Raw genomic sequence first — 104233 nt, 5'->3', positions numbered from 1 at the left:
ATCTCAGGGTTAATAACTGAACTGCTGAAGGATGGCAGCTGTGTGAGTGTGCTGCACCCAGGGAGCTGCCTGGGGGCTCTGGGGGTGCTGTGGCTGCTGGGGGACACCCCGAGGATGGAGAGGATCCCCGGAGCACTGGAGGGGCTGATGGTGCTGGCTGGCCCTTGGTGGGTGAGCAGGTGAGTAAACAACACAGCAGGGTGGTGGGGAGCACTGCAGGGCCTTGTGGGGATGTTCATGATTCTCTTTGGCTCTGAAAGGGTTTGACAGATTGTCCAAAGAGCGATGGTGAGAGGAGAGCCTGAGTGTGGGGATCACACTGACCACAGCACTGACCACAGCACTGACCACAGCACTGACCACAGCACTCGTTGGGAAGGATGAAAGTTGGACAAGAGTCTCACAGGTATGTGTGTGCTTGGCAGAGAGATTTTTGAATGTAGAATTTGAAGAAGGAATAGAAATGAAAGCAAGTTTTGATGTAGAAGAAAAGAATTGCTGAGCCAGCCTGAGTGGGTAACCAAGGAGCAAAGGGTGTGTGAGTGAGAAGGGGTTTTATGGCTCAGAGCAAAGGACAAACCCACCCCAAACCAGAAGGTGTTTGTACCCAGCACAAAGAGAGCACAGGCAAACAAGGCACAAAGGTGGCAAGGAGAAAAAAGGGCTCAGAATTTCCCACTGCAAGAAAAGTGAAAAACAACTTCTGGCTGAAACTGTGATGGACTGACTGTGAGTGACTGGAGAGCAGTGCCATGGGTGTGGGAATGACAGGAGTTAGGAGAGGCTGGAGGTGACAGTGAAGGGACAGATTGGGTCTGCTGGGTGAAGATGCTCAGCAAAGAAAAGTAAATAATGCAATGGAACAAAAAGAAAAGTACAGAATGCACTGGAACCTAAAGAAAAGTAAAGAATGCACTGGAACCTAAACTCAGGGTGTCCAGGCCTGCCTGCAGCTGGAGCTGACAGCTGTGGGCACAGCTCTGTCACCCACCAGCCTGGGCTGCTGTGACATCTTGGATACAATAAACTGCATTTTGGATGGAATAAACTGCATTTTGGGGAAGCCTCTGGAGTCCCTCATGCCTCATTTTGACTCTTACAGGCTCTGCCCACAGCTCTGACCACAGCTCTGCCCACGGCTCTGCCCACAGCAGTGACCACAGCTCTGACTGCAGCTACACGGATTTAATTATCATGGAATCACCTCAGTCTGGGTTGGAAGATGAAGAGACCTAAAAGCTCCTCTCATCCCACCCCCTGCCAGGGCAGGGACACCTTCCACTGTCCCAGGTGGCTCCAAGCCCCACCCAGCCTGGCCTTGGACACTTCCAGGGCTGCAGATCTTCTCTGCCCACCCTCCCAGGGCAGAATTCTTCCCAAAATCCCACAAACTCTGCCATCTTCACCACAAAGCAGAGCTGGCTTTTGCTACTTGAAATCTAACTGGCCCTGGGATGTCAAACTCTGATCTCAAGCTCTTCAGATTGTAATTTAATGTTTCAAAACCAACCTCATCAGATGGAAGAGGAAAATTAGCAGCTGTTGGGTGGCCTAGGGTAAATCTAACATTGATGGTCATGGGATGATGGAAACATGACTTCAAGGCTTTCTAATGCTACAGCTGTGTTAAAAAATAATAATTAAAAAAATTAAAACCTCCTCAAACCCACTATTCCAACTGCCTGTGTTTTCTTTTGCAGACTCCTGGCTGCTTTAGCCCAAATTTATTTAAGAGTGATTATTTACCTGCATATTAATGAGATGGAAACCAAACCCTGCTAGAGTGGTGCTGTTAATGCTGGCAGCCCAATCAATTTGGGTTAAAGTTTCAAGCACTGTCGGTGTCCTTTACATCCATCCACGCTCTGCAGCTTCAGAGGGTGCCAGGGAGGGGGGACAGAGGGACACGGATTCAGCCAGAAGAGCTGCAGAGCTCTGAGCTGCTCCAAGTGCACAGGAATTGCACCACCCCAAAATCCAAGGGGGCTCAGGAGGAGCTGTCAGGCCTGGGAGATTTGTCAGGAGTTTGTTCACTCCAAGGAACCCAAAGGGGCAAGAGAAACCCCAAATTGTTCATGAGTGACATCAAGCAAGCCCCAGAAAGAGGGAAAGTGACCCCAAAGTGTGTGGAGAGAGGGAGTTGGACCTCAAGAAACCCTGATGACCTGGAGGGACCCCAAGTTTGAATTTTTAATCTCCAGTAATCCCAAAATGACCTAGAGTAACCCCAATGACCTAGAGTAACCCCAAAATTTAAGGATTGACTTCTAGTAACCCCAGAATGACCTCTAGTAACCCCAAAATGACCTGAAATGACCCCAAAAGTGACATAAAGTAACCCCAAAATTTTCAGGAGAGAGTGAGTTTGACCCAGAGTAACCCCAATGACCTAGAGTAACCCCAATGACCTAGAGTAACCCCAAATTTTAAGAGTTGACCTATAGTAACCCCCAAATGACCTGAAATTACCCCACAGTGACCTAAAGTGACCCCAAAATTTTCTGGAGCGACTCACCTTGACCTTAAGTAACCCCAACAACTTCTGGTAATCCCAAAATAACCTCTAGTAACCCCAAAGTGACTTAGAGCGACCCCAAAATTTTCTGGAGAGAGTGAGTTTGACCTCAAGTGACCCCAATGACCTAGAGTAACCCCAAAATTTAAAGATTGAACTCTAGTAACCCCAAAGTGACCTCTAGTAACCCCAAAATGACCTGAAGTGACCCCAAAAGCGACCTACAGTAATCCCAAAAATTTCAGAAGCGAGTGAGTTTGACCTATAGTAACCCCAATGACCTAGAGTAACCCCAAATTTTAAGAACTGACCTCTAGTAACCCACAATGACTCAAAAGCAACCTAAAGTAACCCCAAAATTTCCAGAAAAGAGCGAGTTTGACCTATAGTAACCCCAAATTTTAAGAATTGACCTCAAGTAACACCAGAATGACCTCTAGTTACCCCAAAGTGACCTGAAGAGACCCCAAAAGTGACCTAAAGTTACCTCAAAAATTTCAGAAGTGAGTGAGTTTGACCTATAGTAACCTCAATGACCTAGAATAACCCCAATGACCTAGAGTAACCCCAAAATTTTAGCGTTGACCTACAGTAACCACAAAATGACCTGAAGTGACCCCAAAGGTGATCTATAGTAACCCCAAAATGTTCAGGAAAGAGTGAGTTTGACCTATAGTAACCCCGATGACCTAGAGTAACTCCAAAATTTAAGATTTGACCTCCAATAACCCCAAAATGACCTGAAGTGACCCCAAAGGTGACCTAAAGTAACCCCAAATTTTTCAGAAGAGAGTGAGCTTGACCTATAGTAACCCCAATGACCTAAAGTAACCCCAATTTTTAATTTTTGACCTCTAGTAACCCCAAAGTGACCTCTAGTAAACCCAAAAATGACCTAAAGTTACCCCAAAATTTTCTGGAGAGAGCGACTGTGACTTCGAGTAACCCCAATGACCTCTAGTAACCCCAATGACCTAGAGTAACCCCAAATTTTAAGAACTGACTTCTAGTAACCCCAGAATGACCTCAAGTAACCCCAAAGTGGCCTGGAGTGACCCCAAAAGTGACCTAAAGTAACCCCAAAAAAATTCAGGAGAGAGCAAGTTTGACCTATAGTAACCCCAATGACCTATAGTAACCCCAATGTCCTCGAGTAACCCCAAAATTAAAATTTGACCTCCAATAACCCCGAAATGACCTGGAGTGACCCCAAAGGTGATCTCAAGTAACCCCAAATTTTTCAGAAGAGACTGAGCTTGACCTTAAGAAACACAAGGTCATTAAAAAATGGGGTCATTAGGGGTCATTGGGGTCACCTGAGGTCAAACTTGCTCTCTCCCGAAAATTTTGGGGTAACTTTAGGGCACTTCTGGGGTTACTTAAGGTCATTTTGGGGTTACTAGAGGTCAAAAATTAAATTTTGGGGTTACTACAGGTCATTGGGGTTACTGTAGGTCAAACTCGCTCTCTCTGGAAATTTTTGGGGTTACTTTAGGTCACTTTTAGGGTCACTTTAGGTCATTTTGGGGTTACTAGAGGTCAGTTCTTAAAATTTGGGGTTACTCTAGGTCATTGGGGTTACTATAGGTCAAACTCACTCTCTCCTGAAAAACTTGGGGTTACTTTAGGTCACTTTTGGGGTCTCTTCAGGTCATTGTGGGGTTACTAGAGGTCAGTTCTTAAAATTTGGGGTTACTTGAGGTCATTGTGGGGTTACTAGAGGTCAAAAATTAAGATTTGGGGTACTCTAGGTCATTGGGGTTACTTGAGGTCAAACTCGCTCTCTCCAGAAAATTTTGGGGTTACTTTAGTTCACCTTTCAGGGCACTTCAGGTCATTTTGGGGTTACTAGAGGTCACTTTGGGGTTACTAGAGTTCAATCCTTAAATTTTGGGGTTACTCTAGGTCATTGGGGTCACTATAGGTCAAACTCACTCTTTCCAGAAAAGTTTGGGTTTATTTTAGAGTTACTTGAGGTAAAAAAAAATTAAACTTTGGGGTTACTCTAGGTCATAGGGGTTACTTAAGGTCAAACTTGCTCGCTCCTGAAAATTTTGGGGTCACTTTAGGTCACTTTTGGGGGCATTTCAGGTCATTTGGGGGTTACTAGAGGTCAGCTCTTAAAATTTGGGGTTACTCAAGGGCATTGGGGTTACTATAGGTCAAACAACCTCTTTCCAGAAAATTTTGGATTTACTTTAAGTCCCTTTTGGGGTTACTTCAGGTCATTTTGGGGTTACTAGAGGTCATTGGGGTTCCTTGTGGTCATTTCAGGATTATTCGAGGTCAAAAATTAAAATTTGGGGTTACTCTAGGTCATAGGGGTTACTTAAGGTCAAACTTGCTCACTCCTGAAAATTTTGGGGTTACTTTAGGTCACTTTTGGGGGCATTTCAGGTCATTTTGGGGTTACTAGAGGTCATTCTGGGGTTACTAGAGGTCAAAAATGAAAATTTGGGGTTACTAGAGGTCATTGGGGTCACTATAGGTCAAACTCACTTTTTCCAGAAAATTTTGGAATTACTTCAGAGTTACTTCAGGTCAAAAAAATAAACTTTGGGGTTACTATAGGTTATTGGGGTTACTCTAGGTCAAACTCACTCTTTCCTGTTAATTTTGGGGTTACTTTAGGTCACTTTTGGTGTTACTTCAGGTCATTGTGGGGTTACTTGAGGTCATTTTGGGGTTACTCGAGGTCAAAACCTAAAATCTGGGGTTACTACAGGTCATGGGGTTACTTAAGGTCAAACTTGCTCGCTCCTGAAATTTTTGGGGTTGCTTTAGGTCACTTTTGGGGTCACTTCAGGTCGTTTTGGGGTTACAAGAGGTCATTGTGGGGTTACTATAGGACATTGGGGTTACTTGAGGTCATTTTGGGGTTACTCGAGGTCAAAAATTAAGCTTTGGGGTTACTGTAGGTCACTGGGGTTATCAGCGTTCAAACTCTCTCTCTCTCCAGAGCACTTTGGGTTTATTTCTGATCACTGGGGATCAATTTCTCCCTCTCTGGGAGCACCTCTGACCCTTTTTATCCCTCCCAATGGTTTCTCCCCTCCTCCACCTTCAGCAGCTTTCACCATTCCCTTCCCAGCCCGGTTTGCTCTGAGCCTCTGTCCAGAGGATCCCTATCACCACTTGAAGTTTGGGGATGTTTTAGGAGTGACCATCTCTGTCTTTGGGATCCCAGGATGTGCTTTCAGCTCTCCCCAGCCCCTCCCCAGCCACTCTGAGCCACCAGCTGGCACAATGGGTTCAGGATTGATGGCATTCTCTGCCTTCCACCCTACAGTTGTGACAATCACCATCACCCCATAAAAACCCCATTTAGTTTGGTGGAAGCCACACTTGTGCTAAACCAATAAAAAACTGCCTCTGTGTTCTCACAAAAATAGCAAACAGGGCTGATTTCAAATAGTTTTTATTGACAAATAATAATTATGCACAACTTTTTCCCTGAGCTGAACCTGATTTTTAACTTAGACCAAATATTTCCCCCCCAGCTGAGCCCAAACCCATTTTATTTTAATGGTTAAATAAAGACGATTCCAGAAGGAATGAAAGTTCTGGACAGGAAATCCTCCTGGAGCCACGATGGATTTTATCTTTCTCCATCATCTTTCCCTATCAATAGCCTGCACTTGTGCCGGATGGATAAAAATGTGCATCAAACATATGGAATTTTTTGGAGTCCAAATTATATCCATCTATATCTTTATCTATATCTATATCTATTTATATAATCTATATAGCTATAGCTATATAGATATACACACATATATAGATAGATATAGATATCTATATCTATATATATCTATATATATACATATATAGATATCTATATCTAGATAAATCTATATATATTTATATATCTCTACATACCTAGACATATAGATATCTAGACATATATATCTCTATATATGTAGATATATATGTAAATAGATATATATCTCTATATATGTAGATATATATATGTAAATAGACATATATATCTATAAATAGAGAGATATATATCTATATACATATATATAGATATCTAGAGATATATATCTATATACATATATAGATATACAGATATATATTTATATATATCTATAGATAGATATATATAGATATCTATCTATCGATATATAGATAGATAGATATACATACATAGAGATATATATGTCTAGATATCTATACGTCTAGATATATAGAGATATATAAATATAGATAGATATGTATCTATCTATATATATCTCGATATATCTATATATATCATATATATAATCTCTATATATGTAGATAAATATATATGTGTATAGCTATCTAGATATATATATATATCTACATATATAGAGATATCTATCGCTATATATAGATATTGATATAGTTTAGAGAGTTATATATATATAGTGTGTAGACATATATTTCCCGTATATATTTGGGAAATATGTATATTGTTCACAACCGAGGGGACAGCAGGGAAAGGGCCCGCAGCAGGCAGAATTCCGCAGAATTCCACAGAATTCCACAAAATTCCCCAAAATTCCACCTCCGGCAGTGCTCCGCACGCCCCGCCCAAACCACGCCCCACCCTCGACCACGCCCAGCACCAGGTCACGCCTTTGACCCCGCCCCGACACGCCCCAGCCAATGGCTACGCCCTCATCCCACGACTCCGCCCCTTTCTGCCCACTGACGTCACCGCCTGAGGTGGTGCGAGCTCTTCCGCCTGTGACGTCACGTGGCGCTACCGCGCGGTCCCGCCCTCGCCCCGCTCCGCTCCGGGACCCCGGGCAGGTAAAGGGACCGGGCTTTGGGGGACCGGGCTTTGGGGACCGGGCTTTGGGAACCGGGCTTTGGGGGGCACGGGGAGGGCACCCCCGGCAGGGCCCCCGCGCTCCCCTCTCCGCTTCCAGCCCCCCGCGCTTCCGTGCCCGCCGCTGGCCGTGCCACCTGCGGCTCCCGGGCACGCTGACCCCCCTTGGCCGCCCACCCTGCGCGGGGAATCGCCCCGCAGGGCACGGAGCGGAGCCCCATCAGCTGATCCAAAAGGGGTTTCGCAGGCCAGCCCCACATCCCGCTGTCACCCGTCCCGCTGCCACCCACAGCCCGCTGTCCCTGCCGCCAGTGCCCCCTCCCACGGCAACAGCGCACGGAATTAGGCGAGTCCCGCACTCCTGCGGCTGCCCCGCTTTCCACCCACAGCCTGCGTGTCCCAGATTTGCTCCCCAGTCCCTGCTGAGGCGACCCAGCCAGACGGACAGCATGCCAACCCTGCCAACCCCTACCCACATCCTGGCGGGCACCGACTTCCCGTGCTAGGCAGCGACATCTCGGTCACACCAACTCCTTTTCCCGCAGGAGCCACCATGGATCTGGTCCTGGAAGCCGCGGACCGGCATCTCCTGACACCCTATGTGTACCCGGCGGGGTGGCCCGAGGGCGAGCCTTGCCGCCAGCTCCTCAGCCTTTTTGTCATCACCAACCTGGGTGCCCTCGCCCTCTACCTGCTCTTCGGCACCCTCAGCTACTACTTCATCTTCGACCACGAGCTCAAGAAACATCCCCAGTTCCTGGAGGTGGGTGCTCCTTGCTGACTCCTTGCCCAGGCCCTGTGTGGCACTGTCCCCCTCACCATCCCCTTGTCCACGCCAAATGTCACCTGCCAGTGGTGTGGCACGGGCTGTCCCTGCTGTCACATCCACCCCTCTCTGCGTGCTCTTGCCTTCCATCATCCCTGACCAGAAGAAAGTGCCACAACCCACTAACCCCAACACCCAGCGTGAGCACAGCTGTCCCCATATGAGCAGCACCCTGTGTCCCACAGCATGGCACAGATGCCACGACAAAGGGGTGGCTAAGACACCAGCCCTCCCAGCCTTATGAGGGGAATTGGGGCTCTCAGATGTCACCTGTGCCCCTGACCCTGTTGTCCCACCCCACAGAACCAGGTGGAGATGTCCCCTGTGCCCTGGACCCTGTTGTCACACCCCACAGAACCAGGTGCAGATGTCCCCTGTGCCCCTGACCCTGTTGTCACACCCCACAGAACCAGGTGCAGATGTCCCCTGTGCTCCTGACCCTGTTGTCACACCCCATAGAACCAGGTGGAGATGTCCCCTGTGCCCTGACCCTGTTGTCACACCCCACAGAACCAGGTGAGCCGGGAGATCTCCTACGCCGTGCGCTCCCTGCCCTGGATCAGTGTCCCCACCGTCGCCCTGTTCTTCGCCGAGGTGCGGGGCTACAGCAAACTCTACGACAACATCGAGGACTCCCCGTATGGTGAGTGACCTCCCTGCCCCCCCTGCCACAGCAGGGTCCTCTCCCCACCTGGGTCACCTCCCTCAGACCCCATTTCTCTCGATGACAACCCCAGGAAATCCTCCTGGGTACCTCCTGTTCCATCCTGCCAGCCAAAAGCCCGGGTTCTCTGCAGGGGAGGCACCCAGACACCCTCACTCGGGGTCATGTGTCCCTGCTTGACACATTCCACCCTCCACAAAAGAGATCCTTCCCTTCCCTGGGCACAGCTCCCGGTGCAATAGCACCTGACTCCCTTGCCCTGAGTCACAGGGGACAGCCTGAGCCTGTCACCTCAATGGGGCAGACCCTGACATGACTCACAAGTGTCTCCCACCATGAGGACCATTGTGGAGACCCTCACAGCCTCCTGATGTCCACATGTGCCACCTCTAACAACCCTGTCCCCCCCCCAGGCTGGTCTGGTGTCTTCCTCAGCATGCTGTCCTTCCTCTTCTTCACTGACATGGGCATCTACTGGATACACCGTGGTCTGCACCACAGGCTGTTCTATAAGGTAAGGGACAGGACAGGGGCCTCTGGCCAAGAGTCCTTGTCCTGCTCTGGTGACATTTCCAAGCTGCATCCTTGGGTGGGAATGGCTGAACAAGGCTTCCCATGTGATGGCAGCTGAGAGCCCTTTAGGGCACGTCCTCCTCTCAGTTTGGGTGGTGATGGCTCAAACAGCATCCCTTGGGGACATGAATCTGGCTCTGGGGACCCTCTAAAAGGGCCCACCCCGACTGACAGCCCCCTGTCCCCGCAGCGCTTCCACAAGCCCCACCACGTGTGGAAGATCGCCACGCCCTTCGCCAGCCACGCCTTCCACCCCGTGGATGGCTTCATGCAGAGCCTGCCCTACCACGTCTACCCCTTCCTGTTCCCCCTGCACAAAGTCACCTACCTGGGCCTCTACATCTTCGTCAACGTCTGGACCATCTCCATCCACGACGGCGACTACCGCGTGCCGCGGCTGCTGCGGCACGTCATCAACGGCTCTGCCCACCACACCGACCACCACCTGTACTTCGACTACAACTACGGGCAGTACTTCACCCTCTGGGACAAGATTGGGGGTTCTTACAAGAGCCCCACGTCCTTCGAGGGCAAAGGCCCCCACGATTACTTGCGCAAGCTCCGAGAGAAAGACCCGGGAGCGTCCAACGGCATCGGGGCTTCCAAGAAAGACCCGGGAGCATCCAATGGCACTGTGGCCTCCAAGACTGAGTAGGTTTCCTCTGAGTGTGTCCCTTCCCTGGCTGGATCTTGTCCCATTCCTCACCAGCCACCCAAGACTGTTTCCCACAGACAAAGAGCCCCTGTCCCTGATGACGTGACCAGCGTGGGGTGATTTTTGGTGAGCGTCCGACCTGCCCCGCTCCCAGAACGGCGGTGTCCGGCCTTGCTCCACACCACAGATCTGCCCTGGTTTTCCTGCTGCTTCCCCTCCCAGCTCCCTTTGGATCTCTGCTAAGGTCCCTGCGCTGCTTTAGTGCTGTGCTGGTGCTTTGCAAGAAGAATAACGTGGCACAAATAGAACAGTAACGTGGCACAAATTAACGTGACTCGTGGCGGGGTCTTTGTTCCACTGCTGCGCCCCTTTGTTGGTGATTCATTGTTCCCATCATGGTGTCCATTGGGACAAGCTGTATTTTGGAGAAAAACCTACCTTTTGGAGGTGGTGTGGCTTCTTCTGATGGCTCCCTTGGTGGGACTTCTTGCACTCAGCCTCCTTCCTCTTGCCCGGGGATGTCCCATGGAAACGTCATGCCTGTAGGACAGAGGCAGGCTTTGAGTCCTGTGGGTCTCTCAAGCTCCCTGAGAACACTGAGGGGGAAGGGAGGAGGACCAGGCACCCAAATATGAGGGGCAGGGGCTTCTCTTCACTCAAGGTTTTGTGGCCAGCTTCCCCCCTTAAGGGCTTGTGTGTTTCCTGCTGAAATCTGGTCACCCCACCTTTGGGGTGACCCATGTTCAATAAATCTCAATTGCCAACTTGCCTGCTGTTTGGTCCCTTCTCCCTGGCTGATGCAGTCTCCTGGGGCAGCCTGTTTCTGCCCTACAGCACCCATGAGGGGCTTGGCACAGAGCTGTGCTGTGCTGGCAGCACATTTGGGCCAAAACAGCAGAAGCTGGGCAAAATACAGAATGGCCAGAGCCACCTGCAGTGCTCCAAACCTCCTTAGGTGTGACCATGTCCCTGCACAGTGACACCTGTGCTTTCCCACTCCCTGCTCCCCCAGTTTCACCAGTCCCTAGAGCCCTGCTGGCCTTGCTGGGGATGGAGGCCCTTCTGTGAGTCCCTTGCAGTGGTGACAGTCCCTCTGCTCCTCATCCAGCCTCAGCTGTGCCCAGGCAGGCATGGCCCGAGGCCACACCACCACACCTGTGGCGCCTGGGGAGAACAGGACCTGCCCCACGTCCTGCCAGCGTAGTCACACTCTGCCATCCCCTTTGCCCCACGTCCTGCCAGCAGAGTCACACTCTGCCATCCCCTTTGCCCCACGTCCTGCCAGCAGAGTCACACTCTGCCATCCCAACTTGCTGTCCCCACATGCACAGCACCACGTGTGTTAATGAGTACACCCTGTGTGCTCATTAACCTGGGGTCAAGGCACTGCCCAGATCAAGCACGGTGACAACATCATGGACCTTGGCCACCCTGATTCCCAATCCATTCTTGGGACAGGCCCCAGGGTTCCCATCGTTCCATCCTCCCCCTTGGCTGAGCCTAGAGCCTGGGCACCCCATCCTGGCAGCTTCGGGACAGACAGTGACCATGGCAGGGCAGTAAAGTCCTGGGATGAAATTGCATCACTCTGGTGCCCAGTGCACCCTCCCACGGCCCTTCTGCCTGGCATTCCGCCCGGGATGGATCCGCCGGCACTGGGAGATCGTGTCCTGCCGGTCACACACCCCGTGCCAAGGCTGCCGGCACCGGGCGCGTCCCCCGCGGTGGCCTCGGGGCTCTGTGGCACGCAGAGCAGCTCTGGCTCTGGTCCCCGATGCTGCTGTTGCCACAAGATGGGGATGTTGCTCACGACAGCCATCGCTGAAGCTGCACCTGCGTGGATGCCCTTCCTCCTCCTCCTCCTCGTTCCCCCAACGCGGGGCAGGAGCGGCTCTCTCAGAGGACACACACGGGGTGTCCCTGCTCCTGTTCCATGACCCCATTCCTCATGTTCTTCCCGGCATCAGAGCTTTTTGTCTGCAAGAGCTTCCCTGTCCCAGCCCACACAGAGCGTTTCCTTCCCTCCTTTCACCCCACCCAGCAGGGCAGTGCACCTTTGTACCACACTCTGAAAACCCCCCTCAGAGAGACCCCAGCCCGCCAAGTGACCAGAGGGAATCCAACAACGGGGGGCCTCTGACCCAGCCCTGAGCCCTGCAGAAAACCCTACAACCATCATCATCCTCTGAGGAAGGCTCCGAGCCCAGTGCCATGGGTAGGCTGCTGCCTTTGGCTCCTGGCATCCCTGTTTTGCTCCCTGATTCAGCTCCAGCAACAAGCAATGGCTCCTTTAAGCAGCTTTACTCTCTCAGTGAGGCTTTGTGGGAATGGCTGTTCCAGCCCCTCAGTCCCCCAAACCCTCTGGGACCTCTAAAGCTGAGACAGGGAAAGGTCTCAAGGAAGAGGGGAAGGAAAACCAGGGGCTCCTCACCTTGCTCTTGGAGTTCACAGCTTTTGCTGCTGATGAAATCCAGATGGACCTTAAAATAAACTCTGCACTGTTCCCCTCTCCCCTTTACGTCTCTTCAAGAAACAAAAAAAATACCTTGGCAAGGGAAACGTGTTTCCCTGCACAAAGAAAGAGCCATTCATCTCTGAGCATTTCCCAGGGCTGGGCTCACCCAAGAGCTCCTGCCTAAAGCTCTCCACCACAGGGAGCCCACAGGGACACAGGGACCCTTCTTACACTCTGCAAGAAGTGTGAAAAAAGGGCTGGAAAAGAGACAGCAACCCCCCAAACACCGTTTTCCTCCATTTAGCACCTCAGCCAAGGCAGTTCCTCATTTCCTCCTATTTCTTACTCTATTCCTGTTCTAGTTTGAACCTGCTTTACCTTCCTCCCAATCCTGTCTCACAACAAGAAATAAATACACTAAGGATTAACCAACACTAAAACCCACCACACTCATCAACACATTAGTTAGAAAATCGCAAAATTTTAAAAAATCCTAAAATTTAACAAACCAAAATCACTACAATTCCTCATCTCCAGGTCCTTTTTGAGTCCTTCTCATCTGGCCCAGACAGCAACTGGCTGCAGGGATTCCCACACAACAAAAACCCCTCACTGGCTCTGCCCAGAGCCACGGTGACCTCCTGTCCTCCAGGGGGACATCCCTCTGAGTCAAGACCTCTAAAAGCCTTTTAGGAGGATTTCTAATTGTATTGACCTGATAATTGAAATACACTAACTGGGTTTCTGGGTGAAAGCACCTCAGGGAAAGCTCTGGACAATGTTCCTGCTATTAAGGCAAGTGGAATAAGGGGCAGCAATCCTGCCTTGGGGCTGTCCATGGGATTTACAGGCTCCCATTCCTTCACTGCTGGGCAACATCCTTTGTTTTTGTGTTGAATGGTGCATGAGAGGCAGAGGGGTTGAAAGCTATCAGTGTGTTCTCTGTACCTCAGAGACACAAGAGGCCTGAGCCATTTCTCAGCAGCAAGATCATGCCTGAAAAACCACCAGTGCAGGAGGTGAGGCTTGGTTGGTCATGCAGGGACAGCACAGGACTGATGCCAGTGGGCACAATCTGATTTATTGGGGCTGCTCAAAGTGCTGGGCTCCCAGGTGTGGGGATACACCTGGTGCTGCTCCCCTGGGCACTGTGCATCCCTTTCAGAAAGCAATTTAGAGAGACAAGCTGGGGCTGAGCAAGAGGCACAGCTCACCCTTCCTGTCATCTCCTGCCTCAAATCCTTGCTCCCCCTTCCCACCCTGCTCTGTAACACCCAGGACACACAGGAGCCCCAGGCAGGATGGGACAAAGAGATGCACAGTGCCCAGGGGAGCAGCACCAGGGGAATCCCACGCCTGGGAGCCCAGCACTTTGAGCTGCCCCAATAAATCAGAGTTGTGGCCACTGGCATCAGTCCTGTGCTGTCCCTGCATTACCAGCCAAGCCTCACCTCCTGCACTTATGTGAGTTATGGGCATGCTGCCTATGCCAAGGGTTCTGTGGGAAGCACACAGGCACTGGCACAGCTCAAACCCACCTGCCATGGGTGGGAGAGGGGGCAGAAGGCCCTAGAGAGACCCTAAGGGTCTCTGGCTTCCTCCTCCCCCCATGTCTTGCTCACCTTCCAACTCTGTCCAGGTAAAAAGATGGCAGAAACTGAAACACTTTCCACCATCCTAGGTTGCTCCAAGGCCCATCCAACCCAGCCTTGGACAATTCCAGGGATCCAGGGTCAGCCACAGCTTCTCTGAGCAACCTGTGCCAGGGTCTCACCACCCTCACAGGGAGGAATTTCTTCCTAACATCCAATCTAACCCTACTCTTTGCCAGTTTGAAGCCTTTCCCCTTTGCCCCGTCACTCCACACGCTCCTAAACAGCTTCTTTACCTCAACACAGTTTCAACACATTCATTCTCGTTCCCTTCCACTCGATTTCCAGCTGCTTCATTTCTCTTTACTCCATTAACTTGAACTTATTATTTCACTCCATCTCGTGAAGAGAGAGAGAGGGAGAAAAAGAGGAAGAGGAGAAAGAGCAGGGGAAAGGCGAGGGAGAGGAGATGCGGGATGGGGTGCCCAAGCTTTAGTCCATTTCACAGAAATTCACCAGAACTTATTTCACTCCATCTCGTCGGAGAACCGAGCATCCTCCGGAGAGGCCGAAAAAGACAGAGAAGGAAGAAAAAGAAGAAGAGGGAAGAAAAGAGCGAGAAGGAGGCGAGAAGAGGGGAGGGGGCCCGAGCATCCGTGCCCGCGGGGAGCGGCGGGGGGGCTCGCAGCGGCGGCGCTGCCCATGCACATTCTCTCCGGGCGGCGGCGCGGCTGCCGCTCCTCCCGGCCCCGCTCGGCTCCGCTCCGCCCGGCCCCGGCGGCACGAACATGGCGACACGGAGCTCTGGAGGGGCCGGCCGTGCCTCCCCGCTCCCCCGCCGGCTGCTGCCGCTCCTACCGCTGCTGCTGCTGCCGCTGCCGGCGCTCGCCCGCTCGCCGCTGCTGCTGCTCCGCTCCCCGCCGGCCCCCGCCGCCCCCGCCGAGCCCCCGCGGGGCCGCCGAGCCGCGCCGCGCCCGCCCGAGCCCATCCAGGTGTACGGACAGGTGAGCCCGCACCGCGGCTGGCATGGGGGGCACCGGCGGCGCTCGCCCCCCGCAGAACGCCGCGCTGCATCCATCACCGCCCGCTGCCCATCCTTCCTTCCTTCCCCGGGGGTCGCGCCCGGGCAGGGGTCGGTGCGTGGGTTCGCGGCTCTGCCGAGAGCAGCGCGAATTGAGGCGCCGCCGGCTCTCCCCGCATCCCCCGCTCCCCCGGACCGGTCTCGTTGGTACCCGCGGGCTCGTCCCCGGCGAGATGCGCTCCCGGAGGGAGCAGCCAAGGGCACGCGGCGGGGATTGGGGCCGGGCATCCCCGGCGGCGGCCGGGAAGGGACAGCGATTCCCTGCGGGCAGCGGCGCCCCCAGGGATGCTCGCCGTGAGCTCGGGAGCAGGGCAGGGGGAGGTGACGCCGGGGGAAGACATGGCTATGTGCGAGGCACCGTGTCCTTCCTTCCCCGCGAGAAGGGCTCCTTGCGTGCCCCAGCCGTCCTCCACTGATCCTCGCAAAAGGAGGAGAGCAGAGTTGCTCACGGCAGGGAAACACAGAAACTGCTATTTCTGAAAGTATCCCTGCTCGGGCTCGATTCACTGGCAAGTTTTGCTGCCAGGACCATGAAGGTTCCCCCTCACCCCTTCTTTTCCATCTCTTTTGGGTGGTGATGACCAATTACACTTGGACTTTCGGCTGGGGAAAGCTTCAGCTTTTTAAAGGCTCTACTTTATTTTTGATGTACCCACATGCTGTCTACACTTGGCTGCCCTACTTGATCCTCCTTGCTGACGCTGCCTGTGTCCCCATCACGTGCCCAAAATGCCGATAGGGGGGGACCAGCCCACGGAGGGACACGGCACGCTTGAGGAGAGGCTTTGAGCCTTCGGTGACATCTCCCTTTTCCTCCTTGGACAGTGCTTTCCCCCCGGGTGCTCCATAATTTCCCCTTTTTGCTACTTGTAGGATCAGAAGGAGCCAGTCACGAGGCAGGGCTGGCCCTGGAGCTGCTGGAGGGGCACATGCAGGGCTGGTGCTGCTCCTAAAGCCCTTCTGTTCCCTTGTTTAGGGAAAAGCTGTTCCTCCTCCCCTTGAAAATCTGCTTCGCCTCCTCTACCTCCTCAGCGTTTGGCTGTTTTTAGCATAACACAGCTACCCCATTTTAGAAGAAAACATGACACTTGTCTCTCATTCACGGCAAGACATTGGTGGCACTTTCCCTTCTGTCTCCCCGTGCCTTCCAACCAGCCAGGTAGAGAACTGCTCCAGCAGGGATGTCCCTGTCACCTGCACAGGAGCTGCAGACCCAGGAGGGTGAAGTAACCCTGTCACAATCCAGAACAGGACTAATAGGAAGCAGTGGGAGTTCAACAGTTTGCCACTGTTTGGGATTTTCTCATTGCCTCAAGCTTCCAGAAGGGATTTGCCTGGGGAATGGAGTTGCTCCCACTGGCAGCAGAGCACACAGCACCCGTCCCTTCCTCTGCTGCGGGGCAGGACACACAGATTTTACAGCCCAGGTGTGTCACCAGGAAGAGCTGCTCGGCACTAAACAACACTTCTGAGTTCTCCCAAGTGTTTCAGTGCTTCAAATCAGGGCTCTGCCTTAATAGAAGGGACAAGAGGGAGCCTGTGTGCCCTAGGCTGCGTTACAGATCTGACCACACAAGTTACTAATGCCTGGGAAGCCGGAAAAGCCGTGCAGCACCGTGCTCAGGGGTCTCGTGCCTGGTCACAAGCACCCAAGAATCCCCATGACCCCCCCTCCCCCAGCTCTCTGGCTCTCCAAGAGCAGCAGAAAATCGTGCAGTCAAAGCACTCCTCTCCCAGGGCCATCAGCATAAGGGGCAGTGCTTGGAGCGAGCATCCTTGTGCCGTGTCACTGCAGTCCTTGATCTGGGACACGTCCCACTCCCGTGCCTTTGGCAGCTCACTTGGCCATATGCTGCGCTCTGGCTCGTGCCCCAAAACTCCCTGCCCTTCCCTGGCTCTCTGCTGTGCTCCTGACCCAGGCTGCTGGGACAGCTGAGAGCCCAGGCTCGGCTCAGGGGCTGGGGGAAGCAGGGTTTGCTGCTGCTGGGGTGATGTCATCAGGGGAGCAGAGGGAGGGAGGCATGGCTCTGTCTGGAACCGAGCAGGGGAAGAACATCCAAAGCCTCTGTAGCTCCTCAGGAGCCAAACACAGCTTACTCAGCACTGTCAGGAACAGGCTCAGAGCCCTCTTGCCTTGGACACCAAAGCACAAGCACAGGATGTTACTTGGATTTTTTTATCTGGACCCTCACTGCTGATCACATCCTTGCTGGGCAGGCTGCAGCAAAACTTCCCAGGAACACCACCAAATAACAGGACCAGCAGCCTAACCCCCCCTTTGTGGCTTTCCCTTGTTTTTTCTGACTCCAAAGCAGCAGCAATCAAATGCCCAACTCGAGTCTGTCAGCTGTGAGACAGAGCAGGTTTTGTTCCCTTGCACAGCCCTCACCTCTGTGGGATTGTTGCTGAGGGTTACAATGGACAGACTGTTTGAAGCAGGCACTGACACGAGGCAGGACTTTTCTAGGATGCCACTGGCAGCAGAGAAGCATCCCCAGGGCAAGAAAACTTCACCCTTGAGGCCAGCAGGGCTGCCTGAACCCCTTCCACAAGCCTGGCACCTCACCCTGCCCTCCTGCTCCTGGCACAAGCTGCTGGCCACCAGCACAGGGGCTGGCCTGCCACCCACCCTCCTGTCCCCTCACAACCTTTGTGCTCCTGCCTACACATCCCTGCTCAGACCTGGAAAGACAGAATCACAGAAATCACAGAATCTCCAGGTTGGAAGAGACCTCCAAGACCAAGTGCAACCCAGCCCCAACCCCTCACCCAAACCCTGGCACCCAGTGCCACATCCAGGCTTTGCTCAACACACCCAGGGATGGGCACTCCACCACCTCCCCAGGCAGAACATTCCAGAACTTTATCACTCTTTCTATAAAAACTTTTCCCTGATATCTAACCTATATAAACAGGGGCTGGCTCCAGGATTTGCCATTTCCACAGAACCTCCCCACCATCCCACACTGATCCCGGCTGCTGGGTGTGAGCCAGCCCCGAACTGCAGGGACTGCCACAAACACAGCAGAGAGCAGCAGCCCCTCGGGCTGTCTGTGTGTGCTGGGCTGAAGGGTGACCATGGGAGGGGTGTGGAGAGACTGTTGTGTCATGGCTGTGGCACACAGAGAGGAAAAACGCTGGGGCAGGAGCCCAGATTGGCTCTGCTGGTGCTGAGGGGATTTATGAGAGCGTTCACACTGCTAAAACATCCCTAACCTTCACCTGCAGGCGTCCCTTCCCCTTCTTTGCAAAAGGTGTGTCTAAAGCCACCCCCAAAGCACACAGCTCACAAGAAATCTTTGCCTTAGAGCATGGTAGGACAAAGGACATCTTCTCTGAGTGCTGGTGGCTCCTGTGGCAGCCACTTCCCCTCTCTGCTGTCACTGCAAGGCTTGAGCTCTCCCTGTGCTCAGCCTGCTCGTGGCTGTCACCTCTGCCTCCCTGTCCCCTGAACCAGTGTCAGTGCCTGCCCTAACATCATTTTTCTCTTCCCCTTCTGGGGGGAACTCTTTCATTGCTCCCAACCTTCCTGTTTCCTGATGATAACCCATCCTGCCTTTGAGCAAAACCACGGAGTTTTCATCATTTCCAGGCCATTCACTACGACCTGACCTCTTATCAGCCCACCACTTGACCTTGACCCTGCCCCCCCTTCTGTGCTGATGGAGACCTCAGATAATCTCCTCCCCAACGTGCAGAGCTGGCAGGGAGCCTTGCTGCTCCCAGGGGAGGCAGAGATTGCTCTGCAGGGCGAGCTCCACGCAGCCCTGGGAGCGCAGACATCACTCACGCCGCATCGCAACTGAACCGTGCTTAATTTTGACCTACTTTGCCAGCCTGGCAGAGCCTCCCCAGATCAGACTTTAACCTTCTGGAGGTGCCCTGGCTGGTGACATGTCCCAGCTGTGTCCTTTTCCTCCTCCTCCTTTGTGTTAGCAGGTCTTCCTCCCCATTGCTGGGTCTTTCTTGGCCACCCTGAGGAGGTTTCTCTGCTCCTGGCATTTGCTTTGTGCCAGAGCTTGATCCCTGGGAGCCACACAATTCCTGCTCCTGGCACCATGATGGCTGAGAGAGGTATTTGTGGTTTTAGTCATTGTTTTTCCCCTCCAGCAGATTCCTCACAGATCCTGTGAGTGCAGTGGTGTCCCAGGGGCATCACTCAAGCTTTCCAGAGCTGCAATGCCAAGCTCATGGAACACTTTGGACCTCTTCTGCAGCCTCCTTCCTTCCTTATGGGGGAGTGAATCTCTCCATCCCCATCACATCCCTGCCCTTCTATCAATTTAGGTTATTTCTGGGTTTCTGGATTCCTGCCCTGACCCCAATCTTCCTACTCCCCTCCCTTTTCCATTCTCCTGGAAACAACAGCTCAGGGAGAGCTCTCTTGGTGGTGGCAGAGAGAAAACAGCCCTGCAAGCAGATGATTTCAGTATTAACCAAATTAACACGGGGCCTGGCACTCTCCGAAATGAGTCACCCGTGTTTCATATCAATGATTTCAGACCCTGGCATTTTCAGTCCAAGCCACAAGCAGCTCCACGGCAGGCACAGGCTGTATTTTCAGCTCTCCTGGCAGGGCTGGCAGCAGATGCTCGGGAGCGGAGCAGAAGGTGCAGTAATGGAGTTTTAGTGGGAGAACGCAGTGAGCGGGACCCACCCCGGGGGCTGTGCTGGGGGCAGGAGCCACCCCTGGGGCCGTGCTGGGGGCAGGAGCCACCCCGGGGCTGTGCTGGGGGCAGGAGCCACCCCTGGGGCCGTGCTGGGGGCAGGAGCCACCCCTGGGGCTGTGCTGGGGGCAGGAGCCACCCCTGGCACTCTGGGGATGGGAGCAGGAGTCACCCCTGGCACTCTGGGGCCGGGGGCAGGAGCCACCCCTGGCACTCTGGGGCCGGGGGCAGGAGCCACCCCTGGGGCCGTGCTGGGGGCAGGAGCCACCCCTGGGGCCGGGGGCAGGAGCCACCCCTGGCACTCTGGGGATGGGAGCAGGAGTCACCCCTGGCACTCTGGGGCCGGGGGCAGGAGCCACCCCTGGCACTCTGGGGCCGGGAGCAGGAGCCACCCCTGGGGCCGGGGGCAGGAGCCACCCCTGGCACTCTGGGGATGGGAGCAGGAGTCACCCCTGGCACTCTGGGGATGGGAGCAGGAGCCACCCCTGGCACTCTGGGGATGGGGGCAGGAGCCACCCCTGGCACTCTGGGGTTGGGGGCAGGAGCCACCCCTGGCACTCTGGGGATGGGAGCAGGAGCCACCCCTGGCACTCTGGGGATGGGAGCAGGAGCCACCCCTGGCACTCTGGGGCTGGGGGCAGGAGCCACCCCTGGCACTCTGGGGCCGGGGGCAGGAGCCACCCCTGGCACTCTGGGGCTGTGCCGGGAGCAGGAGCCACCCCTGGCACTCTGGGGCTGTGCCGGGGGCAGGAGCCACCCCTGGCACTCTGGGGCCGGGGGCAGGAGCCACCCCTGGCACTCCGGGGCTGTGCTGGGGGCAGGAGCCACCCCTGGCACTCTGGGGCTGTGCTGGGGGCAGGAGCCACCCCTGGCACTCTGGGGCTGTGCTGGGGGCAGGAGCCACCCCTGGCACTCCGGGGCCAGGCTCTTGCATCAGCCCTGCCAGGGGGAGGATGGGGAATGGGCACCAAAGGCCTGGCACTTGTCCTCTGCAGCTTCCAGAGAGCTGGAGTGAGGAGCAGCACGGGCAGAGCACCGTCTCTTGTTCTGCCCTGTGCTATCTGAGCAGCTTTGCTTCTGACCCCTTCTTCAGCCCCACCAGCTACTGGGAGCAAAATATCTCACCCATTCCCCTTCTCCACACATGTTCTGGCAGCTCTGGAGCTGATGGCAACGCTTGGATGGTTTCAGAGCAGCTCAGGACCCTTGCTCTCTGCCAGCCTCACTTATCACACAGCAGTAATAACTCATGAACTATCCAGAAATTCCCTGGGAACTGCATTTCCTTGTTGGTCACTTTGAGGATGGGAAAACACCCCGGTGATCCCCAGGGATCTTTGTTCTGCTCTCAGTTTTACAGCACTGAGCCTCAGCCCTGAGCTGCCACAGTGCATCCCCTCCCGAGGAATCACGAGCTGCAGTGCCAGCCCTGGAGCTGGAGCATTGATCCTCACCAAAGCAAGCCCAGGGACACACACAGCCAGCTCCCAGGCCTGCTGGACACCTAGAGCAGCCCCTCATGCTGTCCTGTCACTTGTCACTGCTGTTACAAGTCAGCCAGCACATGAGATTCCTGCTGGCAGCTCACCACAGCCAGCGGTGGGAGTTCTGCATGGGGAAGTCAGGCTTCCCACACAGAGCAGGGGCTCCAAGGCTGGGATTTAGAGGGAAGGGCTTGAGAGCAGCACCTGAGAGCTGCCCCTGCCAGCCACCCATTCCCCTGGCCAGCCTGCACCATGCTGGAGCTTTCACTTGTCACATGCCAGAAGTGAGCCACCTCCACAACCAAAATCCTTCTCCAAACTCCAAATCTGGGCACAAGCAACTAAGAGGGGTGAGACAGGAAGGGAAGCTGGAAGTTTAGGTACCAAAGAACATGGACAGGGCTCCTCTCCCAGCCCTGGGCACTCAAGGAGCCAGCACTGCACTCATCCAGGTGTCCTCAATTCCTGACATCCATCACTTCTCCAGGCTCAGCACGGCAACACTTCCACCTCAGCTCCCAGACATTCCCTCTACCAGCCCAGCCTGGAGCTCTCAGGCCCCAATGCATCCCAGAAGCTCATACCTGCTCTCAGATGGCACCTCCAGGGGCTGTCCTCTTCCCATCCCATTCCTGCAGGGCATCCATTCCTTGGAAGATGCTGTTAACAAAGAAACACACACATAGCAAAGCTAGAAACACTGACTCCATTACAGCCTCTGCTATGTCTTGGCTCCACTTTTCTCCTCCTGGACTTCATTTGGCACCTTTCATATTAGGAGGGCAAATTAGAATTTCATGCATATTTCATATACACTTAATCACTTGGCAAAGACCAAAACATTTCCCCATTAAGTGGAATTTATGCTAAATGCTGTTTCCATTAGGCACCAGTCACTGCCTGTTCTGAGGTTACACCAGTTCCCCAGGCAGCTGTGCCCTGCTAGGGGAGGTGGGGACACTGTGGCAGTGCCACAGCAGCAGGGCAGGGTCCCCAACAGCAGCCTTATCCCAAAGCTATTCCCAAAACCCATTCTGGTTAATGGGACATCAGCTGCTGCCTGTGGGGTTCTGTTTGGTGCTCCCCTGAGCCACTTGGGTCCCCACAGAGCTCTGAAAGGCTGCAAGGCAGCAAAAAACAAAAGTGTGAGGCTCATAAACCCGAGCCACTGCTGCACAACCCCTTCCTGGGAGACTTACAGCATCCTTGTGTTGCCTTCTCCTGCTTTACACCCTCTAGTAAGAGCTCCAAACCTTCCTGCTGAGCACTCCTCCCTCCCACCAGGGAGCCAAACCTTGCCTGCCTCTGGTTTGCCTTTATATAGGGACTCTGCCAAACTCAGACTGCCTGAGCTCACCCTGCTCCTCAAGGGCTAACGAAGCTCAGCTGGCTCCCCTGAACACAAACACGTTGCCCCTGCCTGGTTTTTGGGTTTCTCTTCACTCCAAAAAAGGGATCTTGCTGTCTGCTTTATCTTACAGAATAAAAAGAGATGGAGGTTTACTGCTGAGGTTAAATCAAGGTGCAGATAGGAGTCTCCTCTGGCTTTCCTGCTTTTGAAACTCCAAGGGTCAGATTTCTTGTGGAAAAAACAAAACAAAGCAAAACAAAAAACCCCAGAGAAGTACTATTAAAATTGACACTGAGGTAGTAACAAACCCCTCTTGGCTGAGAGGATCTAAAGGGCCAAGCTCTGTCTTCTAACAGTGCCCAGCTCCTGGTCACCAAAAAAGCTGCACCCAAAATAACCCACGGAGATGTGGGAGATGTGAACGGGGTTATTCTGCTTCCAGAGCAGGGGAGGGGGACAGGGAGGGCCGAGTTCCGTTCCACACCCCAGGCTGTCTGTCGGCTGTCTCAGTGAGCAGCAGCAACTCCTCCTCCTCCTCCGGCCTGTTTCCCTGCATCCTCAAACAGCGTCTCTTCCTTTTAATTTTTATTTTGTTTTCTTTTCCGGCGGGCACGCAGGGCTCCGGCTGCCTGGCTCTGTAGCTGCTGCTGCTGCTGCCTGACCTAAATCTGCAGTGAGTTCCTGGCCGGGAGCTCTGGCGGGGTTTGCCCGGAGGGGGGGTCCCTGCCCGGGCCCCTGGGGGATGCTCCGGTCCCGGGGAGATGGTCCAACCCTGGGGAATGGTCCGGCCCCAGGGTGGTCCGGCCCCAGGGATGCTTGGGCCCGGGGGATGCTCCAACCCTGGGGGATGCTCTGGCCCCGGGGATTTTCTGGCCCCAGGGATGCTCCGGCCCCGGGGAGATGGTCCAACCCTGGGGGATGCTCCGGCCCCAGGGATGCTCCAGCCCCCGGGGGATAGCCCAACCCTGGGGGATGGTCCGGCCCCAGGGATGCTCCGGCCCCGGGGATGCTCCGGCCCCAGGGATGCTCCAGCCCCGGGGATGCTCCTGCCTCGGGGGATGCTCTGGCTGGGAGATGCTCCCTGCCAGGCTTGGGGTCAGTTCTCTTTCCTCTCCTGTGAGCCTATTGCATAAGAGGGATTTGAGGGCTTCTACTTGGCTCTCCCCCCCTCTCCCCACCCGTCTCTTCCAGAATAAAGACCTTGTTTTTCCAAGTGTTTGGCTTGCTGGAGGTTAAAGCAGCCCCTTCTCCAGGCAGTGCTGCTCGCTGATCCCGGGGTCAGTGAGAGCTGCAGGGTATCAGGCCTAAGAAGGGCTTATCCCAGTATTTTTACAGCTTCCCAAGGCCCCAGCTCCGGGGTTAGAGCCCTGGGCTGAGCTGTGGCGTGCGAGGGCTCAGGCACGCACTCCTCTGCTGCATCCACGGCCGGGCTGAGCTGCTCTCCCGGCACGCCTGGCTCTCCCGGCTGTCCCTGCTGGCTGGTGACAGCCACCAGGGTTTGTCCTGCGCCGTCAGCTCCCCCTGTGCTGCTGCTGCGAGAGCTTCCCCATAGAAACCAGCGCTGTGCTGGCAGATACAGCTCACAGGAATAACGGGAATAACGGGATCATGCACGGCCCCTGTGTGTGCTGGAAACCAGCAGGGAATCACCGAGTATCCTGGGCTGGAAGGGACCCAGCCCTTGGCCCTGCACAGACACCCCAACAATCCCACCCAGAGCATCCCTGGGAGTGCTGTCCAAATGCTCCTGGAGCTCCTGGGGCTGTGCCCTGCACAGACACCCCAACAATCCCACCCGGAGCATCCCTGGGAGCAATATCCAAACAATCCTGGGGCTCCTGGGGCTGTGCCCTGCACAGACACCCCAACAATCCCAGCCTGAGCATCCCTGGGAGCAGTGTCCAAATGCTCCTGGAGCTGTGCCCTGCACAGACACCGCAACAATCCCAGCCTGAGCATCCCTGGGAGCAATATCCAAACACTCCTAGAGCTCTTGGGGCTGTGCCCATTCCCTGAGGAGTCCCCAGCACCCACTGGGGGAAGAGCCTGTCCCTGATATCCAGCTAAACCTCCCCTGAAGCAGCTCGAGGCAGTCCCTCGAGTCCTGCCACTGGTCACCAGAGAGAAGGGATTGGTGCCTGGCCCTCTGCTCCCTGTGGTCTCATCAGCCTGGATTTGAAAACACCTCCCAGTCCTTGGTTTGAGTTTTCATTCTCATCATCCCCTGAATCCTGTTTGTCTGAGGAAGAATAAAGGGAAAACTCACCCTTTTAGGCACATTCTGCCAGCGTGTTCAGGAGAGATGCTGCTGTGAATGAGTTTTCCCAAAGTCTGGTACTTCCAAGGAAGGGTGGCATGAGTGGATGTTTGCTGTCCCTCTGGGTGAGGCTGTGACTCAGGGTGTTCTCCTCCTTGGCCTTGCAGGTCAGCCTCAACGATTCCCACAATCAGATGGTCGTTCACTGGGCAGGAGAGAAGAGCAACGTGATTGTGGCCTTGGCCAGGGACAGCCTGTCCTTGCTGGGTCCCAAAAACAGCGATGTAAGTAACAGACCACGGCCCTCTCCAGGTGCACCTTCTGCTCCTGGCCCAGGCAAGGTGATGGGGGCTGCTCAGCCACAGCCTGACTTGCTCTTGTGTCCTGAGACACACAAAAAAGGCCACAAGTTTGGGTTCAGAGGCACAAAAATATTAAATATCCTCTGTGCTGCCCCGTGGGTTCAAGGCACGGTTGGGACAATCTCAAATCTTTCCCCACCTTGTCGTTCACTGAGTTTTCACCAAATCTGTCAGAAGGGAGCTCTGAACTTTGTACTTCTCATTGTGGGGCTTCTCCTTTGCAGGTTTATGTGTCCTATGACTATGGGAAGAGTTTTAAGAAGATTTCAGAGAGGTTCAGCTTCGATGGGGGGAACAGCAGCGAGGTGGCCATCGCCCAGTTCTACCACAGCCCGGCTGACAACAAGAGGGTGAGGGGGACCTGGCAGCTGGGCCTTTGTCCCTGCTGTCACAGGGAGCCTGGACACCCCTTGGGCTGTCCCTGGGGCAGAGGTGGCATGTGCCAGGCACTTCTTGTGCCTTGGTGATGGTCAGAGTGTGGTGGGAGAGGGGAAAATTCTTCTCCCCCAAAGTTTGCCCTCCCAAAGGCTCCCCTGGGATGTGCACATCATTGCTGCCAGCCTGAGCTCTGCTCTGACCTTCTGCCCTCTCTGCCCCTCCACTCCCAGTACATCTTTGTGGATGCCTTTGCCCCGTACCTCTGGATCACCACCGACTTCTGCAACACCATCCAAGGCTTCTCCATCCCCTTCAGAGCAGCAGACCTCCTCCTGCACAGCAGGAACCCCAACCTCCTCTTGGGCTTCGACAGGTCTCACCCTAAAAAACAGGTGAGCGCTTTGCTCAGGTGGGGAACCAGCATCCTGCCCTGCCCTGCCCTGCTGGGATGTTCCTGTGGCCTCTCAGAGCTGAGAGCCACCGTGCCTCGTGCAGGGCCACGTGGCCATTCAGGGAGTCTGATCTCACATGCAGAGCTGCCCAAATCTGCCAGGTCACTCCCTTCCCTAGGGTCTGTCCTGTTCTCACCTCTGGAGAGTGACGATACAACACCTGCAGGCTGCCTGTCTCATTTCCCTTCTGTTCTCCTCCATCCACGCTGCTCCCAACCACATCCATCACCCCAACCACCGTGGTCAGAACTCACCACAGAGCACTGGCAGCTGAGGCAGGATGACCTCTGCAGTGTTTCATGTGGGCCTGTGGTTTGCCTTTGGGTCCCAAATAACAAATTGCTGCCTGAATAGAAACAATTTTCTTTTTTTTCCTCTCTGGAGCTGTTGGGTAAAGATTGAAAATAATTACAGCACCTTCAAGTAGACACTGAGTAAAAACTGGAGGTGAAACAGTGGGAAATCCTTCTGGTAGAAGGCTAAAGAATGTTTGGTTTTTTTTGCTGTTTGGGTTATCTATTATTAACAGAAAAGTTGCTGTTGCTCCAGGAGCTGCCACGTGAAAAGTGAAGGGAGTAGCCATGGATGGACACATGGGGTCTCTTGAAGGATTGGGTCTGTTTGTGTCCCAGCCCTACTGGCATCTCTCACCTTTGTTGTTGCAGCTCTGGAAATCAGATGACTTTGGCCAGACCTGGATAATGATTCAGGAACACGTGAAGTCCTTTTCTTGGTAGGTATTGCACCCAGCTCCTGTCTTTCAGGAGAAGAAGGCTCCTCTCCTGCACTGTTTGCTGCCCTGTGAAAATCAAGAATCTGGGTCCCAGGGTGTGCTCCAGCCCTGCTCCCCTCACCCTGCACTGTGGGCATGTGCCAGGGCAGGGTGACAAGCGACAGCCACCCACACTGGCACCCAAGGGAGTTTCCCATCCCCCCCACCCCATCTCCCTGCTCCTGTTCCCTTCTTGTCCCGTCCCACCGTGTGCCCTGTGCTCCCAGGGGGGTTGAGCCCTACGACAAGCCCAGCACGGTGTACATCGAGCGGCACGAGCCCTCGGGGGCCTCGACCGTCATCCGCAGCACAGACTTCTTCCAGAGCCGGGAGAACAAGGAGATCATCCTGGAGGATGTGGAAGATTTCCAGCTCAGGGACAAATACATGTTTGCAACCAAGTCTGTGGTGAGTGACACGTGAGGAATTCACTGCCAAGGGTGGATGTGGCGCAGAACCACAGCGGGCAGGAGCATCTGCCAGGGGTGGTGCTGCTCTCTGCTGCACCTCACAGCCTTCAGACCTCGCTGGCTTGTCACAGAGGTGTCACCCAGCCTGCCAGCAGCTGCCACCCCCTGTGGGTTCACAGTGGTGGCTGCCCGTGCCACTCTCCCAGTGGTGTTTCCATACCCCTGCCTCAGGCAGGCTGGGCAGAAGTAGGTCAGCCTGCAGAGGGCTGGGACCTGGGAAAAACCACGGCATGGCTGGGAAGGACGTCGGGGTGGGGGTGGCAGGGGAAGGGGGATGTGGCAGCTCGGTGGTTAAAGGAGGCCGCTTGTCAGAGGAGATTACCATCAAACGTGGACCAGCTCCAAGCAGCCTAATGTGCTCCAGCCTGGAAAGAAAGCTGCATTTTCAGTCTGCTTGCCTAAGAAAAGAGGATGTGGGTGAGCAAAAGTGATCTTTTGGTCCCTCTGCAGCCAGAGCCTCTCTGTGCTTTTTACAGTTCTTGGCCAAATTCGAACAAACCTGAAAGAAAGCAAGAAAGTGTCTGTGCTTCCTCTGAGGGCCAGGCCTTTCTAGATCAGAAACAACATCGGGGGGATAAAGTCCTGATCCTTCTAGAATGCAAGGAGCAGCTTTCTTTTCAGCAGATGCATTTCTCCCCTGCAGCTGCCACCGAGTGCTTTAAGAAGGAACCCTTTATTTAGGGGTGACTGCTGGCAGAACCAGGGAGGGTTTCCTGGGCAGTAAGTGACAGGTGTGTCACCCCCGGCCCCCTGAGCGGGCACAGCGGTGTCTGACAGAGGCAGGGAACATTTGCAGAGCAATTTCAGTTTCTCAGAAGTCTCCCTTGCAGGTAGTACAGCCTGTAACTCCCAGGGCCCAGCCCCTTGGCGCTGTGCCTGCTCTGTGGTTTGCAGGAGATTTTATCGAGGGCTGGGTGCTGGTGTAGGGTGAAACACTGGGAGTGGTTTGTGTCTCTGCAGAGAAGCCACTGAGCTCAGGGACAGCATCCTGAAAGCATGAGGAGGGTTTGGGCACCATTTGGGGGTGCTTTGGAGCTTTTACTGCTTCTGGAGCACTCAGGGGCCAGCGGGCAGCAGGCGCTGCTTCCTCCTGCAGCTGTAATGATTAAACATCAATAAAATCACCCGTGTTCCACCCCACTGCTGGGAAACACCGAGACAGAGGGAGGCTGGCTGCAGATCCCTCATTTGGGAGGCACATCCCCAGTTCTGGATGAGGCACTTGCCTCCAAGCCTGGCTGCAGCAGGGGCGGTGCTGGGGGAAGGCCAGGCTGGGTGGCAGCGGCGCCCAGGGCTCTGACTTCTGCTCCTTTCCGTGGGAGGCACGGTTGCTTAGTGATACAGAGGATGGGGAAAGAGGGAAAAAAAAAAAAAAAACAAACCAAAAACCAGGCCGCTTATTTTTGGAGCCTAGATCTGGGTTTAGGTCCTCACCGTTGGCATCCTGTATGAAATAGGTTGCCCCCAGCTTTTTTACTTTCTCGGCTTCGCGCCGGCGCCTTTCGTTTTGCGCACATTGGTAAAAATAGGAAGGAAAGGTCAGTGTGCTCTGAGGAGAAAGGAGGAATTAAACCCAGCCTCCTTACCCCCACCTGACTGACCAGAAAGGACAGTTTGTCTCCTTGCTGAGCCCTGCTTGTGGCAATTTAAACCCTGAGTGGGGATCACTGCTCCCAGCATCACGCAGCTGCCACGCTTTGCCCACATGCAGGGAGGGGGAAGTCCCAGGCACTGGGTGATCCCAGTGGAGATAAGGGTGACTTTTTGGGGTGAGAGCCCCTCCTAACGTGTCCCTGTGCTCTGCACAGCGTTTGCTCGGCAGCTCACAACCCCCCTCAGTCCAGCTCTGGGTCTCCTTCAACCGCAAGCCCATGCGGGTGGCACAGTTCGTTACCAAGCATCCAATTAAGGTAAGTGGTGCTTCCCGAGCAGCTTCCCAGCTCCCTGCCTTGCCAAGGACACCCTGCAGTGCCAGCAGCAGCTCCAGATGCTGCAGGAGAGGGAAAAGAACCTTGGATGACCCTGCTGGGGGGGTGGCAGAGCAAAGGCACATGTTGGGATGATCTCGTGGTTTACACGATGACACCTGGACAGTCACTGGGGATGGGGGCTGGCAGCAAAGCCCAGATTCCAGAGAGGGGCTGATCCCACTGCTCTGACTCTGCTTTTGGGGACTTTTACCTCTTTCCATGGTGTGGGGTGCACTGGCATGACCTGGAGCATCCAATTCTTGCAGGCTGAGGAAGCCCAGGGCACCGCCAGGGCTTGCAAGGAGTCCCTGATGCATGAACAGACACGCTGTGGTGTGCCCAGGCTGGTGGGGATGAAGGAGGGCATGAGAAGCAAGCTTTGGTGCTTGGCAGAGCAGTGGGGTGCACTCCCAGCCTCAGGGGGGTCCAGAGATCAGCACACATGGGGCTTGGGGACCAACGCTGCTCTAGGGGGCTTTGCAGGGCTGAGGACGGGAACACAAAAAAACAAAGTGGAGATTTTCCACCTGCTGAGTGGAAGAAATACAAAAAGGTGGAAGCAAGATAAGAGGAAATCCAAGCCAGCCTGTGTGCACACAGACACAAAGCCTGTTCTTTGTGTCCCAAAGGAATATTACATTGCTGATGCCTCGGAGGACCAGGTATTTGTGTGTGTCAGCCACGACAACAACCGCACCAACCTCTACATCTCGGAGGCCGAGGGCCTGAAGTTCTCCCTGTCTCTAGAAAATGTGCTCTACTACAGCCCAGGGGGAGCTGGCAGCGACACCTTGGTCAGGTAAGACAGGACTTAGCAATGGTGCCCTGAATGGGGAATAATTAACTCCATGATTGCAGAAGGCTGCAATCTATTATACTAAAATTATACTATAATTCTATTCTACTATACTATATTATTCTATACTATATTATACTATATCCTACTATTTTATACTGTACTACACTATACTCTATTATGCTCTAAAATATTGTATAATATTCTTTTATACTGATTCTATTATTCTATTATATTCTATATTCTATTATTCTACTCTATTATACTCTATTATACTTTGCTATACTTACTAAGAAGCTCATCACCCTTACTGTCCAATCCAACTTTGAGTTAATTGGTCAATCCATCCAAACACCATCCAGTGTCCAATTAGGAAATTACCCCATGGTAAACAAATCTCCATAACTCATTCCACATGTGCACAACAACACATGCAGTGAGTGGAGATAAGAATTGCTTATCATCCTTTTCTCTGAGCTTTCTCCCAGCTTCCCAGGAAAATCCTGGGAGAGAGCTGTCTCTCACTGCTCAGAGGATGTGTGATCACCACAAGGACTCACCCCGTGGCCAATGAGAACATCGACCAAAATCCGCGATTTTTGGCTGTGCCGGATCAGCGCGCTACCTTTGCCTGCCAATTCCCCACATCCCCAGACTTAGGGGAAGGGGTTCAATTCCCATTTCCCTGACCCCACAGGTACTTTGCCAACGAGCCCTTCGCAGATTTCCACCGTGTGGAAGGCGTGCGGGGCGTCTACATCGCCACGCTGATCAACGGCTCCTTCAGCGAGGAGAACATTCACTCCATCATCACCTTCGACAAGGGCGGCACCTGGGAGCTGCTCCAGCCCCCCACACAGACCCAGTATGGGGAGCACATGGACTGCCAGGTACCATGGTGTGGTGGGACAAGGAGAACACCCCCAAAAGTGGCATTTGGGGATGTGGTTTATTAGTGGTGGGCTTGGTTTGGAGAACATTCACTCCATCATCACCTTCGACAAGGGCGGCACCTGGGAGCTGCTCCAGCCCCCCACACAGACCCAGTATGGGGAGCACATGGACTGCCAGGTACCATGGTGTGGTGGGACAAGGAGAAGACCCCCAAAAGTGGCATCTGGGGAATTATTAGTGGTGGCCTTGGTGATCTTGGAGGTGATTTCACTCTACGAAGAGAGGTTGAAACAGCAATGCCAGCACAAAGCAGTCCCTCCAGGCCTTTCCAAGCAGAGAGGGCTGCACTAGCCAGGATGAGGGATGGATGTTAATCCGCTGTTCTGCTTTCCCAGTTGTCCCAGGGCTGCTCTCTCCACCTGGCCCAGCGCCTGAGCCAGCTGCTGAATTTCCAGCTGCGCAGGATGCCCATCCTCTCCAAGGAGTCGGCGCCAGGACTGATCATTGCCACTGGTACTGCTTTTCCCTTGGCCTGGGGGCTGTTGTTGCCAGGCAGTATTTAGTTTGTACAAGCAGGTTATAAAATGCAATTAAATGGTGCATTTTGCTGTCCTTTCTCTGCTGCAGTCCCCATACAGTAATTACAGAATGAACATTTCACTGCAGCACAGAGATGTGAGAAACCTGCTCTGTTCTGATCCTCTTTCCTGATCCTCGTGAAGGGCTTCTTTAAGATTCAGAAATTCCTGTTTGTCTCGCTCTGTTACTGAAGAAAGCACACATTTTGTTTAATCATGTTTGTAGCCATGGGTTTTTCCCCCATCTGCTTTTCAAACTTGAAATAGTCCTTGAAATATTTGCTTTTGAAGGGATTAATTTATAGTGTGAAAAATCATCTCCTCAATCACAGATAAAAATAGTTTGGAGGTGTCTGGCTTCCTTTTAAGCAATCCCTTTGCATTCCTCAAGAAGGATGATTTCTCTCATTCTCCCAGGCTCTGTTGGCAAGAACATGGCAAGGAAAACCAATGTTTATGTCTCGAGCAGTGCTGGAGCAAGGTGGAGAGAGGTAAGGCTGCTCTTACACCTGCCAGATTGGCCAGCGTGGTGGGGGAACAGGAAGAATTTTGGCTGCAATATAAATGAGTTACATTAAAGGTGATTTCATGTGAACACAAGAGCTGGAAGGTGCTCAATGCCTTCAGTGAGGGAAAAAAGTTTTTAGAGGAAGGATCAGGTGTGGGTTGGTTGGAGATAAACCTCTGGTGTGGATGGTGGATTCAGACACAGGAGAGCTCCCTCCTCTGATTTTCCTTTACTCCTGGCAGGATTTTTCCTCAGCACGGGGCATTTGGTGTCTTTGAGATGGGACTGACAGCCAGGACTTCGTGTGTGAGAGGGTTTGGAGAGGCTCTGGCTTCTTCCAGAGAAATGGGAAGAAGCTCCCATTTCCCCTCGGTTCATGGGGAGTGTGCTGCTGTTTACTGAGTGGATGTTCTGGTCTGTGGCAGTGTTTGTGGTGTGCCTGTGCACTCTGCAGCCAGTGTAATGTGGTATTCCAACATCTGCAAGCTATTAAATCCTGGGAGCTGAGCAGCCTCCTTCTCCCCCGCGAGTGCTGCGCGGTCAGGGTGAGGTCTGGGCAGCTGCACTGGGGCTGGGGACATGCCACAGGTCTGGCTGGTGCCAAAGGTGGTTCAGAGGCTGCTCCTGACTCCAAACCCAGCTGGAGAGCAGCTGTGGGGACCCTGCAGCCAGGCAGCAGCTGGCAGATAGGGCAGGGTATCCAAAATCAGAGACTTTCAGGTGCCAAGCTCCAAAGGTTTGCCTTGGAGTGCAGTTAAAACATTCTGAGGAAGTGTTGACCCAAAGCTCCTGACTGATCTTTTCATCATGAGCAGAGGTGCAGAATGACCCAGCAGTGGAGCTGAGAAGCAGCACCACAGCTCCTCCTGCTCAGCTTTGGCCAGCAGCAGGCTGGGAGGCTCTGCAGATCACTGGGGTGATTTCACAGCCCAGAGAAGAAAAGAACAATGCATTCAGTGCCCTGAATGTCCCCAAGTGTGACAGCATGTCCTGTGAGCAGGGTCTGGCAGGGACATGCTCCTTGTTTTCATCCTGGGGTGCTCTGGGCTCCCTGGATGGGAAAGCAAAGCTGATTGTGTGCTGGAGGTGTAGGTGAGCGTGAGATCCAAGCTTCTTGCCATGGATGAATTGTCTCCAGGGCTTGTTTCTGCATGCCATGGCCCCACTTCTCTCTGAACATTCACAAATCCTTCCACAGCCTGAGGGCCAACTTCTCTGCTGTCCTGAGATGGCCACCAGTCACTGCTGGGTGTCAGGAAAGCCTCACAGAGGTGACAAAGGAGAGGAGGAGTGATGGACTCTGGTTTTCTGTCATGGTGCTTCTTCCACTGATTCTTTCCCCACACAGAGCACAGGAGGAGCAGAGTCCAGGGCTCGGGGCAGCTTTTACACATATCTCTAAGGGGAAATGGGCTGGCTGTTCTCATCTGCAGAGGGTGTCCCATAAACACTCGAATCTCTGGTGCCTCCAGATACCTGATTTGGCCAAGGCTGAAGCATTAGCTTGGCTCAGGCAGAGTTTCTGACAAAGCCATTTTCCCTTCACTCAGCAGAGCTCTGATCACCCCTCAGCACTGTCTCTCTTCCAGGCTCTGTCTGGACCCCACTACTACACCTGGGGTGACCACGGTGGAATTCTGGTGGCCATTGCCCAAGGCACCGAGACCGACCAGCTCAAGTGAGTGTCGGGGCACAGGGACTGCTCTGCTGCTTGGCTGGGCATGGCAGAGAGTGCCCTGCAGCAGGACAGCAGGACATGCCCCTGGCATCTCTCCCAGTCTCCTTTTCTGTGCAGGTACAGCACAAACGAAGGGGAAACCTGGAAAGTGTTCACGTTCTCGGAGAAGCCGGTGTTTGTGTACGGCCTCCTGACCGAGCCCGGCGAGAAGAGCACCATTTTCACCATCTTTGGCTCCTACAAGGAGAATGGCCACAGCTGGCTGATCCTGCAGATCAACACCACTGACGTGCTGGGTAAGGGGACGGGTGGCAGAGCCATCTCTGGGGTGGCTCTGCAGGTAGGAGAGAGGGCATCTCCTCCTGCCTTGTCCCAAGTGTCTCACATCCACGTGGACACAGCTGCTGAAGGCACTCGTGTGCCCTGTGCTCTCCCTGTATTCCTTCCCTCCTCATTGAGGAATTTGTTGAAAAGGAAAAGAGAGAGAAAAAAAAAATTCCTTCTGAAGGCTTGTGCCTATGAATGTTTTATAACCCATTTCAGCTTTGATTGCGAGGCAGCATTTTAATCAAAGCGCAGTTAAACCCAGCAGAGGAATTTGCTTGACTAAAATTTATCACCGATTCCCTTGACGTTTTGTTGGGAACGGATCTGTTTGGTAACCAGAACGACTTCATTCAGATTCCCTGTCACTGCCACGGAGCTGCCTGTTCCCTCCTGTCACCGCGTGCCGCCGCACGCTCCCAGCTGGAGCTCTCCTTGCCTTCCCTTCCCCGTGGGACAGGGCTGGGGCCTTGCTCTTTGGGGGAAGTTTTGTGCCAGGGGAGGGTGGGGAGGGGAGGGAATCACAGAATGAACTAGGTGGGAAAAGAATTTTAGTTGGAAAAGCCCCAACACATCCTCATCAACTAAACCCTGCCACGAGTACCACGTCCAGTTTTGTTTTAAACACCTCCAGGGATGGTGACTCCATCCTCTCCCTGGGCAGGTGATTCCAGTGCCCAATCCCTCTTTCAGTGAAGAGTTTTCCCCTGATGTCCAACCTAAACTTCCTCTGGCACAGCTTAGGGCTGTGCCCTCTTGTTCTGTCAGTGTTTGCCTGGGACAAGAGGCATTCCTGTGGTGTGGGGCTGGATGCCAGCACGCCTGGCACTCCTGGGTACCCAGGGACATCAGCATCTCTCTGCCTTTAAACCTGGGGCGCTGCAAATGCTGCACCTTTCTGCAGCCCAACCTTGTTTCTCCTCTCAGGGGTCCCTTGCACAGAGAATGACTACAAGCTGTGGTCACCCTCGGACGAGCGAGGCAATGAGTGTTTGCTGGGGCATAAAACCGTTTTCAAAAGGAGGACTCCTCATGCGACCTGCTTCAATGGGGAGGACTTTGACAGGCCTGTCATGGTCTCCAACTGCTCTTGTACGAGGGAGGACTTTGAATGGTAAAATACCAATTAATTTCTTCTAGTCTGGATTGTAAATCCAAGATAAGTATCTGTGACCAATCGCTCCGAGTGAACAAACATCCAATTTATGCAGCTCGGAATGTCGCTGCTTCATTTTATAGCAGAGAGGAAACTAAACAGACTGAAAACATCCTTTCATTAATAACAGCGCATGAGACTTAATTAATGTCTTTAGAGCCTTTTGGGAGCCTCTGAAAGGTTCCACGGAAAAGGGAAGTATTGTTAATCCATCACCTTCCAAAGGAGAATGGGTAATTTCCCATCACAGACAGAGATCCACTAAATTTCTTTATGATTCTGTAGCCACAGGGGTGCAGCTGGCCCTGCTGTTGCCCTTTGACTGCAATTCCCACAATCCTGACACTGCTTTCAGGATCAGGAAACACGCTCTGGCAAACTGATGCAAAGGTTTGGGGTTAGAAAGGGAGCTGCTTTTCAGGGCCTGAGCTTTCAGTGGAGCTCACACCAGGCTGCTCCTGTCTGATGCTGAGCCCAAGTCTGGCTCACCACGAGCAGACTGAGAGCAGAGCTGGTGGGAGCCTGCCTCAGAATTCAGCCCTGGGCTCCCTGTAGAATCCCACTGACAAAACCTCTCTCCCCCACAGCGTTTTCCAAAGAACTGTAACTCCCATTTTGCCAGCAGGACCAGCCAAGAGACAGAGCAGTGACCCGAGCCAGCTCAGCAGCAGCACTGGGGCTCGCAGCCAGCTTCGCAGAGCACACTGGCTCAGCTCTGCCTCACCTTCCCCAGCCTGCACAGCCACTGGCAAAGCCGATTTGCAAAGTGTTCTTGAATCATCCTGTCTGCCTGGGAGATGTTCTGAGCAGCTAAATACTGATAATAAACGAAGGGTCACTTTGGGTTCTTAAAAATTCTAGGCAAAAATAGACTCATGGTGTGGCATGGCTGCATTTTTTGCTTTTCCCTGTCCCTCCCTGCATCTTTCTTCTCCTTGCAGTGATTTTGGCTTCAAGCTGAGCGATGACTTGTCCTTAGAAGTTTGTGTCCCTGACCCTGAGTTTGCTGGGAAGCCCTATGACCCACCAGTCCCTTGCCCTGTTGGCTCAACCTACAGGAAGACTCGAGGGTATGTGCTGTGCTTGGGAGGGCAGCCTGATATTCCAAGTGCTGGAATTTATCTTACTGGTGATTAAAAAAACCCCAAACAACCACAAAACCCACAAGAGTGGCAGCAAACAAACGGCATGTTAGGACACACATGGCAATTAAACACCACAGCTTATTCTGGCTGCACAGGGTGGTTTGTTCACAGTTTTTTCCATGGAATAAAGTGCCTGGCTCTGTGTGTTGCAGCTACAGGAAGATCTCTGGGGACACTTGCACGGGTGGAGACGTCGAGTCGCGGCTGGAGGGGGAGCTGGTGCCGTGCCCGCTGGCGGGTGAGTGTGTGCAGGAGCTGCTCTGGGCACAAGGGCTCCATTCATAAAACCTTTGGCTGGTGCCTCAGGGACCAGGCACCGAGTCCCAGAGGGCTCTCAGACAAAACCTGTGACACAGGAGCCTGGGTGGGTTACAAATCGCCCTCTCCTGTCCTGTGGCCGGAGCTTCTGAGGGTCCTGCTCAGGAGCAGTGTCTGCCCACAGTGCAGAGCCCTCTGAAGCCCCCAGGGGCAGGCTGCAAGCAGGAACCCCTTCACCCTGGTCACGTCCTTGCTGTAGCTGGCTTGAACCCAACCAGAAAGACAGGAATTAGATCAAAGACACCCCCATCCTTGGGAAGGTCCCCTTGGGAAGGTCCCGCTCTGAGACAGCCACCGTGTGCAGCTGAACGATGGCCCCTTGGGGCCAGACCAGGACAGACCTTCATCCCTCACACCTCAGAATTCACCCCTCCATCCTTATTTTCTCCTCTGGAACGTACAAGGCACTGTAGCAGTCCCGTGCCCCTGTGCTGCCAGAGTTATTTGCATTCTGCTCATTAGAGCTTTAATTTAATCTGCCGTCACAAGCTGCGTGATCAGCATTGCTGCTTGCTGCAGCTCCAGAGTCTCAGGCAGGGCAGGGGCTTGTGGAAGGGCTGGGGAACTGAGCAGAGCAGCCAGACCCACCAGCAGCAGGTTCCCCTACACTGCCCTAAAATTTTTCAGCGTGCAAAAGATATTCCAGGTGTGGAACAGCACGGGGAAGCATCCCCTGTGCTGGGACTCCTGCCAGCTCTGCACTCAGCTTTACTCCTGACATGTTATTCACCCCTCTGAGCCCTCTTGAGCTATTTGGAGAGCTGTGTTGGGCATGCTGAGAAGAGCCCTGCTGATTGCAAAGTAAACCTGCTGTCCCCACCGGGCTGCCCTTTGAAGTGCTGTGTTCCCAGAGATCGTCTGGGGACCCGTGCTGGCTCGCTCATGGTAACACTTTCATGTACAGGATCTGTTTCATATCTCCCTATAATCTCATTAGGGATGCACAGCCAGAGTTACTTACTGACATTAACTCTACTCATTAATAGCATTATTGGACTTGACTGGTGGTGGGATAATGCCCGGGAGACTTTGTCCTGGACCAGGATCCCATTACCTGGATTCGGCTCCATTGGGAAACCAAACCCACTCTGGGATATTTCCTGGGGCCAGTGTCCCTGAGGACTTGCAGAGTTGCATCATTCCCACTCTTTTTAATGTTGGGTTTTTTTTAAGGAGGAGGAGATCAGTATTTTGTTTCTTATTGTCAGCACTAAAGTGGGAAGAAAGGGGTAGGGCAGGTTCTGTGCCTCCTCCTCCTCCTCCTCCTCCTGGACCAGACAATGCCCACAGTGTGTGCCCAGCCCCATGTGAGGCTATTACCACATTCCCATTAACCTAATCCCACTGAGACAAAAGCTCTTTCCCTCCCCGAGGTGCTAACCAGGGGTGAAAAACACCTGCTATTTTCTTCCTTTTGCCCCTCGAGTTAGCCAAAAACGACCACTAAATAAGACGTTGTTGTTGCAGAGGAGAACGAGTTCATCCTCTACGCCACCCGCTACTCCATCCACCGCTACGACCTGGCCTCGGGCGTCAGCGAGGAGCTGCCCCTGGCCGGGCTCAGGGGGGCTGTGGCCCTGGATTTTGACTACGAGCACAACTGCCTCTACTGGGCTGATGTCACTCTGGACATCATCCAGGTGAGCTGGGAGCAGGGAGGCATCACCTCCTTGCCACCCGGGGGTTGCATCCACACCCTGAAATGCAAATGTTTGTCCTGGTGCTCCTCCCCTCCGAGCTGTCTGTCCCCTGACCTTCAGGCTTCAGGCAGTTCCTCGTCTTTTATTCTGATTGGTTTTATTTTTTCCCCCAGCGTCTCTGTCTCAACGGCAGCTCTGGGCAGGAAATAATCATAAGCACTGGGTTGGAAACAGTGGAAGCTTTGGCTTTTGAGCCTCTCAGCCAGCTGCTCTACTGGGTCAACGCTGGGATTCCCAAAATCGAGGTACAGCTCTGCACCCCTGGCAGTGCATATTTTATTAAGGAGCAATAATTGCCTGCCACAGATTTTGTGTCGCTTTAAGCAGCGCCAGTAGCAAACACACCTGTCCTGGCTTTGGTTTTGGGTCCAGGTTGCCAATCCAGATGGAGACCTGAGACTGACTGTCCTCAACTCCTCGATACTGGAGCGGCCCAGAGCCCTGGCTCTGGTTCCCCGAGAAGGGTAAGAAAGGAAACATCACAAACATTTCCCTGCTATTCCCAAGGAAAACTGCTGCTCCTTCACCACTGCCTCCTCAGGGAGGACAGCCTGGCAAGGTGAAACTGGGGACAGGCACAGCACAGTCCTGGCCTGTGGATCCCACTGTCACCACTGCATCCCCAACCATGGCACAGCTCCCTCAGAGCACAGATCACCAACTGTTAATTCCCTCCTGCCCATACATATCCATTAGTAAATAACTTTTCGTGCCCGTAAAACTGGTCTGGTCAGTGGGGGAAGCTGCGGTGATGCGTGAGAAACTGAGCTCTGCTCCAGTTCAAGAGCCAAATCCCAGTTACATCTTTTTGGGGTTTGGCCTCAGCTGCGAATGTAAGCTCTGACAAAGCAAAGCAGTTCATGGCAAGGTAACCTGCAGCTGCACTCCCACCACAGAGCTCGCAGCTCCAAAGCCTCTGTGCTGCTCAGAAGTCTGCTGGTGGTGTTCATTAGAATTGCAGAGCTCCCTGTTCAAAGGCATGTCGAGCAAGAGGCGCGGAATGTGGAGCATTCCAACCTCTGCCTCTCCTAACCCGGATCCTTTTGATGAGCTGCTCTGTGTGGATTTAGAGTAACCTCTCTCCTGCTGCCAGGCTGATGTTCTGGACAGACTGGGGGGACTCCAGGGCTGGCATCTACAGAAGTGACATGGACGGGTCTCTGGCCGGGTGCATCGTCTCGGAGGGCGTGCGCTGGCCCAACGGCATTTCCGTGGATGACCACTGGATCTACTGGACTGAAGCCTACATGGACAGGATCGAGAGGGTGGATTTCAATGGCATGCAGAGATCTGTGATCCTGGACAGCCTCCCTCACCCCTATGCCATTGCTGTATTTAAGGTTTGTTTTCCCCGTTGTCATTTTTTCTGTAGCACGCGGGCTCTGAGGCTGGTGCTGGAGGAGCACAGAGCACACTGAATTTGAAGGATAGGGATGTGATTTGGAGCAGGCATGGCATCCTGTCTCTCTGTCTGCTTCCCTGAAACATTCCCACAAATCCCTGAAAGGAGCAGGCAAGTGCAGCCCGATCCAGAACCAACATTCCCAAGCAGCTGCTCTGCAATGTTTGCCACTCAGCAGATCACTCTGTCACTCTCATTTCTGCTCAAATCCAACCTCAGGCCTTCCTCTTCCTCTCCCCAGTGGGTTAGGGACACTTTTCCCTCTCCATGTGTCCCCAGATGCAGTATTTGGGGTGATGAGTGCAGGTAGCACTGATGAGCACGGCCCTGGTGGTGCCTCTGCTCACACTGAGAGCCAAGCCTGTGTTTCAGAATGAAATCTACTGGAACGACTGGTCACAGCTGAGTATTTTCAGAGCATCCAAAACCAGCGGCTCCAGGATGGAGATCTTGGTGGGCCGACTCAATGGGATCATGGATATGAAAATCTTTTACAGAGGGAAGACAACAGGTAATGATGCAGATGATCCTCCCTGGGATTCAGAAATGTGTTCATCCCCCATTTCCACAGGTTCCCAGCCCCCTGCGCCATCCTGGCTTGTATTTCCTGACCACCCATTCCTGCAGGGCTTGAGGCTTTCAGGAATGAGTTTCATGAGGGGTATGCTCTGCTTCTGGCTGCCAGGAGAGAGAGCTCGTGTGGCACTGGGCTGTGGTGGCACCTTTTGTGTCAGATCCTGGCTTTTCCATCAAAGTGTTGTACAGACCAAAACCTGCAGGACTTCAGGGCTGCACCAACTGTGCCCTCCCTTAATCATCATGATTAAGGAACCCCCTCGTGACTCTCTCCTGGGATGGCAGGTGACACTGGGACTCCTGTCCCTCTGTACTGGGGTGGCATTGTGACAAGGCAGTGCTGGCCCCCGTGGGCCAGACCAGGTACCAGACCCCTCAGTGGTCTGGTACCCATTTCCAGATGGGTACCAGACCACTGAGGGGCTCCAGACTGGAGGGACAAGAGGCACTCTGGGGGTGTAGCTGACATCCTTTGGTAGACCTCCAAAGCCACTCGGATGAGTTGTGTCCCTTAAAGGCCCTCAAACTCCCTGGAGATGGCTCTGGGCATTCCTAGGGGTGACCTCAGCACTCAGCCCTGCAGAGATGGCTCCTGAGGGTGTGTGAACCCACAGCAGGTGACACTGGGGCTCCTGTGCCTCTGTGCTGGGCTGGCAGGTGACACTGGGGGTCCTGTCCCTCTCTCCTGGGCTGGCAGGTGACACTGGGGCTCCCGTGCCTCTGCCCTGACACTGTCCCCTCCTCCTGCCCTGCTCCAGGGCGGAACGCCTGCATCTCCAAGCCCTGCAGCCTGCTCTGCCTGCCCAGGTCCAACAACGGCCGCAGCTGCAAGTGCCCCGAGGGGGTGGCCAGCACGGTGCTGCCCAGTGGGGAGCTCAGGTGTGACTGTCCCCATGGCTACACCATGAAGAACAACACCTGCATCAAGGAAGGTAAGGTCCTGCCTGGCTCTTGCTGCTGCTCAGGGCTGAGGTGGCTTCTGCCATCACGAGAGGTCGGTGTGACCTGTCCTCTGGCCCATTTCTGGAAGCACAGCCTCGTGCCAGCTTGTTTCTGTTGTCCCTCCTGCCCCAGAGAACACATGCCTGCCCAACCAGTACAGGTGCTCCAATGGGAACTGCATCAACAGCATCTGGCAGTGTGACAACGACAATGACTGCGGGGACATGAGCGACGAGAAGAACTGCCGTGAGTGTCCTGCCCTGGTGGTGCTGGCCTGGCCAGGCTCAGGTGTCTGCTGTGGTGGCTGTGGTGGCACCTCAGCTGATGCTGCATGCTCCTTTCGCAGTCAGGGAGAGCAGGAGGCTCTCTGGGGGTGTAACCCAGCTCTTTGGTAACTCCCAAAGCAAATTGGATGGGTTTGTCCCAGTCCCCTTGAGCAGATGAGGCGTCAGTGTCTAAAGTTTTGGTGAGTCTGATGCCAACTGTCTCTTGCACTAATTGTCTTTTGAAGTTAATTGAGGGCACAGCCAATGAGGAAAAGAGAGCAGACAGTGCTGACACGGGCCTCTTGTTGAGATAATAAATCAAGTTCACCCATTAAAGATAGAAGTCACCTTTTTGAGCAAAGTTAGGAAGTGCCAGTGTGTGCAGAAGGGGCAGATGCTCCACAGCTTTGCACAGCCAAAGGGTTTGGGTTAGTGCACTGTGGGAAAAGGACTGGGTTTGATGTTAGGAATCACTGGAGGACCAGGAGAGAGGCTGCTTATGCCCATTTTGTACCAATGAGGAACTTATTTCCCTGACAAAGTCAAGGTACCAGTCAGCAGAGTCCAAGTTTGAGTTCAGTGGTTCCAGGAGTGGGAAAACCTCTCCATTCCTTGGAGAGGGGAGGTGCCACAGAGATGCTGCCTTGGATAGCAACACTCATGGCCAGCTTCTCTCCTGCTTTGGCTGCCCTGTCTCGTCCCAGCACCTGAGGTTTCAGTCCCCTTTGTGGGCAGCAGACAGCTCCACAGCCTTGGCTTCTTGCTCCCTGGCTTGGGAGTGGACATCAGGAGTTTCAGTCCTGATCCCCAGACAGAAAATGGACCCCTCTGCTATGCATGGAGTGCCTAAAAAAGGCACTGAAGTACAAGAGCAGGAAATCAGGCTGGACTGGCAGGATTCTGTCCCTGTCCCTCCACTTCCCTACCCTCAGACAGCAGAAACCATTTTCTAACCACCTCCTCCTCCTCCTCCTCCTGTCCCCATCAGCAACCACCGTGTGCGACACCGAGACCCAGTTCCGCTGCCAGGGCTCGGGGACCTGCATCCCCCTGTCCTACAAATGTGACCTGGAGGATGACTGTGGGGACAACAGCGACGAAAGTCACTGTGGTGAGTGCCCCTCCTGCCCTGGGCACGGGTGGGCAGCTGCTCTCCAGCCCTCTCTGTGCTGCTCAGAGCTGCTCCTCCTCTGGATGCTGCTCAGGGTGATGATGGGGAAGATCTCCCTGTTTACCCAGGCTGTCTCCTCCTCATTTACTGGGGACTGGGAAATGGGGGACACGACCAGCATCTCCAGGGTATTTGGGAATTAGGGACATGTAAGAATCCAGGATCATCATGTACTGGGAAGTGAGGGACAGGAGGAGAGAGCAGGACCATGTGCTGGTCCTTCCCCTCGCCACGTTCCAGCTGGGAGACTCCTGTGCCATTATTATCCAGCTTTGCTGCTCTGCTCCTTGGGCATTCCCGTGACCTGGAGCCCAATGTTTTGTTTGCAGAAGCTCACCAGTGCAGGAATGATGAGTTCAGCTGCAGCTCAGGGATGTGCATCCGTCTGTCCTGGATGTGTGACGGGGATAACGACTGCAGGGACTGGTCTGACGAAGCCAACTGCACTGGTGAGTGCTCAGGTGTTGCTCAAGAACCTCCTGCTGCTCCTACTTTTTACTTCCAGCCTGGGAGACATTAGCCAGTGTCTTGTGCCTCAGTTTCCTTGCTTGTTAGAGCACCTTAGGGTGATGTGATGCTCCAAATCCAAGGATTTCTTTCCCCCAGATTCACTGGGAATTTTCTGGCAGCTCTGAGATGCTCACAGTGGGACCCAGCTTTGCTTTTTTACCTGCAAGACTGCACCCACAGGCAAAGCTCTGTGGGATGGGAAGTGGTTTTGTGGCTGCTGAGCAGCCAAAGGGTTCTCCTGCAAGAAGAGCTCGTGTGTTGCAGGGAGGCAGCAATCAGGCTGGTGGGCCCTGGCAGCATTCCACAGCTTTCACTCTGCTTCCTCGCCATTAATTAGGTGGGGAAATCAGGCACGCTCTTTGCAGCCTCTCCACAGTTAGCTGATGTGAAGAAGAAGCAGGTTTAGTTTGGGAAGTTTAGTTGGGCAGTTTTAGTCCTGCTCTGGCAGCCTCTTTGCTCCACAGGCTTGAAAACCTAAAGGGGGTGCCCTAAGCAGGAAGACCCACTTTTGGTTTAACTTCCAGCTTGTACTAAAGCAGCCTGGCTGGCAGAAACAACCTTTCTCCTGCTTTGTGCAGCAAGACCTGTGAGCCTCACTGTGTGTTTGGAGCAGGAAGTCACAACACTCCACCCTCCTCACCACCACAGTGATGATGTTCCTCAGCAGCCTCCCGAGGTTAACACCCACACAGAGCCTTTTTCTCATCAGATAAAACAACAGATAGCAGTGCACTGGCCTTTTCCACTAGAAAAAATCAGGCAAAACTACCAACCAAACCAAAAACCTCAGTGTTTGCATGAGAAGAAACTTGTCAGAGTAGGCAGAGCACCAGTCTGTCAGTGAAAGACACAAGGTTGTATTTATCAAGCCATCCATGGGATATTTAAGATAAAAGACACAAGGTTGTATTTATCAAGCCATCCATGGGATATTGAAGATAACAGACACAAAGTTGTATCTATCAAGCCAGCCATGGGATATTTAAGATAAAAGATACAAAGTTGTATTTATCAAGCCATCCATGGGATATTTAAGACAAAACACACAAGGTTGTATTTATCAAGCCATCCATGGGATATTTAAGATAAAAGACACAAGGTTGTATTTATCAGCAATCCATAGGATATTTAAGAAAAAACACACAAGGTTGTATTTATCAGCCATCCATAGGATATTTAAGATAAAAGCAGTGCTTCCCATGGCATGGGGAGCTGCAGGGACCAGGATCTGGGAATGCTGGCAGCAGCCTGGAGCCTTTGGGACAGAGAATGGCACCAGCTGCTGTCCTGGGGCTCTGGCACGAGGATTTAAGAGATCCCTTTCAGGTCTTTGAGCTCCTCTTTGCTCACCCCCGTGGCATTTGCTGTGCCTGGAGCGCCCAGGGCTGATCCTGGTCATTGGTATTCCATGAGTGAGCCTTTCTAAGAAGGTTTAATTTATATTGGTATCACTTATCTCTCGTATGAGTTTCTCCAGAGAGAATTACTACAGGAGAGGAACCTACTTCAAAAAGCGTGTCGGGTTTGTAAAGCCCCAAGTTGGAATTATCTAAGAGGATCACAATTATTTGAGGAACATTCCGTCTGACTTCACCGGGCTGCAATTATTGCTCTTATCTAAAATAATTACATTTCATGCTGAATACCTAATAGAATATTACTGCCAGCAGATTGTACTATTTTGAAATATCTGCGAGTGCATGTCACTCTCTGACCTAAAACTCAAGATCGTGCCATTTAATTAAGTTGAACACTGTTTTTCTCAATAACTCTGAGTGCTCTGCTGCTTGAGGAGCAGGGTTTGTCTCTGAAGTGACAACACAAACCAGGCTGCAGCCCAGATACCCCACAGGCAGATATTTTCCTGACAGGAGCCTAAGGAAAACCCCTGGGGAGAATCGTATTTCTTGTTTGCTTTGGCAACATACAAGAGCCTTGTTTGCCTTAATTAAAAGCTCTCTCTGACTCTGTCCTGCCCTGCACGGGGGACTCTGCAGCTCTGCCAAGCCTTGCTTGATCTCGGTGACATTTCTCACCATCTCTGGCACGATGCCACCACTGTCACCTCTGCCCACGCACCCCAAGGACTGAGATCACAGGGAGAGAGGCTGCTGAATTCTGGGAGAGCTTTGGGAGATCTCTGCCCTGCAAAAGCCATCCCTGAGGCATGGCAGAGAGAGGGAAAGACCAGGGAAAACTGGGACTCAAGGAATTCTCCTGCCTGCTCCATGGGGTGGTTGCTGGGACTCTGGTGGGAGATCCTGGGGCAGGGGAAGGAGCAGGGTGGGATTGCGTGGCCTGATACTCTCAGCTCAGCTGGGACACGGTGACAGCCCACACTGAGGTGTCCCCCTGCTCTGGTTTCAGCAGTTTATCACACCTGTGAGGCCTCCAGCTTCCAGTGCCACAACGGCCACTGCATCCCGCAGCGCTGGGCGTGCGACGGCGACGCCGACTGCCAGGACGGCTCTGACGAGGACCCTGCCAGCTGTGGTAACGTGTCCTGAGTGTGTGGGGGGCTCTGCCACAGCTGGGAGGGATTTCTGCACGCCCACTGAGCTAAACCAGCAGCAAACTCAGGGAGAGCCCCCACCCCCAAAAGCAATCACAGTGCAGAGGCAGCCTGTTGTAAATCAAAGGTGGCTCCGGCGAAGGGGAGGGAATGATGAGGAGGATCCATGGGTATCAGAGGGCTAATTAATTACTTTATCATAATATACTATGTACATTTCATCTAAACTGAATCTGCCCAGCACTGCTCTCATCTCTGATCCTGTCCCTGACAGTCCCACACACACCTGGCCCTGGCAGGCCAAGGGAACCAAACACCCTCACTGTGCCAACCCATCTCCACACTGCATTCTGCTTCAGCACAGCACAGGCACAGCCAGCAAGATAAGAATTGTTTTTTCCTTCTTCTCTGCTTGTCTCACAACTTCTCTCTGTTCAGAGAGCATGTGAAAACCACAGCAACGCTGGCTTTTTTTTAGCTAATTAAAACAGCTTTAACAAAACCCCGAAAAACACACAACATCCCCCCAATTCTGCCTTTCAGAGAAGAAGTGCAACGGCTTCCAGTGCCCCAATGGCACCTGCATCCCCACCAGCAAACACTGTGATGGCATCAACGACTGCTCTGACGCCTCGGACGAGCAGCACTGCGGTGGGTACCGGCTCAGGGTAGCTCTGGGGCCCAGCTCTGGGGCTGGCAGCATTAATGAACTCAAGTGCCTTGCTTTGCACCCCGTTTGTTAGAGGAGGGGCAGGGGGTGAGGCTTTTCAGCCTTTGCTTTCCTTCTCCTCCTCTCAATCTGTTACCTCCCTGTTGGAGAATGTTCAGTTTCCCCTGAGCATCTTTCTGGTATTCAATCTGGTATTTCCTCTAGTCTGCAGCTTCTCTGGAATGAGGGCTGAGATTTCTAGAGGGGCTGATGAGACCCCTGACTCAGGAGTAGACCCAGGAGTGGAAAATCCCGAGTGGTGTGGGAAAAGGATATGGGCCAAATCCTGAAGGAATTCTCTGACCCCATAGTCTGGGACTTTCTCCATGAACAAATTCAGAACCCAGCTGAGGTGGGGAAATACCTGAAAGAGAAGTACCAGGATGACCCTAAGGAGAAAAATATCACTGCAGTGAGCTGGACCCTGGACTATGCTTATCTGCTGGATACTGCAGGGCAGCAGACAGAGGAAGGGCAGGGAGATAAATCAGGAGCTACCCCAGTCACTCAGGCTGCAGCCAACACCTCAGGCTCAAAGCCAGCAGCTGAACCAGAGACTGAGCCTAAGCCAGCAGCTGAACCAGAGACTGAGCCTAAGCCAGCAGCTAAACCAGAGCCTGAGCCTAAGCCAGCAGCTAAACCAGAGCCTGAGCCTAAGCCAGCAGCTGAACCAGAGACTGAGCCTAAGCCAGCAGCTGAACCAGAGACTGAGCCTAAGCCAACAGCTAAACCAGGCAATCAGCCTCAACCAATGGCTCAACCAGGACACTGTGTTAGCAGTTTGATCACTGATAGTGAGACAAACTGGCAACATTTGTTCGTGGCTAGCAGTATTTAGTAAGCATTTGATGCAGATTAGGTTGAGTGAGGTTACTTTGACATTGTTACCTTCAGAGCATCTCGAGTTTTTAAAGAAATGGTCATTGGAAAGAAATGATGATCTGCTGAGGTGGATTGATATAAGCTGCAGGTCCTAGAGAAGCCTTGCAGTTCCTAAGGTTACGTGTCTTTTTTCAACTAACCTTCCCTTGAAAGCAAAACCCAGGTTTTGCTTTCAAAAAAAAAGGTTTTGAAAAGGTTTCAAAAAGTCAGATTTTTGGTCTTATTTTATCCAGAAAATCCAAAACACATAGCTTAAGCATATTAGGTGCTGTCTGAACCAGCTTTCTGCAGGTAAAAAAACAAAGCTGCATTTTTTTTCTGCTCTGCCCAAGCCAGGGATGGCAATAAAGCCCTGGAGATGATGGGAAAGCCTTAGTGGGCAGTCACAGCCCCCTGTGAAACCGGCGGGTCAGCAAAAGCACAGCCTGGGAGGGCACTGCCAGGGAGGCACCAACCCCTCCCGCTGCCTGTGCCCACCCTGAGGGGGATCTGGCGAGGGCACCCTGGGCAGGGGCACAGCTCAAACCATTTTTCTCAGGAACTCTCTGTAAACCCCCAAAATCCGCCCCGAGCTGCACTCAGACCTGCAGGACCCCAGCAGGTGACACTGCTCTCTGCAAGGACAGCAGAGGTGCCACCCCTGTCCTCCTGTCCTGCCCTGCAGAGCCCCTGTGCACCCGCTACATGGATTTCGTGTGCAAGAACCGGCAGCAGTGCTTGTTCCACTCCATGGTGTGCGACGGCATCGTCCAGTGCCGCGACGGCTCCGACGAGGACGCCGGCTACGCTGGCTGCTGTGAGTGTCACCAGTGTCACACCTCTGCCACGGCAGGGTGGGCACAGCTACCAGGGATGCCAGCTACGCTGGGTGCTGTGAGTGTCACCAGTGTCACACCTCTGCCACGGCAGGGTGGGCACAGCTACCAGGGATGCCAGCTACGCTGGGTGCTGTGAGTGTCACCAGTGTCACACCTCTGCCACGGGAGGGTGGGCACAGCATGGGAACAGAGCCATGGGGAGAGCCAGGGGTGCCAGCTATGCTGGGTGCTGTGAGTGTCACATGTGTCACACCTCTGCCACGGCAGGGTGGGCACAGCTACCAGGGGTGCCAGCTGTGCTGGGTGCTGTGAGTGTCACCAGTGTCACACCTCTGACATGGCAGGGTGGGCACAGCATGGGAACAGAGCCATGGGGAGAGCCGGGGTGCCACTACACTGGGTGTTGTGAGTGTCACAAGTGTCACACCTATGCCATGGGAGGGTGGGCACAGCATGGGAACAGAGCCCTGGGGAGAGCCAAGGATGCCAGCTATGCTGGTGTTGTGAGTGTCACAAGTGTCACACCTATGCCATGGGAGGGTGGGCACAGCATGGGAACAGAGCCATGAGGAGAACCAGGCTACCAGGGATGCCAGCTATGCTGGGTGCTGTGAGTGTCACCCTGGGCACCTCTGCCAAGGTAGGGGTGAGCACAGCGTGGGAACAGAGCCCTGGAGAGAGCCAGGCTACCAGGGATGCCAGGGATGCCAGCTGTGCTGAGTGCTGTGAGTGTCACCCTGTGTTAAGTGTCACAAGTGTCACACCTCTGCCAAAGGAGGGAGCACAGCATGGAAACAGAGCTGCAGGGAGAGCCAGGCTACCAGGGATGCCAGCTATGCTGGGTGCTGTGTCACACAGGGCACCTCTGCCAAGGCAGGGGTGGGCACAGCATGGAATCAGAGCCCTGGGGAGAGCCAGGCCACCAGGGATGCCAGCTCTCCTAAGAGGTGGCTCTAGACCTGCTTAGAAATCCGTGGTTACCTCTGAGCGTGCTCCTTCCTGCTCAAGCTTTCCTGAAGCCCTTGATCTTTACACCAAACCTCTCCCTGCAGCCCAGGACCCTGAGTTCCACCGGACCTGTGACCAGTTCAGCTTCCAGTGCCAGAACGGGGTGTGCATCAGCCTGGTGTGGAAGTGTGACGGGATGGATGACTGTGGTGACTACTCTGACGAAGCAAACTGTGGTGAGCAGCCCCCTCAGGGCCTCCTGCCACTGCAGCTCCAGCTTCCCTTGGATTTCAGGAGCTTGGAGTAATGTCTTCCTCATGTTCTCACTCGTGTGTGTGAGTGCAGCACATCGCAGCCTGTCCTACCTGAGATCAGTGTCATTTCCCTCCTGCTGCAGGCAGGTGAAGTGAAGCCTGCAGGAAACCTGGCACATCTCGTGCTTGACTAACTCCTCTGTGACTGTATTTACTGCACAGGCTCCCAGCCCTGAGCAGACAGGCAGTTTGCAGCCAAACCCAATATTTACCACTGTTCCCTGGGTGGCTGTAGGAGCTGTACCCAGCCAGGCGAGGCAGCTGCAGCCTCATTTCGGAGCTGCAGGGTTTGCTCCTCCATTTCTGCCATGCTCTGGTGGATTCTGCTCTGGCTCTGAGATCAGGGCTGGTGTCTGGCTACGAAGAGCACAGACAAAGCAACAGAGTGAGGGCTGGGAGGAGTGGGAATGCTGGGGATGAAGAGGAAGGAATGTGCTTGGGCCGCTCAGGTGATGCTCCCTGAGTTGCTCCCACCTCTGAGCTGTGCTGAGGTGCCCCTGTGGCTCACAGGACTCTCCTCTCCTTGCCAGAAAACCCAACAGAAGCCCCAAACTGCTCCCGGTATTACCAGTTCCAGTGTGGGAACGGGCACTGCATCCCCAACCGCTGGAAGTGCGACCAGGAGAACGACTGCGGGGACTGGTCTGACGAGAGGGACTGCGAGGGTAAGGACACACTGCTGAGGCTCTGACATGGACCTGACAGGGACTGGGACCTGCTGAAGGATCACTCTGCCTTCCCACAGCCCCCAAGGCTCCAAAAATGCCCCACGAGTGGGCACGTTCAGGCATCTTTTACTCTGTATTTTTGGATATCCTGATCACAGACACAACGCAGGCAAAACCACCTTGTGAGCTTGTGATGCCTCACCTGCTTCCCCCTGGGCCAGCAGGGAGCTTACACAGGAGCAGGAGCTCAGGTCAGCTGTCCCTGGTGTATTTTTAGGATCTCCAGTTCATCCCATTACCACGCTGATCCCCCCGACGTGCCTGCCCAACCATTTCCGCTGCAACAGCGGCGCCTGCATCACCAACAGCTGGGTGTGTGACGGCTACAAGGACTGCTCTGACGGCTCTGATGAAGAAGCCTGTCCCACCCCAAGTAAGCCCTCCTCTCCCTCACCCCTTCCCTTCTCCCAGATCACATCTGCAAGGAGTTCTGCCCTTTCAGAGCCTGGCCAGCTTGCGGGGTTAGTTTGTGGTGTAAGATGTCCCCTGGCGCTGGGGTCACCCCCCAGCACTGCCACCAGCTGGGACAGTGCTCCAGGGCCGCACATTCCCTGCAGAGCAGAGGCTTTTCCAGCCCTCTGCAGCCAGCAGAGAGGATGGCTAAGGCGTCATCCCCATCACCTGCTGGATGGAAGGCGATTGCCATCTAGTGGAGTCGGGACTGGGGACAGCGCTGCTCCCTCCTGGTGGCGGTGCCAGCCCTGGTGCTCTCCTGCCTCTCTCTGTGTGCAGGACCCAACGTGACAGCCACGTCTCCGGCGCTCCCGGGGCGCTGCAGCCGCTTCGAGTTCGAGTGCCAGCAGCTGCACAAGTGCATTCCCAACTGGAAGAGGTGTGATGGAGTCAGGGACTGCCAGGATGGCACCGACGAGCGGAACTGCCGTGAGTGTGGGCAGGGACAGGGTCACACCTGGAGCTTTCCCCTGGGGAGCTCCTTGTGAGGGCGGGGAAGCCTCTGAGGAGGCTTTGATTGCTGGGGAAATCCCTGCAGGAAAAAATCCTTTACAGAAAACAGAAAGCCTTTACAGAAAAAAAAAATAAAATATAAAGGATAAAAAGCCCAAGTGGTGCAATTCCCATTAAAGCCCAGTTGTTGTTTCTCATGGGATGAGCTCCAGGTTCTCCTGAAGGTGCAGCCAGAAGGAGACACCCCAGAGGTGACACATCAGCCTGAGCTCCATCCCTGACATGCAGCCACCTGCAAACATTCCAGTGCTGCCGAGGGAACTTCCCTGCCTCCAGTCCTGAACTGTTCTGCCTCTTTCAGCCACTCCAAGCAGCCTGTCCTGCCCCAGTGGCTTCAGGTGTGAGGATGGGGAGGCCTGCATCCTGCTGACGGAGCGCTGTGATGGGTACCTGGACTGCTCAGACAGCAGTGATGAGAGGAACTGCACAGGTGAGCAGCAGCCCCCTGCCATCCCTCACTCCCTGTCAGCACACAGATTTGCTCTCCTGGCTCTGTGACCTCGCCCTCCCAAAACATCCTTGATTTATCTGCTTCTGCTCAATTGTCCAAGCTCCCTCCTCAGCCATTTATCACCAGCTGGGACAAACTTCTCAGCAGCTTCTGCACTGACAATTTGTCTTCCAGCAGCCTCAGACACAGGAAAAAAAAAAAAAAAATCATCATTTTAGGATGGATAGGAGCAAAGTTGGCTATTTTACACAGCCCACAGGTGAAATGAGTCTCCCGCTCTGCCCTGCTTTGCAAGGTGACCCTGGGGACATGGCACGTGCCCTGCTGCCATCCCTGGCTGGCCCTTGGTGGCCCTGTGGGGGCAGAGGGACAGAGCCCACCCTGGCATTGATCACTGCCTCCAGCCAGCCATGAGCTTCAGCAGCTCCCCCACCGAACTGCTGGGGGGGCTGGGCATCAATCAGGTTTAGTTCTTTAATTAAATATTGATTGGGAGAGGCTAGCAGGTTCAGGGGAGGGGGAAGGAGCTGCTGAGATGCACAACTCAGCTGCAACATCAAGGGAAAACCAGTTCTTTTCCCTTGGAAAAATTGCCTTGCCATGCTGTCCATGGCCCACATTCCTGCTGGATTCAGTTCCAGCTGTTTAGGGAAAGCAGAACAGCACCAATTCGCCCCTGCTCTGCTTGGTTTCTGTTCTGCACCAAAGCTGAGCCAAACCACAGCAGATTTGGGCTCCAAAGAGAGAGGGATTTGGGCACAGAGAGAGAGAGAGCAGGGAGTGCCTGGTGGGAGCAGAGCACGGATTTGGGGCATTTCAGATCAGCACCTCCCACCCCCAGCCCTGCCAGGATTGGGTTCCAGGGTGCTTTTATCCCCTAAATGCCTCTGAGAAGGTCAGGTAGTGATTCAGCCACAGAGTTTTTGTCCAGGCAAGCCCCAAACCTGAATTACCAGCCTTTGCTTGGTCCTGCTGCTGAGCACAAGATGTGATAAAGAAAATCACACAAAGAGTGGTGACAGGGACAGCACAGACTGATCACTGCTGGAGAAGGGTGACACTGAGCAGTGTGCACTCACACAATTCCAAAATTCCCAGTTATTTCATCAACAGCCACACTTTATCTTTCCTTAGGGGGAAGGGGACGGTTGCCTGATGCAGCAGGAAATATTTTGGGTAGAACTCAGAGCACCAGGGGTAAATCCCTGCTCTGAGCTGCCCTCTGTGAGCCCAGTCTGATCAACCACACATCTCATTTAAGTGACACCCCTTCAGTCAGTGCTGCCTCCCCTGTTGTTGGTGTTCCAAACCAAGCTCCTGTTTCTCTCCTGGGCACAGGGCTTGTTTCCCTGCAGTAAATTCACTTTTCCCATCCTCTGCCCAGATGACACAATCGTGTACAAGGTCCAGAACCTTCAGTGGACAGCTGATTTCTCTGGTGATGTCACCCTGACGTGGGCTCGGCCAAAAAGGATGTCCTCGACCTCCTGTGTCTACAACATCTACTACAGGTACATCATCCCCCCCTGCTCTGTGGCAGGTAAAGAGGACAAGCATGGGCACAGGTGTGCCTGTATTTACTGCAGAGAACCGCACAGAATCAGGCCTGGAACATTCAGAGCTCCTTAATCAAGTTCTGCTTGGAAAATTTAATGTTTGGTAGCAAGAGACACAAAATAGGTGCACCCAGAGGGGATTTGGACAAACTGCACTGGTTTCCTCCTTGACCATGTACTCAGACAGTAAAGTTGTGATGTTCATTGTTTTTTCCACTCATGCCTTGTCTTTGTGGGACCATTAAGAACAAGAACAAAGGTAATAAATTTGAGCACAAGAATTACAGAAAAGCTCAGGGGCTTATAAGTCACCAAGCCATGGTTAGTTCAGGCTTTCCAGCAGCATCTGTTCAAGATTGCTGGTGTGGCACTACCAGATGAGCAGCAGCCTTTTAAAATGGTTCCATTTTTGGGACAATCCCTGTGTCCTGTGCTAAAAAAGCCCATCCTGACTGGAGGTGTGTGGCTCCATCCCTCAGGATGGTTGGGGAGAGTATCTGGAAGATCCTGGAGACCCACAGCAACAAAACCAACAGCGTGCTGAAAGTCCTCAAGCCCGACTGCAGCTACCAGGTGAAGGTGCAGGTGCAGTGTCTGAGCAGGGTCTACAACACCAACGACTTCATCACGCTGCGGGCGCCCGAAGGACGTAAGCACAGCTGCTGCTGCCACCAGAGCCTGCCAGATTTGGGCTGGATTGGATGGGTTTGGGTTGGATTGGATGGATTTGGGCTGGATTGGATGGGTTTGGGCTGGATTGGATGGATTTGGGCTGAATTTGGGCTGGATTGGATGGATTTGGGCTGGATTGGATGGGTTTGGGCTGGATTGGATGGATTTGGGCTGAATTTGGGCTGGATTGGATGGATTTGGGCTGAATTTGGGCTGGATTGTATTGATTTGGGCTGGATTGGATGGATTTGGGCTGGATTGGATGGATTTGGGCTGGATTGTATTGATTTGGGCTGAATTTGGGCTGGATTGGATGGATTTGGGCTGGATTTGGGCTGGATTGGATGGATTTGGGCTGTATTGGATGGATTTGGGCTGGATTGGATGGATTTGGGCTGGATTGGATGGATTTGGGCTGGATTGGATGGATTTGGGCTGGACTGGATAGATTTGGGCTGGATTGTATTGATTTGGGCTGAATTTGGGCTGGACTGGATGGATTTGGGCTGGATTGTATTGATTTGGGCTGGATTGGATGGATTTGGGCTGGATTGGATGGATTTGGGCTGAATTTGGGCTGAATTGTATTAGCAGGGAATGCCCTGACCAGGCAGGAATGATGCATCTGACTCCCTGTTCTCAGAATAGTATATTATACTATAATACTATTAATATATTGTATATATATTACATATATACAAAATATATCATGTATTTTATTATTATTAATATAATTAATATAATTATCACATATATTACAGTATATTAATTATATTATATTATTAATAATATAGAATATATACTATTAATATATTCTACTGTAATACTATAACTATTTTGCATATATATTACATATATATACAATATATTATATCATTAATATAATTAATATAAGTAATATAATTATTACATTTATTACAATATATTAATTATATTATCATTAATAATATATTATATATACTATTAAGATATTCTATTCTAATACTATAATACTATATTTATAATACTATATTCTGTTCTCCTGTCTCCATGTCCTCAGAATACTATATAATACTATAATACTATTAAAATATTGTATATATATTACATATATATACATATATTATATATATTATATTATTAATAGTAATATAATTAATATAGTTATTCCATCTATTACAATATATTAATTATATTGTATTATTATATATACTATTAATATATTCTACTTTAATACTAATAATACTGTATTTATAGTACTATATTATGTTCTCATAATATATGTCTCCATGTTCTCAGAATACTATATTATACTATAATACAATTAATATATTATATGTATTATATATATTATTAATGATATAATATTATAATTATATATCACAGTATATGTGATATATAATTATGATATTATTAATAATATAAAATAGTATACTATATTTATAATACTATATTAAGAATATAGTAAACTAAACTAAACTATACTAAAGAAAACAGAAAAGATACTGAAGGCTAAAAAGATAATAATGAAAACTCGAGACTCTCTCCAGAGTCTCCACACAGCTCGGCCCCAATTGGCCAAAGAGTCAAAACAACTCCCAGCAGAAATCCAATGGAACAGTCACCTGGGGGTGAACAATCTCCAAACCCAGTCCACATGAGCACAGCACAGGAGAAGCAATGAGATAAGAATTGTTTTCCTTTTCTCTGAGGCTTCTCCGCTTCCCAGGAGATAAATCCTGGGCCAAGAAATTTTTTCAGAGAACGTGAATGCCAGAGGGCTGAAAAATAGAGAAATCCCTGCTATGAACAAAAAGGGTCTTGGGAATTCCCAGAACTCACAGAATCCCTGGCTTGGAAGAGAGCTTCAAGATCATCAAATCCAACCCAGCCCCAACTGTTGCAGTTCCCTGCAAGGCGACCTGGTTCTGGGGTCCGGCACGGTGACCCAAAGACAGGGTCACTCGGTCCACATGCTGCAGACACCAATATGGTGGATAGCAAATGGCGTTTATTCAAAGGTTTCAGGGGTATTTATGGCTTGGGCAGTCTGTGTCACTTCCTTTGGCCCTGTCCTGGGTGTGGCCAGGTAGCCAAGGTCAGACTGAAGGTGAGGAGGGGTCTTCCTGTCTACCCGTAACAGCCCAAGTTCTTTCGGCCGCAATCCCTAACTCTCCCACACCCAACCCCTCAACTCAACCCTGGCCCCCAGTGCCACATCCAGGCTGTGTTAAACACACCCAGGGATGGTGACCCCACCACCTCCCCGGGCAGAACATTCCAGAACTAGAATTGTTCTGGACTGGGAGAAAGGGCCGTCCACCCCTTTGTCCCGGTTTTTCAGGGAGATGCCTCATTCCCCTGCACGCTCTGGGCCCACCACGGTGAGTGGCCCTGATATTTCTCTTTCTCTCCCCAGTACCAGATGCTCCCCTGAACCTCCAGCTGTCCCTGAAGGAAGAAGCTGAGGGGGTGGTGATGGGCTGGTGGAGTCCCCCGGTGAACGCCCACGGCCTCATCCGGGAATTCATCGTGAGTCCTGCTGGCCCTGAGCCCAGCTCCCTGCCACGGGGACACCAGCACACAGCCAGCTGTGGGGGGTGGGCCTGCAGTGGGATATTTTGGGGAGGAAATCTGCTGGGAGCATCAGGCAGGTTGGAAGAAGAAAGCTGTAGGCAGCACCACAGCCCTGGAGTTGTTAATTTCTCCCTTTCCGAGACGCCGTGCTTCTTTCTGCTGGCATTTTGTCCCAGAGGGACCTGCTGGCCTGTGGCATTTTTGAGCCCTCACGCCTTGTTTTGGTGCTCCTAGGTGGAATACAGCAGCAGTGGATCCAAGGAGTGGTCATCCCTCAGAACCACCAAGAACTACACGGAGATCAAGAACTTGCAGGTCAACACTCTCTACACAGTCAGAGTGAGTATTTCCAAAGCTCCCTCTCAGAGTATTTCCAAAGCTCTCTCTGAGTATTTCCAAAGCTCCCTCTCAGAGTATTTCCAAAGCTCTCTCTGAGTATTTCCAAAGCTCTCTGATCTCAGAGTGAGTATTTCCAAAGCTCACTTTCAGACTGAGTATTTCCAAAGCTCCCTCTAAGTAAGCTCTCATCCAGAGTGAGTACTTCCAAAGTTCTCTCTGAGTATTTCCAAAGTTCTGAATATTTCCAAAGCTCCCTCTCAGAGTATTTCCAAAGCTCTCTCTGAGTATTTCCAAAGCTCCCTTTTAGATTGAGTATTTCCAAAGCTCTCTCATAGTATTTCCAAAACTCTCTGATCTCAGAGTGAATATTTCTAAAGCTCCCTCTCTGAGTATTTCCAAAGCTCCCTCTCAGAGTGAATATTTCCAAAGCTCCCTCTAAGTAAGCTCTCATCCAGAGTGAGTATTTCCAAAGTTCTCTCTGAGTATTTCCAAAGTTCTCTCAGAGTATTTCCAAAGTTCTCTCAGAGTATTTCCGAAGCTCTCTCAGAGTATTTCCAAAGCTCTCTCTGAGTATTTCCAAAGCTCTCTCAGAGTATTTCCAAAGCTCTCTCTGAGTATTTCCAAAGCTCTCTCAGAGTATTTCCAAAGCTCCCTCTAAGTGAGCTCTCATTCCTGAGTGGCTTAACTCCTGCACAGCCAAAAACTTGCTAAAAAAATATTTTGTTAAAAACCCATCTTGTTCAAGCCCTGCCCTTTAATGCCAACCCACACCAGCACTGCTGATGTCTATAGTTCCAAGGCCCTTGATTTGCTCCTCTGTCCCACAAGGCCAGGCTGGATTACAAAGCCCTCCCTGCTAATTGCCCATTCCAATGTCACTGCAATTGCACTGGATGTGGGCCAGAGATAAATTTGGTCCTTGGTGTGTCAGTGGGAAAAGCAGCAGATCTGCCTGTGGGGAATGTCTGCACAGGGGAGAGGCTGGGGAATTATAGACAGAAGTAATAAGAAAAGGAAATGAAAGTCTGCACAGTGAGCCCTGGGAAATGAGTGCTTTGCCATTGTCCATCCTCCTGAGCTCCTGGGGGGGTTCACTGCCAGGGGGGATCAACCCCCTCCTCCAAACCCCTGTTATTCTCACAGCTGGTTGGAGGCTTTCTTCCCATGGTATTCCTTCCCCATATAACCCATCCCCAGATAAATCCTTGGAAGTATTTCAGGGCTTGCCTGTTCTTCCCTGGCGTGGCTCTCACCTCCTTGATGGCCCGTGGAGATCCTGATCTCGATGGGCTCCTCAAAGATCCCATCAGAGAGCAGTTATCTGCAAAGAGGCTGCACCTCCCTCCTCTTAGATTCCTTTAATTGACTTTAAGCAGTCGGCTTTATCTCTGCATTAAGCATTTTATTGCCAAGTAATTAAGCTTTTGTTTGCTCCCAAGCCCTTTTCCAGGTCTGTAACCTTGCTCTCACCTCCCCTCTCTGTTTGCACTGTAAAAATGTTGCTCATGCTCCCTCTCCCTCTGGTTTCCAAAGGTTGCTGCAGTAACCAGCCGAGGGGTGGGAAACTGGAGTGAATCCAAGTCCATAACCACGGTCAGAGGCAAAGGTAAATGTTGTTGTTTGGGTCAGCTCAGAGAAGGTGACCACGAGGCAGAGGAGCAGCCTGAAACATCAGCAGCAGCATCCAGAGCCACCTCCCCGGCCTTTATTCTCCCTGCCAAGCCTTTGACAGCTTTGCTGTTCAAAGTGACCTGTAAAAAGGGAATTTTTCACTCATCCTGAGCTGCCTCAGAGTTCGGTGGCATCTCTGGAGGGGTCACTGCCTCTTCCTCTGAGCTCTGTGGCACAGGGGGTGGGTGTGCTGCCCTGGAACTGAGCAAGAGCCTGTCCCCTCTCTCCCAGGCTGCAGACAGATTCCCTCAGACTTTTGTAGGCCAAATTCTGCCTCCAGATAGACAAGAAATTGCCAACTCCATCACTCTCACTGGCTCATCCTTCTCCCTGTTAGGTCACAATTATTGTGGCTCCTCCTGCAGGTTTAGTCCATAAAAAACAACCACAGCTCCCAAGAACTATCACAACCATCACAGTCTGACAGCAGATAAATTCAAACAGCACAGTAAATAATTTCCTTCCCAACCTGGGTTTTGCTGTTTTTTTCTTATTTTAATAAAAGCCTTTTGAAGTCGTTTGTATTCATGCCAAGTTTTTCATCGAAACTTATGTCCCTGCATCAAAATTTTCTGCTAATTTGTCAGATGAAAGGAGGGAAAGAAAGCACCAGGCTACTCAAAGTGCAGGATTCAGATAAGGTGAATCACCTGATGTTAGAAAAACAGAGGCAGAAAGAACAGACACAGCTCTGCCTGTGGGTTTGGCACTGACAGCTCCTGATCTCCCTCAGCAGCTCCTCGGAAGGGCAGGAGCTGTTCCTGGGAGAGGAGCTCTCCCCGCTGAGTTCCGAGGGAAATCCCTTTGCCCAGAGCCCTCCAGCTCCAGCCTGCACTGAGCAGGGCACAGATAAAGCAGCTTTAGGTGCTGGAGTTAAAAATGATGCCAGTGTCTCCTTGGAGGGGGACATGGCGTAGGCAAGGTTGGGCTGTCCTGTCCTGTCCTGGGAGCTGGGTGTTCACACAAAAAGCTGTATTTTATCTCTCTCCCCTCTCAAGAAATATTTTTATTTCTTTGTGCTGTACTAACAGGTCTTTTCTCTCCTTCCTCCCAGTCATTCCTCCCCCTGTCATCCACATTGAGAGCTACAGTGATGACTCCATAACTTTCAGCCTAAAAATGACCACAAATATCAAGGTAAGAGTTTTTCCCCTTCCATCTGAGCTGGGGAAGTGGTGAATAGTGGCTGGGAGAAGCTGTCTCCCACTGAAGCATTGCAATTACCAGTTATTGCGTGCCAAATCATTTCTTCCTGCTCCCAAACTGCCCCGGGGCTCTTAATTGGGATGGAAAATACAATGCAAGGACTGTCAGGGGTCTGACAGCAGCCCTGGTTCCCTGTGTGCATCAGCTGAGCTGATGGCTCTGTGTCCTTGGGCTTGACAGGTCAGTGGCTACGTGGTCAACATCTACTGGACATTTGATAGCCACAGGCAGGAAAAAAGGACTCTGGTCATAGAAGGGGAAAAGTCCATCCAAAAAGGTAAATTCTGCTCAAAATCGAAAGCTTTGCTTTGGTCAACACCAAGCAGAAGGATTGATGAGAGGTTATAGGATTGTTTTATTTCTTTTTTGCTGCTAGTAGTTCTGTTTAAACAATCCTGTTTAAATCTGGACAGGACAAAGCAGCAAATTCCCTGTTCTGAGGACCTGGAGATTTCAAGCAGATTTGGGATTTACCCCCAGAGCTGCACTAGTCCTTTCTCATGGGGTTTTGTTTGTTGTTCCATTTTAATCTGCCTAAGGGAGCAGAAACAGAACAAGGATTTCTCGGGCTTGCACACAACACATGTCCCTGTTAATCACATTTCTGGTTTGGGAAAATCTCAGTGTGGATGTGTGAAACCATCCAGGCACAGAAAAGCAAGGCTGGGTTGGATTCCAGATTCTCAGGTGCTTCTGTATAAAGGAAATTACTGCAAAGTCATGAGAGCACAGCCCAGGAGAGGCAGGCTCCTGTCTGTTTGTGATGCTGACCCTTCCCCTGTGCTCCCACCCTGCCCTAGCTGTGCCTCACCTAACAGTGCCCCTTTCTCTTCTCGCTCAGTGGCCAATCTGACAGCACACACCCCCTACGAAATTTCTGCTTGGGCTAAGACAGAGCTGGGGGACAGCCCTCTGTCCTTTGTGCACGTGGTGACCAGTGGCACAAGGCCCGTGTCCCCAAGCCTCAAGGCCAAGGCCATCAACCAGACGGCCGTGGAATGCAGCTGGACTGGCCCCAGGAATGTGGTAAGGCACCAACCCTTCCCTCAGAGCCACCCTGGGCTCCAGCTCAGAGCCTCAGAGCAGCACACAAACCCCTGAAAGCAGGAGAATTTGTTTGCATTGAATTCCAAAGCCCTGAAAATTTTGGGGATATTGAGCGAAAGAACCTCCTGCCTTTTAAACAGAAGCAAAGGCTGCTGGTCTGTTTGCTGCAGTGAGGAGTGGCTCAAACACAGACAGCACAATGCTCCAGCAGCCTTTGAATCAACTGCTGTCACCTGAGCCGAGCTCAGGGGGTTTGGGTTGGGAGTTCAAAGGGAAGTGGGCAGACTAAACTTGGGCCAGACAGAGGGAAAAGCAGGAAAAAGGGGCCAGAGGGAAAAGGGTCTTTGCTTCATCCCCTAAAACTGACAGCAAGTGGGAAATGGATTTGTAGAAAATTCTTAAAGTCTGACAGAAGTCTTTTTCCTAATTACAATAGATTATAAGTGTTTATTAACCTATCAACTTTTACCACACCATACTGTAAATACCTTAAAACCAATAATCTAAAATTACCCCTGGTAAATCCAACTACAGCACATCCTTCATAGTTCTATTTCTCCAAAGTATCCAATCTTATGTACAAAACCATCTTTTAAAACTTGTTTCTAGCTCCATTTCTCTCTCAGCAAAATCTGTTTCTAGTTCCATTTCTCTCCCAACAAGATCTTTTTCTAGCTCCATTTCTCTCTCAACAGTATCTGTCCTATTCCACAACATTTCTAAGTCAACATTTCTCCTAAGTTTTTAGTCTTATATATAAAACCATCCTTTAAAACTTGTTTCCAGCTCCATTTCTCTCTCAACAGTCTGTTTCTAGCTCCATTTCTCTCCCAACAATGTCTGTTTCCAGCTCCATTTCTCTCCCAACAATGTCTGTTTCCAGCTCCATTTCTCTCCCAACAATGTCTGTTTCTAGTTCCATTTCTCTCCCAACAATGTCTGTTTCTAGCTCCATTTCTCTCCCAACAATATCTGTTTCTAGCTCCATTTCTCTCCCAACAATATCTGTTTCTAGCTCCATTTCTCTCCCAACAATGTCTGTTTCTAGCTCCATTTCTCTCCCAACAATATCTGTTTCTAGTTCCATTTCTCTCCCAACAATGTCTGTTTCTAGTTCCATTTCTCTCCCAACAATATCTGTTTCTAGCTCCATTTCTCTCCCAACAATGTCTGTTTCTAGCTCCATTTCTCTCCCAACAATGTCTGTTTCTAGCTCCATTTCTCTCCCAACAATGTCTGTTTCTAGTTCCATTTCTCTCCCAACAATGTCTGTTTCTAGTTCCATTTCTCTCTCAACGATATCTATTTCTAGATATTCAATTTCTCTCCCAACCACATCCATCCTATCCCGTGACATTTCTGAGCCAACATTTCTTATCTCAAAGTTTACACACAGATACGCGCCACGTAAGCCTCCTGTCAGACTCGGAGAATTTCCTACAAATCCATTTCCCACAGCAGCCAGTGGATGCTGTGGGCTGTGCCAATCCCTGCCGCGCTTTTCCTCCTCAGATCTATGGAATTTTCTACGCCACGTCCTTCCTGGAGCTGTACAGGAGCCCCCACAACAGCACCACCAGCGCCCACAACGCCACGGTGCTGGTGCAGCGCGACGAGCAGTACCTGTTCCTGGTGGGCTCCCCTCCTCCTCTGCCCCCTGCCCTTCCCCTGGCTCCCCCAGGACACTGCCCTGACCTCCGTGCCTCCCTCCCAGGTGCGGGTGGTGTCTCCCTACCAAGGGCCCCCCTCTGACTCCGTGGTGGTGAAGATGATACCGGATAACCGGCTGCCGCCGCGCCACCTGCACGCCGTGCGCACCGGCAAGACCTTCGCCGTCATCAAGTGGGAATCGCCCTACGACTCACCCGACCAGGACATGGTAACCCCTCACAGAGCCTCCTCCTGGCCCTGTGCACACAAAATCCTGCCCCAAACGCAGAGCCTCGCCTTTCTGCTGCTGGAGAAAGCCTGAGGTCAGGTCTATGCTCCGCATAAAATCGTCGTCAAAGCGCGGACGCCTCCGACGTCTTGGTTTCCTCCCAGCTCAGGAGTGTAACATTTAAAAAGAGCCAGGTCTGGGATATCTGTGGCTGTCCAATCTAAAAACAGCCCTGGGCATGTTCCAAAACACCTTTCTGGGCTTTGGCTCTGCCCGGGAGGGTAAGGCTGGGCTGGGGCAGCCTCCTGCCTCAACAAAGCCCAGTTCTGTTCTCTGCCACGCTGGAATACGCTCAGGTCTCGCTCCATTGGAGGCCAGTCATTTTCTCAGCAAGCTTTCCCCTCCCATTCTGCTCCAGAGACTTTAACAGCAAAGCTTTGGAGGTATAAACCTTCCCAGCAGAGCTGGAAACTCTGACAGGGCTGGGGGTTGCATTGCATCCTTGTGATTCACCGAGAAATACAACCTGAGCTTTTCCTCCTGCTCTCATCTGTTCCACTATCTGCATGTTCTGTATCAGTGAATGCTGATTTTCTGTATCAGTAATTTTCTGTATCAGTGAATGCTGATTTTCTGTATCAGTAAATGCTGATTATGGGCAGAGATCCAGACAGAGGCTTGGAATTTTGCTCCCCAGGCTTTCTGTAAAGCTCAGCCTTGGTTTAGAGCAAATTTTACCTGCCCTGTCTAATGTCCTACACTGTTTAGCTGAAATTCTGCAGGAAAATTAGATTTTTTTCCATCCATTTCCTCTCCCTCCAGCTCTATGCCGTGGCAGTTAAAGATTTGGTGAGGAAAACAGATAAAATCTACAAAGTGAAAAGCCGGAACAGCACGGTGGAGTACACCATAAGGAAACTGGAGCCAGGAGGGAAATACCACGTGATTGTCCAGCTGGGAAACATGAGCAAGGAATCCAGCATGAAGATCAACACAGGTGAGGGACACACCACCCATCCTGAGCTGCCTGGAGGCTGCAGGAATGTTCCTGCAGCTCTTGGCCCTCTCCCACAGGCAGAGCCCAGTTTTGGGAGGCCTCCCAGGGGAGGTGGTTACACCCCAAACAACAGCAGTGGAGAGGGAGCTTCTCAAGTGGTACCCAGTGTTTTCCTCCTGGTCAATGGAGAGGGGAAAGACACAGTTGGGCTGTGTACACATCATCAAGTACCATCACAGCCCTCCCAGTGAGAAATTCCTCCTGCAGCCTCTCCTCCAGCACATCCCTTTTCCAAGCAGAGCATTGTGCTGATCCCTAGAAAACCCCACTAGCTTTCAGAATTTACTCCATTGGTGTAAGAGGAAAGTGCCACCAGTGTTACAACCTCACCTGCTGCCACTTTTTCCCATTTGCAGTCCCCCTGTCTGCACCAGATGCCTTAAAAATCATCACTGAGAACGACCATATTCTGCTTTTCTGGAAGAGTTTGGCCCTGAAGGAAAGCAATTTCAATGAAAGCCGGGTAAGTTTTGCTGTGCCTGCTGTCCTACAGAAAATCCTGGAGCAGAGTCAGTGCAAGGCTCCTTTCACAGGCTCTGAAATCCATCCTGTCCTTGGTGAGCCCTCTAGAAGGGCTCACTAAAATTCATGTCATGGCTGAGGCTCTGAAGCTGATAGATCCAATCAGTCACCTTTAGGAACATAATTAGCCAGCTAGAAAAGGACAATTGTCCCCTGTGTGAAAGGACTGGGAGGAGGACACTGCCCTGCCATGCCAGGAAGTCTGAAAGTTGTTTCAGACTTGGATAGAAAATCTGTCAAGAAAAATGACAGGGAGAAAGCTGCACCAAGAAAATCTTCACCCTCCTGACTCTGTGTTTGGTGGGCTGGGGTGGGTGCTAAGGACAGAGGTGACCAGACAAACCCAACCAGAGTCATCAAGGTTGGAAAACTCTCCAAGATTGGGTCCAAGCTCTGCCCAATCCCCTCCTTGCCCCCAGCCCAGAGCACTGAGTGCCACCTCCAGTTGTTGAACACCCCCAGGCATGGGGACTCCAAACCTCCCTGGGCAGCCCTTCCAATGTTGACCAACCCTTTTAATGAAGAAATCCTTCCTGATGTCCAGCCTGAGCCTCCCCTGGCACAGCTCGAGGCCGTGTCCTCTCATCCTGTCCCTTGGTGGCAGAGAAATCTCTCCTCCCTGAACTGGCCAAGGTCAGTGCACGCCAGCAGGGCTTCCTGGAGGAGGCTCCACCTTGCTCCCTCCCAGCTGACAGCCCAGAAGGGTTCACCAAAGCCAGATCCAGGAGGAAAACCAAATTTCCAAGCCCCTTTGGAAGGAGCAATCCCTCCCTCTGCAGCTGAGTGACTCGGGGTTTGTGTTTCCCCCAGGGCTACGAGATCCACATGTTTGACAGCTTGATGAACATCACAGCCTACCTGGGCAACACCACAGAGAACTTCTTCAAGGTGTCCAACCTGAAGATGGGCCACAACTACTCGTTCAGCGTGCAGGCACGGTGCCTGTACGGGGGGCAGATGTGTGGGGAGCCAGCCACGCTTCTCTACGACGAGCTGGGAACAGGTCAGTCCCTATTCCCTCCTCATCCTCCTTAAAAAACACTCAGGGAAGCCTCAAAAATTCCTGAGGGAGGTGCTGCCCTGTTCTTCTAAGCTCTTGTAAGCCTTCTTGTGTTTATGTTCTTGTAGTGGAGTTTCTTTTGCGCTTTTCTGTAAATAATTTTTGTTTTTACCATTCCTCTCTGGAGGAGGAGAAATGTGATGGACTGTTGGTTTGGAGAGGTGGGAATTTCATCCTCCAGTCTGTCACAGACATATTTTATGAAAAATCCTTTCGTTAGGATCTTTTCTCCTGAAGCTCCTGAGGAGCTTCACCTTCCCCATGTTTTGCTGCTTTGGAATGTGATCTGGAGGATTGTTTACCAGCATGTGAAATTGTTTTCACTCAATGACCAATGACAGCCCCACCTGTGTCGAGGCTGTGAGCAGCCACAAGATTTTATTATCATTCCTTTCTATTCCTTGCCAGCCTTCTGATGAAATCCTTTCTATTCTTTTAGTATAGTCTTAATATATAATTTTCAATATAATATATATCATAAGATAATAAATATAATATATATCATAAAATAATATAATATATATCATAAAATAATAAACTTCTGAAACATGGAGTCAAGATTCTCATCTCTTCCCTCATCCTGGGACCCCTGGAACACCACCACACCAATCTACTGTCACAACTGAAAATCTATAAAAACTGGAGGCAGGAACTGAACTTCCCTTCTTTTCCCCTCTCCTCACCTTGCAGTTCCAGCGCCTGTGTTGTTTTATTTCGTGCCCAGGGATGTGCTAAAACAGCCCTTGTGTCCCTCCCTCCCCAGGTAAAGACCCCTCAGCCACCAGGTCGGGCCAGGCCACGGACGTGGCTGCCATCGTGGTGCCCGTGCTGTTCCTGCTGCTGGTGACCCTGGGCATTGGCTTTGTGGTGCTCTACATGAGGCACAGGAGGCTCCAGAGCAGCTTCACCGCCTTCGCCAACAGCCACTACAGCTCGCGCCTGGGCTCGGCCATCTTCTCCTCGGGGGATGATCTGGGTACGTGGCCCCTGGTGGCACCTGGTGGCACCTGGGGACAGCGCTGGGGCTGTGACATCGGGGCAAGAATTCGTTCTTGATCTTGGTTTGGGCCACTCTGGCAGCACGGTCTCGATGGGTTTGATCTCAGAGTGCAAATCACCAGAGTCATTAAATTTGGAAAAGATCTTCAAGATCAAGTCCAAGTGCCAAATTCTTCCCAACCAAATATTCTTATCACATGAAACCCCTCCTTCCAATGTAAATCACTCAAAAACACACTGAGGATGTGAAATCAGGGCAAGAATTATTTCTTTTATCATGGTTTGGGCCACTCTGGCATCACAATCTCTATGGATTTGATCTCAGAGTGCAAATCACAGAATTACAGGGTTGTTACACTTGGAAAAGGTCTTCAAGATCATCAAGTGCCAAAAGTTTTCCCAACCAAATGTTTTTATCAAATTAAACCTCTTTTTAGATGCAAATTGCTTAAAACCACACTGAGGATGTGAAATCAGGGCAAGAATTCATTCTTAACTTGGTTTGGGCCACTGGCAGCACAGTCTCTATGGGTCTGATCTCAGAGTGCAAATCACCAGAGTCATTAAATTTGGAAAAGATCTTCAAGATCAAGTCCAAGTGCCAAATTCTTCCCAACCAAACATTTTTATCAGATTAAACCTCTCCTTCCAATGCAAATCACTCAAAAACACACTAAGGATGTGAAATCAGGGCAAGAATTATTTCTTTTATCACGGTTTGGGCCACTCTGGCATCACAATCTCTATGGATTTGAGCTAAGACTGCAAATCACAGAATCACAGAATAGTTAAGGTTGCACAGACCTATAAGACCATCAAGTCCAACCGCCAAAACTTTTCCCAACCAAACATTTTTATCACATTAAACCTCTCCTTCCAATGTAAATCACTTAAAAACACACTGAGGATGTGAAATCAGGGCAAGAATTCATTCTTTTATCACAGTTTGGGCCACTGGCAGCACAGTCTCGATGGGTTTGATCTCAGAGTGCAAATCACAGAATTACAGAGTTGTTAAACTTGGAAAAGATCTTCAAGTCCAAGTGCCAACATTTTTACCAACAAAATATTCTTATCACATGAAACCCCTCCTTCCAATTAAATCACTTAAAAACACACTGAGGATGTGAAATCAAGGCAAGAATGAATTATTTTGTCATGGTTTGGGCCCCTCTGGCAGCACAATCTCTATGGATGTGATCTCAGAGTGCAAATCACAGAGTTGTCAAACTTGGAAAAGATCTTCAAGTCCAAACAGCGAAACTTTTCCCAACCAAACATTTTTATCACATTAAACCTCTCCTTCCAATGCAAATCACTCAAAAACACACTAAGGATGTGAAATCAGGGCAAGAATTATTTCTTTTATCATGGTTTGGGCCACTCTGGCATCACAATCTCTATGGATGTGATCTCAGAGTGCAAATCACAGAATCACAGAATAGTTAAGGTTGCACAGACCTGTAGGACCATCAAGTCCCTCTGGCATCACAATCTCTATGGATGTGATCTCAGAGTGCAAATCACAGAATCACAGAATAGTTAAGGTTGCACAGACCTGTAGGACCATCAAGTCCAACCACGGAAACTTTTCCCAACCAAACATTTTTATCACATTAAACCTCTCCTTCCAAGGTAAATCACTTAAAAACACTGAGGATGTGAAATCAAGGCAAGAATTAATTCATTATCCCAGTCTGAGCCACTCTGGCATCACAACCTCTGTGGATTTACCCTCAGAGTACAAATCACAGAATTATGGGGTTGTTAAACTTGAAAAAGACCTTCAAGACCATCAAGTCCCAACTGCCCAAAGTTTTCCCCACCAATATTTTTATCGAAGTAAACTCCTCCTTCCAATGTAAATCCCTTAAAACCAGATTTTAAAGTGCTGAGGATAAACCCCAGATGTTTTTAGTGCCCCTAACAGCTCTGTTTTGGGTTTGTTTTGCAGGAGATGAGGACGATGAAGCCCCAATGATAACTGGATTTTCAGACGACGTCCCCATGGTCATCGCCTGAAGCTCATTTCTGACTGTACAAAACCAAATGGTGTAAATATTTTATTTGATAAAAATAGTCGATTGTTTATTTTAAAAATGCACTTTGAGTTGCAATACGTTATTTTTATATGGGCCAAAAAAAAAAAAAAGAAAAAAATAATAATAATAATTTTAAGAATACACTTTGTAGTAATCAACTGTGAATTGCAGACTAGGTTGGTTGAGTAAGAAATTGCTTTGATTTAACATTAATTTAGTCTTACAAGGCTATGCTTGCTGGGCATGCTTTTAAGTCTGTGAGATATTTTCCGTTGACTAAATTGGCTACTCATTTTATTTTTCTAAGACGAGAATAAATTTATTTAAAAAAAAATAAAAATTCAGGAGATTATATATGTAGAGAGAGATAATATAGTCCCTGAAGGTTTTGCTTTTACTTTAGGACAAAAAAAAAAAAAAAATTAATTCTTTGGACTTTGTTTTATATGAAAGTATTTTTGTTGTGTTAATTTATTGGGAAATCTGCTGAGGAACAGATTTCCAGAGTCGTCAGACATTGTACACATTCTTGTGTAGAACATGTGCCACTTTATCTTGCAGGGCAGTCCTATCTTGGCATCCCCATCACTGTCCTTGCCACGATAATAAAATCCCTCATTTTCACTGAGTTTTTCTCCCTTTTAAAGACCCAATCTTTGAGCAATCCTAAAGTACAGCAGCACCTTTTTTTTAGGGGTGACTTTTCGCTTCCTGCTGCTGTGGGAAGTCAGAAATATCCCCAGACCACGATGTGCTGCCCAAACCCCTCCTGCTGCTGCCCCTGCCCATCACACGGGGCTTAATTAATCTGGAGCTTACAACCACCACATCACTGGAACAAAAAAATTGCCACTTGCACCTTAAAACTCATTTTCCAGGTATTTTTAGGATACCACTCCCCCGTGGAGCTTCCCTCAGATGCCAGCACGGTGGTGGGATGGAAGGGGGAACCTCCAGTGTGTGCAAATCCACATTTTCCACACTCACCCAGAGCAGCAATCACTGAAAATTTAAATCAATTTGGCCCACAGCAGGGACTTGATGCTCCCTGATCAGGATTTCCTAAAAGCAGCTGTAGTTTTACCTACAGCATTGGAAATAATATAAATACACACACAAACACACACATCCATGTTCTTTTCTCATCTCCCATTCCCAGCAGACACAATACTGGCTGCAGAGCCAAATGCAAAGAGTCTGCTTGCCACCCCCTTTGGAGCTTTGATTTTTGTGACAGCAAAATGTGAATTTCACCAAAAAAAAAAAAAATGTGAACCTCACCACTACCTGCCAACCCAGGGGCACGACAGGAGAGGATGTTCAGGGCTCTCCCCTGGCCGTGCTCGATATATGCAAAACTTCTCACCAGGAAATGCAGCACACTGTCTTGTCACACTGTTTTTGTGAAAAACAAAGGTATTTTTGCTGTGTAAATCAAGTTATAATTGCAGTCTTCCTACAGATGAAACGAGAGAGGCCGACTATGTTTTGATACGTGACTGATCCGTTTAATTTCACAATAGAAAAATGTATTTAAAAAAAAAAAAAAAGTTGGAGCCTGGATGGTTTGATACTCTAGAGAAATAGTGACTCTATTTTCAATTACTGCTGGTGGCATTCCCGGTGACAGATTTTTGTCCTCCCCACCAAAGCTGGGACCAAACTAGAATCAGATTTTTATAAGTAGCAGCAAGCTCGCAGAGTTGCAATATTTTTACCTGTCAGTGGATCAGGTGCTGTTCAGGAGTTGAACTTTTGAGGAAAATCAACCCAGTCCACACAGCTCAGTTTGCCTGGAGTTACAGAGAGACCAGACTGCCCCAGGGGCTGAACCAGCCTCAAAAACATAAATCACAAGATTTTATGCAGGAGAGGAAGCCTAAAAGCAGGGATAAGGAGTATTTAACCCCTTCTTTATAAAGTAAAATTTTTTAGGACAGGTAACTGAAAATCACAATGTAGCACCCCAAAATCTGGTGCCTCTCTGGGGAGGGTTAGGAGTGGTTAAATTCTGACTTTTTACTTGCCCAGGGTAAATCCTGCTGCAGTAAAATGAGCAGAATTTGAGTCTAGCCCATCCCTGCCTCGCCAGGTGCCCAGGGGGACCCTTGCAACCACTTTATATCCTGCAGAAATCCCTTGGCTGGAGATTTCCAAGCATCCCCTGGGGGACAGGTCACTCCTGAAAGGCTCCTGGCTCGGGGACACTCGTGCAGAGCAAAGCATTTTGTACCCAAAGCCAGCACTCTTGGTTAAATCTAACTCCCAAACACAGCGTGGGCAGAGCAGAGCCCTCTGTGGAGCCACCCAGGGGTTTGGGGACACTGCACAGCCCTTGTGGGGACAGCACTGCCACTCAGAGCTGTCCCCAGCCCTCCCTTGCACTGCAAAAATCACCACTGTGCTCTCAGCAAAGCAACTTTCACAGGGCTAAGTGTGTTTTATATGTAGAGGTAGTCTGGGCTCCAGGTGGGGAGTAAGTGATGCAGTTCTGGGGTAAATTGTATATTTTTATGAACTTTTGAAGCACGGAATCGTGTTCACAGAGACATGCAGGGGGTGGGAGGGTTCTGCTGTAAATATGGGACCTGGATGTGGATGTATATTTTGTTCTGGTTTTGTTCTCAGTAGCTTTGTGTGACGTGACACGAGACTTGCTACCCTAAATTTCGGGAGGTGATTTGAGTCTGCTTTAAAGGAACCCAGTAAAATGTTTGGATCTGTATGGAGAACAAAAAAGGGTATGGGAAATGCCCTGGTTAGGAGGAACTTGCACCAGTTAATTTGTGTTTGCACCCGTTTCAGAGGCCCATGAGCACTCTCAAGTCCATTTGAACAAAAGACTAAGGTTGAACACAAAAATCTGTTGAGGTTTTGGACCGTGAGGCTTCTTTGGCTTTTGTGAGGTTCTCTTTTTTGTGCTGGGGGTTTGGTTTTTACAAGAAAGGACAAGGAGGTACCATTTCCTGGGCTGGAGACCTGTTAAAGGTCAATAAAAAACTCTTTTCAGTCTGATAAACCCCATCTGGGTGTTGCCAGCCTGTAAAATCTGAACCCAGCAAGAGCAGAGCCCACGCAGGAAGCAGCTGGAGCAGGAGCTTCCAGCCCCTCTGGGGTTTGGCCAAGGGCCTGAGCCCCAGGAAAACTGCAGGAGGATCTCAGAGAGGGGTGAAATTTGGGGAGAAAACCCCTGCCTGCAGGTATTTCATGTGCAGAAGAGCCAGCTCTCCCTGCCCTAACCTGCTCCAGGTGCTCCCACCTGGACTCAGCCTTAGGGGAGAGCTCAGCCCTGGGAAAAGCCACTTTTCCTTGGACACAGGTCAGGTTCTGGAGAGGTTTGGGAGCTCAGAGGCAGCTGGGAAGGGGAGGGAAGAGCAGACAGGCAGAGCTGGCTGCCAGCATCCACATCTTGTGGCCTCGTGGCCAAAGGAGCTTTGTGTTTGGTGGGCACCTTGGTGGGCACCAGGTTCTTTCACTCCTCCTGTTCCCAGAGTCCCCAAAACCCCCAAATTCCCCAGCAGGGACCTCCCAGCTGAGCCAAGGGAGCCCTTCCTGAGCACAATTCCCATTCCTGGCAGGGCAGAGCTCCGTGGGAGCACTCTTGGAATCAGAGTATTTAATGACAAACTTCACCTGCTCGCCGATGGAAAAGCAAAATGCCATTTTTTTCAGCAAAATAAAAATAACAGCTTTCAAGTCTCCTTCAAATGGACTTGAGAAGGGAAATGGTGCAATAACTCAGCTGCTCTTGGACCCCAAGAGCATCTCTGCTCCTGGAAATAGCTGCAACATTCTAATTAATCCTTCCAAGCCTGCATCAGTCCACAAGCAGCCAGCCTCTAATAGAGGTAGTGTCACCTTTGAATCAGGTTCCTTAAGTGAAGTTTAATGTTGTACTATTTGAATTGCTACTCTGTGTCCTTTATTTGTTTGGCTGTTTGTTGGGTTTTCTTTTTTTCATTCATTGATTTCTGCTATGTATTATTGCACAGTTTTGAAGGAATTTTTGTCTGTCCATTTTTTTTTCTTCCCACTTAATGATAATAATAAAAAAATGGATTGGGTAAACAAATCAGTTTCTGGGCTCTGAAATTGTTATCCAGCCTCTGTGTGCCTCGTGCAGGAAAAAGGAGATTTTTTTCTGAACACAATTTTGCTTTACAAAATCTAACAGCAATACAGAATCATTGAATGGTTTGGGTTGGAAAGGACATTAAAGATAATTTAATTTCTACCCCCTGCCATGGGCAGAGACACCTTCCACTATCCCAGGCTGCTCCAAGTCCCATCCAACCTGGCCTTGGGCACTTCCAGGGATGCAGGGGCAGCCACAGCTGCTCTGGGCACCCTGTGCCAGGGCTGCCCACCCTCTCAGGGAGGAATTTCTCCCTGATATCCAACCCAGGGCTGCCCACCCTCAGAGGGAGGAATTTCTCCCTGATATCCAACCCAACCCAACCCTGCCCTGGGTCAGTCTGAAGCCGTTCCCATCCCATCAGTGCTCCTGATCAAACAGCAGGACAGGACAAGGGCAGGGAGAATCAGGAGGATTGAGCTTGGTGCAGCTCCTGGGAGGTGCCACCCTCCTTCCTAAGGCAGTCACGTCTGCCTGTCCCTTCCCTCAAGGTCACAAAAGCCATTCCCAACCTGTCCGAGCTTCACCTCCACGCTTGCACAGCTCCACCTCAGGGGTTCTTTTCCGTGCTTCAAACCCATTTCCAGGACCCCACACCTGGGCAGGATTTCTGCTGGCAGGGGAGGTGATGAGCAGGCAGCAGCCTCCTCACACATCCTCATTTCCCAGCCCAGGTAATTGGAAAGGCAATGTGTGATCGTGGTGGACATAATTGAGGCGTGTGAGCACCTTAAGTGTTGCACTTCATTAACGTTTAGCTTCAGGCAATGTTAACAAACAGTTCCTTCCTCCCTGGTCCTGAACGAAGCTGATTTTTGTTCCCTAGTGCTGCTGGAACGGATTGTTCCCCCCAGGAGGTACAAGGAGCTCCACCTCATTCCCAGGCTCCTGCTCTCTGCTGGAGGAACTGATGTCACTCTGTAGCCTCAGTGCTGCCACTGAGAAAACGTTATTGGAATAAAAGTTTGTCAAATCTCCCAGAAAAACCCGCAGGTTTCTGTGGATAGGGAAGATTTCCACCCTAAGCCTTCACCACAGCAAGTTCTGACAACATTTTTTCCCCACTATGAGAAGAACCCACCAGAGAGGAAGATTGCAGCTCCTGGAGGAGCTTTGGATGGAGCACAAGGCACAAACCCATCCCAGCTGCTCTGGGCACCCTGTGCCAGGGCTGCCCACCCTCTCAGGGAGGAATTTCTCCCTGATATCCAATCCAGGGCTGCCCACCCTCTCAGGGAGGAATTTCTCCCTGACATCCAACCCAACCCTGCCCTGGGTCAGTCTGAAGCCGCTCCCATCCCATCAGTGCTCCTGATCAAACAGCAGGGACAGGACAAGGGTAGGGAGAATCAGGAGGATTGAGAGCTGGATCCCCTCACTCTGCCACTCCAGAAAATTCACCTCTTTCCCCTTGACAACATCAGGGGCTGCATCCTGCAACCACAGGGAGAGGAAGGTGTGGATCCTGCCTTCAGGAGCGAGAAAACCAGGTGGAAACACAACAAAAAATCCCTTCCCACCACGGGTTAAGCTTTGCACAGAACTGATGGGCTCTGATGTTGAGAGGAGCTGAAGTTCTGGCTCACTGCTCCCCCTCTGAGCAAGCATTCCCAGTGCCAGACTCCTGAAGGATTGTTTAGCCTTTCTCAGCTGGGAAGATGAAACAACTGAGGGTATTTCACAGCAGAGCTCAAGCTGGATTTTGGGATGGAGGAGCCAAGAGCTCCCAGATAGCCCAGCTGAAGGAAGGAAGGAAGGAAGCAAGAGAAGGTCTGTGGGAAGGAAAGATTCATGCTAACCATCAACATCTTGGCTCCTACCACAAACCTCCCAACCTGCCAAGTGTGGGATGCAAGAAAAATGGCATCTTCCAGGAGGTGAGGTTTATTTCTTTCCTGTAAATTCCAGGCACCCAGAAGCACACAAGCTCAAACTCTCAGAGCTGGGCTGACGTCATGCCTGAAGATTTTCTCTCCCCTGGCTCTGCAGACCTGGGATTGATTTAGGGAGCAGACCTGACCTCTTATTTTTCAGAGCACCTGCGTGGGGCTGTGCTGGAAAGAATCCCAGGGTGATGGAGGGTCATAAAAAAGGAACCAGACAGCAGTCTGGGAAAGGACAGGCACTCAGTGAGCAGGAGGTCATGAAATCCATCCTGAAGCAATGACCTGACACTGGCTGCACAGGGGGGGATTGTTTTAGAGTGGAGGACCTGAGGCAGAGGTGGACAAGAAGTGACATTCACGTCACCAAGCCTCTCATCTCCAGGCTGGCCTGGCCAAAAGAGAAGAGTTATTCTCCCTGGAGTTTCTGTAGCCAAGGAGGAATTTGGAACCTGAATGGAGGTTTGGGGCTTGAGTGAGCCCTTCTCAATCATTTTTGAGCCCTGGGAGAATGGCTGCCTGTGCATTCTGTATCTCCCCAAGCCTGAGAGAGATCCCAAAGGGTTACAAGATGATGGAGAAGAGGCTGGAGGCTCCTCCTGGCCTGGGCTCTGTGTGACAGCAGCAGGATTCATCCCTGCCCAAGCAGAGGGGGTCACTCCAGGCCTCATCTGCAGCCAAGCTGAGGCCCAGCAGTTCAGAGAGTGCTTCCCTCATCCCAAAATAGGTCAGACTCTCTTTGCTATAACGGGAACTCAACGGCGACTGCCTCACGCCGAGCCCTGGGACTGTGAGACACCACAGCCTACGTGAAACGAATCCCAAAGCCCAGATCTGGGTGAGAACATCCCCCCTGCAGCCAGGCAGCTCCTGAAGCACACACACCCTGCAGGCTGCAGACGAGCCCTGGCCAAACTTCTCCTCTTTGTCAGCACCCCTGCCCCAGCTCCAGAGGAGAGCAGAGTCACAGCTCCCCTCCCAACACCCCCCCTGCTCCCTCTTTGAGGCTGCTGCCTCCCTTTGGGGTTAGCCTGGCTCTGAAGTGACCCAGCTTTCCTTCCCCCCCACCAGGGCTTTCTCAGCATCCCTGGGAAGGCCAGGAACAGAAGCCTGGAGGCCAAATCCCAGTGGTGTGCTCAGTCACGGGACCAGCTCGGTTTCCTGTCCAGCCCCACTCTGCAGTAGCTGTGTGGAGCCCACAGCCAGCCTGACTCTGTCCCCTGCAAATCACCACGGCAGACACAGAGCTGGTGAAGACAATAGCGTGCTTGGCTCGTTCTTCTGCATCAACACCATTCCCAAATGTACTTTTCCCTGCTAAACTTATTTAACCTCGCAACCAAGAGCCACAAGGATGGCGAGCTGTTTGTTCCAAGCCCAGATCTCCCGGGAGAGCAGGCACAAAGAATAGAAGGCAGCCTGGAGAGATGGGAAGAGGGAAAATCCAGAGTGGGATTCGAATGCACCGCCCTTGGAGACGGTGCCAGTGACCTGCTAAGGGCCCAGCCATCATAAATAAATGCAGCTTTTATTGTCTGGCCAAGCACGGTAATGCCGGAGCCGCCTCCAGCGGGTGGGGCCAGGCTGCTCCGTGCTGAGACAAACCAGATGTGGCTCACCCCGTGCCCAGATGTGGCTCACCCCGTGCCCGTGCTGCTGCTGCGGGGGATCCGGGCTGCAGCCCCTCCTCACCCGCCACTGATCGGGGGATGGTCAGTGCCCCTCCCAAAGCCCAGAACCGAAGCCAAAACTTCTGCCGTGGTGGTGGTGAATCCTAAGCGAGGGGTGACAATGCCATGGGGTGACAGTGCCATGGGGCGACAATGCCATAGGGGTGGCAATGCCATAGGGTGACAAAGCCAAGGGGTGGCAAAGCCATGGGGGGACAGTGCCATGGGGGGACAAAGCCATGGGGGGACAAAGCCATGGGGTGATAATCCCAAGGGGTGGCAATGCCATAGGGGGACAAAGCCAAGGGGTGGCAAAGCCATGGGGGGACAGTGCCATGGGGAAACAGAGGCAAGGGGGGACAATGCCAAGGGGTGGCAAAGCCAAGGGGTGGCAAAACCAAAGGGTGGCAGTGCCATGGAGCAACAACGCCAAAGGGTGACAAAGCCAAGGGGTGGCAAAGCCAAGGGGGACAAAACCAAAGGGTGGCAAAACCAAAGGGTGGCAGCGCCATGGAGCAACAATGCCAAAGGGTGACAAAGCCAAGGGGTGGCAAAGCCAAGGGGTGGCAAAGCCAAGGGGGACAAAACCAAAGGGTGGCAAAACCAAAGGGTGGCAGCGCCATGGAGCAACAACGCCAAAGGGTGACAAAGCCAAGGGGTGGCAAAGAAATGGGGGGACAGTGCCAAGGAGCAACATTGTCAAAGGGTGACAAAGCCAAGAAGTGGCAAAGCCATGGGGTGACGGCGCCATGAGGTGACAGTCACAAGGGGTGATAAAGCCATAGGGCAACAATGCCAAGGGGCAGCAAAGCCATGGGGTGGCAAAGCCATGGGGGGAAAATGCCACGGGGGGACAGTCCCAAGGGGCGACAATGCCAAAGGGCACAGCCCAAAACCTGCGGTGATTAAAGCACTGTGCTCCTCTTCCTCTGCAAAGCCCCACCAGATGCTCTCTACTGGTCCTAAAGCCCCCAAGCCAGAGCCCAGATACCCCAATGGGAGGGTAGAGCTGAGAAGCAGCTCTGTCTGTGCCAGAACCGATAATTCACTTTTTAACCTGTTTTTTTGGCCGGTTCAGTCCAAAGTGAGCAGTTCCCAGCTGGCCCTACTGCCACCCATGTGCAGTAGATGGCAGCAGAAGCTTTAGTCACCGGCCACCAAACTCGAAAGGATCCCTCCTCCTCCTCCTCCCCCCACCTTCTTTTTTTCTTTTTTTTTACTTTTTACTTTTGGTGGCCTCAAAAATTATTAGTTCCAGATGAGCTCCCGCCATTGTAATAGTCCATTTAACCCGATCCACTCTGGGCAGAGGCAGTGCAAGTTCAAATGCGGCATTTTCACGTGCAAACCACACATCAGAGACGTTTTTTCCGCGCAGCTCTGGGCGCTCCTCGTGCAGCAGAAAAGGGGAAATGCAGAAGGTTAAACCTCACACACACGGCCCCGGCCGTGGGCAACAATGGCACTTTGTCAAGGCAGCGCTGCCAGAGCGGGGCTGAACTTCTGAATTGAACCAGGAACCTCAGCACTGCCTCTCCCTTTGAAGATTAGCACTAATAAGCCAAACCAGTGGGTATTTTGTTTTATAAGGAAAGAGCATTTCAAGTCACGTACGCTGCTATTGTTGGACACAAAACATGTTCTGTCTCTGCCTGTGGTGACTCCAGCGACTGCTCCATGCTTGTCTTTTGCTGGGATTACCTTTATTTTTATACTATATTAAATTTACCTCCCACCATCTCCCAGGCCTGTTGAAACTGGCGTTTCCCAGGGCTAACTGCACATACATAGTTAAAAACCCCATTTTATTACCACATTATTTTATTATCGTATTCAAATTTTACGCCTTTTTTGGACGAATTATTAAGAAACAATAATCAAAACTACCAGATTTCCCTCCTACTGGAATAACAGGCGCATCTCATATAAACAAGCTCCATGTAAGAGGTGCATTAAATGATTTGTTTCTGGTAAACGAAGACAGCTCTAGCACAACACATGGAAAATTTCATGTTGTTTGCTTTTGTAATTCACTGTACACACAGCCTTTAATCTGAGGATCTCCGAGCACTCTGCACAGTTTAATTAAGGCCCACAACTGCCATGTTGGGGAAGTACATTAAGCGCTGTTATACTGATTCTTTACAGATGGGCAGGCTCAGGGGCTGAGTTGTGTGCTCCAAATTTCCCTCTCCCCATCCTGGATGGGTCCTTAAAGCTTTTCCATGTGGTCTTCCCAACAACAACCAGAGAAAACAGCTGAACTTAAAACCCTACCCAAACCAGCAAACCTGCTTTCATCCAGGCCTGAGCTGAGCCTTCCAACGATGAGTTGTACCTGCAAAGCATCTGACTGCATTCCCACTGCCTCAGTTCTGGTGGAAAACCGTGGGGATCAGCACAGGGCCTGGGTCATTCTGAGATTCTGCCTTAACACCCCCTTCCCCAGCCTGCCTCCAACGGGTTAACCCCAAACCCGTGCACCGACGTGACCCCAGCATCGGGTCAGGAGCCAGACCCCGTCCCAAAGTCAGACCTGCCGGGCCCCAGATCGTCTGTTTTGCTGCAGAGCTGGGAAGAAGAACATCCCAGCATCTTGGCTCCCAAACCCCCATTTTTCCACGGTATTCTCTCCGGCGGGATCTGTATGGAAACCGCTCGCAGTGCCGAAGCCACAGGACAAATGAATGGGAATTCACCCTGCCAGTGATATCCATCATGAGACACAAGGCTGCACAGGGGAGGGGCACGCCGAGCCCTAACCAGCTGCACATGTACAGTGTCTGCCTCATCCAGCCCCTGGCCTCGGGCACTGAACAGTTGCTAAACCCTGGGAGAGGGATCGGGAGCAGCCGGGTCACCCCCTGCTCCCGGCTGGTGCCCTCACACCTCAGCCACTCGAGGCCACCACTTCCTCCCTGGCCTTGGGAATGGGCAAGCCACCAGCTTTGGCCAGGGAATGAATAGGTGCTGAAGTCGTTCAGCTTTTCCCAACATTGTTCCAGCCCTGGCTGTGGAGCAGTTCTCCATCTCTCCCTTTCCCGTGGTCCTTCCCCCTCTCCTCTGCGAGCTCCTTTGTTCTCGTGTTTACGGCGGCATCGATTTGCTGTCAGAAAGCACCATGGCCTTGGAGTTTCTGTACACACAGCCCAAAGCCAGCCCCTGGAACCTGCCCCTCTCACACCCCGACTCCCTCCACGGGCTGCACTCGGCCTTTCAGGTCTCACTGCCCCTTCCTGCTCCTCTCCAACCCGCTGGGGAGAGTGGGGGCACAAACCATGGCCCCACCAGAGCCCCAGAGAAACACCTGGGCAGCACCAGCTCCTTCTGCTCCTCTTTCCCATCAGCTCACACATCTCAAAGGTTTCGGTCATGTTTTCCTCTTGTGATCTGAGAAAATCCCCTCTCTGCTGCCTGAACAAAAGTCTGGGTTGGTTGTGCAGAGTAAGCAGCCCCAGGACTGCTGTCCTCGCTGTGTTTGCAGAATGGATAGAAAACATGAAAGGACAGGACATAAACCATCTCCCTCCTGCTCTGCCAAGATGAAATCCAGCTTCTGGGTCCCTCCTCAAGATCCTGAAGAACTGAGGGATTGCTGCTTTAAACCATGGGACCATGGGCTCCATCTCACCTCACGAGGGCACCTGGGAGAAGAACTGCCAGCTGTCTCCATGCTGGGGGCTGCACCAATTTTCATTACCTGCTAAGAATCCCCTGCCTCTCTCAGCTTCCAGCAAGTGTTGCTCCAGGTTTTAGAGCAGCAGCCCTCTGCTCACTCTATTTATTGCCACCTCACAACCCTCAGCCAAACCTCTCATGGCTGTTCCCCTGGCATGAGGTAACTCAAGTCCCCTCAGTGGCTTCTCAGAGGGCTGAAGCCCCCGTTTTCACTTGGTTCCAGTTTCCAGATCCCCTCTCTTTTCCAAGCTCTGTTGCTGTTACCTGCTTTTGTTCAGCTCTCCCGTGAAAGGAGGGGTTGGAAGGGGTGACAGGTCTGTAAATAAATCGGATTGTCTCTGGGAGAAAAAAGGTAGAGCAGAGAGATGGATACACTCTTCCCCTCCTTGCACTTGGGACAGATGAAGGAAGATGGCAGATAATTGCTCTTTATTGTGCCCCGGGTTCACCTTCAGATGAAGGAAGTGATAAGATTTCAATTAATGTCATTTAAGATTCCCTGCAAGCTGTCCTGCTCCTTTCTTGGCTTCTTTCCTCCTCTGAAACCGTGGTCCTCAATGCTGCTTTTGTAACCCCACGGGAGCTCCCTAAATGGGCCACATCCTCACCTGGAGAGCGCTGGCAGGGCTGCACCGACAGCAGTGGAGCAATGCTAATTTAGACCAGATGCCAATCCCCCTGCAGCCCCGCTCTGGATTTATTGTAGGGCAGCATAGATAACATACTTCATTATACAAAGCAGGGATCGTTTTCCAGCTTGCCCAAGAATGAACCAAGGAGCTTTTCTAATCAGCTTAAACTGATCAAGATATCCAGGCATGGAGAGGCTGATATGATATCCAGGTTTCTGTGTGAGGCACCTAATGCTGAGCTTTCTTACTTTCCCAAATAACTGCATCAAATTCCTTGGGATTGCTTCCCTGAAAAAGGAGAATGCAGGGAGCTGGCACCCTGTTGAATAACACACAAGCACACTGGGGCAGAGAGAAACCTTCACTAGATATTGGTTCTTTTAAAGGAAAAAAAACAGAAAAAAAAATACACTAAAAGAACTAAATGGGTACATGAAGTGGTGAGATTTTGCATACCAGAAACATCTGAATTTTGATCTCGTTTTACCTAAAGCCAGAAGAAAACACTGAATCACCAAGGTATCCCAGAACAAGCCCCAACATCTTGAAAACGTTCACAGTGATCCCTTCAGATTTTCAAAATGTCTCCTTACAAATATCTGCTGGCAGGCAGTCACAACATCCTCCTCTCTGACTGTGCCGCTCCGGAATAAAGCAGAATTTCCACGTGAAGAACGACTCCTGCCTTCCTAATTCAAATAAATTATATGTATGCATTCATGGCTACAAACAGCAGTGAAAACCCCCCCACAAACATCCAAATAGCTGGAATTCTCTGCCCCCCCTGCAGACCCACTAATGTTTATTGTACCCCAGAGCATCCATTCTCGCTCCTCTGCTATATATACACGCATGACGTTTCCATATGTTCTGCAGCTCAGCTCCCTGGTAACATCCCACCCTCCAGGGGAGGGGGAGACCTGGGAGCAGGGGGGGAACTCAGCCAGAGACCCCGGCTCGGGCAGGAGCAGGGTGGGGAAGGAGAGTGGAGCTGAGGTTTTGTGCTTCCTCCTCGTCCTCCTCCTCCTCCTCCTCGAGCACCTGAAGCCAGCCCGTGCTGCCACACGGAGATGCCACAGCAAACACTGATTTTCCTGCCCGTGCCCTGAAGGAGAAAACCTTCTCCTGCTCTTTTTTTTTGGTTTTTTATACAATAGCCATTCCTAAGGTGTGAAGTCTGCGGGAGGGGGTGGGGGGGCAGGTTGGGGAGGGGGTGCTGCATCTGTGAATATGATTACAGGTTTAAAACGTGTGAAGTCTTTTCAGATTTAATGAACCAGAATGTGACTTTCATTTTGGCTGTGCATATTTTGAACCCTAATATATGTTTATTTAGTCTAATTAATTTCCTTTTTTTTTATTTTTTCCCCTCTGAAAGATACCTGCTCAGCTCTCCCCAGTATTTTGCAGTACCCACACACAACAAAGGCTGTTCCTCTGCAATACATGGGCTGAGACCTCCTCCTTCCTGGGCTCTGCACGGGAGGAGGAGGCTGATCTGAGAAGGAAACACTGCTCTCCAACAGATTAGAAAGTCATTTTCCCCTCCTGGGTCGATACTGAGGCGCTGCATTCACCTGATGTGGTTGGAGCAGGTGATGTGGCTGAAGATGCAGAAGTCAGGGGGTGAGGAGCTGTGCAGAGATGTGGGATTAAGGAGAGGCAGGGACAGTGTGAACGCTGCCCAAGTGACCTCCTCGGAGAAAGGCAGGGATTCACATTTGTGCTCTGTGATTTCAGCCCTCCAGCTCAAGGCAGGAAAATAATACAGCAAAATAAACCAGGAGGAGGAAGTCCTTGAATGGCAGCAACAGATACCAGCATGCAACAACCCACTGAGCCACAAGTCTTTGAGGGGCAGGGAGCACAGGCTGGCAGCTTGGAGATGGAAAAGCTGGCACAGCCATCAGGGAAATCCTTCCCAGCAGCTCCAAGACAAAGGGCAATGCCAGCCAGAGCCAGGGCAGGGGATGGCAACGCTCAGCCGGGGCAGGAGGTGATTAAATGGGTGAGGTTATGCAGAGCACAAATAGAGCCTTCCATCTGGAGACCTTCCTCTAACTGCCTTTGTCCTGCCGGGTGATGGCCTGCTCAAAACCCTTTTTTATTTATTAATTTATCATTTCCACCATGCTCTGAACACGATGCAGCAGACAAACCCCAAGTCCTGAGCGTGAATCCATCCTGCTCACGCGATCACCATTGATCACAGACAGAAAATCTGCCTGCACTGATGGACAGGATGATCCATAAACCCCCCCCAAACCAGTGGAAAGCTGCTGACCTGCAGCGAGTATTTGCAAGGCCACATCCCTCCTCTGCTCCCCGCAGACCAGGGGCTGATCAGGCAAATCTGAAACCCTCATCTGGCAGTTTCTGATCACATTTTCCTGCCCTGGAAACCCTTCACCCCAAACATCAAACAGGATTTTTTTTTCTTTTTTTTTTTTTTTTTTCCCCCCCTCTACTACGAAAAGTTTTTCAGGACAGGAAAACGGTTTCCTGTCCAGACCAGACACCGGCTTCCTGCAAGCTCTCCAGCAGATCATGTAATCCTACGCCCCTATTTGTAAAATGAAGATGATCGATTGCCTTTGTCTCCTCTACTCAAACATCCAAGCTGTGGTCCTTAAAGCACCCACGTGACCAGGCATAACTCTGCCCTGATCTCACACAGCACTGCAGTCAGGCTCATAAATAATGGCAGAGTTACGAAAGTAGGATTTACAGTAATGCGTCAGAGCCCGGGATGACAGAATCGCCTGGGTTTACTCTGAATTTACATGAGAATAAACAAGGCCAGACTTTTGCCCTCGTTCTGCAGAAGGACCCCAGGTTGTGTGTCTGTGTTCCGTCTCCTCACCCCCACAGCCTCTTACGTGGAATTACATTTATTTTAATGAGGAATTTGGAAATTGACGTTTCCCCCCAGGCACGCGGCTCCGTGGGCTCTGCCCAGAGGTGGCCGTGGGTGATGGATGGGGACGTGGGGAGGGTTTTACTCCATGACTCAGCCAGGGCAAGCTTTGGGCTGTTCCTACATCCACGTGCGCCCCAACAGCAAGAGAACACTCAGCACACCTCACCCTCTGGAGAAATCCATACCAACTCACCAAAACCAGCTCTGCTTTGGGAGGACAGAGAACTGAAAGGGTTAACCGGCTGCTTTAGGGACGAGCTCTGGTTACACAGAGAAAATTTAAAAAAAAAAACAAAAAACCCAACATTTTGGACATGGGCCAGGAATGGAAATGCTCTGAAAAGTGGAGTTGGTGAGGTCAGACCTGGTAGGAAGGGAATGGTGGAGCCAAGAGCCATCCTCCAGTGGAGGAAGGAGCTGTGCTGGGCACGTTGGGCAGGTTCCTTCCACCCCAGAGCCCTGACACCTCCTCCTTCCACCCCACAGCCCTGACACCTCCCCAGCTCCCTGAGGCTTCTAACACAGCCCACAGGGCACCTGCTGCCTTTTCAGAGGGCGACTCCAGCACGTGGAGCTCCGAGGAGATGCTCCAGATTCATCTCCAGAGGAGAGCCAGGAGTCACCGCCCTGACCCTGCACCCCGCAGGGACCCGTGGAATCCACCCATGGAATCAGACCCCCAAAATCCCATCTCTTGTTAACTGGACCTCTGACCCTCTGGGGCACACCCAGCCCTGCCAAAGCACCCCAGTGGTGGCCACAGAGGAGGTCCACGAGCCACTGCAGAGCCACGGGAGGCACTCCCTGCGTCCCCACAGGGCTGGGGCTCCTGGCTGACAAGGGACAGGCTGGGATGACTTTCCAGGAAAAGCAACGAGTAGGAGGAGGTGACAAGAGGAGGCAGCAGCCCCAGGAGGTTGGAGAGGGAGCTCCATCCCCCTCGGAGATGGGCTGCGGCTGCTGGCCAGCAGAGGAATGGATGTGGTGACCCAGGAGGGGCTTTGCTCCCGTGGGGAGGGGGATGGCTGGGTGGTGATGTAAGAAAACCGTCCCTGCTGTGGCAGCACGGTGACAGCAGAGGGTCCAGGAGGAGAGGCAGGCAAATCTGCTGACTTGGCTGCTCCTCTGTCACTGCTGACAGCACAAACAGGGACAGCTTCACAGCCAGGGCCTGGAACCACCGGGTCCTGCTCAGCTGTGCTCGCAGAAATTGAGACTTTCTGCTCAGAGAGCTCTGCACAGAGCGTGAGCCTGGTGGATTTTCTCCAGGGCTGGGAACTGAGCTTTCCCACCAGCTGCTCTGCCATCTCCTCCCTCCTGCCTGGAATGGTTGGGGTCAGGAAGGACCTCAAACATGGAATGGTGGGGTCAGGAAGGACCTCAAACATGGAATGGTGGGGTTGGAAAGGACCTTAAAAATGGAATGGTTGGGTCAGGAAGGACCTCAAACATGGAATGGTTGGGGTCGGAAAGGACCTTAAAAATGGAATGCTTGGAGTTGGAAAGGAACTCAAACATGGAATGGTTGGGGTCAGAAAGGACCTCAAACATGGAATGATTTGGTTCAGGAAGGACCTCAAGCATGGAATGGTTGGGGTCAGAAAGGACCTCAAATATGGAATTGTTTGGGTTGGAAAGGACCTCAAACATCACTGTCCATCATGGACTGGCCACAGCACAGCGGAGATCACAGACTCACAGAACACAGATGGGATGGGGCAGGACCAGGGACACCCCAGGATTCCCGGGATGTTTCAGGATTCTCAAGGATATGTCAAGATCCCGGGATATCTAATCTTTATTGGGGACATCTCATGATTCCTGGGAACATCTCATGATTCCCGGGATATCTCAGCAACATTGGGCATATCTCTCGATTCCCGGGATATCTCAGCATTCCTGGGGATATCAATCTCTCGATTCCCGGGATATCTCAGCATTCCTGGGGATATCAATCTCTCGATTCCCGGGAATATCTCAGCATTCCTGGGGATATCAATCTCTCGATTCCCGGGATATCTCAGCATTCCCGGGACATCTCTCGATTCCCGGGATATCTCAGCATTCCCGGGATATCTCTCGGTTCCCGGGATATCTCAGCATTCCCGGGACATCTCTCGGTTCCCGGGATATCTCAGCATTCCCGGGATATCTCTCGGTTCCCGGGATATCTCAGCATTCCCGGGACATCTCAGCATTCCCGGGACATCTCAGCATTCCCGGGACATCTCTCGATTCCCGGGATGGGGCCGGACTCGGGGCGCGCCTCGGGCGCGCGCCGCGCCCCGCCCCTCCCACCTCCTCGCCTTCCCATTGGCCGGCGGGGCGCGGCCTTAGCCAATCAGCGTGCGCCTTCCCCGCCACGCCCTGGCAACAGGGGCGGCCGCCGGCGGGTTCATCTGAGGTGCGGCGGCGGCCGCGGAACCGGGCCCGGCCCCGACAGCCCCGGGCCCGGCCCCGACAGCCCCGGCCCGGCCCCGACACCCCCTGGCCCGGCCCCGACAGCCCCGGGCCCGGCCCCGACAGCCCCGGGCCCGGCCCCGACAGCCCCGGGCCCGGCCCCGACACCCCCGGGCCCGGCCCCGACAGCCCCGGGCCCGGGGGCACCGAGCCCTCTGAGCCCCTCCCGAGCTGCCCCGGTACCATGAACCCGCCCCCGGCAGCAGCCGCCCGGCGCTCCCAGCGCCACGGGCTGTTCGGTTTCCGTGTCACAGCCCTTTCCTGGGGCGTTTAGTATTGGTGGATATTCGGTATATTTCTGTATTCAATATTGTTCCCTATTTAATACACTTATATATTGAATATAAGTATATTCAATATATAAGTATACCTATAAGTATATTCAATATATAAGTACAAGTACATCTATAAGTATATTCAATATATAAGTACATCTATAAGTATATTCAATATATAAGTATATTCAATATATATCTATAAGTATATTCAATATAAGTACATCTATAAGTATATTCAATATATAAGTATATTCAATATATAAGTATATTCAATATATAAGTATATCTATAGGTATATTCAATATATAAGTATATCAATATATAAGTATATTCAATATATAAGTATAAGTATATTCAATATATAAGTACATCTATAAGTATATTCAATATATAAGTATATTCAATTATAAGTATATTCAATATATAAGTATATTCAATATATAAGTATATTCAATATATAAGTATAAGTATATCAATATATAAGTATATCTATAAGTATATTCAATATATAAGATCTATAAGTATATTCAATATATAAGTATCTATAAGTATATTCATATATAAATACTATAAGTATATTCAATGTATATTCAGTATACTTATATATTGAATATACTTATTTATTGAATAGACATATATTGAATATACATAAACACTGAACATACTTATACATTTAATATACTTAAACAATGATGACACTGACATATTCAAAATAACTATATACTCAATATACTTATATATTTAATACACTTATGTAATCAATATGCTTATATATTGAATATATTTATACAATCAATATCCTTACATACTCAATATCCTTACATACTCAATATCCTTATATATTGAATATACCCCAGAAAAAAAAAAAAATTAAATCTATATATATTTAATGTACAGATGCAGCCTGCTGAGGTTGCAGAGCGAGAGAAGAGCTGGAATCTGTTGCCAGAGAGGTTTTCGAAGAGGTTACACGCTGCCTTTCCCATGTAAAGATCAAACCCCTCTGCTCGCTCTCCTCCTCGCTATCATCTTTAATTAATGAAGGCAGCAATGCCTGCGGATACGGAACCGGGCAGAGAACGCCCTCCCCATCCCTCTGCTGTATTTCCTTTAAGGAAAAAAAACCTAAATAAAAATGGCAGGGAATGATAATAAAATCATAATCTGCAGAGACTGTAATGGTGCAGCAGCTCCAGGTGCCCAGCGCGGCATTTTGGTGCTTTTTGCGCTGGGGACGAGGGGGTTACGGCTCGGGGCTGCTCCCTCTGATTTATGTAAAACATTTTAGAGCGCCGGAAAATAGACAGCGGAGAAAATCCAATTCCAGATGATTCAAAAGGCACAAAGACAATGGGAGAAAAGGACCAAGTTCAGCTCATTTAAATGCTGTTAATTGTTCATTCCCATAGTGAGACGGTTCCTTCTGCAAATGAGAGAACAAACCCTTTAACGCTGGGTTAGGGTTTTATTTTTTCTTTTTTTTTAAATTATTATTTTATTAGCACCGTGCCAGGACTGAAGTGAACCCAAATAATCTTAATCACTGAATAGCCCTCGCTGTTTTATGGCTTTTTTTAAAGAAAGAGGGAGAGGAAAAAGAAGGAAAGCCGCAGATAACTGGCACAAAGAGCCGGAGCGAGGTTGGAAGTCACTGCAATCCGCGCCCAGACCTCTTGGAGGTCTCGAGCACCGCTAGAAATGAAGGGAAAAAAACCCCAAAAAACCAAAAAACAAAACCAACCAAACCCTTCGGAGAGGGAACAAAGTTCCATTTACTGCTCGCCGGTGAGGGCTGCAAGGGGGTGGCCGCACCTCCAGTTCTGCTGGAGGTGCCCGCCGCTTTATTTCCCTTTTTCCCGTTTTTTATTCCTATCCCAGGCTCGCTGAGTTTTGGGCTCCCCGCCTCTTTATTTCCCTTTTTCCCGTTTTTTATTCCTATCCCAGGCTCGCTGAGTTTTGGGCTCCCCGCCTCTTTATTTCCCTTTTTCCCGTTTTTTATTCCTGTCCCAGGCTCGCTGAATTTTGGGCTCCCCGCCTCTTTATTTCCCTTTTTCCCGTTTTTTATTCCTGTCCCAGGCTCAGGGTGCTGCTGAATTTTGGGCTCCCCGCCTCTTTATTTCCCTTTTTCCCGTTTTTTATTCCTATCCCAGGCTCGGGGTGCTGCTGAATTTTGGGTTCCCCGCCGCGCTGGGCGCTGCCAGGGGAGGTCGGAGGCTCTGGCGAGCTGCCCTCGCCCCTCGAAGCCGTGACTATAAAAGGCGAGAGGAGGGAGGGAGGGAAAAAAAAGGGGCACGAAAAGGAGAAACACCACGAAGCTCGTTCAGGGGAGGCACAAACGCAGCTAAAGCCGGCAGAGCACACGGAGCTGGCTCCGATCCCTCCCCCGGGCTAAAAAATCCCGAGATGCTCGCAGGGATGCGGGTGAGGATCCTCCTCCTACCTCTGTGTCTGTCCCACCTGCGGGCTGTAGATCCCCGCAAAAAGGGATGAAATTCCCTGCCTTTTGTGCCCAGGTTGAGGCTCTGCAGGGCAGACCTGCTGCAGGCAGAGCTGCTCTTCCCCAGCAGCACAAAAATGCAAGCGAGGAAAAGCGGATTTTTTTCTGTGGAAAACGGAAAAACCCGCATCCGTGGTTGGGATATCAACCCAGCCTGGCAGTTCCTTGCCCTCACACCTCTAGCTGGGCTCCCAGAGGAATTCCTGGAGCAGTGAGGGTGCAGCACTGCTGGGACAGGAATAAAGCATGAGGGTCCTGCTGGGGCTGTGCCCAGAGAAGACCCCAAAACCACCAGCACTGTATTTTCCCTGCTCTTTTCTGAGTTCACGCTGCCTTTGGTGTGGCACAAGCTCTTCCCCACCTGGGCTAACACCAGCCTGGCTGGAGTCACAGCTGGATGTGCAAGGAAAGGGCGTTTCCCGAGCAGGAATGGCCCTGGGAGCGAGGAGCACGATCCCAGCCCCATCCCTGCTGCCAGGATAAGCATCCCAGCATGTCCAGGCTACAGCAGAGGTCAAGACTCCAGCTCTTCTCTAAGGACCTGGCCACTTCCTTTAATTTTCCATCCTTCAATCCCCCCCAAAAATGGAAACACATTCAATATTTGCAAATCCCGGGCCTCTCCCAGGAATTGCTGTCGTTAAGGGCTCCACACATCACGGGGAAAACATTTGGTTTTGCCATTAGGAGTAGCCAGTCCCCCCTCAAAGTGCAAGGCACCATCTCTGTTGTGTGTGCCTGACAGTGCTCCTGCCCTGCTCCAAAGCACGCCGAGGGAAAAACGGGAGCCTTTCACTCCATTTCAATGGACTTTGGAACAGGCCCCTCATGCAATATGCATTCACTCATATAGTGCTGGCAGAAAAGGCTCCTGAATGAGACAAAATATCTAATCAGCTGCATTTACCCCATGCTTCAGTCCCCCACCTGCACCAGGATTATATTTGAGAGCGTGCAAACTGTACCAGAGTTTCCTCTATAGCATCAATCACCACATTATGCTGCCACATTTTGCACTGGGGAGGGAAAGCAATTTATAATTTGAGGCAGCTTCGAGTTAGGAAGCGACTGATTAGGGCAGGAGAAGTTTGTGGCTCCCCAGAATATCCCAAACCCCACGGTTTGAATGGTGCAGCCTTAAAATGGCTGCTCTGCCTCATCCTGCAGGGAGGGAAACATTCCAGGGAGAGCTGAGGTGGATTTGGAGATCCTTATCCATGGAAATGTCATCTCCAGTGTTTATGTCCCATTTCTTGGGAGTGGAAATGCTCTTTTTAAAAATTTTCAGTCCTAAAGGGAGGATTTTTTTGGTTTAATTTTAAGGTGAGGCAGATCTGAACAACAAAGCAGAGCTGGAAGTATTTGGGAGAGCTGCAAGCTTGGGGTTTTTCCAGGCAGAAATGACATTCCCTCCACGCTGAAACCAGCACAATTTGAGGAAAAAATTTGGTGTGGTGGGTGTCAAACTTAGGCAGGGCTTTGTGCTTCTGTTTCCATTCCATGTTTTCCACGCTGACCTTGACAGAGAGTATGTTTATTAAATTTGGGGACAGCACCGAGCTGGGAGAGCCCCACCAGCATGGTCAGGTCAGAATCAGCCTTCAAAATTATCTGGATAAATTGAGAAATCTGAAATAGCAGGCTGAAATCCAGATCCACCAGCATGGTCAAGTTGGAATCAGCCTTCAAAATTATCTGGATAAACTGGAAATCACCTGAAATAGCAGGCTGAAATCCAGATCCACCAGCATGGTCAGGTCAGAATCAGCCTTCAAAATTATCTGGATAAATTGAGAAATCACCTGAAATAGCAGGCTGAAATCCAGATCCACCAGCATGGTCAAGTTGGAATCAGCCTTCAAAATTATCTGGATAAATTGGAAATCTGAAATACCAGGCTGAAATCCAGATCCACCAGCATGGTCAAGTTGGAATCAGCCTTCAAAATTATCTGGATAAACTGGAAATCACCTGAAATAGCAGGCTGAAATCCAGATCCACCAGCATGGTCAGGTCAGAATCAGCCTTCAAAATTATCTGGATAAATTGGAAATCTGAAATAGCAGGCTGAAATCCAGTGGGGGTGAAAGCACGGGATATTGGAGAGAGGCAGGAATATCCCAAAGCATCCCAAAGAGCCAGGGTGATGGTGAGGAAGGGAGCCAGCAGAGGCTGGGGCAGAGCCTGGGGGATTTCTGCTTTTTCCCAAGTGAAGAGGATGGGGCTGGCAGGAAGGTGGGGAAGGGTCTCCCCTCCTGGGAATGGGATGGGTGAGGGAGGCTGGGTGTGACACAATGCAAAATTCAGATTTAAGCCAAGGTTTGGTGCCACCCTGCAGGTTGGGGGAATTCATCCTTCCCTCAACCAAATCTTTGCTCGTTGGGCACTTTTTGTTTTCACAAATGAGCCAAGAAAAGCCAAGACTGTGACAAACTACAGAGAAATTCCCCTCCTGTGTCAAGAGAGGCTCCAGGAGCTTTGTCCTCCCTGGGAATTCAGCGATCCTGAGTTCAGGTGCCCCCTGAAATCCCTGCCTGCTGCTCCTGAGCTGCCCCAGACTATTGCCAGCCTCCTGCTGCAGAGCTGTGCAAAGGTGTGGGGTCATTTCCCTCCTGGAAATTGGGATTATTGCAATTTCACAGGCGCTGCGTTGCTGCTCAAAAAAAATCCTCAAAGAACCACAGAAAAAAAATTAAAAATATTCAATTAAAAATTAAAAATATTCAAAAATTAAAAATATTCAAAGCTGCACTTGCTGGGGGTTAAAGCACCTTCTGGCACTTGGAGGGTTGGTGATTATTTTTCCTGCCATGCCACCAACTCTGCAGGTGATTTTGGGTTTCTCTCACCACCAGAAAGGCACCCTGGGAGTGCAGGGTTTTATCCTTGCCCATCTCTAATTGTCCTCATTTAACTCCAGATCACCTCAGCAGCTCTGCTTCCTCCTCTGCAGGGTCAAACCCCCACTCATCCACACTCAAAGCTTTATTTCTCCTGTCAGGTTCAGACAGCATTGGAGGATTTTTGGGTAATCCTTCAGGGATGCCCCATCCAGGAGGGCAGGGAATGATTCCCTCTGCTTTTATTTCTAAGGAAAATTTGTGCTGCCCCAGCCCAAGGCCTTTGTGGGCATTGGTACAGCAGAAACAAAGCAGAAAAATGGCAAATTCCTGATAAATTCAACCAAAAATCCAAGAGCTGCTCTCCCACACCCCTGCTCCACAAGCCCTCTGAAGGCTTTGGGGGCCAAATTCATGTGAAATCTGTTTTTTCTCAAGGCATCACCATCCCCTCAGAAGTGAAATACCACCAGGAGATCATAAATGTGTCCTTGAGGTGTAAAAGAAAGGCAGTGAAAAAATATGAGCACAAATAAAACCACTGGCTCGGGCTGCACACTCTGAATATTGATTTTTTTTTGGTTTTTTTTTCCCCAAAACAGTGTCTTCCTCTCAGGCTGAAGGATGCATTGCTCTATGGATAACTGCTAACCTGACACTGACTGAGGAGAGGATCATCATTTGGGGGCTGTTCTCTTCCACAGAACATTTAAATAAACCCAATAATAATAACAATAAACATAATAATAACAAACCTAATAATAATAAGCATAATAATAATAATAAGCATATTAAGCATAATAATAATATTATTATTAATAATGGACAGAAGTACTGCCCACCCTGGGATTTCTCCCCGAGGAAGGCAAAATAAACCCCAAAATGCTGAATTCTGCACCCAAATTCTGTACACAAAATCCTCAAGGTAAACTCCTGCAAACTCCACGTGCACAGAAGCATTGCCCACCCTGGGATTTCTCACTGTGGGAGGCAAAGTAAACCCCAAAATCTTGAATTCTGCACACAAAATCCTCAAGATAAAATTCTGCAAACTCCACATGGAACAGAAGCGTGGCTCACCATGGAATTTCTCCCTGAGGGAGGCAAAATAAACCCCAAAATGCTGAATTCTGCACCCAAATTCTGTACACAAAATCTTAAAGATTAACTGCTGCAAACTCCACATGGACAGAAGCATTGCCCACCCTGGGATTACTCCCTGAGGAAGGCAAAATGAACCCCAAAATGTCAAATTCTGCACCCAAAATTCTCAAGATCAACTCCTGCAAACCACATGGACAGAAGCATTGCTCAGTCTGGGATTTCTCCCTGAGGGAGGCAAAATGAACCCCAAAATGTTGAATTCTGCACCCAAAATTCTCAAGATTAACTCCTGCAAACTCCACGTGCACAGAAGCATTTCCTCCCCTAGGATTACTCCCTGAGGAAGGCAAAATGAACCCCAAAATGTTGAATTCTGCACCCAAAATCTTAAAGATTAACTGCTGCAAACTCCACATCGACAGAAGCATTGCCCACCCTGGGATTTCCCACTGTGGGAGGCAAAATAAACCCCAAAATATGGAATGCTGTGCCCAAATTCTGTACACAAAATCCTCAAGATCAACTCCTGCAAACTCCACGTGCACAGAAGCATTGCCCACCCTGGGATTTCTCCCTGAGGGAGGCAAAGTAAACCCCAAAATGTCGAATTCTGCACCCAAAATCCTCAAGATTAACTGCTGCAAACCCCACATCGACAGAAGCATTGCCCACCCTGGGATTTCCCACTGTGGGAGGCAAAATAAACCCCAAAATATGGAATGCTGTGCCCAAATTCTATACACAAAATCCTCAAGATTAATTCCTGCAAACTCCACGTGCACAGAAGCATTGCCCACCCTGGGATTTCTCCCTGAGGGAGGCAAAATAAACCCCAAAATGTTGAATTCTGTGCCCAAAATCCTCAAGGTTACTCCTTCAAACCACATGGACAGAAGCATTGCCCACCCTGGGATTTCCCACTGAGGGAGGCAAAATAAACCCCAAAATGTTGAATTCTGCACCCAAAATTCTCAAGATTAACTCCTGCAAACTCCACGTGCACAGAAGCATTTCCTCCCCTAGGATTTCTCCCTGAGGGAGGCAAAATGAACCCCAAAATGTTGAATTCTGCGCCCAAAATCCTCAAGATTAACTGCTGCAAACTCCACATGGACAGAAGCATTGCCCATCCTGGGATTTCTCCCTGAGGGAGGCAAAATAAACCCCAAAATATGGAATGCTGTGCCCAAATTCTATACACAAAATCCTCAAGATTAATTCCTGCAAACTCCACGTGCACAGAAGCATTGCTCAGTCTGGGATTTCTCCCTGAGGGAGGCAAAATAAACCCCAAAATGTTGAATTCTGTGCCCAAAATCCTCAAGGTTACTCCTTCAAACTCCACATGGACAGAAGCATTGCCCACCCTGGGATTTCTCCCTGAGGGAGGCAAAATAAACCCCAAAATGTTGAATTCTGCGCCCAAAATCCTCAAGATTAACTCCTGCAAACTCCACGTGCACAGAAGCATTTCCTCCCCTAGGATTTCTCCCTGAGGGAGGCAAAATGAACCCCAAAATGTTGAATTCTGCACCCAAAATCTTAAAGATTAACTGCTGCAAACTCCACATCGACAGAAGCATTGCCCACCCTGGGATTTCCCACTGTGGGAGGCAAAATAAACCCCAAATATGGAATGCTGTGCCCAAATTCTATACACAAAATCCTCAAGATTAATTCCTGCAAACTCCACGTGCACAGAAGCATTGCTCAGTCTGGGATTTCTCCCTGAGGGAGGCAAAATAAACCCCAAAATGTTGAATTCTGTGCCCAAAATCCTCAAGGTTACTCCTTCAAACTCCACATGGACAGAAGCATTGCCCACCCTGAGATTTCCCACTGAGGGAGGCAAAATAAACCCAAAATATCAAATTCTGCACCCAAGTTCCCATCTGGGTGGGTGCCCCAAGCTGGGACAACTCTTGAAGGAAAAACTCAGGACTTTTATTTTTTTTCCCGTGCTTTTTCTCACAGAACGAGGGGGGAAAAAAATTAAAAAAAAAAAAAAAAGAAAAAAACCCCCAAACAACTGCCTGGCCTGGCTGCTGTGCCAGAGCCTGCCCTGAGTTTGTGTGTCCCCAGCATTCATTAGTGATTACATGCCCCCCGAACACCTGCGAGAGCAGCTCATAAAGCAGGCATTCATGGGCCCTGGCAGCACCAGCCTGGGAACTGCAGCCTACAGGGCCACACTCATTGTATCTCCAGATAAAAAACATTCTCTCACCGAGCCCCTCTGAAAATAGGAGCTGGCTGAGGTTTCAGTTCGGCACCACGGGGTATTTAAAAAAAGAAGGAAAAAAAAAAAAAAATCAAATCAAATCAAAAGAAGGGTTCCTTCACCTCGGTTGCTTTTAAAGTCACTTCAGTGCATGGCTGGGGTGCTGTTGGTGCAGCAGCAGCCTCTGCCACACAGCAGGGACAAATCAGAGTCCCCCAGTGTTTCCTTGCTGCAGCATCTGGCAGTGCTGCCATTCCAGCCCTTGCACTTCCCATTTCTCCCCCTCCTGCCCACAGCAGCTCTGGCAGGGTCAGGGTGGGCAGCAGAGAAAGGCACTTCCCACTGGAAATATCAAAACACTCCCAGAAAATAAAAATATCGTTAAAAGAAAGGGGGAAAAGCACCTACAACACTTGAATAGGAAGGTGGGAATGCTGGCAGGGAATTGTTAGAGCACAATGGTGCCTCACATCAGGGCTGGGTGCTGCCAGGACTGGCTGCAAACCTGTCCCCAGGTGTGGGCTGGGGGCCAAAACGCTGCCAGGACTTCCAGGTGCTCACGGGTCCAGGTCCCAGGCACCCTCAGAGCAAACACAGATCACGTTGGGGACACAGGTGTGCAAACCCAGAGCACAGGAATATTTCTGTGTCTGCTCTGACCCCCAGGGCAGCCCTGACTCTGACTCTCACTCATGGAGAAAGTTCACCAGACTCCAAGACAGACTGGAACCCACAAAAGTGTGAAATGGATTACAGAGAGCAGTGTGGGTGTGTCACTGGGTGAGAAATTGAGGGTTTGGGGTTTTTAGTTGTGGAGGAAGCAGGATGGAGGGCACAGGGTGCTGTCCTGGGCTGCTCCTTCTCCTTCTCCTTGGGTTTGGGGGCATTTTGTAATTGGGCAGGAAAATCCACATTGGGGGATCAGTTATTGGGTTAAAAGGGAAATAATCCAGATGCCAGTTCTTAATGGGATGGTTTAGTGTTAAAATCCCTTGGAAGCAGAGATTGTTGGGCATTCTGTGCCTTGCCAAAGTCATGGTTGTGAGGCTGTTTTAGTGATAAGAGATAACAAACACCTGAGTGTGAGCATGAACCATCATCTCAAGGGCCTTCAGTGCAGACCCAGAGGAACCAATAATTCCCCAGCCTGGCTCATTCTCCCAGTTCAGGGTTTGGGGTTTTAATGTGCTGTGGGTGGAAGCAGGATGGAGTGTGGCATTGTGTGTTCTTCTCCATGGGTTTTTTGGCATTTTGTAACTGGGCAGGAAAGTCCCCATTGCAGCTCTGTGGGATCAGTTATTGGTTAAAAGGGAAATAATCCAGGTGTCAGCTCTTACTGGGATGGTTTAGTGTTAAAATCCCTTGGAAGCAGAGATTGTTGGGCATTCTGTGCCTTCTGATGCAAGGCTGCAGAGCTCATGGCTGGGAGAGTGTTTGTGATAAGAGATAACAAACAGCTGAGTGTGAGCAGGAACTGCTGCCTCCAGTGCCTCCAGACCCCCCAGGAACCCACAGCAGGTACCCCCAGGCACGGGGAGTGTCACAATGTCACTGCCAGGAGAGGGGAGCCCTGGGTTTCAATCGAGTCCAGCCCAGCCCCAACACCTCACCTAAACCAGCACATCCAGCACAAACCTCATTTCTTAACTCACATCCTCATTTCTTAACCCACATCCTCCCCCTCCCACCTGCCAAAAACCTGGGAGATCCAGCTGAGAAGTTCCCCTGTGCTGAGTCCCAGGCTGGCAGGAGATGATTTAACATTTATGATTCTCGAGGATACGTGGAAAACAACTGCATTTTTAAAAACCTCTTCAAAGATTCGCTTGACACAGATTTCCCCAGCAGCCAACCTGGGGTTCACCTCATGCAAATTTTATTCCCCTAAAAAATTAAATGTCTAGTCTGAAGCAGCTATTTAAAGTCCCACTCTAAGCACTGGAAAGGCATCACTGCCTCCAGAGGTTCCTTCTCCCACCCTAAATCCCCCCAACCACAGGATTAGAGCAGGGAGCAGCATGGAAACTCGTCAGGAGCATTGCACAATTCCAGAGCCACACCAGGGGGATTTTCATGGCTGCACAGAGAGCAGAAAAGCTCATTTTTCACCTCAGAAGGGAGAGAGGAAAACCAAGGCATCAATGCCTTTCTGGAGCAGTGGAGAGAAACCACCCCAGTGCATTGCCCTCTGCCTCTGCAGGAGGAGCTGCAGGCAGGGAGATGCTGGAATGTTCCAGCCAAGGAGATGCTGGAATGTTCCAGCCTCTGCCCACGTGGCCTCTTACCCAGCCACCCCCAGACCTTCCCAGCCCCTCCAGGCTCCTCTGCACATTGCCCAGAGCCCCAGCCTGGGGAGGGGACAGAGCCAGAGCCACCCTCCCAGGCTGGCAGGAAACACCTGGCTTTGGGCTTTGGGGTCACCCCTGGGTGCACACCCGGCCTTTGGGGGTCACCCCTGGGGGCACACCCTGGATCCCCAAGGCTTGGCTTTGGGATCCCTGGCCCTTTGAGGGTTTGGGAACAGGCTCTGCATGGTTGGGAAGCTGCAGGAGGACAGCAGGCACAGGGACCTGCATTTCAAGGGTCCTTTTGTGGGGTGGGGAGGAAGAGCCCAGGAGCTCCAGTCCCAGACTCCAAGATCAGTGCCTTATATCCCTCACCCCGAGCTGCCTCAAAATCCCACCACTTCTACTCCTTTGCTGTTCAGGAAAGTGAAGAAAATGCCATCTTCTTTCAAAGAAGGAGAAAAAAAAGGAAAGGAAAATCTGCAGCAAACTCTCCTGTGTGTGTTTTTTGACTCAGTAATATCTGTAGCCAATTTTCCCAAGAGACACAAACAAACACATGCCAAACCTGAATATCAATGAGGGCTTTTTTAGAGCAGGCACATTAAAATGCAAAACAGGAGATAATGAGATAAAGCAGCAACTTACAGGTTCCTTAATTCCAGATTTTGAGAGTGAAGTAGCTGGAGGAAGGGAGCGGTGCAGGGCTTGGCTGGAGGGCAGCTCGTGGGGCTGAGGAGGGACTGAGGGTGGGAAAGAGCAGCAGGGAGAGGAGGGGGGATCAGGGAGCTCACGAGAATCAGGTGAGAATGTTCTAGAGAGGCTGAGCCCTCCTCTGGGGGTGATGCTCTGCACCTGTGTGCCCTGGGTTTGGAGGGGCAGGAGCAGCACAGGGAACAAGCTCGGGGAGTGGGGCACCCTCCCAGCCCTCAGCTCCCCCAGGGATGGGCTCCAGCTGGTTTAGGGAGGGGGGCCCGAGCCTGGATTGAGGGGCAAATGAGACCAGGTGATGGCAAAATCCAGGTTTTATTGAGGTGGGTTTTATTCAGCCAGAAATGTGAAAAAGAGAGAGGGAAAGAAATAGGAAAGGGGTCTCAGAGAGGGAGAAAGCAGAGGAGAATCTGTTGGAACCAGATGATCTTTGAGGCCCTTCCCAAACCAAACAATTCTAGAGGATGTGCATTTTACCTTGGTATTACTGCAATAATTATAATAATAATAATTTGCTAGTACCAATTTCTCCTACTAAATGTAGTAATGTGTCACCCCCAGACCATTGTTCCTCACCCTTCAACACGATCTGCAGCACATAAAATCCCTCTGGCACAGGAGGGGACCCCAGGGAGGGGGCAGGGGACCCTCCTGCACACCCCCAGTGGGGTGGTGGGTGCACTGGGCTCTGGGAGCAGCCCAAGCCCAGCTGACAGCAGGCTCAGAGCCTTCCCTGGACTCAAAGCAGCCACGCTGAGCAGCAGAAAGGTGGTTTTGTTCCTCCTTTCAGAGCTGCAGCCCCTCTGAAGAGCAGCTCCGTGTTTTCCCACCCGCAGCCCCGTAGGTGACACTGGAAAATTTGGGGTCACTTTGAGGAGGTGACATTTTGGATGCCGGTGCCAAAAAGATCATGAAAAGGAAAATGAGAAGAAGAATGAATGAGAGGAAATGGAGAGAGGGGGAAAAGCATAAGAAAGAGCCATTATTTAAGCAGACCTGGCCGAGGGTAAAGGTTTTAATTCTTTCCAAGTGCCATATGTGGTTGCCTGTGGGGGAAAGGCAAAGCCATATTTATCTGACTGAAGCAATAATTCATATCTGTTTCAGAAGCTGGCTTTGGTGGATTGTAGATCTACAGCTGTTCCTAGTCTAGGTCCAGACTTTCCCGGTGGGAATCACTGTAGCAACACGTCTGACTTATAGGATTCATATGGAGGGGGACAGGAGACCCAGAACTGTAAATTCAAACCGTGTGTACATTGCTTCTATGGATTCAATTCAAAAGCATTTAGGGCTTTTCCAAACAGTCCTTTCACTACAGGAAAACTTCCCCCACACTCACAATTTAAAGGAAACAGATCTTTCATGTTTACCCTTCCTGTTTCTTGTAGGAGGTCTTGAAATAAAGGTAAGAATGCAAAGCCGGTTTCTATTTTTCCAATAAAATTTGGAGCAGTTGCCCTGGTGGATGTGTGTGTGCAGAGGGGGGTGGTGGATGTGTTTCTGGGGAATAAATCACCGTGTCAGGATTAAACAAAGAAGGCCCAAGAAATACTTTGACTTTGCATTGCTTTGCTAAAGGCTACTCGAGATTATGCCTCTCAAATTTGGTTTTTGACACACACACCCCTCACAGAGGGGACCACAAGAGTGGTTTTTAGTTCATTCCCACAGCAGAAACTTTGGCATTTTCTTTTAGCTGCGTGAGGAATGCCTCCCTCTCTCCCTGGGGACACGGAGCTGGTGTCACTGCTGGTGTCCTGGAGGTGCTTCCTGATGACCTGACCCAAACACAGAGACAGGGAAAGGAGATCCTCACCCAAACCCCATCCTGCTGGAAACCTCAGGAAGGACCATGCACTGAGGAGGAGCAAATTTCCCTCAGGGATGTGCAGCTGAATCCATGGCAGGGCCCTGAGATATCCCCCTCTGGACAAAATGCTTCTGCCAAAGGGCCAAAGCACAAATCCACTGCACTCTGGAGCACCCAGCCTGCAGAGGAAGGAGAGTTTAGCACCTGCAGCACCCAGGGCACTGCCAAGGGTCAGGTCCATGCCCATCCTCTCTTCCCTCCTGCCTTCCCTTGCTGAGCCAGCCCTGAGGGCTCTCTGTGACCCACAGGGATGGGGGTGGATAGGGATGGAGGCACCTCCACAAACCCCACAAACCCCACAAACCCCAAGTCAGACACCTCAGAACAGCACAGAGAAAATGTTTTTCCCCTTCTAACACATGAACTCCTGGGGTTTTTCCCCTCCACTGCACTCTGGAGCAGCCAGCCTGGCCAGAGGAAGGAGAATTTAGCACCTGCAGCACCCAGGGCACTGCCAAGGGTCAGGTCCATGCCCATCCTCTCTTCCTCTTCCTTCCCTTGCTGAGCCAGCCCTGAGGGCTCTCTGTGACCCAGAGGATGGGGGTGGATAAAGTTGTAGACACCTCCACAAACCCCACAAATCCCACAAACCCCACAAACCCCAAACCCTAAGTCAGACACCTCAGAACAGCACAGAGAAAATCTTTTTCTCCTTCTAACACATGAACTGGTGATATTTTTTTTCCCTGGAGCAGCCAGCCTGCAGAGGAAGGACAATTCAGCACCTGCAGCACCCAGGGCACTGCCAAGGCTCAGGTTCCTGGCAGGGGACTTTGAATCCCATTGCAGTTCTGATCCAGATGTCAAATCTCTGCTCCCTGCACATCCCTTGTGTGCAGTTTCTGGCCTGGAGTTTTGGGCTTTACTCCAAGCCCTGTGAGAGTTCTGCTCTGCTCCTGGAAGGAAATGTCTGAGCATGGAGCACACTGGGGATGGGATCAATGCATTGCACAGGGCCATGGACCCCAAACTGCAGCAGGCTCAGCCCAGAGCTTCCCTTGGTCTGAGCAGGATGAACTTCAGCAGGTCAGGGAGCATCCAGAACTTGGAAGGATCTGTAAAATTTTGGCTGCAGCATTCCTTAGCCATGGATTTATATTTTCTATAACTGATCTTAGCATCTCCCCTTGAAATTGTCAGTGATGGAGCTGCTGCTTAATGTTAATAACTTTTAATTTGCATCTCAGCTCAGGTGCTCAGGCTCTGATGAGTGCTGGGACACCTCCCTAGGTGAGGGACAATATTGCAGAGCTCTCCCTTGACTCTCAAAAATCCAAAATCTTGTGGTGTTCTTAACCCAGGGGGTGAATGGTGGTAGAAGAAGCCAAGGGAATATTTTAAACTGAGTTTTTGGCAAGGAAAATGCCCCGTTCCATTTCCTAAAGGAGGTTTTCGTGGAGAATGCAGTCATTTCAAGCCCTGCTCTCCAAGGCCTGATTGGTAAATTGGGGCTGACAGAAAACTGCTTCTCTCTGAATTTCCCTGGCTGAGGTGTCACGTTGGGCTGGGTGATAGATGGGACAGGCAGTGACAATCCACAGCCACTCCTGGCTGATTCCAGAGGCTTTCCTGCCTCTCCTTGGGAAGGCAGGAGGGAAAAGCCCAACCCAGCCAAGGCAGAGCTGGGAACAGCTCTCAGCACCCACAGCAGGCTCAGGTCCTGGACCACCCCCACAAATCCAGGCTCAAATCATCCATCTCTGAGGGGATGCTGAGAGAGGGACCAGAGGTGGGAGCTGAAGAGGTCCAGCAACACCATGGCCCCTGAAAATCTCTTTGACACCAGTTTGGGAGGCATCTTTGAGGATATTTTGAGGAACCACCTGCTCTGGGTGTGGCTTCCACCTCACCTGAGCCAAAAACGGGGAGCCCACCCCCCAAACACTCTTCCCTCAAAAAACCCTAAAAAAAAAAAAAAATCCTCACTGAAACCCTTGTTCCACCCTTCCCTCTCTGTTTCACCTCTGCTAAAGGCATTCTGGCAATATTTTATGGGTTTGGGGGTCTAGAGTTTGGAGATCTCCATGGATCTCCTCCTCCTCCAGGATTTTCACACACCAAGTGCTGGCAGAGGGCTGGAAAATCACCTTTGTGTTCTTGAGAGGGAGGTTCCTGCAGGGTAGGAATCAGATCACAGCAGCCAGGGTCTGTCCCTGGTGTTGAACCTAGAGAGAGGCCCCCTAAAATCCCCGTGAAGGGTTTTAAACTGGTTCCACTGGGCATACTGGACCCCCTCCCAGTGCAGCAGCCTGGCATCAGTGCCACCTCCTGGTTTGTTTTTTAGGGACCCCCTCACTCCTGCCAGCTGTGCTGCCCTAAGAGCCCTCTGCAGAGGATCCTCCAGGCTCAGGAGCCGTGCTGCAAATTCAAAAATGCAAAGGGATGAAATTCCTTTCCCTCTCTGGGCTCAGCCATTCCCCACCCCCTCCGAGGCTGGCCCTGGAAGGGGCTTTTGCCTTTTCTCAGGTGATGGGGGAGGGATCCAGGGCTGGACCCAGAGGCCCCAAACCCTGCTCTGACTTTGCTGCCTGGAGCACAGAGCTCTCAGAAAACACAGATGAAAGGGAAGCTGGGGGAGGGCTCCAGACGGGGAGAAACAACCCTGGTGGCAGGTCCTTTGGCAGGGGTCAGGCTGCAGGACACAGAGGAGATATATTAAAAAGGGGAAGCTGAAGGAATCTAAATAATCAGGCTCCCCACTGGATAATGCCTCGACAAGAGGAGGTGCTGAGGGAGCCAAGGAAAACTGACTCGCACAGAGGGGCAGAAAAGTAAAAACTCCCTGCACAGAGGGGCTGGGGCTGGCCATGGAGACCTGGGAGGCACAGGGGGAAGGGCTGAGAGCTGGAAGGAAATTAAATAATAGCCTGAAATTCCCAGGTGAAGAACAATGGAATTGAAAACAGAAAGGCCCCGAGAGATAAACAAACCAGGACGGAGAGGCCAAGCGTGGAGAGGGAGAGCTGGGCTGAGTTCTGCACCCTGTCCTGCCACCCCACCTGGGCTGGAGTGGGGTGCAGCCCTGCCAGGCACCCCACAGATATGGGCAGGTCCCAAATGCCTGCCCTGAACGTTCCTATACCCTAAACCAGCAAAGCCACACGAGCAATATCAGTTATCCCTGTTTCTCTGAGGCACGGAGAGATTAAACCCAATTCCCATGCCCTGAAGGGATTTTTCCTCTCTGTTTTTCCTAAAAAGTCTTTTCAGAGGATAAAAATCATCCCTACTTTCTCTGGGGAAAGGCAGCAGAGCCCCATGGAGAGTTTGCTGTGAGATGAGGAATTAAATCCGTGCTTGAGAATCCCTGGGTGTGCAAGGCAAATTTCATGGAATATCCAGCAGGAAACAACCTGGGAGACTGAAATCCATGGAACAGCTCTGAATAACTTCTGACTCAGGTGTCACCAACTGCTGGAGCCTCGCTGGCTGTGACAGATGTGTTTTGATTGAGGACATGGTCCTTGGAGGGTGGGAAATTATTGACTTGGAACCAAACAGCAGATTTTTTTTTTGTTTTGTTTTGTTTTTTGGCAATTCTGTTGTGTTTTAAAAATTCATGGGCAAGGCCTGAAAGCACTCTACCAATGAGCATTAATATTCCCAGAGGAGAAACTGAGGCTTGGGGAGTGGGAGTTGCTGCACCACGATGCAAGAAGGAGGCAGAGAAGGCCGAGAGTTTCCACAGGGTTTCCTGGTGGAATTCCACACAGAGTCCTGCTGGAATTTACCCACTGCCCTCACACTGAACCTGCCCGCTCTGGTAAATTCCCTACAAGTGGAAAAACATGGAAGTACAGAGAAAAATCTGAATTTCTCAGCTCCAAGTGAAAGCTGTTCCCTAATATCAAATCCCCTTTCCCACCCTGCATTCTTCCAGCACCAGTTTGTGTTCAAAAGCCTTTTCTGTTTCCTTTTCCAGTGCCACATGCTGCTGTGTCAACATAATGCAGGGTCTTCCCAAACAAAGGAACGTGTGTCTAGAAACATCCACGGGGGATGGCGGCCAGAATCCCGCCAGCAGGGCACAAAACAGGTCCCACACTCCTTTTTAAAAACTGGGAGGAGGCAGCACCTAACACCAGGTCTGGGATACAGGATGGGGGAGGTCTGACACCCTGGAGGCTCCTCCAAGAGCTCAAGGATTATCCCTGCACAGGGGAGTTCATTTCTGTCCTTCTTTCTGCTCCTCAGGCAGGAATGAGCAGGTAAAGGTGTGCAGGGATGGGTTTGGATTCCCTCTGTGCCACCAACCACAGCCACAAAGAACCAGGAGAGTTCATTTTTCTCCTTCTCTCTGCCCCTCAGGCAGAAATGAGCAGGTAAAGGTGTGCAGGGATGGGTTTGAATTCCCCCTGTGCCACCAACCTCAGCCACAAAGAACCAGGAGAGTTCATTTTTCTCCTTCTCTCTGCTCTTTATGTAGGTTTGAGCAGGTAAAGATGTGCAGGAATGGCTTTGAATTCCCCTGTGCCATCAACTACAACCATAAAGAACCAGGAGAGTTCATTTTTCTCCTTCTCTCTGCCCCTCAGGCAGAAATGAGCAGGTAAAGGTGTGCAGGGATGGGTTTGGATTCCCTCTGTGCCACCAACCACAGCCACAAAGAACCAGGAGAGTTCATTTTTCTCCTTCTCTCTGCCCCTCAGGCAGAAATGAGCAGGTAAAGGTGTGCAGGGATGGGTTTGGATTCCCTCTGTGCCACCAACCACAGCCACAAAGAACCAGGAGAGTCAGGAGACCCCGCTCTGGTCCCAGCCCTGCTCCCAACTTGTCATTTCATGCTGGCCAAGGCACTTCCTCTGCCTCATTGACTGAACTCAAGC

At 51.2% G+C, this 104233-nt stretch overlaps 2 protein-coding genes across 4 annotated transcripts; both read left to right on the top strand.

The window, feature by feature from the left end:
- The first annotated feature begins 7148 nt into the window (after positions 1 to 7148).
- On the top strand, positions 7149 to 10799 carry SC5D (sterol-C5-desaturase). 2 transcript variants are annotated; one of them, XM_009098091.4, is made up of 5 exons: positions 7149 to 7294; positions 7859 to 8076; positions 8650 to 8782; positions 9217 to 9317; positions 9567 to 10799. In XM_009098091.4, exons 2-5 carry the CDS (start codon positions 7867 to 7869, stop codon positions 10029 to 10031), a joined length of 909 nt encoding a protein of 302 aa, XP_009096339.2. In that variant the 5' UTR covers positions 7149 to 7294; positions 7859 to 7866; the 3' UTR covers positions 10032 to 10799. The 2 variants fall into 2 exon arrangements, with proteins under 2 accessions (XP_009096339.2, XP_050839623.1); XM_050983666.1 differs by lacking the exon at positions 7149 to 7294 and adding an exon at positions 7386 to 7659.
- Positions 10800 to 14835: 4036 nt separating this feature from the next.
- Positions 14836 to 68282, top strand: SORL1 (sortilin related receptor 1). 2 transcript variants are annotated; one of them, XM_050983664.1, is made up of 48 exons: positions 14836 to 15082; positions 25086 to 25202; positions 25505 to 25630; positions 25889 to 26050; positions 26776 to 26843; positions 27110 to 27290; positions 29161 to 29262; positions 29952 to 30121; positions 30816 to 31008; positions 31408 to 31525; positions 32008 to 32081; positions 33688 to 33776; positions 33894 to 34072; positions 35028 to 35214; positions 36198 to 36326; positions 36554 to 36639; positions 38187 to 38359; positions 38533 to 38664; positions 38792 to 38883; positions 39513 to 39759; positions 40194 to 40332; positions 41156 to 41329; positions 41472 to 41585; positions 42594 to 42716; positions 43106 to 43225; positions 45657 to 45779; positions 46342 to 46449; positions 48054 to 48185; positions 49260 to 49391; positions 50000 to 50134; positions 50415 to 50570; positions 50930 to 51079; positions 51465 to 51593; positions 52999 to 53125; positions 53650 to 53819; positions 56241 to 56353; positions 56633 to 56737; positions 58271 to 58343; positions 59463 to 59545; positions 59795 to 59891; positions 60456 to 60640; positions 62174 to 62293; positions 62376 to 62540; positions 63363 to 63537; positions 63954 to 64060; positions 64930 to 65122; positions 65943 to 66155; positions 68133 to 68282. In XM_050983664.1, exons 1-48 carry the CDS (start codon positions 14867 to 14869, stop codon positions 68198 to 68200), a joined length of 6570 nt encoding a protein of 2189 aa, XP_050839621.1. In that variant the 5' UTR covers positions 14836 to 14866; the 3' UTR covers positions 68201 to 68282. The 2 variants fall into 2 exon arrangements, with proteins under 2 accessions (XP_050839621.1, XP_050839620.1); XM_050983663.1 differs by having other exon boundaries at positions 45654 to 45779.
- Positions 68283 to 104233: the final 35951 nt, after the last annotated feature.

The sequence above is a fragment of the Serinus canaria genome, chromosome 24 (genome assembly GCF_022539315.1).
Source record: "Serinus canaria isolate serCan28SL12 chromosome 24, serCan2020, whole genome shotgun sequence".
NCBI lineage: Eukaryota > Metazoa > Chordata > Aves > Passeriformes > Fringillidae > Serinus > Serinus canaria.
Note: the sequence above shows the minus strand (reverse complement) of the source record. Positions and strands in the feature narration are given on the sequence as shown.

Coding starts and splice junctions, on each gene's coding strand:
- SC5D (XM_009098091.4), top strand. CDS start 7,867: ATGGATCTGGTCCTGGAAGCCGCGGACCGGCATCTCCTGACACCCTAT. Junction 8,077..8,649: donor AACATCCCCAGTTCCTGGAG/GTGGGTGCTCCT, acceptor CACACCCCACAG/AACCAGGTGAGCCGGGAGAT. Junction 8,783..9,216: donor CATCGAGGACTCCCCGTATG/GTGAGTGACCTC, acceptor TCCCCCCCCCAG/GCTGGTCTGGTGTCTTCCTC.
- SORL1 (XM_050983663.1), top strand. CDS start 14,867: ATGGCGACACGGAGCTCTGGAGGGGCCGGCCGTGCCTCCCCGCTCCCC. Junction 43,226..45,653: donor TGACGAAGCCAACTGCACTG/GTGAGTGCTCAG, acceptor CTCTGGTTTCAG/CAGTTTATCACACCTGTGAG. Junction 59,546..59,794: donor AAATGACCACAAATATCAAG/GTAAGAGTTTTT, acceptor TGGGCTTGACAG/GTCAGTGGCTACGTGGTCAA.